This window comes from Lithobates pipiens, unplaced genomic scaffold (genome assembly GCF_037356315.1).
Source record: "Lithobates pipiens isolate NorthernLeopardFrog02 unplaced genomic scaffold, aLitPip1_a1.2 Scaffold_18, whole genome shotgun sequence".
Taxonomy (NCBI): domain Eukaryota; kingdom Metazoa; phylum Chordata; class Amphibia; order Anura; family Ranidae; genus Lithobates; species Lithobates pipiens.
The window spans coordinates 416,174,834-416,319,012 of record NW_027507758.1 but is presented as its reverse complement, the minus strand read 5'-3'; the positions used below and the strand labels follow the sequence as shown (position 1 = coordinate 416,319,012).

Here is a 144,179-nt window from a genome sequence, read left to right as displayed (position 1 = left end):
TGTGGTCTACAGCTGTCTGGAGTTTCCTCACCAACTTGACGGACCTTCACTGATCCATCCTTTGGTCCTAGGTCAGGACCGCAAGCCTTTCAGACTCAGCCGTCGTAAGACCGTGTGAGTCCAACACAGTCGGTAAGAGTACCCATTTATTTTTCTAAAGTCTACAGACAAGTCGATATACTTGGGTGTACCTGACTAGCAAGACCCTCATCCCACCTGAATTGGTTTAATCACTCTTACACCAGTCACTTCACGGAGTCTTTCCCCTATTTCAATTGGACTTCTCTTATATGATCATGGACTCTTCTATGTGACCACTTTTTTATTTTTTTGTTTATGTGTGTGTTTATCACATTCACTATTGCTGAAGCACTACACTATTTTTACCCCAAATTGTTGAACTTTGTTTGTTTTAAGTGTTGGCAGCTGTTCTTTGTTCAATGAAGTTATAGCGCAGTGTTTTGCCCCTCTTTTTACTGCGTATTATAGAAAGGTATGGCAACTATATTGCAATTAATGGGAAAGGCTTTGGGGACTTAAAAAGTCAATTGTCACGATAATTGTGTGTAATCACTGTCTTTGTTTTCCTTTTCCAGAGACCATGGAAGAAGTTAAACGGCTTTGGTTTCTAACATTTCTGTTTTGTTTGCAGGTCTGTCAAAGTGAGAACAAAAGTGGGAAAGATATAGCAGAACAGGGGTTAGGTTATTGTAAATGCATAATCGATTATCACATGGTACCATGAGCTCATTAGTTAGTAATTGTTTGCAAACAATGAAAAATAAATAGTACTAAAGAGTTATAAATGAAGCTACAATGTTGTGATGAGATACATATGCTTTGTTTTGTTTTTGTTTTTCCCATTAACTAATTGTATTTCAGATCGGAATGAGCACTCTTCTCAGGAGAAAAGTCCATGGATGTTGTTAACTAAAAGTTGAGTGTTTGTCATTGTTTTATGGTGGTTGTCTTATGTTGTTTGTGTGATAATGGCCAGATTTTTAAAAAAATTTCTAAATTTTTTTTGTGATATTTGTTTAGTCATCTATGTTATTTATTTTTTTTTTGTTCAGGTGGAAAAATGTTTATGTTTAGTCCACCTGAAAGGGGGGTAATTGACAATGCCCTCGGTTAGAACCAGTCTAGCCGCTGGAGTGTTTTCTTTGTTATATTTTCATTCAGGTGGAAAAGAGTTCCAAAAGGTTTAGGCTTTGTCCACCTGAAAGGGGGTAGTGCATACATCGTAGAGATACAGAAATGCATTGTCTTTGTAGCTTGTAAAATTTGAAGTTTTTGAGAAGCAACACTGACGTTCAGTTTTAAACATTTTTGATCATATCATGGGGATCCATTTTACAGTGGGTTCAGCCTAAAGAGGTCATGGTTGTTTGGATAGTTTGGTCAGAGTTGCAGAAGCCAGGAATACTAAGGTCCTGGGTTCCAAGGAGGGAACTATAAGTAAACATGGTAAGCGAGCAGATATTGTGGATAAGAATTTGATACTGCTCTTGTTTTTCACTTCCAGAATCCTGGTGGAGCGAGAATTGGAGAGGCTTCTGGAACATGGATGACAGATAATCATCTGGTTGGCAGTTTGTCTGTGCCACACCACACCACAAATTTGTTCTGATAAACATCAGGAGAGAAGAAAAAAAAAACTGAAAGATTCAGATTAATACCTGTTTTTTCTTATGGACAATTTGGTGCTAATGCTGAATCTGAAAGACTGTGCCTAGCAAGAGAACTTGTGAAATATTTTTACCGAAGTCTCTCCTGATGAATGCAAACATGTTATTAATGGTTGGAGGTTGGGGAAGAATTATGACACATCCAATCCGTCAAAACATGACAATGTAAAATATGTGTTTTTTTTGTTGGAAGCAGGAAGTGAAAGAAGAAAGGTTTTAATGTATGACATGTATTGATGTAATGGAGTTAATATGGTGCAGGTACCCAGGAGGCAGGCTGGCACTTATGCATAATAAGGTAGCTGTTGGCCAGACTAAAGGGTGCCAGGTGACACATCATTGGGGTGAAAACTTCCTCGTAGGGGTGGTGTCTCAATCCTAGCGGTCCTAGAGAGAAGCTTTCGGTTACTGGACATGCGGGACACCAGAACTAGACATGGGGAAGATACGCCTGGTTGGTGTCTCACCTGAGAGGTTGAAACCCTGCACAGATAATGCCAGTGAATACACACAGGAGCATGCTCCATTAAAATAAAGGGAACAAACGCTGGCTACCAGGGTACCATATGCCTTCACCACATGGCGCTGCAACATCTCACGGTGGTTGATTAAAGCCCTATAAATCACCCTATGTGTGCTGAATATACACTGAATCAAGTGCGGTCATTATACCAGTGACTTACTCCCAGAGATGTGCGAAGACTGAATGAGGTCCATGCAGAATGCTTATTTCTGAGGAGTAACCGGAAAGAGGAGGGATGTATTCAGCACTATATTGGAGGGAAATAATTGCTGGGATGGTTGTTGTGAATGGAGTGGACATCGGCCTCCTGAGGAACAAACTCTCAGCCATAGCTTCAGAGAAGGAGCGTGACTTTGTTACCCAGAGAGATTGGTGGCGTCCTTGATAACATTCAACTAGGTCACAGAAACACCCAGGTTAGAGTGGCCCTGGATTTTGTCAACCATGTTGAGAGGTTGGTAGAGAGGACAGAAACCTGTCATTGGCTCTGGCAAGCACTCTGTGGCAGGTGGAAATATCAGCCAACATCAAGTTGATTGTACCGTCTCTGTATGAGGGGCAGTGGCCTGATGAGTTAGCATCACCGCTCAGTAAGATTTTGCCAAAACACGTGGCTTACACTAATCCAAAGTAGTGGTCGAATGCCTGTATGGGCTGTACTAAGTTGGATTGTGAAAGGTGTTATGCTGTATGTTCCCATATACAGAAGTGCAGACTCGGTCTGTATATTTGGTGGCATCAATGGGCTTACTGACTGGGGATTATATCTTGTTGCATTTGAGGCTATATCACACATGTGATCAGAGAAGATGAAAGCTGGAGGCAGGTTGATATTTCCCTCTGTCGGAAGCATGACCATGATGTCCTTTGTATGCCAGCTCAATACATGGGGATGAACGAATAATGTTGGGAAGTTATTTCTCTCTGTGTTCCGGATGGAGAGATCATTGCTGGGAAGGAGGCACCCGGGTATTATTTAGGACATAGGCGAGTTTGTTTCTTTGTCCTAAAGAATACCGGTGTAGTGTTAGTCATGGAACTAGAGGATTCCTTGAACCTAACCATAGGTAGAGGTGCATGGTATACCATGGGCATGATATCTGAAATCCAGGCACAGGGGTGGAAGTGTATGGGTTTGGTCATTGTTGTAAATTTATATGTGTAGTTAAGTGATATTTATCTAGAAGGGTCTCCCATTTCTCTATGCAAGTTGAGGGACGAGTTGACGGTAAGATTTCTGTGTACAAGTTAGAGACTTTGCGGTCAAGTCAGAGCCCTGCAATACCGTTGTGAGCAAGCCTGCTGAATCCTGACCAGTATTTACAGTAAAGGGTTATAGGAGGTTGGGAGCGGGGTGCGTAATACATATATATGTATATATTATGGTAATAAGTTGATTTATTTTGTGGTAGAGTGTGACCTATGGGTATTGTAGGCTAGTAATATGGGCAAGAAAGGCCCTCCTCAAGACTCGGTATTTGAAAGCTGGTTGATATGTTACTCTGAATGTGTGCTGGTGAATGGTGAATGAATGGACACCCCTTGCCTGTATTTCCGTCCTGAAGATACCGAAGATCCAGAATGGTGACATGGAAGCTGTCACTGAAGAATGATGGTGGTGTGTCACTCAGTGGCAAAGCGGCACGTGTTGGGAAGCACCACACGGTAAGACCATTATGGACTGTTCCACGGGAGCTGTTTCTGAAGCACATGTTGAAAACCACAACACGTTACACAGCTAAGGACTGTTCCATAGGTACTGGTTCGGAAACACATGTTGGGGAGCCACACACGTTAAGACAATTATGGACTGTTTAATAGGAGCCGTGTCTGAAGAAGGGTGGTATGCACCTTTCAGGCGCAAAGCGGCTTATGTTGGATTGAATTCATATAATACTTCTGGTATTTGTTCATGATTGAGATAGTCACTTAGTCTCAGTTGAATGAAGCACATGAAAGCTTTGTAATCAGAAAGAACAATAGCTTGGCTCAGACCCACCTGCTGTGATAGGTGTGATTGCAGGCTTCAAAGGGAATAAGATCTAGCTAGACGGCTCATCGTTAATTGAGACACTGATCATAGTGGACAATACAGCATGCTTCCTGAAGAATGGGCATACATGTGAAGGATTACCTCTTGGCGAAATCTATTGGATGGAAGGCAAATGGGGGTGGCTACGAGTGGGCGTGTATGTTTGAATGAAAAGGCTCACACACAGACAAGGCTCTCTCTCTGTTCGCTGCAAGAGCTTGCCATGTGTTTTCTGCTAACAGGATGATTCGGCCATCTCGAGGCCTAATCTGGGTGATGGTTCCGGCCTAAACCTCATGGTGAAGGCCCTCTCCTGGTCTGAGCCTAGCCGATGCAGCAAAGCCTCACGGAGGACCGCGTGATAAGTATCTTTCATATTCTTGTATTATATGTTCTAATTGTAAGCTTTGTGATATTTTAATGTCTTTTTAATACTTTATGTTAGCTTTCCTAATTTCTTGGGAAATAAATAAGATAGTGTTTTACTAGCAGCAATGTGTGTGTTTTCATAAGTAACTTTATATCAGCGTGCCTAGTAGGGTTTTATTAACTAGATAACTATGGGAAGAGACAAGGTAATAATAGTTTGTAGAGCACCGAACGTCATTCATAACCTGCTTTAAACATCTCCACAACTTTATCCCTGACCTGTCTGGTGTATTCCTTGGCCTCTGTGATGCTGTTTGTTCACTAAGGTTCTCTGACAAACCTCCGAGGGCTTCACAGAGCAGCTGTATTTATTAAATTACACACAGGTGGGCTCTATTTACTAATTAGGTGACTTATGAAGGCAATTGATTCCACTAGATTTTAGTTAGGGGTATCGGAGTAAAGGGGGCTGAATACAAATGCATGATATTTATTTAATTTGAAAATTTGAAAATCATATATCATTTTTTTTCCTCTTTGTGTTGGTCTATCACATAAAATCTAAATAAACTACATTTTGATTGTAGCGTGACAAAATCTGCAAAATTTCAAGGGGTAGGAATACTTTTTCAAGGCACTGCATCTTCCGTCACCAGTTCTTTGACATAAGTTATAATTTACTCTTCAGCCTGAGGTTATGAAGAGAAACTGCTGTGTATTGGTGCCCCGTGGGGTCACTGAGTCTAGTAGTTCCACCTGTCACCCTGCCCGGCCCAGCATTCACTTCCAGTCACTCCTCACTGAGCAATGCACAGTCCATCAGCTTGTTTTTGTTGTTTTATTGAGGGATTTAACTTGGATGGGGTAAAGGGAACATGGGATGCCTAGATCAATAGCAGACATAGATAAGTAATTGATTGGGACCTCTATCCACAGTCTTTAAAGCTTCAGACTCCTCCAACACAACTCTTCTTTAATGACCTGTTACTTCCTCTACTGTGCGATACTCAGTTCCTGACACAGCTAACACATGGTTAGGCCCCACTCTGAATAAGGCCTAACAGTTTAGGATTAGCCATTTGCTGGCAGGGACCTTCAGACCCCTTTGGTGTACCAACTAATAGCATTGAAGTAAAAGAGTCTTTTGTGCTAGCTGTCCTTTGGTGGACTACTGGTCTCAGTCAGTCCTGTGCGAACTCTGCCAACCCTCCTGGCTACAGCAGCCCGACTTCCTTGCCAGTAACATCACAGTCTCTCCCTCTAGCTCTACATCTAATCCTGACATGTCTCTCCCAGATCCCCCAACTGTGCCTGTCACTCACTGAACAACAGGTGAATCTTTCCTGATGATTTGCCCAGCAGAATATAACGGAACTGTGCGTCAGAGGGGGGCGGGGTTACCAGGTGGCCCCGCCCTCCGTTATATAAGAACTGTCAGAAGAAGAGAAGCGCCACACAGCCGGAACCTCCCACTGTGCGGAGCAGCCCGAGAAGGAATCGGGGAAGAAGAGACGCTGTGGAGGAAGATGCCGGATGAGAACACCGGAGCAAGAAGCAAAGGATCGGATGAAGAAGAAGATGGAGGAAAAAGAAGATGGAGGAAGAAACTGAAGGATGAAGAAAGGAAGAAGGAAGAAGACCCCAAGAAGATGGAAAGAAGAAGACTTTAATAAAGGAATTGTCAAAAACTGTCTCTGGTCATTTTTAACACCTTTGTCACTTTTTTGGTGAAATGGTAGGGGTACTTTTGTACCCCCTTATCATTTCACACAGGGGGGCCAGAATCTGGGGGTCCCCTTGTTAAAGACGGCTTTCAGATTCCGATAAGCCCCCCGCCCGCAGACCCCCACAACTAACGGCCAGGGTTGTGGGGATGAGGCTCTTGTCCTCATCAACATGGGGACAAGGTGCTTTGGGGGTACCCCAAAGCACCCTCCCAATGTTGAGGGCATGTGGCCTGGTACGGTTTAGGAGGGAGGGAGCTCTCTCATCCCCCCTTCTTTTCCTGCGGCCTGCCAGGTTGCGTGCTCGGATAAGGGTCTGGTGTGGATTTTGAGGGGGACATCCACGCCGGTTTTTTTTTTTTAACTAAAGTTGCCTGGCCTGGGGGCGACTTAAAGTCGAGTTGTAAGTTGCCCCAAGTTGCACTGGAAGTCGTGTTACCCCTGTGTGAATGAACTGTTAATGATACGCGTGCACTATTTTCAATGGCATATCATTATCGCATGCGTCGGCATATTATCTGTTGCGCTTATGCGTGCGCCGGTTCACACGTTCAATTAATAATTTATCTGGTGCACAAATTAAGGTATGAACCGGTGCAGTGCATTCATCTTAGTAAATTACCCCCATAGTGTACAGCAGCTGTGTGCACAAACCTTTTACCATTAGCACAGATTTATCTTGTTTGCTTAATGTAGTGTACCGGTTACAATGCCTCTAATATGTGTGTAGGACCACATGGCATTGAGTGTTTTTGTTTAGACAAACAGATATACAGTACATCGTAAAATCAAAAGAATAACAGAGATCCATCTAGTACCATTTTTTTGGGCTAGACAAATACTTTTATTAACAATAATGGGATTTCCCCCCATTAATTTTTTACTTATATTTACTTATTTTTATTTATATATATTTTTTTATGGGTTTTAGCATTCTGCATCAATAATTAATTCTCAATAGTAGTTTATATATGATTATATACAATTAGTCACTTCAAGTTTTTAATTATGGTTGTATATACAGTAAGTAATCTCCTATGCTCCTATATATATCTCTGATCCACTAAACAGTATTCCAATAGCATTAGAGATCATTCAAGAGTTTGGGAGTTAAAAGTTAATTGGACAAAGTCATGCATTTTACCCATTGACACCGAAACACCTTCTCCATTACCCTCAGCCTGTCCCCTTCAGGTTACTAGTAAATGTAGGTATCTGGGAATCGAGATTCAGCTTTCATTAGAAAAATATTTTGATAATAATATCTTACCTTATATCGTCTCCTTTCACACTAAACTAGCACAATGGCTAAGCCTTCCTTTCGCTTTGTTAGGATGTGCAAATCTTTTTAAAATTGCATTTTTACTTAAGTTTCCCTATCTCTTAGCTAATTCCCCGATCTACATTCAAAAACGCCACTTTTGAGCTATAGAGTCTCACCTCTCATCTTTTTTATTGCACCCTGGGGCTCTCAGGCTTTCCTTGAAAACTTTACAGTTCCCGACCTACAGGGGGGGCCTGGCAATCCCTAATTTACGTTTATATTACTTTGCTGCCCCTACTGCTATACCTTAATTGGCGGCTTTTTCCGCAGATGGAATATGCTGCTACTGCTGCTGAGGCTGCATTTATGTCCTCCTTATCTATAGACGCATGATTAACACTACACAGGGTACTGTAACTCTAAAAACATCACTACAGATCTATAATCATTGTCTGAACAGCCTTAATAAAACCAACCACATACATTCTCCCAATCAGCCTCTGGGGTTTAACCCTCGCTTACCTCACTTTGCTGATTTGCCAGATGGCTCCCACTGGGCAGGATATTGCCTAAAGCAGGGGTGCCCAACCGCTGGCCAGTGGCACCCTCCGATGTGGCCCACCATGTCTTGCTCTGAGATGGCAAGTCGGCAAGCCCAGATCGCGGGCTCCTGACCATCTCTGAGCATTAGTGCGAAGAACGGAGCCGCCGCTAGAGGAAGCAGAGCCGATGCTTCCTGTAAAGCGCCGGCTCCTTCACAGGTGGAGTGATACCAAATGTACTCGGGCTCTGCTCTCTACTGCAGCTGCATGCTTCTGCCACAATTATGCTCAGGGATGGCGGGTCAGGACACAGGAACCCGCGATCTGGGACAGCAGCCACCAGTATCAGTACCAGCCACCAGTACCAGTACCAACCAGCAGTACCAATACCAGCCATCAGTACCAGTACCAACTATCAGTAACAGCACCAGCCAGCAGTACCAGTACCAACAGTACCAGTACCAACCAGCAGTACCAGTACCAGCCAGTAGTACCAGTCATCAGTACCAGTACCCGCCAGAAGTACCCGCCAGCAGTACCAGTACCTACCATCCGTACCAGTCATCAGTACCAGCCAGCAGTATAAAATAGCAGTACCAGTACCAGCCACCAGTATCAGTACCAGCCAGCAGTTCCCGCTAGCAGTACCAGTACCAGCCACCAGTATCAGTACCAGCCACCAGTATCAGTACCAGCCAGCAGTACCAGTACCCGCCAGCAGTACAAATCATCAGTACCAGTACCGGCCAGCAGTATCAGTACCCACCAACAGCACCAGTACCAGTACCCGCCAGCATTACCAGTCAGCAGTACTAGCCAGCAATACCAGTACCAGCCAACAGTACCCACCTGCGGTACCAGCTAGCAGTACCAGCACCTGTCACCAGTACCCTCCGGCAGTACCAGCCAGCAGTACCAGCCGGCTGCAGGAATACTGAAGAAGAAGTGAAGATTGAGGTCAGTTGAGGAGCAGATAACCCGCTGTGCATCAGTGTGAAAGCAGCCTTAGGCCCCTTTCACATGATCGGTCCGATCGGGTCCACCTGTCTGTTTTTCAGGTGGACTCAAACAGACTCTTCATTCACCTTTATAGAGAGGCAGATGTAAACGGACTTGTGTCCATTTACACCTGCCTATCTGCAATCCGATCTCCTTAAAGAAAAAACTGAAGGGGATCTGTCCCCTTCTGTCTGGGGGATCGGAGGGCTCTTAGGGTAGAGCGGGTTTCATCTGGGTTTCATCTGCAGAATGGACACAGACCTGCCATCCCCCCTTTACGCTCATTGTGGCCCGCGACCAGTTACCAAGCCTCAAAAGTTTGAGCACCCCTGGCCTAAAGTATCTCCACCAGCTGTATGAGCATGGAGTGTTTAAAACATTTTTACAAATACAACAGGAATTTAGAGTACCGCATACATGGCACTTTTCGATACTTACAGCTACGCCATGAGGCTGAGGACTTAGAGAAGTGCAACTATGTAATTCCAGACTGGAGCATGCGCTTCTCTCACCTGTAAACTCCAAACTTATCGCCATCACCCCTAATAGAAAGGGCTTATGCCAGGTGGGTGGAAGACATACCTGATCTAACAACTTGATGAATGGAAGGAAGTCTGTAGCTCCTATCCAGATACTATAGACAAAAAGCAAGAAAGAGAGAGAAAGCCAAAGATAAAAAACACCACATCCCAACTGAACGACTTAAACCAAAAACAGGACTTTGAGGTCACTAGACCTCGGGACTTTTTAGGTGTTTGATTGTGTATTTAACACATTTATGACAAAAGCATCATCATGAACTACATATTGCAATTTTATTACAAATTTTACAAAAAGGCAATACAAAAAACGTATTCTTGTTACACTTCCAAAAAACTTTTACACATAAATTGTCAATACCACTCTTTTCTCAACATGTTTCACTCCAAAAGAGCTTCCTCAGGAAACAATGCGTAGTGGCTATTGAAAATACAAGCAACAAGAAATATATTAAATATTTATACAAATAAATTATGAAATTTAAGAAAAACGAATTGTGCTTTGCATGTACAAATCATATACAAATATAATAATGAGTAATAGAAGTAAATAATCATAATAAATATGTAATGAATGAAAAAAAAAAAGGGGGGGGGAGCCATTACCTGTCTATGATAATTCCATTGAAAAACAGGATTAAAAAAGAAGAAGAGAATTTGGTTGATGGTGGGTCAGAATCCTATATTTTCCCCTCCTTACATATAGATATGCAGATGTAGACTAGTATTAGATGTTCTTCTGGGGCTAAGCAGAAAACTAAATACATAAATAAAGGGATGGATAAATAAAATAAAATTAAATTGAACTTATTGGTACTATAAAGTTTAAAAGCTCAATAAAATGCCTTTTTATAGATTATATTGAATAGTTGAATCAATCCAGTGGTGGATGTCAATTTCGCTTTTCTCTATGGAATGCGATGGGACATTTCCCTTTAAATCCCTGGTTGGAAAGTTTGAAATGCAGCGTTCTTTTGCTGCCAACAAGCACAATTTTTAACTCAACCAGCTAGCTATTTATCTATAAATGAAAATATATATATATAAATAAATCTATCCTATTACTTCGGAAACTGAAGTTTTAAAAAAATATGGGAAAAATAAACAGCTTACCACGATCGTATTGATCCATAAAGTTTTCGGCTGGAGACAGACAAACCTCCAAACATTCAGTTCTCTCTCTTTTTTAATCCTGGTCAGATTTTGGCGGAAACAAACTTCCGCTTTATAGTCTCATCCGGTGCGGCAACGTCTGATGTTGTTGCCTGCGACGTGGGCACTTTTCAAGAGAGCTCCCAGTGCGCAAGCGCGGGTCATGCTAATAACCAGAGAAGAATCTCCGGCAGCCATATTGCAAAAGGGATGCCCTAGATTTTGCCAATAGAGTTTAGCGGTTAACCTAAATGACACCTAAGCATCACCAATGTATAGGTAACCAGCTAATTACACCTTTTTGCCCTAAGTAGTGTTGGAGGGTGGACAGATATGGAATTGGCTTTACTTCACCAAGACCACTATTACAACCGGACTGGAAAAATGCCTATTAGCATTGTGCGAACCGGGGGTCTCGAAAAAATTAGGGAACCACAAAGAAACGGAGTATTGATTAAAAACCATAGCTTGTGTGCCCTTTGTGTCCATGCATATCAAGTAGGAGAGGGAAAAACAGGTGTATTCTGATCCATCAAAAAATTGTAAGTAAATATTATAGTTTTACATACAGTATTTCTATACATATTCAAAAAGATCAGAGTTAATTATTTTATATTTACATCCAATTATCCAGCATGTTATGTAAATTTTTAAATAATTTTTGAATTTAATGGCATTCACCATGTTACATATAACCCAGCAGAAAAAAAATATATATATAATAATATAATTGAATTACAAAAAAGGCTTAAAACTTAAAGCATCATTCAGGCCCGGAGATCTCAAAGCATTTTGATCTGAGATCCACTTGGCTTCACGTTGTAGAACGATTTTGTCATATTCTCCACCCCTTTCTGTAGGGGGTGCATACTCCAGGACAAAAAAATGCATCAATGTATCATCAAACGCATGGCATAACCCCATGTGCAGACTAATTGGCGTTTCCATTTTCTTTTTTTGGCACCAGGGATACATGATCCCTGATGCGGTGGAACAGGGGGCGTTTTGTTTTGCCTATATAAAAGGCATTACATCCACATATCATTAAATACACCACCCCCACTGGTTGTTGCTAAAAATTTCGGAGCGTATGTTCGTCCATTGGGGAGAACAACCTCTTTGGACGCATATATATATCTACAGAAGCCACACTTGTGGCAGGGTTTTGTACCCTTATCTTTAACCACATTTTTAGGAGGGGCAGTGTAATGACTGTGCACAATTGCATCTTTAAAAACACATGGATCTCCCATCAGTAGATACCAGTGTTTTTGAATTACATCTCACATCTGTTAATGTTGTCTGCTAGGGATAAATGAATAATTACAATATTTCCACCAAACGTACTATACCCCAAGAAGACTCTTTCTGATGCATAGACGGCTATGTCCCACTTGTCATAAATGCAAGATGGACTTCAGCCATATGGTATGGTCCTGTAATTGGATCAGGCCATTTTAAACAACAATCACTGCAATTGTTATTGCGGCTACTGCTTTATTATGCCTGAAAAACGTTAATGTTGTTTTGGACTCGGGCTGAACCCCTACATATAAGTCTGTGGAAACTAGTTATAAACCAACATCTCCCATTGTACAAATTAACTTATGAGGCTCGGGACTGCCCTACAAAATTCACCAAAATGTGGGGCCCATGGCTAGACTCATAAGACACAAGTGACTCCTTGCTAAGCATATTATCTAGCCCCCCTCTCTAATGATGGAGCATTTGTAATGATGACAAGAGACTTTTCTTGATAGGTAAATCCAGGGCCAGTTTAAGAACATCATGGGCCTGGTGCTGAGAATTTTTGTGGGCCTTTTTATGGAAATAAATAAAATGAAAACACAAACAATGTTTTGTAAAAACATTTTTAATATTTAATTACCATTAAAGTGTCATAACAGAAACATATTTAAAATATTTATTTTTTGTTCAAGTTTGTTGTTCAATAAAACCATAATAAATACATTCACAACAACCATTTTTAAATAAATATAAATTATATAAACTATTTAAATATAAATGTATGATGCTTGGCTCATATAAATATGTTCCTTAAAGTTATAGTTATTATTATTAGCATTTGATACAGTCCAGCATAAGTGCTTAATTTACAAGCTGAGGTCCGCAGACTTGGACCATAGGGTTTGTGCTTCGGTAAAAAACTGGTTACCGGGACGGGTCCAAAAGTTAGTGGTAAATAACATGATCAGACTGGTATTGAGTGGTAAGTGGGGTACCCCAAGGTTCTGTCTTGGGACCAATTCTATTTAACATATTCCTAAATGATATAGTGTATGGGATAACTACTTCAGGCTCAGTCTATGCGGGTGACACAAAGATAAGCAGAGTAATAAACTCGCATTAATAAATAGAACATTTGCAGAAAGACCTGAACATAATAAAAGAGTGGGTAGACAAATGGCAAATGAGGTTTAATGTGGAGAAATTAAAAGTAATGCACTTGGGGTCAAAAAACATGAATGAAAAATATTCACTAGGTGGGGGACAGTGGGGGAGAATCAAGGATGGAGAAGGATCTAGGGGTACTAATAGATGACAGATTGAGCAACAGCATGCAGTGCCAAGCTTCAGCTACCAAATCAGGCAGAATATTAGCATGCATGAAAAAGGGGATATACTCCAGGGACAAAACTATAATTCTGCCACTCGATAAAGCTCTGATCAGACCTTATCTAGAGTTTTCCATTCAGTTCTGGTCACATCCTCCTTAGGGATGTGCTGGAGCTAGAGAGAGTCCAAAGAAGGGCAACAAAACTTATAAGTGACTGGAGGACCTTAATTAGAAGGTACGGCTGCAAACACTAAATGTATTCTCTCTGAAGAAAAGATACTTGAGAGGGGACATCATAGCAATCTACAAATATCTCAATGGGGATCCCAGCATAGCAAATAGACGTGTAAAAGGACACTGGGCCACATAATGAGACTGGAGGAGTAGCAGTTTAACCTTAAACTGCGTAATGGGTTCTTTACTGCTAGGGCAATAAGGATGTGAAACTCTCTCCCACAATTGGTGGTGGATGTAGGGAGTATGGATATTTTTAAAAGACTCTTAGCCCTGGTACACACGGTCGGACATTTCGACAACCAAATCCGTCGGATTTTGTCTGACACATTTTGTCCGAAACTGTTGCATACACACAGTCGGACAAAGTTGTCAGAAAATCCGATCGTACTTAACGTGATGACGTTATTTCGTTAGGACGGGACTACGTTCAGGCTAGTAGCCAATAGCTTTGGTCTAGGAATTTGATCTGAGCATGCGTGGCACTTTGTCCGATCGGAATTCTCTACACATGATCGGACAAAGTCCGATCGGAGCATGTTGTCAGAAAATTTTATAGACAAGTTGGAAAATTGGTCCGTCGGATACTCCGATGGAAACAGTCCGATGGAGCCACACACTGTCGGATTATCCGACAACACTGTCCTATCGGACATTGTCCATCGGAATATCCAACCGTGTGTACAAGGGCTTAGATATACATCTTAAAGGACATAGCATACAGGGATATGGAAAATCTGCATAGACACTGATACATGCACCTACACTGGATGGACTATTGTCTTTTTTTCGGCCTTACCGACTGTGTACCTATGTAACTATTATTATTAAAGCATCATAATCACACCAGTCTGCTGTTATGTTATGGTGCAGAGAGTAAATCTTAAAATAAATATGCAATATGGTTGCCATAAACATATTTTCCTGACACATCACCTATAATTAATGATGGACCGCCATCATAAATGCCAGTTTATACAATGATAACTCACCGCATTGGAGTCAGTAGCAGCAATAATAACCCCCAGCATCAGTGCCAGTTTTTGCAACAATAATCCCCAGCAATTGTGCAAGCTTATGTTTTCATAATAATAACCCTCAGCATAAGTGTCAGTTTACACAATATTAAACCCCAGTATCAGTGCCTGTTTGTGGAATTATATCCACACAGCATAGGTGCCAGTTTAGGAAATAATAATCCAACCATAAATGGTAGTTTCCATAATAAAAACCGAAAACATCAGTGCCAGTTTATGCAATAACAACTGACAGCATTGGTGTCAGCAGCAGCAACAATAACCCCTAGCATCTGTGCCAATTTATACAATAACAACCCAAAGCATTGGTGTCAGTAACAGCAATATTAACCCCCAGCATCAGTGCCAGTTTATGCAATTATATTCACCCTGCATTGGTGGCAGTTTAGAAAATAATAACCCCCAGGGTAAATGCCAGTTTCCATAATAACCAAAAACATCAGTGCCAGTTTACGCAATAACAACCCACATCATTGGTGTCAGCAGCAACAACAATAACCCCTAGCATCTGTGCCAATTTATACAATAACAACCCAAAGCATTGGTGTCAGTAACAGCAATATTAACCTCCAGCATCAGTGCCAGTTTCTGTAATTATATCCCCAGCATTTTAAATATAATAACCCCAGCATAAATGGCAGTTTCCATAATAATAACAACCAACATCCGACAAAACGGTCCGATAGGAAACATTCCGTCGGAATCTCAGACCGTGTGTACAAGGGCTAATGGCTTAGGCTTCCTTTGTCAATGAAGATTACTATGTACATCTCTAAAGTGTAGCTCAGCACTAGCAATTACACTTCTGGGTATAGGAGCAATCTCTTCTTTTAAAAATGTAACCCTTGAATATGACACTTTATATACAGTAACTATTTTTCCATATAACATAATATATAAACAAGCCTCTTACTGTTTTTTTAATTGGAGTATTTTACTCACCCAGCGTTTGAGGCTTATTCATATCTAACATATATATTAAAGTTAAGCTTCCTATCCCATGACAATAATATTTATAGTATATAAATGTTATAGAGAAACATCCACATTGATTATTGTTATGTAACTACTACTTTTCAGAGAGTTGGCCCTACGGTATTTTACCCGCTCTGTGCAGGAACCACTTTACCTTTAACAGGTACTAAAATATCTTTTAACTATGACTACACCTATAATGAACATTATAGATGTTTACCATTATGGACTTTCTGTCTACATTTTACAGGGCTTCTCTTTTCCCGACCTCAGTGGGTCTTTTCCCTGCCCTTTAATTAGGTCATCCCTCCTGTAATGGAGGAGGGGGGTTTTTGGGCCAGCAGCGGGCTTCCTCCTGGGTGCGACATTTGTGAACACCTGCACACATTCATGCCACTGGGGATCTCCGGGGTGTGAACTTGAAGGCATCTGTACCCTTGCATGTTTTTATAAAACACAACTACTGGAATGTTGACTACACTGCTATAATATTTGTAAGTGTTCTTCTTTTTTGATACTGTAATAATGCTGTATGTCACTGAATACTAGTGTCATTATTTTATGTCCATTCATTATTCTAGTCTAGAAATATGGTTTCTTCTTGCGTATACCCCTGAAGAAGGGAAACAACTTAGTACTCTGAAACACGTCGGGTGGGAGAAATCATAAACTGTATTGTACATTTATATATATGACGGTGTACACATTTTAGACATGTTTAAACATTCCATGTTTTTATATATATATTTTTTTTCTATATATTTTCTAAATAAATACTCTTGAAACCAATATTGTGCCTTAAAAGTCCACCGCATAGGGGATCTTTTCCTTTTTTCTTTTAATACTGGATGTGGCACTACCCCTTGCGCAACACCACTGGCCCAACAATCCTTTCTAAACTGGACACCTGGTCATTTAGTCATAAAATGAAGCCGATTGCCTAAGGATAAACAGGATATACAAACTTGAAAGGGCTTGACTATAAATACACACTATAGGGTGTATGCTATTTATACAGACATTCCTACATAATCATATACAACCTGAGACCAGAAGCAATGAGAGACTATACTGAATATAGCAGGAACAAATCAAATGATGGGAATTATGAGTCCTTATGGTTCATTCATATTATTACACTATGTACAGATACTCCAGTCTGCTGCAGCTCCTCCAGGTTTACCTTAGGTCTCTGCACTGCCTCTCTGAATAATGCCCTCCTTGTCCGGTCCGTGAGTTTTGGTGCGCGGCCATATCTTGGCAGGTTTGCTGTTGTGCCATGTTCTTTCCATTTGGTTATGATTGATTTGATGGTGCTCCTAGGGATCTTCAAAGATTTGGATATTTTTTTATAACCTAACCATGACTTGTACTTCTCAACAACATTGTCCCTTACTTGTTTGGAGAGTTCCTTGGTATTCATGGCAGTGTTTGGTTAGTGGTGCCTCTTGCTTAGGTGTTGCAGCCTCTTGGGTCTTTCAAAAAGGTGTTGATATGTAATGTAATGATGGACATCATTTCACTAATTATTTGACTTCTGAAGGTAATTGGTTGCACCAGAGCTTTTTATGGGCTCCATAACAAAGAGGGTGAATACATACGCATATGCCAATTATCAGTTTTTTATTTATGAAAAATAGTTTTATGTACATATTTTTCTAATATTACTTCCCCAACTTAGACTATTGTGTTCTGATCCATCACATAGAAAAAACAAAAAAAAAACAAACAAACATTAAACTAAAGGCTGTAATGTAACAAAATAGGTAAAAAGCCAAGGGGGGGGGGGGGGGGGTGAATATTTTTGCAAGGCACTGTATTTTTTCAACAAGTGTCTCATACCAATACTGTCCCTATAGGGCGTTCCAGCAGTAGTCCTCAGGGAGACTTCACTGAACATGTAGCTTCTGATATTTAGAACAGGATACCAAAGCAAAGACTCCATCATATAAGATAGGTTCATAGTGCCATGGAATTTTCTGTTTGATCTTTGTCTCTGCTCAAATGAAATCTTTTATGGCAAGGTCAGTAACAACACCCAAATCCAATGAGACTACTTTTAATAGCCTGGCTATGGAATAGGCTACACTAAAGGTGCAGGGATTCTCATCTGAAATTGTTCAGACCTTGGTGACCAGAAGATCATTCATGAACGCTACATAGGAGAGGATATGAAAAAAGTCTGTTTTGTCTGCTCAGCAAAAGCTTTCTCTTGACATTTTACAGTCAGTGCTAGAGGTTGGTCTGGCATACATCTCAATTTAAGGTACAGGATTCTACTTTATCTTTTCACAGGCTGCAGATGGGTGCAAAAGCCAGTGACAAGATGCTTCTCCCAGATGACAATCTACATGACCTTGAGGGAAATCCTTCTGTGGGGCTTGGATCTGAGAGCACCCTTTGCTACAATAGGTTTAATTTCCATTGAAGTACATCATGATACAACTAATTCTCCTGACAGCAACTACTTCAGACAGAAATATGTTGAAGATTGCAACACTTTCCTGCAAGGGTCCTTTGGTGTCTTTTTTTATTTTCCTTTTTACCAGAGAAAGGGACACCATGTCTATCTCCAAAGTTCAATTCTAAAGTGGTATCTAGTTTCCAGAAAAACTGGGAAGTAGTTCCTCCGAGTTTTCACACGAGAGGCACTGAGTGTACAACAGGAAGACTTCAGTTTTCTTACATATGGTCAAGTTACTAACAGTGTATTTGGTCAAAGGAGGAAAGTGTACAGTCTTTTTATTTGGCCATCAGGCCCTCAAGAGTCATACACTCTTGGGTTACCAGGGTGATTAGATTGGCATGAAAGAAGTAGGCCTTTCTGCTCTGAAACAATTGCAGGCCTATTTGACTAGCGGGGTGGCAACCTTTTGGGCAGTTATGCCAGGATTGCTTGGAAGATATAGGTAAGGGCTAGCTTGAAGGTCTAGTGCGGCCTTCATTCAACCTTACAAACTAAATATGCGACCAGCAAGTTTGGGACAAGAGAGATCGATTCTTGGAAAAAAGAAAGAAATGGCTGCACATCCAGAACTTCCAATTGCCTTTTATTTTGTTCACAAAAGATAACACCAAAGACACCAAACTGTAGTCACGTAGACACGTTTCACACATACATGTCGTGCTTAATCAAGTAATGATTAAACACAAGATGTATGTGTGAAACCCATCTACGTGACTACAGTTTGTTGTATTTTTTTCCAAGTTTCCCACGGAGGTGGGCCGAGGCTGGCACTCCATGAGACATTCCAATCAGCTTTATTTCAATACACCTGGAGCAGCGGTTCTTTTTCTTGCATACTAGAGATCAATTCTTTCTGGCTTTAGCAGCTTTTCTGTGATTGTCAGTGTCTCTTTTCATTTGTTCTGTCCCGCCCTATATTAGCTTTGGTATATCCCATTATGTGCTGACGCGAGGTGTGCCAGGATAACAAATTTATTTTATCACCTACCGTAATTTTCCTTTCCTTGCCCATCCTCATGTCAGCACAGGACTCCCTCCCTAGTGGCCTGTCACAGGCTAGGTTACAGAACATCTTAGTTGGGGGAGGGGCTGTTTTTTATTCAGCTTGGAACATGTGGTCATGTGGGGCTCCAAAGGAGGTGTTAACCCGTTATGTGCTTATGTGAGGTTGGGCCAGTAAAGGAAAATTACGGTAAGAAATTTTCAGTTTTCCTGCATACTTGAGTCGCTTAGCCTTGTTTCCACATCATATATAGCTTTTTGGGCACAGTTTCATGAAGGCCATCTCTGTCCAGACTTCTCTTGACAGTAGATGGATGTACCTGGGTCCCACTAGTTTCCACCAGTTCTGTGCTGATGACACTGCTGGACATCTTCTGATGTAGAAGGTAAGCATGATGTGTCTTTCATCTGCTGCATTAGGTTTCCTTGGCAGATCACTGCATATACAGTCCTTAACAATGCCATTTTCTTTGTGTCTCTTTAACCTCCTCAGCTCTGGGAAGGTTTTCCTCCCTTCAAGACCAGGCCATTTTTTGCACTACGACACTGCGCTAACTGACAATTGCGTGGTTATGCAACGCAGTACACAAATGAAATTGATGTCCCTTTTCCCCCACAAATAAAGCTTTCTTTTGGTGGTATTTGATCACCTCTGCGGTTTATATTTTTTGCATTTTAATCAAAAAAAGACTGCCATTTCTGAAAAAAAAAACAATATATTTTGATTTCTGCTTTCACCACTTCAGCCCCGGACCATTTTGCTGGCCAAAGACCAGACCACTTTTTGCGATTCGGCACTGCGTTGCTTTAACTGACAATTGCGCGTTCATGTGACATGGCTCCCAAACAAATTTGACGTCCTTTTTTTCCCACAAATTGAGCTTTCTTTTGGTGGTATTTGATCACCCCTGCGGTTTTTATTTTTTGCGCTATAAACAAAATTAGAGCGACAATTTTGAAAAAAAAAACGCATAATTTTTTACTTTTTGTTATAATAAATATCCCCCAAAAATATGTAAAAAAAAATTTTTTTCCCTCAGTTTAGGCCGATACGTATTCTTCTACATATGTTTGGTAAAAAAATTGCAATAAGCGATTATTGATTGGTTTGCGCAAAAGTTATAGCGTTTACAAAATAGGGGATAGTTTTATGGCATTTTTATTAATAATTTTTTTTTTTAATAGTAATGGCGGTGATCAGTGATTTTTATTGTGACTGCGACATTATGGCAGACACATCGGACATTTTTGACACATTTTTTGGACCATTGTCATTTATACAGCAATCACTGCTATACAAATGCAGTGATTCCTGTGTAAATTACACTGGCAGTGAAGGGGTTAACCAGTGGGTGACAGTGAAGGGGTTAAGTGTTCCTAGGGGTGTGTTACTAACTGTTGGGGGCTGGGCTTTCATTTAGTGAACACTGATCTCTGCTCCAATCACATGGAGCAGAGATCAGTGTCACTTGTTGCTAGGCAGAACGGGGAGATGCTGTTTACAACGGCATCTCTCAGTTCAGCTGCCCCGTGAGACGATCGCGGGTATGCCCGTGGTGATTGAGTCCATGGGATCCACGACCGGACTCACGGGGGTCCCGACCAGCACGCGAGCACGCCGGCGCCGACACGCTCGCAATGGCAGGGGCGGCATTAAAGATTGGACATACCTGTACGCCAATATGCCTGCCCGTGCCATTCTGCCGACGTACATCGGCCTGCGCTGGTCGGGAACTGGTTAAAACACATCCAAAATAAAAAATAAAAATCTAATTTCTTCTTCAATTAATGCCAATATGTATTATACTACATATTTTTGGTAAAAAAAATCCCAGTAAGTGTATATTGATTGGTTTGCACAAAAGTTATAGCATCCAAAAACTATGGGATATTTTTATGGAATTTTAATTTATTTTTAGTTTTTTACTAGTAATGGTGGCAATCAGTGTCTTATAGTGGGACTGCAATATTATCGGACACTAAATGGCACTTTTGACACATTTTTGGGGACCAGTGACACTAATACAGTGATCAGTGCTAAATAATATGCACTCAAACTGTACTACTGACACTGGCAGGGAAGGGGTTAACATCAGGGGCAATCAAAGGGTTAAATGTGTTCCCTGGGAGTGTTTTCTAACTGTGAGGGGTGCTTGTACTGTAAGAAGACAGAGATCTGTGTTCCTGCTTAGCAGAAAAACAAGATCTCTGTCTTCTGTCACAGAATGACAATCTGCCTTGTTTACATAGGCAGACTGCTCTTCTGTCTGCCTCAGGAACGATCCCGGTGGGTACCGGTGGACATCTGGTCCACCGGACCTGCTGATTGGCTCAAGCTGGTGCATGCCCCAGACCCAGGAAATGAAATCACATACAGGTACGTGATTTCACGCTGAAGGGCGGTCCTGTCGTAGTATATACAGTATCTCACAAAGTGAGTACACCCCTCACATATTTGTAAATATTTTATTATATCTTTTCATGTGACAACACTAAAGAAATGACACTTTGCTACAATGTAAAGTAGTGAGTGTACAGCTTGTATAAGTGTAAATTTGCTGTCCTCTCAAAATAACTCAACGCACAGCCATTAACCATCCACGCCCGCGCTATAGATGAAAGACGGTTACAGCGCGACGCTTAATTGCCGGGAGGGCATCCTTGGACGTCCTCCTGTTTACTTGTTCCCGCGCTGCAGGCACGCATTGGAGGAAAATCTGTGTTGGCGGTGTCCCTTGGACAGTAGCCAATCACAGATCATGCTAAATGGGCAATCACAGTGGCCATTTGGCACTCCATCAGCGTGTCCAATGAGAGATGATCTCAAATGTACTGTCCTGAACGAGACCTTACTTCTGCCTGCTGCCTGTAGGACCTATGCCATCATACCTCTGCCTGTCACATGAACTGACCACACCACATGGACCATGTTCCTGCCTACTACTAGGACCAATATTTTGGCACTGCTGACAATCTTTGCCTGCACTGACCCTGGACTATATATGGAAAGTATTCCTGCCTGTTGCCTGGACAATTGCGTTCACTTTTGCTGACCAAGTCCCTGCCTGCTGCCTGGACCAATGCTATCCTCCTGTGGACAACTGCGCTACTAAAACCACAGGTAATCTTTTGTTTACCCTTTGCTCTGCGGAATGTATTTTGGGGTGTAATTCTTGGTATGTGCATGCTAAGTGTCCCTAGAACACCTGACGTTGTTCCTTGTATGTTGGACCTCTGTATGTGGCCAGGCTGTGTAAAAATCTCACTCATGCGGTATCGTCATACTCAGGAGGAGTAGCTGAATGTATTTTGAGGTGTAATTTTTGCTATGTGCATGCTATGTGTTGGAAATATCTTATAAATGGACAACTTTGTGTAAAAAAAAAAAAAAAATGGCCAGGGCCAGGGCCTTCAAAAGTGTAATAGGTAGTCAACAAGTTAGATATTTAATTTATGCTCCTAGAACACCTGATGGTGATCCCTGCGTGTTGGGCCTCTCTATGTGGCTAGGCTGTGAAATAGTCCCACACATGTGGTATCGCCATACTTAGGAGGAGTAGGAAAATGTATTTTGGGGTGTCATTTGTGGTATAAACATGCCATGTGAGAGAAATAACCTATTACAATGACAATTTTGTGGAAAATAAATAAATAAATCTTTATTTTGCAAAGAATTGTGGGAAAAAATTACAACATCAAAAACCTCATCATGCATCTTACTAAATACCTTGGAATGTCTACTTTCAAAAAAGGGGTAATTTGGGGGGTATTTGTACTTTCCTGACTTGTTCGGGTAGCAAGAGATACCCCACAGATTCTAAACAGGGTTTAGGTCTGAAGACATGCTTGGCCAGTCCATCACCTTTACCATCAGTGTCATGGTTATGCAGTAATATGTATCTGTCAGCTCACCTTCGCTCCTGTGTTCACCTTTAGAGGCCAGCCACCGTCACCTGACTGTTTAAATAATCTTCCCTCAGCATAGCTCCACCCCGGCCTCTAATTATATAACACTATATTAACCTGGGCATTGCAAGCCAACCTTTCTGATCAACCATTGTGCATTTGGCTTCCTGTTTCCTGCTTGCCATGTGCTCTTTGTTTGTCTCTGTTACCGACCTTGGCATGTTCTCGACTATTCCTGTCTGCTCGTGACCCTGACCTTTTGGCATGTCTCTGACTATCCCTGTTTGCCTGTGACCCTGAACCTTTGGCCTGTACTCTGTTGTTCCTGTCTGCTACTCACCTTGACCTCTGCCTTATCCCTTTACTATCTTTGTTGTTCCAGCCTGCTGTTCCCTTCTCTGGTAGTCTACTGTGAGTGTGAGCTGTCAGACCCTAGGGGCCGTGACCTGGAGCCAGACTGCAGTGCAATCCATCCTCACCACTAGAGGCTCTGGGGAACACCTGCTGGCTCTTAGACTCCACGCCCTGGGGAATCTATGATCTAACTCCCACTGGGATCTGTGTTAGTGATCCTGTAGACCTACTTCCTGAACCTCCCAGGGTTCAACCCGCAGCAGTCAGTCCTGGGGTCCATTACCTTAGCAGTGCACTCCTGACTCCTATGGAGTGCATCTGTAACCTGATCTCAGGTGACCTGACAATCAGCTTCTTTAGCAAGGCAGTGGTCGGCTTGGAGGTGTGTTTGAGATCATTATCATGTTGGAATATTGCCCTGCAGCCCAGTCTCTGAAGGGAGGGGATCATGCTCTGCTTCAGTATGTCACAGTACATGTTGGCATTCAAGGTTCCCTTACTGAACTGTAGCTCCCCAGTGCCGGCAGCACTCATGCAGCCCAAGACCATGACACTCCCACCCCTGTAGGCAAGACACACTTTCTACTGCTCACCTGGTTCCCGCCACACACGCTGGACACCATCTGAACCAAAAACGTTTATGTTGGTCTAATCAGACCACAGGACATGGTTCCAGTAAATCCAGCAGCACTCATCTATTTCCCAAAGATTTGATGTTGAACATGTGCAACTTTTTTGGTCAACCATGGCGATGCCTGTTCTGAGTGGAACTTGTCCTGTTAAACCACGGTAAGGTTTTGGCCACTGTTCTGCAGCTCAGTTTCAGGGTCTAGGCAATCTTTTTATAGCCTAGGCCAGTGATGGCGAACCTTGGCACCCCAGATGTTTTGAATCTACATTTCTCATGATGCTCCATGGTTCCCCATCACTGACCTAGGCCATCTTTATGTAGAGCAACAATTCTTTTTTTCAGATCCTCAGAGAGTTCTTTGCCATGAGGTGCCATGTTGAACTTCCAGTGACCAGTATGAGAGAGTGAGAGAGATAATGCCCAATTTAACACACCTGCTCCCTATTCATACCTGAGACCTTGTAACACCAACGAGTCACATGACACCGTGAAGGGAAAATGGCAAATTCACACTCAGTAATTTACATTGTAGCAAAGTGTAATTTCTTCAGTGTTGTCATATGAAAAGATATAATAAAATATTTACAAAAATGTGAGGGGTGTACTCACTTTTGTGAGATACTGTATGTGTCCGGAAGCAGTTAAAGGAGCTTGAAAAGCACATCTTGAAATCCCAGTCTGCTTTGCAATTGTTGCCTAGGGTAGACCATGCTATTGCAGTATATCTACCTTGTGTCTTGTTGGTGTGCTCAGTTTTGTCATGGCGTATGACCTGTGACATAAAACTGTCTTCCACAACCTCACCTTAGTAGCAGAATTTGGCTGTTCTTCACCCAGTTTTAAACCTCCCACACAGCTGTTCATGTTTCAGTTAATTGCGTTTCAACCTACATATGAAATTGATGATCATTAGGACCTGCTTGGTATAATTGGTTAATCATACACCTGACTCCCTGACTCTAATCCTACAAAACCTCTGACTTTGTGCAAGAGTACAAAGTGTGCAAATGTAAGAAATGATTTAGATTTTTCTTCTGTTTTCTACCTTTGCATTTGGTAAATTGATAAAAATAAACAATTAAAACAAATATTTTTGAAAGAATTCTTAATTTACCGCATTTCTTCACATCTGCCCAAAAATTTTGCACAGTACAGTATATACCTTAAATGTTTTCACACAACATGGAAGAATTACAATCCCTGTTAAGTTTTTATCGCTGTTTGTGTTTATCGCTGTTTGTGTCTCTGCTAGGATGATTAACTATATCCTTGTGTCCTGGGAACCATTGTTAATGGCACTGAAAGTGAGGGAAACTTAAAAAAATGTAGTTGGTGCCCAAACAGCAATAGTGTGGAAGCCTTACAAAGGAGACATATGTTCCAGTAAAATATGTCCAAAAGGAGATTTGCCTCACTTTTGACTAATTTGCTTTCACTTCTAGTTCTGAAGGGAAATTTCTTGAACAGGACACAAATGACAAAACAAACAACCAAAAAAATATAAGGGTTTTATCTATTTTCTACTCTATTAAAAGTGGGCATTACGTTTTGACTTTTGATAAACGTTACATTTCTTCTGTTCTAATGTAGCAAATAAATACAGAAGCCATACAGCTTTGGATCTAAGTAACTGCATTACAAAAATAAATCCCTGGAATGTACCTCATCTTCTTCTATGTAATTATTTTATACTGTATCCTAGATTGTAAGCTCTAACGAGCAGGGCCCTCTGATTCTTCCTGTATGGATTTGTATTGTAATTGTACTGTCTGCCCTACTGTTGTAAAGCGCTGCACAAACTGTCAGCACTATATAAATCCTGTATAATAATAATAAATACATAAATAAATATATATATATATATATATATATATATATATATATATATATATATATATATATTCTTGTAATGTGTAGTACCGTGGAAATTCCACAGGGTGGTGTATATTACTAAGCTTTGCTCTGTATGTACCTGACCTACATCAGACGGGAAGCAGTAAAGCCCATAAATATAACATGTTGGTGTACTTAGAAGATGTTGTAGATCATATTTATGAAGAAATAGGCAGATTTTATTCTGGAGTTCATCATTGTTAGAGAGGATTCTTCTGTTTATTAGAGTTGGACAAAATATTTTCAGACAAGGGAGAAGGGCTGCAGAAAAGCTGTGAAAATATTTTTTTTCCGGAAAGGCTGACTTTTGACTAAATTTGACTGGACTTTTTAAACAATTTTTTTGACTGGACTTCATTAAAGAAGGAATCTGGGAGGTACTACATGCATCTAAAATGTCCTTTAACCACCTCAGTACAGTGCAGTTACACCCCCTTCCTGACCAGACCAATTTTCAGCTTTCAGCGCTCTCACACTTTGAATGACAATTACTCAGTCATCCAACACAGTATCCATATGAAACTTGCGTCCTTTTTTCCACACAAATAGAGCTTTCTTTTAGTGGTATTTAATCACTAGTGGGTTTTTTATTTTTTGTGCTATAAATAAAATAAAACGTAAATTTTGTGAAAAAAATGCCTTTTTCTTCGTTTCTGTCATAAATTTTTGCTAATTAGTAATTTTTCTTCATAAATTTTGGCCAAAATTTATACTGCTACATATCTTTGGTAAAAATAACCCACATTAGTGTATATTATTTGGTCTTTGTGAAAGTTATAGAGTCTACAATCTATGGTGCCAATCACTGAAAATTCATCACTTCTGATCAGGCCTTCAGTACATCAGGTGTATCTCATTTCTTGAGACTCTAACTAGTCAGGAAAGTACAAATACCCCCCAAATGACCCCTTTTTACAAAGTAGACATCCCAAGGTATTAAGTAAGTAGCATGGTGAGTTTTTTTAAGTTGTCATTTTTTCCCACAATTCTTTGCAAAATGAAGATTTTTTATTTTTTTTTATTTTTTTTTACTAAATTGTCATATTATCAGGTTATTTCTCACACACAGCATATGTATACAACAAATTACCCCCCAAAATACATTCTGCTACTCTTCCCGAGTACGGCGATACCACATGTGTGAGACTTTTACACAACCTGGCCACATACAGAGCACCAACATTGATGTAGTACCTTCAGACGTTCTACGAGCAAAAATGACGCATCTAATTTCTCAACCACCTATTACACTTTTGAAGGCCCTGGAGTACCAGGACAATGGAATTTCCCATAAAATCACCCCATTTTGGAAAGCTAACACCCCAACGTATAATCTGTGAGGCATAATGAGTCTTTTGAATGGTTAATTTTTTTCCAGAAGTTTTTGGAATATGTGGAAAAAAATTAAAACGCATTTTTTTTTACACAAAATTGTCAATTTATAAGATATTTCTAACACATAGCATGTATATAGCAAAAATTACACCCCAAAATACATTCTGCTACTCTTCCCGAGTACGGCGATACCACGTGTGTGAGACTTTTACACAGCCTGGCCACATACAGAGCACTAACATTGATGTAGTGCCTTCAGACGTTCTATGAGCAAAAATGACGCATCTCATTTCTCAACCACCTATTACACTTTTGAAGGCCCTGGAGTACCAGCACAATGGAATTTCCCATAAAATTACCCCATTTTGGAAAGCTAACACCCCAACGTATAATCTGTGAGGCATAATGAGTCTTTTGAACGGTTCATTTTTTTCCAGAAGTTTTTGGAATATGTGGAAAAAAATTAAAACGCATTTTTTTTTTACACAAAATTGTCAATTTATAAGATATTTCTAACACATAGCATGTATATAGCAAAAATTACACCCCAAAATACATTCTGCTACTCCTCCCGAGTATGGCGATACCACATGTGTAGGACTTTTACACAGCCTGGCCACATAGATGGGCCAAACATTGAAGTAGTACGTTCAGGCGTTCTAGGAGCATAAATGACAAATCTTATTCCATTCCTACCCATCACACTTTTGAAGGTCCTGGACCACCAGGACAGTGAAATTACCCACAAAATGACCCCATTTTGGAAAGTAAACACCCCAACATATATTCTATGAGACATGGGCTGCAAATAGGTACTCGGGTACTCTGATGGGCTGGAGATAGGTACTCGGGTACTCAGGTGGACTGTGACAGGTACTCGGGTACTCAGATGGACTGGAACAGGTACTCGGGTACTCTGATTGCCTGGTGACAGGTACTCTGGTACTCTGATGGCCTGGTGACAGGTACTCGAGTACTCTGATGGCCTGGTGACAGGTACTCGGGTACTCTGATGGCCTGGTGACAGGTACTCGGGTACTCTGATGGCCTGGTGACAGGTACTCGGGTACTCTGATGGCCTGGTGACAGGTACTCGGGTACTCTGATGGCCTGGTGACAAGTACTCAGGTACTCTGATGGCCTGGTGACAGGTACTCTGATGGTTTGGTGACTGGTATTTGGGTACTCTGAAGGGCGGTGACAGGTACTCAGATGAACTGTGACAGGTACTCGGGTACTCAGATGGGCTGTGACAGGTACTCGGTACTCTAATGGACTGTGACAGGTACTCGGTACTCTAATTGACTGTGACAGGTACTCGGTACTCTAATGGACTGTGACAGGTACTCGGTACTCTAATGGACTGTGACAGGTACTCGGGTACCCTGATGGGCCGTGACAGGTACTCGGGTACCCTGATGGGCCGTGACAGGTACTCGGGTACCCTGATGGGCTGTGACAGGTACTCGGGTACTCTGATGTGCCGTGACAAGTACTCGGGTACTCTGATGTGCCGTGACAGGTACTCGGGTACTCTGATGTGCCGTGACAGGTACTCGGGTACTCTGATGTGCCGTGACAGGTACTCGGGTACTCTGATGGGCCGTGACAGGTACTCGGGTACTCTGATGGGCCGGGACAGGTACTCGGGTACTCAGATGAACTGTGACAGGTACTCGGGTACTCAGATGGGCTGGGACAGGTACTCGGGTACTCTGATGGGCTGGGACAGGTACTCGGGTACTCTGATGGGCTGGGACAGGTACTCGGGTACTCTGATGGGCTGGGACAGGTACTCGGGTACTCTGATGGGCTGGGACAGGTACTCGGGTACTCTGATGGGCTGGGACAGGTACTCTGATGGGCTGGGACAGGTACTCGGGTACTCAGATGTGCCGGGACAGGTACTCGGGTACTCTGATGGGCTGGGACAGGTACTCGGGTACTCTGATGGGCTGGGACAGGTACTCGGGTACTCTGATGGGCTGGGACAGGTACTCAAATACTCTGATGGACTGTGACAGGTACTCTGATGGACTGTGATTGACAGGTACTATGAGGGGTGGTGACAGGTCCTCTTTATTGGGGGGGGGGCAATCAGTATGTTTGGTGTACACTGTATGCGGTAACGAGATGTTACCGCAATCTCCTCCTCACACACGATCGGTGTGTGAGGAGGAGAACCCGGTAACATTCCTTTACCGCGGTTTGTTTACATTTTAGTGATCGTCTGTGAAAGGATCACAGCCGATCACGTGGGTAAACAGCCAGCCAATGGCTGTTTACCAGTGTCGGTGACGAGCAGTGTTCCCGGGGAACACGCCGCCACCGACGTGCACGCGCAGCGCGCTCGCGATCGCGCGCATGCGCCGTGCACGTAGGGGGTGTGACCATCTGTGATCGGCCATGACTTCATCACGGCCGATCACGTGGTAAACAGCCATAACGAATGGCTGTTCACCCCCTTCGGTGGCGAGCGGTGTCTCCGTGACACGCCGCCACCGAAGAAACAGGGATGCGCGCGCACGATCGCGCGCATCCCTGTTTAAACGGGAGGCCGTCATATGACGGCCTCCCGCCGCAATAGCTGCGCCGCCTGGCCGTCATTTGACGGCCGGCGGTCAGGAACTAGTTAAAGCAGTGGTCATCAACCCTGTCCTTAGGGCCCACTAACAGGCCAGGTTTTATGTATTACCTTGGGCAGACTAGAATACTGCAATCACTGAGCAGCAAATGATATCATCTGTGATGTATTTTGGTTATATTGCAAACCTGCCTGTTAGTGGGCCCTGAGGACAGGGTTGATGACCACTGCTTTAAAGGACAACTTCACTTTTAGTGACACTGGCCTTCAGGGCCCATTCACACTTATGCCGCGTACACACGATCAGACTATCTGGCAGACTTGGTCCGGCGGAACCAGAGTCCGCCGGACAATCCGCCCGCGTGTGGGCTCCGGCGGACTTTTTTTCCCCAAAAGTCCGGCGGACTTAAAAAGTAGTTTTGATTAAAAAATTGTCCGCCGGACTGCGAGTCTGTGCGCTAGTCCGCCAGACTTTTGAAATGAACGGACTTTCCCACACACGGAGGAAAGTCCGTTCATTTTGAACGTGGCTCCAGGTAGACGGGACTAGCGCAGGAGGTCAATGTCGCCGCCTCCATGGGCGAGATTGACACCTCGCTGGCCCCGTCACCTGGTATGGACTTAAAGGGGAAGCCCTACGCTAAAAAAAGGCGTGGGGGTCCCTCCAGAGTCCATATTAGACCGTTAACCGAGCACGCAGCCCGGCTGGTCAGGAAAGGGGATGGGGACGAGCGAGTGCCCCCCTCCTGAGCTGTACCAGGCTGCGTGCCCTCAACATGGGGGGTGCTTTTGGGAAGAGGGGGCCATGCGGCCCTCCCACCCCAAAGCACCTTGTCCCCATGTTGATGAGGACAAGGGCCTCTTCCTGACAACCCTGGCCGTTGGTTGTCGGGGTCTGCGGGCGGGGGGCTCATCGGAATCCGGGAGCCCCCTTTAATAAGGGGACTCCCAGATACCGGCCCCCCACTCTATGTGAATGAGTATTGGGGTACAATGTACCCATTCACCTGGTGAAAAAAAAAATGTAAATAAAACACAACACAAGGTTTCAAAATAATTTATTGCACAGCTCCGGGTGTCTTCTTCCGTCTTGGGGGGTCTTCCCCTCGGACTCCTTTGCCATCTTCTACTAGCTCTTTACTAGTGGAGGAGCCCAGCTTTCTTCTTTGTAGTCTTCTCCCGACTTCGGGGGTCTTGTCCCCCTCTTCGGTTCTTCTTACCGGGCCTCCGCTTTCTTCCTTTAGCTCTTTTACTAGCGGTACTTTGCGGTACTTCTTCTTCTCTCGACGCTCTCTCTGATCTCAATGACAGGGACATGGTGTGCGGCGACTTATACAGGGACAATGGTGTTTTCCAGTTCGTCCCTGTGCTCCCTTCCCCCCCCCCCCCCCCCCAGTGATCTCCGACTCTTTGGCCCTCTGATTCTTCCTGTATGGATTTGTATTGTAATATTGTAATTGTACTGTCTGCTCTACTGTTGTAAAGCGCTGCACAAACTGTCGGTGCTATATAAATCCTGTATAATAATAATAGTAAAAAAAAAAAAATATATATATATATATATATATATATATATATACACACACATATATATATATATATATATATATATATATATTTATATTCATGTATTCATGTAATGTGTAGTACCATGGAAATTCCATGGGGTGGTGCATAGTACTAAGCTTTGCTCTGTATGTACCTGACCTACATCAGACGGGAAGCAGTAAAGCCCATAGATATAACATGTTGGCGTACTTAGAAGATGTTGTGGGTCATATTGATGAAGAAATAGGCAGATTTTATTCTGGAGTTCATCATTGTTAGGGAGAATGGCTGCAGAAAAGCTGTGAAAATAGTTTTTTGGAAAGGCTGACTTTTGACTTAATTTGACTACAGTTTTTAAACTTTTTTTTGACTGGACTTCATTAAAGAAGGAATCTGGGAGGTACTACATGCATCTAAAATGTCCTTTAAGGGACAACTTCACTTTTAGTGACAATGTCCTTTAGGGCCCATTCACACTTTCCTAGTGCGGATCATCATATAATGGTCATTCATTCATTTTGAAAGGAACATCAATGCCCAAAACCAAGGCTGCTCCTACGCACCTGCATTGCAGCACACCACAAAGCACAGTAATACATTGCCATGCAGTGTGTTGCTAAAATGGTGCACATCTGTATTTGTTTTGGACATTTTTGGTGTCATGCCAGCCCATTCATTACCTTAACATAATGCACATCATGGCACGCTTTAGTGTAATGACACAGAGAGTGGGGCTGACATCATCAAATCAGTGCCACTCTTTGCATCAATCAGGACTGCCCAGAGAAGGGGGACCTTTGGTGTCACATGACTGGCCTAAAGACATCTGGAAAAAGTAAGAATAAAAAGGAAGTTCACAAAACCCTGCAAGTGGGGGGGGGGGGGGGGGGCACAAAGGGAGCGGGTTCCATTTTTTGGGGAAGGGGGCATGGAACTTTAAGTTGGAATTTAACATTTGCAGTTTAACATTTGCTACAAAAGATCTAGAGCCCATAACAGTGAAGTAAAGAAAGCCATACGCTTGGGCGGGCATACACATGTTTATAATATACATGTGTGTGTATATAATATATATATATACATATACATTATCTCACAAAGTTAGTACACCCCTCACATTTTTGTAAATATTTTATTATATCTTTTCATGTGACAACACTGTAGAAATTTCACATAGCTACAATGTAAAGTAGTGAGTGTACAGCTTGTATGACAGTGTAAATTTGCTGTCCCCTCAAAATAACTCAACACACAGCCATTAATGTCTAAACCACTGGCAACAAAAGTGAGTAAACTTAAATTTTAAATGAAAATGTTCAAATTGCACCCAATAAGCTATTTTCCCTCTCCTGTGTCATGTGACTCGTTAGTGTTACAAGGTCTCAGGTGTGAATGGGGAACAGGTATGTTAAATTTCATGTTATCGCTCTCACTCTCTCATATTGGTCACTGAAAGTTCAACATGAGGATCAGAAAAAAAGAATTGTTGCTCTACATAAAGATGGCCTAGGCTATAAGAAGATTGCCAGGACCCTGAAATTGAGATGCAGCACAGTGGCCAAGACCATACAGCGGTTTAACAAGATAGGTCCTGCTCAGAACAGGTCTCGCCATGGTCAGCCAAAGAGGTTGAGTGCACATGCTCAGCATCATATCCAGAGGTTGTCTTTAGGAAATAGACATATGAGTGCTGCCAGCATTGCTGCAGAGGTTGAAGGGGTAGGGGTGGGGGGTCAGCCTGTCAGTGCTCAGACCATACGCCGCACACCACATCAAATTGGGCTGCATGGCTGTCGTCCCAGAAGGAAGCCTCTTCTAAAAATGATGCACAAGAAAGCCCACAGTTTGCTGAAGACAAGCAGACTAAGGACATGGATTACTGGAACCATGTCCTGTAGTCTGATGAGACCAAGATAAACTTATTTGGTTCAGTTGGTGTCAAGCGTGTGTTGTGGCAACCAGGTGAGGCGTATAAGACAAGTGTGTCTTGCCTACAGTCAAGCATGGTGGTGGGTGTGTCTGGGGCTGCATGAGTGCTGCCTGTACTGGGGAACTGCAGTTCATTGAGGGAACCATGAATGCCAACACGTACTGTGACATACTGAAGCAGAGCATGATCCCCTCCCTTCGAAGAATGGGCCACAGGGCAGTATTCCAACATATTACCAACCCCCAAGACAACCACTGCCTTGCTAAAGAAGTTGAGGGTAAAGGTGATGGACTGGCCAAGCATGTCTTCAGACCTAAACCCCATTGAGCATCTGTGGGCATCCTCAAACAGAAAGGTGGATGAGCGCAAGGTCTCTAACATCCACCAGCTCCGTGATGTTGTCATGGAAGAATGGAAGAGGACTCCAGTGGCAACCTGTGAAGCTCTGGTGAACTCTATACCCAAGAGGGTTAAGGTAGTGCTGGAAAATAATGGTGGCCACACAAAATATTGACACTTTGAGCCCAATTTGGACATTTAAACTTAGGGGTGTACTCACTTTTTTGTGTTGCGTTATTTTGCAGGGACAGCAAATTTACACTTATACAAGCTGTACACTCACTACTTTACATTGTAGCAAAGTGAAATTTTTTCAGTGTTGTCACATGAAAAGATATAATAGAAAATTTACAAAAATGTGAGGGGTATACTCACTTTTGTGAGCCCCTCCTTAAACCAAGGTCCTCAGAGAGCCCACCTTACATTAGCTTCCCCAGAGAGCCCCTTCCTTACATCAGGGTTCCCAGAGAGCCCCTTTCTTACATCGGAGTCCCTAGAGAGCTCCCCCCTACATCAGGGACCCCAGATAGCCCCTCCTTACATCAGGGTCCCCAGAGAGCCCACCTTATATAAGGGTCCCCAGAGAGCCCCTTCCTTACATCTGGGTCCCCAGAGAGCCCCTTACTTACAACAGGGTCCCCAGAGAGCCCACCTTATATAAGCATCCCCAGAGAGCCCCTTAATTACATCTAGATCCCCAGAGAGCCCCTTCCTTACATCAGGGTCCCCAGAGAGCCTCCCCTTACCTCAGGGTCCCCAGAGAGCCTCCTCCTTACATCAGAATCCCTACAATGAGCCCCCCTTACATCAGGGTCCCCAGAGAGCCTCCCCTAACAGAAGACTTCCTTCCAGAGGTTCCCCGTGTACCTGGCTGGTCTACGCTCTGCTATGTGTATGTGTGAGACTTGCACAGGAATGAGAATTGCACACTGGAATCTTCCACTGCAGCACTCAGCGGATGGGGAGTGGCACAGCATCAGTGCCTGGTATAAGGCTCCCCGCACAGCAGGTGAAAGATCCCCCCCCTACACACATGGTACAGCTGAATATAGGCACAAGGTGGCTCGGGGAGGATCTGGGGATTCGGCTGTGATATGGTGGGCTGCAGGGGCTGACAGGGGGTCTGTGCTTTTTGGACAACTGGGTTTAAAATAAGGTAGGGGCCTGGAGCTGCAGCTCCAACAGCCCCTACGTTAATCTGGCCCTGCTGAACCTGGTAAGAAACTCGGGGCTATGGGCCCCAGAAGCTACCCCCTAGCGACGCCACTGGTGCATGCATTAACTTGTAGGTGATACTTTATCAAACATGGTGATAACTGAGGTCAGGTATCTGCAGATGTGTATATAAGACAACAAATATCTATTTATTGGCATCCTGTAAAATAAAATTCAGATAATGCGGACAAAGAATAAAAAGCAGGCATGGAGTTTTGAGAACAGAAATGGAGCTGTGCTTTGCTCATATAATGAACAGGCTCATTTTACCTCCCTTATCAGTAGCACACAATCAGAGAGAAATACCCATACTTCCAGGTATGTGGAGTATATGAGTTACTAACTTTGCTCCCAAATGTATGCACTAGTACTTGGTGACTGACCACTCAGGCATCCAGTTCTGTCATGGGGGGGGGGGGGTGCCACTTGAAACTTAAGCATACATTGGACAGCTCCAACCCCACAATTTTTTGACCACGATGCTAGCAAGGAGATGGAAACTTAATGAGGGCTGATTGAGAGCTCTTGTCTTTGGCAGCAGGGGGAACACTGAAGACAATTGCCGCCATTCAGCACAGCAGGGGGCAAGGTCTGATCTATTAATAATAGAAGCGATGACTGTTCATTCACAAGAATAAAAGATCAACCAGTGATACAGGGCAGTGTGAGCAGTCTGCAAGCACAGTGTGTCACGGAAGGCATACCCATACACAAGATGGTGCTTTGGAGCGCATACTGGTGAGCAGGAGCAGGGTGGCAAACAGCCGTATATGTGGACACAGGATTGTGTGTACACTAGCCTGTCATTAACACTGGTGCCAAACAATCTGTTTAAAGGGAGCTGCTGCACTGATTCTTTGCTGTTTGGTCTACAGTGTTTCTTACACAACCTATGACCAGTTCTTGTGTTACCTGGGCTTTCTCTGACTATGCCTGAACTTGGCCTGTTCCTGGAATCCACCCCTGCCTTCTGACTTGTTCCTAACTTGTCCTATTTTTTATGAATCCGACCTTAACTCTGTCTTCTCTCTTGTCTCCTGTTTGGACCTGATCTGAACGGACAGTTACCAATGGTAACTTTAGCCTGATTATGCTAACCTGCTACCACCTGTCAACCAGGTGTCACTGACCAGCAATTCCCTGGCCAAGTGCATGCTGCCCATTCTTTCGCCAACTATCTGACCATCCACCCACCATTCAAGTGTCTGCTGATCATCCACCCACCCACCAGCCTAATACCTGCTGTCGTTCATTTCCAGCCAGTGACTACTGTTCACCAGTAAGCTACCTTGTCAGTCTTGATGAGTATCAGCTCATGCCATCTGACTTGACTCCATAGACACACTGGCCACCTACCTGCACCAACTGCTGGAAGTACAAACAGGCACTCATGCCACTCTGTGCTCTTGCACCTCCTGTTACGTGTTACCTTAGCAGAATGTCTTGAGCCAGAGATGTAAGAGAGGCCTTCCTCATTACGTGAGGCTCCATCACCAGGAATTTGACACAATGGATGTTTTCTATCAGCCAGCAGATAAATCACATAGCTCTGCAGTGCTGATTGATCATTTACTATTGAGAATGAGAAGTCACTGCTGTGGGGCTGTGTGATCTATCTCCTGGCTGCTAGTAGGCATACACTACACTGGCAGCTCACACAGCCCTGCCAAAGCTAGCTTCTCACAATAGAAAGTGATCAGTAACCATTGTGGGACTTCCAGATAATAGTAAACAGCCACTGTACTGCCAGATACAGTAGCTCACACTATTGTGAATGAACAGTCAGTGCTGGTGGGGCTCTGAATAGAATGCACACAAAGTGGTGGAAAGGTTGCTGTGTTGTAGCTCCCCCATAGGAATGCCCATAAATTGGACTTTTAGCCTACGGTGGAGCTATAGCACATCACATGCAGAAATAACATGTGCTTTTAATGCACAATGGGTCATGGATCAGAACAGGTACATGCAATTGGTCCTGTGGGGTTTCAAACCAAGTTTTTAGTTGGTGCCAGTTTTTTTTTAAACCATGCACATTGGAGGCAACAAACCTTATGTTTATGCTTGTGCAGAAATATTTTTTTATGTAGATGAAAAGGCAATGAACAAAAATCTGCATGGCACTTCAGGAACTATTTAATCCCTTTCTTACTGAAAATATTTCAAAATAGCTGCATAAGTACCTTATTTTTCTCTATTCCTCAGTGGTCATGTTATCCCAAACTCTCCAAGTAGCAGACCCTATTCGGGAACCTAATGTATTGCTTGCAAGAGGGTGCAATTTCACATTTCTACTGAACGCCCTTTTGAGTCTTGGTATGGGCTGCAGTCAATTATACAACTGTATTAAATGGGTTGGCTTAGACTAAATTACTTTGAAAAATCATACAAATTCCTGAAAACACCAATTTCCCCAGTGCAACTAAACCCATGAGCAGGTAAAACATGTTAGGAAGCGTGGTTTTGGGAGGAGGCAAAGCTGAAACACTTCTAATATACTAGAAACTGGGACAGCTGGTGTGCATTTCTATTCCTTTTCCTCACTAGAAGGCACCTTTTACATGGGTGGCAAAGGGGTGGTAAAAATCGGGAGTTGATCTGTGTTTTTACCAACCCCCCTGACTGCCCACCTAAAACCTATTATTGTAGCCAAAAGGGCACATGTGTTGGCCCCGATGCTTTGCTTCAATGCAATTTTAACTCAGTATATCGAGTTTGACAGGTGGAACAGCTGTATTCCCATGCAAAATTCCCATTCAGCAGTAAAAAACAGTACTATCCTACCGGGTAAACCACAGGTAGTGTTTAAGGGGGTGTCTTCTCTGGGTAATTGGATTGCACCAAGTGTACATGATCCCCCAAGTACTAACAGGTGTTTTTTTCAGAATCTTAAAGGATACTATAAATGTAAAAACTGCCAAGTTTGTACCCTAAATAGGTGTAAGGAAAGCAAGATCACTAATTTCGTATCGACCAGTACATCAAGGTCTTACGAGGTCGAACCCTTTATCACTTTCTCATCTGAGGGAGTGGTATATTTGATACAGTGCCCTTGCGGCCTCCAATATGTTGGGAGGACCAAGAGGGCACTGAGGGTGAGACTTAATGAACACATAGGGAACATAAGGAGGGGCTTTGATAAGCATCCAGTGTCGCGCCATTTTGACCAAATGCACAATAGGAACCCCTCCAACACTTTATACATGGGCATTGACAAATATAGGCCCCCTTGGAGGGGTGGGTCATTGGTCAGGGAGATCTCGAGACAGGAGATGGCGTGGATATATAGACTTAGAACTTTTGTCCCGTACGGCCTTAATGTGGACACGGATGTGAACGCATTCATTAACAATGCTTGATTGCGTTTGTAGGCCGTATAGAAATCTGTTTTCCCCTTTTTCTGGGTTGACTGGTCTTAATTATTTAGGTATTCTGATATTGTATGTCATAGACTGGTAAAATCTTGACCTACGATAAAGGTATTTATTACATACTTCTGTGAGCCCTCCCTGATGACCTGTGCTCTGGGCGAGAGTTGCATTGGGGTTACCTTTGGGGGACCATACCCCGTGGGACATTATGGGAATAGGGTGGATGGTGGGGCTATATCCCTATGGTGTCTCTGTAAGGGGGTTCACTCCTCTATATCAATCTAAGGTCACGGGTAATTGAAGGTGACTATTGATAACTAGTCATCTTTCTCTTATTTGAGAGTGTACGATTAATGATCAATAAATAGGAAGGAGTATATGCTTTGAGCGTGATACAATCAAAGTGCGTAAGGTAGAAATGTCGTTTTGATCCATCTTTTAGTGGGTATATTATGGAGTTATATATGTGGTCTTCCAGTTTAGTTTTGGTTTCACTCTCACACTTCAAGGGAATTTATTTTATTATGTATATGCTAATTATGCATGTATTTGGGTAATGTGTCGTTTGATTTTAGAGGGTTGGGATACCGGTATTGACTCCTTTCATGTTTGATTTAGTCCTATTTTAATTTACCTCTGTTCGTTTGTTCTGGGCTGCCCCCTGTGGGGTGTGGTCAGGGGTATGTTTGTGTGTTGATTGGGTGCATTGGGGAGGTGCATCTGTGGATGAGAACGAGGCCTGGTTAAGATGGCAGTCCACGTGGTTCCGTGTGGGGGACCGGAAGTCAACGGGGTGCGCCACATACCACTGGTCCGTTACAGTGTGGTTAATAAAACGGAAGCGGTCACCGACCAGATGGAATAGACCGAAACTTTGAATGTGTTGCTGGCCCTCCAAGGCACTATTACTGACAGCGGAAGTGTCGTGGACCAGATGTGAAGAATCGGAAGTAGGGCAAAGGGCGTTGCGTTCCATCGGACCCCACCAGGTGATTGAACATTACCTGTATAAGATGGGAATGAGGCTTGGTCAATACGGAAGGTTACATTGACTAACTATCCGGATTGGATGGAGGAGTGAACGGGGGGAAGTTCCTAGTGAAGGGAAGGTCTATGTTTTTGTTCACTAATGAAAGCGAGGCCTGGTTTTGGCGGGAATAACTGCACGCCCAGAGCGAGGCTTGGAGGGGTAGTGACATTATAAAAGGAGGTGATATGGCATGCCGCTCGTGCCCCTGGATGATGCAATTTTGTTGCAAAACGCGTAGGGCTGAGCGACACGCTAACGTCACCTCGTGTTCGGTGTCCAGGCAGGAAGGGTTTGTCCGTTTGCGTCCGGCCGGCGCAACGGACTTAAGGCTCTGAAGTTCCATTTTTATTGTAAGTGTTATTTTATATCTTTAAGTTTTTATAATAAAGGGTTTTACACTATTGGAGCTCTATCTCTCTTTCATGGTGCTTATCTTGAGCCTTCCAAATTTATGAGAGGTATCCCATGAAAATGTATCCAGTCATCTACATATGAAAATGGTGGTGCAAGGTGAACAATAAGGATTCCTTTGGAGTGGGGGACAATTACACACCTATATACTCATTGTGACCCTCTGTAGTGGGGGGTCACGAAGTTCCGGTAAGAAGTGAATTCAGATATATGGTGGTGGATTGAACACTCTTCGTTTATGGAGGATCTCATTTGTATTTAATCTATTACAGCTGGACTTTTTCTCCATTCACCAATTTCCTTCCAAATTTATGAGAGGTATCCCATGAAAATGTATCCAGTCATCTACATATGAAAACGGTGGTGCAAGGTGAACAATAAGGATTCCTTTGGAGTGGGGGACGATTACACACCTATATGCTCATTGTGACCCTCTATAGTGGGGGGTCACGAATTTCCGGTAAGAAGTAAATTCAGACATATGGTGGTGGATTGAACACTCTTCGTTTATGGAGGATCTCATTTGTATTTAATATATTACAGCTGGACTTTTTCTCCGTTCACCAATTTGTATGTTCATAGAGACTCTCTGTGTTCACGGGGTGTTTTTTTTAGATTTGATTAACTGATTTACACCATTTATCTTATTGGTCACTAAGGTTGTGGTCTGCCCACCTAAGGGTCAGAAGAAATGTCAGAAGAAATATTTACTCACTATCTCTGCAAAAGAGTCTACAAGTGTTAAATAATGTATAGCTGTATGTAACATTTTAACATTGTTTTTGCCCTTCACAAAAAAGCAGCAAAACACGGCTCACCCGTCAGAATGAATAGAGCAATGGCACAAATGCAACAAAGAAGAGCGATGAGCCGGTTGGGATGTTTTCAGGAGAAAGGCTTTGCCGTGGGCTTGGCTGCACAGTGAAAATTGATGGAACAGGGAAAAAGGTAAGATTTGTATTTACCGCAACGGGGTGGGGGGAATTATTAAAGGAAATTTTGAAAACAACCTTTAAATTTACATGAACATTTTTATGTTTTATTGAGATTTTAGTGATGTATCTACTTTATTGTTTTACAAATGTGTTTCTATTTATGAATGATTAAGGATATACAGCACTGTATGAACTCTACCTAGGTGCAGTCATGTATACTTACCTTTTGCCTTCTTTTTACATTGAAAATTCTGACGGACCTAGAAATAGAACATGTTCTAAATATTTCAGACGGAACCAATTCCTATTGGGAAAACCGCTCGTCTGTATGCTGTTCCGATGTACCAAAAACGACGCATGCACTGAAGCAAGTATGAGACGGAAGCTATTGTCTACTATTAAACTTCCTTTTTTTAGTCCCGTCGTACATGTTGTACGTCACCGTGTTCTTGACGGTCGGAATTTGGTGTGACCGTGTGTATGCAAGACAGTTTAAGCTGAATTCCGTCGGAAAAACCTTCAGAGTTTATTCCAATGGGAAAACCTGTGTACAGGGCATTACTGGTACTGCCTAGTGTTGTACTGTTCCTCTACCTCAGTAAATGTCTGCCAATGTTAATACCATAAAATAATAAAGATTGCATTTCAAACATATATTTGTATAACAATTTAAAACTGTTTATTGATATTATTTATTTTTATCCTGTATTCCAAAGGCTGTTTTCTATTTTTATTTTTTTAACATGTGACCATCACCAGAGGACTAGAAGCTCCTCCTGCCCCTGTTTCCCTGCAGACTGGCTGGCAAAGAGCTGGGTCATGTGACAGCTGTACATTGATTATGAAAAAGATATTAGACTTTTTTTTATATTAACCACTTATGGACTGCCCGTTGCAGTATTACATTGGCTGTTTGAAAGAGGATATCGTTGTTATGCCAGCAGCTAGCTGCCAAACCCCAGTATCGTCTTCTTCAGCGGGCGGTCTTCTACAAGATAAAAGTGGTCTCTGCCGCCGAGATCTATTTACCTCCGCCGCTTACCGAAGCTGTTGGCAGCAACGGAGGTGATTGTGTCTTGTCTCCTGCTTGGTATGGAGACGAGTGAGGGGAAGATGGCCCCCACCCATCTCCATACAATTGCTGGGTGGTAGCGATGTCAAATCGTCACTTCCACCCACAGCTCTTAAAGGGCCATTTTTTTCAATCATTTTTTTAAATGACAATTTTTTTTATTGCATTTTAGTGTAAATATGAGATCTGAGGTCTTTTTGACCCCAGGTCCTGTCATACTTTTTTCTATTACAAAGGATGTTTACATTCCTTGTAATAGGGATAAAAGTGACACTTTTTTTTTCTTTTAAAAGCCGTGTAAAAATAAAAAATAAAAGGTAAGATAAATAAGGATTTTTTTTTCAGCGCGCCCGTCCCACCGAGCTCAAGTGGAGAAGTGAATGCATACCTGAGTAGCACCCGCATATAAAAACAGTGTTCAAACCACACATGTGAGGTATCACTGCGATCAGTAGAGCGAAAGCAATACTTCTAGCCCTAGACCTCTTCTGTATCTCAAAACATGAAACCTGTAGAATTTTTTCAACGTCGCCTATGGAGATTTTTAAGGGTAAAAGTTTGTCGCCATTCCACGAGTGGGTGCAATTTTGAAGCATGACATGTTGGGTATCAATTTACTTGGCATAACATTATCTTTCATATCTTTACCGTTGTCTTATTTTTTAATTCCAAAAAAGTGTATTTTTTCCAAGAAAAAGTGTGCTTGTAAGACCGCCATGCAAATACGGTGTGACAGAAACTATTGCAATGACCGCAATTTTATTCTCTACGGTGCTAGAAAAAAATGTATAATGTTTGTTTTTTTAATTTAATTTTCTAGCAAAAAAAAAAAAAAACAGTTTTTAACTTGTAAACAACAAATCTTAGAAAGAGGCCCGGTCCTTACTGGTTAAAATAGTTACAGTGCCATCATCCACATACAGAAATAGAACGGATAATGTTAATTAAACAGTATTTGTTTAGTATCACTTTAAAGGCATATATACGCATAAATGACTACTAGGAAGCACTTATAAATATTTTTATTTTTTTCAGTAATTAAAAAAAAAAAGAAGTTAATACTGATATGTGCATGTTACAGTAAAATAAAAACATTGTTACAAAAACTTTTGATACTCAGCAGAAAACAACATGTTTTACTCTTACTCTTAAGTTGAAAACAAAAAATAGAATATAAGTATTTACCAACCAATTGTATTTAGTTTCTAACTCTTGTTAAGGGCATGGCATGTTATATACATATGTATCACGATAAAAAATCAGGAGGGCAACAAAATATTAGACCTTGTGTACCAGTATGCAAATACGGATGGTGTTATACATTTAATATAATGTATATATATTTGTCAAAAGAAGACTCAGACAGCAATATGGAGCAAAAGCTTTTTTGTTCTCTTATTTACTGGGCCCAGCACAAAAACAAGTGTTGCCTGTGGTAACAGTTTAAAATTTTTACTTCTCTTTTTTAACTTGTTCAAAGAAATAACAGCTGCAATGTGATTGGTTGCTAAGAGTCACAAATCCACTTTTCCGTCTTGTCATTTTCATACACGAGGTCTATTGAACTCCTAGATTTTGGCACTGTATTGGCGTCATTTTTTTAAATAATTTTTTTTCTAGCTTTTCATAAATTCAATATTCAGGATATACATATATGACATCATTTTTTAATACAAGTTATATTAAAGAATACTAACCCTAAAAGAATTGTACGCTTACTGCAAAAGGGTGATGCTGCACTTAACTACCGGTACTTCAAAAGTGCACAAAACTGATTATTTTTTTGTTCTGAACCAAAGCAGAAGGGTTCTGTTAATGGTTTATTGTTTACATATACCTGTATATTTATCTATATTGCTAAAAATTGATCAATATGTCAATAGTTTGCCACCACATTCAAGTTATCCATAAAGTAGATTTATTATTGGACAGTTATTGACCACAGAAGGCTTTATGTATCAATGTGTTATTACTAAAAACTGGAGTTCCTTCTACTTGTCCACCAGTTACTATCAGACCTACCCTGAAATTTTCAATTGTGTAGAAGTAACAGTACATTGACACGTTTTGCACAAAATGCTTATTGAATTGATTCAAAATGCACAACAATCCCATTAACTGCCAGAGATGAATCAGCCAAATTGATCAGTAATTAAATAAATTGATCATATATAATTCATCAGCTGGTGTTGTGGCAGATATGGGCCAGCCTGAGAGATCACAATGTCAGACAAGTTGGCTTGGAACAGAAGAAAGGTTCCTGGTTTATTTCAGATATATATATCTTCATTAAAGTCTTCTCTACCATATAGTACAGTGGCTCCGCAGCACATGGTATATAGACAGTATCACTAAAGAAGCCTACTTCTGCACTGACAGAGTCTTTGGGATAAACGATAATTGCTTGTTACAATATTGTTATTACAAAGAGTAATTTAATGTCTATTTGTATCAATTATTAGCTACAAAACATACTGTTTCTTTTTAAAATACAAACATGCTATTCCTGATAATATAAATTAATTGTAGGCTATGGCCAAGTTCATTTTGGTTCATTCAATATAGAAAAGAAGTATGCCATAACAATATGACTGATCTTTTTGTGTATAAAGCATCTCTATTTAATGGCACAGAATATTTAAAATCACCATTGATGGATGTGTTTCATTTTAAACCTCTCACTATAAATTATAACCTGTGGCACAAATGTATGCCTATGGTTTATTATAAATATTTGTTCAGTGGAGGATATATAATTCTATCTACACTGTGTTTCCCCAAAAATAAGACCTAGTGTGATTTTCCAGGAGGGTTGCAATATAAGCCCTACCCTGAAAATAAGCCCTAATTTAAACTGGTTGTAAAATCCTATAATCCATTCTATTACAGTTTTATATAATGTACAATGTATGTGCTTCTGTAATATAATTGTGCCAAACACCTTTGGTATAGTGCCGCTCGGCGCTCTACTGACCTCCCACTGCTCTCCTTCTCTTCTCCCAGCTGGCAGCAGGGGGATCTTGGCTCTTGGGTCACGGAAGCACCAAGCGGCACTGTACCAAAGGTATTTGGCACAATTATATTACAGAAACACACACATTGTACATTATATAATACTATAATAGAGAGGATTCTAAGATTTTACAACCACTTTAACTTGGTTCACACTGGGGTTTCCTGACAGGCAGAGGGGGAAAAAAACAGCACATTACACGATAAGCCCTACTGTGTTTTTTGTTGCCAAAATCAATATAATTTTTCGAGGAAACGCGGTGTATATATATATATATATATATATATATATATATATATATATATACACACACAGAATAGACTTTAAAGGGTATGTAACAGACTAGAGAAAACATTGTAAACAAAAAGCTACAGAAATTGATTGTTGATCATCATTCAAATAAAAAGTAAAAAAGAAGGGCTCTTACATCCCCCACTACAAGTGAAGCATATACCATTCATAGATTAATACCAAATCTTTCTTCATTAAAGCAGATCTTCACTGCATCTGAGCACCACAAATCAAAAACACTATTTAATTCATTTTTAATATTCAAAGCAAACGCCCCCATCCATCCATATCTCTGTGTTTTAGTTTGTTGAGAAATTACTTTGAAAAACACCTCCCCAGCATTTCTGGCCATGGGCATCTTGAGTGAGGGAAATTATTCATATAGCATTTGCTTCATGGAATCCATCTGCCCTTAGCTCAAGCATGAATGCAGGAGGGTGTGCTTAGCTGAGAAAACCCCTCCTCTTCTCAGCCCCTGATGAAGACTCCTGGGATAAATGGCATCATTTGCCTAAGCAAGAAACTAGGAAGTAACTGAAGAAGTGTACAAAAAAGTATAAAACAAGTAAATGATACGCTTTCCTATATATCTACTAATGCTAGCACCATGAGGATTAAAAATAATCAATGTTGATGGGGAGCATGAAGTTTCACTTTAACCACTTCACCCCCCGGAAGAATTTACCCTCTTTCTGACCAGAGCACTTTTTGCAATTCGGCACTGTGTCGCTTTAACTGACAATTGTTCGGTCGTGCACAAGCTTTGGTGTTTTTTTTGGTGGTATGTGATCACCTCTGTGGTTTTTATTTTTTGCACTATAAACAAAAAAATAGCGACAATTTTGAAAAAAAAAACACATTATTTTTTACTTTTTGCTTTAATAAATATCCCCCCAAAAATATTTTTAAATTTTTTTTTTCCTCAGTTTAGGCCAATGCATATTCTTCTACATATTTTTGCTAAACAAAATCACAATCATTGTTTATTGATTGGTTTGCGCAAAAGTTATGGTGTCTAAAAAATAGGGGATAGCTTTATGGCATTTTTATTGATTTTTTTTTTTTACTATTACAGCGATTTTTATCGTGACTGCGACATTAGGGCAGACACATTGGACAATTTTGACAAATTTTTGGGACCATTGGCACTAATGCAGCAATCAATGCTAAAAAATCGCATTGGTTACTGTAAAAATATCATTGGCAGTGAAGGGGTTAACCACTAGGTGGTGCTGTAGGGGTTAAGTGTGTCCTAGGGAGTGATCCTAACTGTGGGGGACGACTGTGTGTGACACGTCACTGGTCAGCGCTCCTGATCACAGGAGGAGCTGATCAGTGACACTGTCACTAGGCAGAACGGGGAGATGCTTGTTTACATTAGCATCTCCCCCCATTCTTCCTCAGCGTGAGATGATCACTGGGTATCGGAGCTCCCGGATTTCCTCGGCTGTCTGAGACTCTCCCTTCTGATTGGCTGAGACACAGCGGTGGCACCATTGGCTCCTGGTGCTGTCAATCAAAGTTGGTTAGCCAATGAGGAGAGAGAGGTGGCAAGGCGGGTCTGAACCGCGGCTCCGTGTCTTAATGGATACACGGAGCTGTGGCTCAGGTGCCCCCATGGCAAGCTGCTTGCTGTGGGGGCACACAACAGGAGGGAGGGGCCAGGAGCACAGATGAGGGACCCAGAAGAGGAGGTTCCGGGCAAAACTATTACACAGGGCAGTTAAGTATAACATGTTTGGTTTTTTTAAAGAAAAAAAAACGAGACTTTAGTATCACTTTAATGGTTTTGTACCTATGTTCATGCCTTTTTTTTATTATGATCACAACTTAAATTATTATTAAGGCCTGTGACAAAAGGATTTGGGCTTGTGTCAATGATATTAAGTTGACATCAGATTTAGACACTTCTGAGATAATTCAGAATTCATTGACAAGTGCATTTGACCTGCATCCTTCAGACCTGCATTTAACCATCTTCAAGCAGTTTTGACTTGGGAATAATAAATCCACTTAAAGTGATTGTAAAGGCAGAAGTTTTTTTTTTATCTTAAAGTAGTTGTAAGCCCTCATGGTTTTTCACCTTAACACATTATATGCATTAAGGTGAAAAACCTTCTGTAGTGCTGCAGCCCCCCTGTTTTACTTACCTGAACGCTGTCATCCTCTGGCCGGAAACGATCACACCAACTTTAGCTGGTGTCTCATGTCCTGATTGGATAGATTGATAGCAGTGCAGCCATTGACTCCCATTGCTGTCAATCAAATCCAATGAGGCAGTGCCAGGGGCGGGGCCGAGTCCTGCATTCTATGTGAATGGACACAGATGCAGGACTCGGGAGTGCTCCCACATGGGTGTCCACCTTAAGAGAGCCTTCTCCAACATGGACACTCGATGCGGAGAGGAGCCACCAGTGCTGCTGAGGGATTCCAGAAAAGGAGGACCGGAACCACTCTGTGCAAAATGAACTGCATAGTGGAGGTAAGCAGGACATGTTTTTATTATAAAAAAAAAAAAGAAGAGTTTACAAACCCTTTAATGCATTCTATGCATTAAGATAAAAAACCTTCTGTGTGCAGCAGCCCCCCTCAGCCCTCACCCCAATACTTACCTGAGCTCCATCCAGCTCCAGCGATGTTGTAGGATTGTCTCGGCTGCCTGGGACTCCCCTCCTCATTGGCTGAGACAGCAGCATAGCGCCATTTGCTCCTGCTGCTGTCAGTCAATGAGGAGAGAAAGGGGGCAGGGCATGTCTGAATGGACACAGGGAGCTGCGGCTAAGCCAGAGTGCCCCCACAGCAAGCTGCTTGCTGTGGCGGCACTCAACAGGAGGGAGGGGCCAGGAGCACTAAATAGGCACCTGAGAACATCTTTGTTTCTTTAAGTAAAAACTATACTTTACAATCACTTGCTAATTGCCCTTTTTACAAAAACATTAATAAATGCACATATATTTGCAGGAAAAAGTATGTATTTATTTATTTATTAGCACAGGAGCCTGCAAAGCATTGCACCCATGGTCAGTGGATGGCGAGTGCAATGCCAGGCTCCCGCCAACTCTTCCCCCAGCTCTCTGGTAGTACAGAGATAAGGAGTTGTGGTTGAACTGGATGGACTTGTGTCTTTTTTCAACCTGACTAACTATGTAACTTTCACTGGGGAGCTGGAGGAAGGGTCAAGGGACTATGTGTGTGGTGATTACTACTACAAGTATGTCTGTTGCAAAGGCACATCCCTGTGAATGAATGACACAAGTATGCAGGTGAAGCTGGTGTCATTAGGGACATCTGCTGAGGGGAATAAGAACCCTTGCACACTGCTGTAACATATAACATGGTGCAAAATGCAGAGTTAGCTTTTAAAGCGACTAAAAGCCCATCAACACAGGCTCCTAATCAGGTGAAGCCCTAGGTCTTTTTCTCGTACACTCTCATTTCTACTTAGAGTGGACATTTCTCCCTTTTCACTAAAATTCATATTAGCATACAGCTCTGCATGCTGGTATGAAATCATACATTCGTTAGATAAACATACATACAATTACTGTTTTTTCACTTCCTGGTTGAGTGAGGCACTGATGATGTAGCCCTGGCCTCAAAGATGCATCCTAAGAAGGCTATATGACCAGTGCCTTTCCCCTAAGATAAAGTGCACTGTCACATTTTCTAGGCAGAGTTTCAGGAAGTAAAGAGAGATGGAGTCATGTGCCCTTGGTGAAAATGGCCACAGCGAGAAGAATCGGGAGAAAATAAAATAAAAATAAAGTATGCAAAAAAATCTATATGTATCTGTTTGTGGATTGGCATCAGTAAACTTTTCTAAAGGTACTTTTGTTGTCATTTATAAGATAAAGGTTTAGTCCATCTTTCACACAGTGTTGGAAAAAAAAAGCCTGTTCACAAAGTTCAGAATGATACTCCAATCAGAATGGAATGGAATAGCTTAAAAGGGAGGTACTTCTGCTGTGCTCTATTCAGTAAACCATAGTGCTCTAGTAATCCTTTGTCATATTAAAAGTTTATTTGTAAAACACTTAAAAAAACAAAAAAATCTGGTAAAAATATTTTTACAAATAAATTTAAAACGGTATTTGACCCAAAAAGTGTGCAGATCAGGAAAGTTAGGGAAAAGTCAAGCATCCTTATCTGCATACTTATTCCAGGTTAAGATTCTGAACATACTGAAAACGGTAGAGTCAGCATAAGGGTCAGGCATCCTCCATGTTTTTCCTCATGGTAGATTTACTTTAATCTCATGTTGGGACTCCCGTAGATGATAAAAAAAAAAAACTCTTGCTGTTTGCCTATGATCAAAAAATCCACTGCAATCACAAAGACCATTTTTGATAAAATAGTGCAAACATCAATATTGTGCAGTAACACAAAATAACCAAACAGACACCAGTTTGCATTTGTTTCACGCGTTTAGGCTGTTCAGAGGTCACATCTGCTTGGTTAATGTGTTTCACCAAATGCCAATACTCTTAGTACACTCACATAGCTTCATATGGTAAATGCATGCCCTTTAAACTCATAGTTTTACTTGTGTACATGATATATGTTATTCTTAAACATAATCAGAACAAAACATAATCCTACTATATGGTATCTTTGCGAACCACCATCAGTCTGCATCATGGCCTCAGTTACACCAGTATATTGTGCTGTTTTTTTTTAAAGTACAGCAAAGCACACAGGAAATGTAACATAATGCAGTTAGTCCTGATGTTCACACCAGTGTGCACTCTCAGTAGTGTACTTACTTTATACATATATCATACTGCAATATATTCCTGTAATATGTTATAACGTCCAGGAGGGATATATAGTTCTGTAAAAGGATCACAATGGAAAATGTGTTGACCCTTGAATTTTTTTACCTCAATTTTATGAATGATGCTTAACTCATTCTATGAACACATTTCTGTTATAAATTTCTAACATCACATATGCAGTCAGGTTCTGGACTAGCGCAATATGGAGATAGAGATATTGCTTATATTCTGTCCCCCTTTTGCTGAGATATTGAAACTATGCTGCACCATTCTCCTTTGGTCAGTAGGGGGAGAACTAAAGCCAAGCAACCCCATAGACTTCCATGCATGACACAGGAAATCTTGGGAGGTGTAGTTAACAGCAAGAGCCATGTAAAGGAACAATTGGGTTTCAAAACTACAGATCCTGATATGCTTCTGGGCACAGGGGGTCTGAGCTGCAGGAACAACAAACTGCATCCTTAAATGACTGCAGCCATAAAGAACTATGTAAAATAAACAGGGTCACTTATCCGGCGCTTCAATCTAATTGAGGGTTATTAATTCTTAATAAAAGATGGTAGAACTAGCAGCCACTATATTAATGCAATACAATGTGATCCATATGCTATAAAATCCATTACTAAAAAGGTCTTTAAGGCAAAGCAGCGCTTCCAAATAATGTTGTACACCATTAGATGACAATAGTACAAAACACCCAGTGAGACAAATTCTGTCAAGATGCTTGAATAACAGTTCATAGAAATTCATCAGGTGTATGGAGAATCCACCTTCACCGCACCGCGTGATTCCGATCCCACAGGAATTGCACTTACCGTACCAGAAATCAGTCAAGTAACGCTTTGGATATTTATGCACAAACCATATCAGGAAATCATCATCTAGGGTATCTCATATAAAACCCCAGGACCATGGATTGGTAGACTCCAAATCACGTTAATCTCACTCATGTGATCATAGGTGTTTCCTCAGACTCAAACATAAAGGAAAACAAGTCCTCATAGCGTAACTCTGTTAAGATTTTATTATAAATCAAATCACCCCTTAACCCCATGTACTTACAAACAACAATTAAAAATCAACATTCTATAAAATATCGCACTGTGTGCCCTCATTCGATACTCTCTCACCGCTATGAAGGTCGGTTCGTCTGCGGTGATTCCTGGGAGGAGATCGTGTACATTGAAACAGTGCAGCAAGCCATGTGGTCATGCCTAGACGTATTTCTTCATTACATCTTTCTCAGTAGGCCATATGATTTTTAATTGTTGTTTGTAAGTGCATAGATTTAAGGGGGGATTTGATTTATAATAACATCTTAACAGAATTATGCTATAAGGATTGTTTTCCTTTATGTTTGAGTCTGAGGAAACACCTATGATCACGAGTGAGATTACCGTGATTTGGAGCGTACCAATCCATGGTTCTGGTGTTTTAATTGAGATACCCTGGATGATGATTTCCTAATATTGTTTGGGCATAAATATCCAGGGCCGTCTTTAAGGCAGGTCAAAATGAGCAGCTGCCCTAGGCCCTGTCATTGTTGTGGGGCCCAAAGCAGCTGCCTCATACTTGCTAACTATGCCAGTTTAAATTTCCTTGCCCTTTGAAGTTTTAGTACTGTGCTGTGTCCCGATATCTCAGTGTGAAGTGCTGGTACTAATGCTGCCCAGCTCTGCCCTATTGTTATGCACAGATGACTCACCTGCAGATCCTGTGTTTACATGTAAACATCCGGCATTCATATGTAAATAGCAGCAACATTCATAAGTAAATAGTTGCGACTGGCAGTATTGATATGTAAATAAAGCCATCATTCATATGTATATCATGCCCCCTGCAGTGAGGAGATGATGTGCAGTAACCTCTAGCAACCAATCAGTGAGCAGTATTACTGTACAGTAATCTCTAGCAACCAATTAACAAGCAGAAATAATTTGCTGTAACTTCGAGCAACTATCAGTGAGCCGTAATGTGTGCTGTAACCTCTAGCAACCAGTCAGTAAGCAGTAATTATATGCTGTAACTGCTGGCAACCAATCACAATTGCTGCCTGATCTGATCCGGTAAACTGATTTTAAGTCTAACTGCTAGTGATTTTATGTCTCAGAGCAGGTGAAGAATGAAATTGCATGGGGGGGGGGGGGGGGGGGCTAGAAATTTTTTGCCCAGGGTCCAATCACTATTAAAGACGGCCCTGTAAATATCCAAAGCGTTATTTGACAGATTTCTGATAAGCGCAATTCCTGTGGAAGTGGAATCACTGGGTGTGGTGTGAAGATGGATTCTCTATACACCTGATGAATTTCTATGTACTGTTATTCAGGCATCTTGACTGAATTTGTTTCACTGGGTGTTTTGTACTATTGTCATCTAACTGTGTTCAGCATTATTTGGAAGCGCCGCTTTGCCATAAAGACTTTTTTTAGGAATGGACTTTATGGCTTATGGATCATAAAGAACTATACTGAAACAAGCCAGTACTTACTGTTTATTCACTGCCTGCAGGTTGTCAAAGTAGACTTTCACCAAGTGCACCAACGTTTTTAAAGGGACCCATCTGCAGTCGGCTGAAGAACCATATTAGAGACTTCCTCTCCCATTACGATTGCTACTCTCCAGTATTCTCTTTAAGTATTCAATCATTTCCATATGATCTGGGCCAATGCAGTCAGTTTAGGTCAAGCATAGCTGCCATTAGTGCATGTTAACAGTGAAGCCTCATTTATTAGTAGTTCAACTCTATTCACTGCTGCACTTCTGCTAGCATTGTTATTGTTTATGCTGATCCGGAGGTCAAACTCAAATGGTGGTTTCTATTCTGACAGTGATTACCTTGTATATCAGACAATACTATGGTCAATCCATTTAGTGTTTTTCCTAGTTACCCATTGACTTGATACACAATACATTGAGTTACCTTTTACAATCTGATTTGGTGTTTTTCTCTCTGATAGAACATCATTGCTGGGTGTCAGGCACAGCCCCAATGGATTTTGTGGTGCTATACAGGCCTCCACCTAACCAGGTGAGTCAGAGAGGTTGAGGTTTCTGAGAAGGTCAAGGCCAAGAACAAGAGTATCCATTCTATCCAGTGTAGCTCCTACAAAAGTAGTGCTACATATACATAAAACACGAATATCTATGTTTTACCAAAAGAGGTTCAGCGTTACAAAAATAAGTATCTTAAAAAAAAAAAAAAATGAAGAAGAAAATGTGCCCATTGTTTACCCTGTTTGATATAACAGTCTGTGAAATGTAATTGATGTCCGCATCCTATTTATACATCTTATTAGTTCAAGCCTCTGAACTTGTTCCCAGGTACTCCATCTCTGTAGATTTCTTTCCTCCATGTTTTTTCTTGCGGAACTCAGCGGATATTTCTTCAAAGGACTTCCCTTTTGTTTCTGGCACTTTGAAGTATGTAAAAATGGTGAAACCCAATAGGAGTACTGCAAATATAATAAACACATACGGCCCACAGGCATCCTAAAAAGAAAAGCAAAACAACTCTTCAAAAAGGACACTCTTGATAGCTGCTGCAGATATACAAGTGAAAGCTAAAAACACAAATCTTTTTAAGAGACCTTTTTTTTTACTTAATAGTTTACAGCTTGAAATCGATAATGTCGTTTTATTTATTTATTTATAAAGAATTATTACAAACGAGTGGTGGCACTAGATTTATAGCGCCAACACTTTGCTTCAGTTAATGGAGTAGCACCTTTCCATATGATGGACATTGTGAGCTTTTCCCTGCCTTTTTATCCCAGTCCCTCACTTATGACCATGAAAAAAAAGGCAACACTTCTGATGCAACAATGGTAACTCCTTCACTCCAGGGTGTTGTGAATATATTCACAGTTGTAAAAAATGTTTGGTGTGTCCAATGCTTGCTTCTGATTGGCTGGTGATGCAGATCAGATGACATCGTTATGCAGTCACACTCCTCAGAGAATATTTTCTGATTAGCCAAGCCAAAACAATAGCCACTCATCAAAAGCTGCCCTCAGTGAAGAATTTCAAAGTGCTGTCTAGGGTAGTAGTGGAGGAAAGGGCAAACAATGACTACTACACATCCTCCCCATCATAATAAGCATAGCACAACTTCATCACTAATATGTGTGTCGATCATGTGACCTTGCACTACATAGCTTGTTGATGAAATCCTCAGATAATCCTAATTTGTACAGGCACATGCATGCTGTAGCCACTTTTTACTTCAATGGGGAACCTGTGAACTAAGATTGCCATACCACTGAAATGATAAAAGACTGTAGTATGCATGGGTCAGTACAGCTTGCAGTGATTCTGAAGATTTCAGGTAAAATCTGTGCAATGGAACCTTTTGACGGTGCTGTTTTAGAAAAGGATATGCTGTGCTCATGTTGGAACAGGATTGGTATAAAAGTACTCTTTCTTTCTTTAAAGGCATAGGCACTTTTTGGTAAAGATAAAATATGTAGATAAGAGGTGTCTGTAGATAAAAACAAACTCAGCAGCTTTTACTAAAGTTGGATAATTCCCTTTGTATATGGTAGGAAACTCCCAGAAATTGTATCATCCCATCCTGCCTCATTGCTAGGATGCTGCTAAGAGACTCCCAGTTGCTACTGTTCACAACCATCACAGGAGCAAGCTCTCAAATGCTGAGCTGAGAGCTATTGCATCAGGAGAGAGAAAGTGCATGTGATGGTGGAGGTGAACAATAACATCTGGGAGACTTAGCAACGTCTCAGCGACAAGTTAGAATAGGACGATACAATCTCTGTTAATTTTTCAGACAGGCTTCAGAAGACATGTAAAGATGTGGAAAGTAACCAGAGGAGAAGTTGCAAAGCATGTAAGGAATCAAAGAAGTTTTGGAAAGAGATGGTCAGCATACAGGCAGCGCTCATAACAAGAAAGGAGAATATTTTAATTAAGCTTATAATGGATTATCAAAAATAAGTATATTTTCTATTGCTATCACAAGGTTGATGTTGAAAATTAAAGTGTATCCTGTGAACAGAGAAAACTTTTAGGGACAGCCTGAAGGACGAAATCCATGCACACCATGCCCATCAGAAAACAAGTTATAATACTGAACTTACTGAATTGTGAAGTATTATTATTATTATTATACAGGATTTATATAGCGCCGACAGTTTACACAAAGCTTTAAAACATTAGGTCAGAGAGTCCTGCTCGGTAGAGCTTACAATCTAGGAGGGAGGGTCAAGTTATACAAAGGGGTAATAGTTGCGGGGGATGAGCTAATGGAGAAAATAGTGCAGTTGTTAGATTTAGGTGGAGGCAGGACAGGCTTCTCTCAAGAGGAAAGTTTTCAGGGATCGCCTAAAAGTGGATACATTTGGAGACAGTCTGACAGATTGGGGTAGCAAATTCCAGAGGATGGGCGAGGCTCGGGAGAATTCCTGGAGGCGGATATGAGAGGAGGTGATGAGGGAGCTAGAGAGCGGGAGGTCTTGGGAGACACGAAGAGGGCGATTACGTTGGCATTTTGAGACTAGGTTAGTGATGTAGCTGGGGGCAGAGTTGTGGAAGGCTTTGTAACTTATTGTTAGTATTTTGAATTTAATTTGTTGGGCGAGTGGCATCCAATGGAGGCACTGAGCGGTTTGTAAGGTGGATGAGTCTGGCAACAGCATTCATGATGGACTGAAGGGGGGATAGTCTATTTAAAGGTAAGTCAATGAGGAGGGTGTTGCAGTAGTCAAGGCAATAGATGACCAGGGAGTGAATCTGGAGCTTTGTGGTTTCATTGGTTAGAAAGGGATGTAGTTTAGAGATGTTGCAGAGGTTGAGGCGGCAAGCTTTGGAAAGTGATTGGATATGGGGCTGAAAGGAGAGTTCAGAGTCTAGGATAACACCTAGCACGCTGACATGTGGTGATGGGTGGATTGTTGCGCCATTGCTCTTGACAGATAAGTCAGGGGAAGAGGCACGTGGGGGAGGAAATATTATAAGCTCGGTTTTGGACAAGTTGAGTTTGAGGAAGTGGTGTGACATCCATACAGGTATGTCTGTTAGTAATTTAATGATGCGTGAGGAGACTAATGGAGTGAGTTGAGGGGTGGAGAGATAGATTTGTGTGTCGTCAGCATAGAAATTATATTGAAAGCCATGAGAGGCTATTAGCTGACCCAGGGAAGAGGTGTAGATTGAAAATAAAAGAGGTCCAAGAACAGAACCTTGGGGACCCGACAGAGAAGGGAAGAGGAGTGGAGGAAGTAGAATAGTAAGTGACACTGAAGGTGCATTGGCATAGGTAGAATGAGAGCCACTGAAAAGCACAGTGACGGAGACTGAGGGAGTAATGTTTTTTGGAGGAGGAGAGGGTGGTCAACCATGTCAAAGGCAGCTGAAAGGTCCAGAAGTAGGAGTACAGAATAGTGTTCGTTGGTTTTTGCAGCTAGTAGGTCATTTGTGAGTTTTAAAAGAGCAGTTTCTGTGGTGTGTTGAGGGCAAAATCCAGATTGAAGGGGATCAAGAAGGTTATTCTTAATGAGGTGGTCACTAGGTTGTAAACCAGGCATTCAAGGAGTTTAGAGGAAAGGGGGAGCAAGGAGATAGGGCATAGGTTGTTAAGATTGGTAGGGTCCAAGGACTGCTTTTTAAGTATGGGGGTTACCAGTGCATGTGTTAGAGCATTCGGGAAAATGCCAGAGGTGAGGGAGAGATTGAAGATGTGGCTTAGAGAGTGTAGGATAGAGTTAGAGAGCAACCATAGTATTTGAGAGGGAATAGGGTCCAGGGACAGGTGGTTAGGTTGGTGTTAGAAAGGAGATTAGCAACTTCGTCTGTAGTAGCAGATTTGAATAAGGGGAGTGTCAATTGTACCTGCTGACATGGGGTCTTAACTGGGGGAGATACCTGTAGAGTGAAGATTTCATCACAGATTGTATCAATCTTGTTTTTGAAGTGATTAGCAATCTCCTGGGCAGTGATTGAGTCAGTGGGTGGAGGCGGTGGAGGACGAAGTAGAGAGTTGAAGGTAGAGAAGAGTTTATGGGGACTGGATGAGAAGGTGTTAATAAGAGTTGACAGTGTGGAGGAAAGAATAGTATTTTTGGAGGGCAGAGTTGTATTGGTTGAAGTCTTTGAGACGTAGACATTTTGAGGGGCTATGTAACTTTCAAGGTCCAAGTTAAATAAGAAAAGTAGAGCTACAAAGAGCTAGAGATATAACTGATAATGGTCTGAAATTCATACTCACCGCAATGTATTGGAAGCACATTCCAATTATGAAATTGCAGCTCCAGTTGCAGAACCCAGACACAGCCATAGCTGCAGGTCGAGGACCCTGACTGAATAGTTCAGCAACTATAAACCAAGGGATGGGACCGGGTCCAACTTCAAAGAAGACCACAAACAGGAAGATGGCAACCATACAGAGATAGCTCATTCCAGCATGACTAGACTATAAGGGAAACAAAAACAGTTAGAAATACATTTGTGCCGACCATACACAGTTCCAATCTCAGATCTCCAATCTCGCATTGATGGGCAGGCTGAATGTACCAAGTTGATCTATGATCGATAGACTCGGTACACTTGGGTACAACCATCCTGCCAGATTTGCTTACAATTATTGCAAGCGGCTGCTATAGCCGCTAGCAATAATCTCTGTCTTCTCGCTGGGTGAAGACAATTGCTCGGCAGGAGGTATTCCCCTGTCAACACTGTCTGTGTTCATGGGGGAATCATGCGCATTTCTTTGCTGCAACCAATTCCACAAGTGTGCGCAATTTTAAAGCGTGACATGTTAGGTATCTGATTAGTTGGCTAAACATCAGCTTTCATAGTTTTTTTTTTTTATTCATGTGTTTCTTTCCAAAAAAAAATGCATTTGAAAAATTGCAGTGTAGCATAAAAGGTTGCAATGCCCACCATTTTATTCCCTAGGGTGTCTGCTAAAACAATATACAGTGGTGTGAAAAAGTGTTTGCCCCCTTCCTCATTTCCTGTTCCTTTGCATGTTTGTCACACTTAAGTGTTTCGGAACATCAAACCAATTTAAACAATAGTCAAGGACAACACAAGTAAACACAAAATGCAATTTGTAAATGAAGGCGTTTATTATTAAAGGTGAAAAAAAATCCAAACCATCATGGCCCTGTGTGAAAAAGTGATTGCCCCCCTTGTTAAAACATACTATAACTGTGGTTGTCCACACCTGAGTTCAATTTCTCTAGCCACACCCAGGCCTGATTATTGCCACACCTGTTCACAATCAAGGCATCACTTAAATAGGAGCTGCTTGACACAGTAAGGTCCACCAGAAGATCCTTAAAAGCTACACATCATGCCGAGACCCAAAGAAATTCAGGAACAATTGAGAAAGAAAGTAATTGAGATCTATCAGTCTGGAAAGGGTTATAAAGCCATTTCCAAAGCTTTGGGAATCCAGCGAACCACAGTGAGAGCCATTATCCACAAATGGCGAAGACATGGAACAGTGGTGAACCTTCCCAGGAGTGTCCGGCCGCCCAAAATTACCCCAAGAGCGCAGCGACGACTCATCCAAGAGGTCACAAAAGACCCCACAACAACGTCCAAGGAACTGCAGGCCTCACTTGCCTCAGTTAAGGTCAGCGTTCATGCCTCCACCATCAGGAAAAGACTGGGCAAAAATGGCCTGCATGGCAGAGTTCCAAGGAGAAAACCACTGCTGAGCAAAAAGAACATCAAAGCTCGTCTCAATTTCTCCACAACACATCTTGATGATCCCCAAGACTTTTGGGACAACATTCTGTGGACCGATGAGACAAAAGTGGAACTCTTTGGAAGGTGTGTGTCCAAGTATATCTGGCGTAGAAGGAACACTGCATTTCATAAAAAGAACATTATACCAACAGTAAAATATGGTGGTGGTAGTGTGATGGTCTGGGGCTGTTTTGCTGCTTCAGGACCTGGAAGACTTGCCGTGATAAAAGGAACTATGAATTCTGCTGTCTACCAAGAGATCCTGAAGGAGAATGTCCGACCATCTGTTCGTGTACTCAAGCTGAAACGAACTTGGGTTCTGCAGCAGGACAATGATCCTAAACACACCAGCAAGTCCACCACCGAATGGCTGAAGAAAAACAAAATGAAGACTTTGGAGTGGCCTAGCCAAAGTCCTGACCTGAATCCTATTGAGATGTTGTGGTATGACCTTAAAAAGGCCGTTCATGCTCGAAAACCCTCTAATGTAACTGAATTAGGACAATTCTGCAAAGATGAGTGGGCCAAAATTCCTCCAGGATGCTGTAAAAGCCTCATTGCACGTTATCGCAAACGCTTGGTTGCAGTTGTTGCTGCTAAGGGTGGCCCAACCAGTTATTAGGTTTAGGGGGCAATCACTTTTTCACACAGGGCCATGATGGTTTGGATTTTTTTTCACCTTTAATAATAAACACCTTCATTTACAAATTGCATTTTGTGTTTACTTGTGTTGTCCTTGACTATTGTTTAAATTGGTTTGATGTTCCGAAACACTTAAGTGTGACAAACATGCAAAGGAACAGGAAATGAGGAAGGGGGCAAACACTTTTTCACACCACTGTATATATATATATAATGTTTGGGGATTCTGAGTAGTTTTCTAGCAAAATAATTATGATTTTTACATGTAGGAGAGATGTGTCAGAATTGGCCTGGGTCGCAAGGGGTTAATTATCATAAGTAATATGCAATTAATTATTATATATTGTTTTTAAGGTAATTTACTATATTTTCAAAAACTGTACTCAAGCAGGTGGCTTAACGGAAAAATTACTGAAGTTTGAAGTTATAACTTCCAACCAGTAATTTCACAGTAAATAGATAAATAATAAATTATTATCTTATAACATATAGCATAATAATATATGATTTCGTTTGTACCTTTTCAGCAGCAGCAGAGTCTCATTCTCCCTCTCCACTGTGTAAGAAAAACATGGGATTATGGGTAAATCTTATACCCATTACCCATGTTTTTTCCTTGTAGTTAAAGGGGCTGGGCTGAAAGGGAGCATTTGTCTCTTAGCCCTTGCACACACGGTCGGAGAATCCGTTGGAATGTGTCCTATCGGACCGTGTTGTCGCATAATCTGACTGTGTGTGGTATGCATCGGACTGATTCCGTCGGAATCCCAATTTTCCAACTTGTTGGAAATATTTTCCGACAAACTGGTCCGATCGGACATGCTCCGATCATGTGTAGAGAATTCCGATCGGACAAAGTGCCACGCATGCTCAGATCAAATTCCTACACCAAAGCTATTGGCTACTAGCGTGAACGTAGTCCCGTCGTAACAAAATAACGTCATCACGTTCTGAACGATCGGATTTTCTGACAACTTGGTCCAACCGTGTGTATGCAACAGTTTCGGACACAATCCGTCGGACAAAATCCGTCGGACAAAATCCAACAGATTTGGTTGGCAGAATGTCCGACCGTGTGCACAGGGGCTTAGACACATGCCCCTTTCTATGAAACTGCAGTGAGAAGCGTGCTTCCACTGCAGCATTTTTATTGGACATCTGGGGCTAATGGCACTTTACCAATGGTACAAGACTCCAAGCTGTTCATTGAGCTCAGTGCCTCTGATAAGAAGTGAGGAGAGGCACTGTGAGCTCATCCTCTCAGTCTGCTGCAAACAGAGTATGCCAGCTTGTATTTAAACGGGCCGCTTTGTATGTAGCTTCTGACAGGCTGCACAAGGAGCCCCGTATCTCCAGAACCATAGGTCAGAGGAGCACCAAGTGGTGGTGGTTTTTTACCAGAGGTGGGGTAGGACTTACCTACCCCCCCAAACTTCGGGTCTCTGTAACCTCAGGTTGCCGAACTATGACCCTCAAAGCTCGATTTTAATTTTTTTATTTTTAATGTTCATGGCAGGGGAGACTGTCTCACCTGCCTCCCCTGACTGCACGCCCCTTCAATATAGACATTTAAACAGGTATGTAAACATGCACAATGCTCAGTTCAATAACACAAAAATCAAAAATCTGCATATGAGTCCATTTGTGTACATATCTACCATTCATTCTGGTAAAAAAAAAAAGGACAATTTTATACATTAAAAACTGATCTAAAAGCAAGTATCATTTACGCAGGAACTTTTGTTACAGAAAAGCATATAAGTTTTTATGGCCATGTGAAGTTAGCCTTACTGAGTTTCTAAATTTCAACTGCACTTTTTGGAAGTTTGTATCAAATCAAAAGTAGTCAAAGGGTCTCTGCAGAAATGAAATTCCCTTTTAACCTAGCAAACATTTCAATACAAAATTGACTAACCCCCTTATTACCAAAGTAATATAAAGGCTTTAATATATAAAGAAAAAGAGGAATGATAATAGAATGAATTATTTTAAATTATTAATATTAAATGTAATATTTGTAAAAAAAAAAGCATAGCCATTCATTTATACAGTCCCATTGTATGATATTTTTATGTAGTATTCAGGTGATTGGAATTTAAATGAGACTTACCAGTAGGGCTAGAGCAATAGTCATGATGATCGCACATATGCACATGCCTGCTAAGCCAATAATATAAAGAGATCTTCTTCCGGCTTTTTCAACAAGAAATACCTGTAGCATAAGAAAATTGTCTGTGAGTAGCTAATAGTAGTTTATTTAAGCAACTTTATAAGTTGAAGCAGAATAAAGAAAATACAAATACCACCAGTGAATGATGCTGTATGAAAATCAGTACCTCTGGGGATAAGGTAGGGGTGGTAAGTCCCAATTCAGCAGCGTACAAATTGCATTCTGTGCATCCCCCTGCTGGCCACTACATCACTATTATATCCTGTACTGGAGTCCAAATAACAGTGGACCCTGACATGCCCCTCCTGTAGTGATGCCTATAGAACAACTGCAATGATAATTACCTGCACATAGGTATGATAGCCCAAACCAAAACAGAAGTCTAAAGTGGGTATAGCTTTAGAGCTTTGCTGCCCTCTAGGACTGGGGTTGTCCTCAGAACACTGAAAATAGATAAAAAACAGAGGGTGCACTGGCCTAGTGCATTTACCAACAACAATTTTATTAGAGATAAAATATAAAATATAGGTAAATATAACTAAAATATAGCCTGCTGGCACACACATTTTGGAGGTATGTCCTTCTTCATCAGAGCTCTGGTGAAGAAGGACACACCTTCAAAACACGTCAACAAGCAGGGACCCTGTGGAGGTCCTCCTCAAGCTGGGGTAGGGAACCTCGGCTCTCCAGCTGTTTTGAAACTACAAATCCCATCATGCCTCTGCCTCTGGGAGTCATGCCTCTTATTGTTAGGGTCTTGTAATGTCTCATGGGACTTGTAGTTTCAAAACAGCTGGAGAGCCGACGTTCCCTACCCCTGAGCTAGAGGCTTCAGCAATGCTGGGAAATTGTAGCCACATGCAGTGGCTGGATGAGTGATTATACTATCTGTTTGTGAGTAGCTATATTTTATCTCTAATAAAATTGTCATTGGTTAATGCACTAGGCCATTGCGACCTCTGTTTTTATCTACTGTATTTTCTACAGTGATGCCTATAACCATGGACCCATCAAATGCCCACTCTGCTTTGATTGGCAGGGGAACAGAAGACTGGTGCCTTGCTGACCCATGTGAAAGGGGCCTAAATGTGAAAAAAATTAACGAACAGTGTGGAAGGCATGTAAATAGGTGTTAATTAATAGTTTGAATTGTCTTTGGCCCCTTTCACACATGCGGACGATATGTCCGTATTTCATCCATCTGTTTGCGGATGAAATACGGGCATACATTCATCCCTATGGGATAGCGGGTGTCTGCGGATGAACATCCGCAGACACCCGATTTCGTCCGCCTCCGCTACTGTCCGATTCTGCAGACGGAGGAAAATCCAATTTTTCTATCCGTCTGCAGAGCGGATCGGATGAACACGGACAGACGGTCCGTGCGCATCCGATCCCCATAGAGGAGAGCGGAGAGCTGACAGGGCGGTCCCTGTACAGTGTGCGGAGACCGCCCTGTCCGCAGCCGGCTCAGCAGGGACAACAGAGCTATCCCCGCTGAGCGAGCGGATCATCACGGGGCGGATTATTACTGATCTGTCCCGTGTGAAAAGGGTCTTTATTGCTAAAAAAAATAAAAATCACATATTTTTCATGCATTTGTTTGTTGAATGGTTTTGGTATATATTTGATTTCCTGCAGTGGGTTTTATTGGTTTTTATATTAGGATCAGTGAGAGTTTCTAGTGAAATTAATTAATCTATTTTCAGGATCGATTATTTTTAATAATAATCTATTTTTAGAATGAAAGGAGATTTACCTTTTACATTGTATCTTTCTGTTCTGTTTCTGGGTTTAACCATTATCTAACCTCTGTGGTAATAAATAACAGACCGCTCAGCTTACTTTGACAATTTTGTGGGTGTCAGCATTTGCTTGCGTTTGACCTTGTAAAGCTCAGATAAAATAAAATGCTTACAGGATAGAAAGAAACAGAATGCACTGCTCTGCCAGGTAAACTTCGAGTCAGCAAAGTACCTGAGACTCGGCTCCACTCTCTAACCCAGATTAATCAGCCTGCTGGACAGCTGTGTCTGCTTCAGTGCCACAATATGTCTGAATTTGCAACCATTACCTTGGGTAATATTGCAAAAGATCTTTGTTGCAAAATATTCAGTAACACTTTAACCGATTCCCAGCTATTGGCTGGACATGTTCATTGTGTACCATGCTTGGCAGGTGATTGCTGTACACAGCATTCTAAATAAAGGCTATTTCCAGCTTACTGAAGAATTTAATGGTTTACTAATTATTCATCATAGTTATGTCATCAAGAATTCCTGTACCTGTCTGGAAGCCTATACTACTGTAGGGGGGAATCCTCACTCTACCTAGTCCTCATATGAGTGTCCGTGTATGCTAGGAATAAGCTGGGTTTATGTACAAACTATCTTCTGTATACCAATGATACATTGATAACCATGAAGGTTGACATTATGCAGGGAGGGTCTTCACTGAATCTGCTAGACATTTGATGTCATAGTGGACACCTATACTGGGATCATGCAGAGGAGATCCCACCTATATCTGCCCCACATATTATACAGTGGTGGCCATGTATGCCATTATGATATATTTGTGAGTATGTATGCTGTTATTAAGTGGTAAGTGAGTGCTAGGTCCCCCTAAATATCTGCCCCTCATCTGGTAATGTGCTGGCCAAGTATTCCGTGATTATAGAGGCAATATAAATATCATCAGGTTACACAGTATCTCACAAAAGTGAGTGTACCCCTCACATTTTTTAAAATATTTTATTATCTCTTTTCATGTAACAACACTGAAGAAATTACACTTTGCTACAATGTAAAGTAGTGAGTGTGAAGCTTGTATAACAGTGTAAATTTGCGTCCCCTCAAAATAACTCAACACATTAATGTCTAAACCCCTGGCAACAAAAGTTAGTACAACCCTAAGTGAAAATGTCCAAATTAGGCCCAACGTGTCAATATTTTGTGTGTCCATTATTATTTTCCAGCACTGCATTAACCCTCTTGGGCATTGAGTTCCCCAGAGATTCACAGGTTGCCACTGGGGTACTCTTCCACTCCTCCATGATGACATCACAGAGCTGGTAGATGTTAGAGACCTTGCGCCCCACAGATGCACAATAGAGTTTAGGTCTGGAGACATGTTTGATCAGTCTATCACCTTTACCCTCAGCCTCTTTAGCAAGGTGTTGGTTGTCTTGGAGGTGTGTTTGGGGCTGTTATCATGTTAGAATACTGCCTTGCAGCCCAGTCTCCGAAGGGAGGGGGACATGCTCTGCTTCAGTATGTCACAGTACATGTTGGCATTCATGGTTCCCTCAATGAACTGTAGCTCCCCAGTGACAGCAGCACTCATTCAGCCCCAGACCATGACACTCCCACCACTACTCGCCACACACGCTTGACAACATCTGATCCAAATAAGTTTATCTTGGTCTCATCAGACCACAGGACATGGTTCCAGTATTCCATGTCCTTAGTTTGTTTTTCTTCAGCAAACTATGTGCAGGCTTTCTTGTGCATCATCTTTAGAAGAGGCTTCCTTCTGGGATGACAGCTATGCAGACCAATTTGATTCAGTGTGCGGTGTATGGTCTGAGCACTGACAGGTTGACCCCCGACCCCTTTAACCTCTGCAGCAATGCTGTTAGCACTCATACATATATTTCCCAAAGGCAACCTCTGGATATGACACTGAGCACGTGCGCTCAGCTTCTTTGGTCAACCATGGTGAGGCCTGTTCTGAGTGGAACCTGTCCTGTTAACCGGTTCCCGACCAGCGCACGACGATGTACGTCGACAGAATGGCACGGGCAGGCATATTGGCATACAGGTACGTCCAATCTTCAATGCCGCCCTGCCATCAGGAGTGTGCCGCCGGCGGCACTCTCCCGCACTGGTCGGGACCCCCGTGAGTCCGGTCGCGGGACCCGCCGCGGGCATACTACCCGCGATCGTCTCACGGGACGGCTGAATGGAGGAAATGCCGTGTAAACAGCATTTCTCCATTCTGCCTAGCAACTAGTGATGCTGATCTCTGCTCCATGTGATTGGAGCACTGATCAGTGTTCACTAAATGAAAGCCCAGCCCCCCCACAGTTAGTAACACACCCCTAGGAACACTTAACCCCTAAACTGCCACCCACTGGTTAACCCCTTCACTGCCAGTGTCATTTACACAGGAATCACTGCATTTATATAGCAGTGATTACTGTATAAATGGCAATGGTCCCAAAAATGTGTCAAAAATGTCCGATGGGTCCCCCACAATGTCGCAGTCACAATAAAAATCGCTAATCGCCGCCATTACTATTAAAAAAAATAATAATAAAAAATTATTAATAAAAATGCTATAAAACTATCCCTATTTTGTAAACACTATAACTTTTGCGCAAACCAATCAATAATCGCTTATTGCGATTTTTTTTACCAAAAATATGTAGAAGAATACGTATCGGCCTAAACTGAGGGAAAAAAATGTTTTTTTATATATTTTTGGGGATATTTATTATAACAAAAAGTAAAAAATAATGTGTTTTTTTCAAAATTGACGCTCTATTTTTGTTTATAGCGCAAAAAATAAAAACCGCAGATGTGATCAAATACCACCAAAAGAAAGCTCTATTTGTGGGAAAAAAAGGACGTCAATTTTGTTTGGGAACCACATTGCACGACCACGCAACTGTCAGTTAAAGCGACGCAGTGCCGAATCACAAAAAGTGGTCTGGTCTTTGACCAGGAAAATGGTCCGGTCTGTAAGTGGTTAAACTGCTGTATGGTCTTGGCCACCATGCTGCAACTCAGTTTCAGGGTCTTGGCAATTTTCTTATAGCCTAGGTCATCTTTATGTAGTGCAACAATTATTATTATTTTCAGATCCTCAGAGAGTTTTTTGCCATGAGGTGCCATGTTGAACTTCCAGTGATCAGTATGAGAGAGTGAGAGCGATAACAACAAATTGAACACACCTGCTCCCTATTCACACCCGAGAACCTGGCCACTTTTTCGAGATACTGTATGGGAATAATTTGCATGGTTTTATTCTCTATGCTAAAGGGCCCCTCCAAATCTTTGAGATGTGTAATGTTGTGTTACCACACTCCCATTATGTCACATGTTAATGTGTGTTGTGTTACGTCAGCCAGCACACCAGAAACTGAACCTGGCCTTTTTTTTTTTGATGCAGCATACCACAATGCATAGTAGTGTATTACCATGCATTGTGGTGTGCTGAAATCCAAGTTTATTGTCTTTGGGGTGCCATTCAGAAAGAATGATACAGAAACAGACTATTGCATACAACTGTGATATCATGCAATGCTGTAACGTATGCCCTACCAAAGTGCAAAGGTAGTTAGCCAGCCTACAGGAATAAAGATTTCATCAAAAAGTGTTCCCTAACCCTCTCAGTTTAGCACCTCCACAAAAAAATGTTTATATGTACTGTGTGTGCATACATATGACTTTTTTCCAAGTGGTATAGTTACTCAGCCTGAAAACTTACTGAAACAATAGTGGCGACTGTATTTACTGCACCAACTCCTATGGTTGCATATATTGGTTGGCTAATTCCTGCCTTCGTAAAGATACTTGTAGAATAGTAGAAAATCTGTTAAAAAAAATACAAAATTAAATATTGCTATGTAGAAGGTTTGGATAATAATAGAAAAAAAAATCTCTTACTATATCACTTTGACCTTGTTCCCTTTGTACAAAAGGAAGCTTCTTTTATCTTACCGCTGACTAGTTACAACCAGATAAAATACTGTCAACTATGAACAAAACAAAATATGCACAGGCAGATTGCGACAGTGTTATTGCATTGCATTCTCAGCCTAATGCTAGGTAGAAGGTTCCAAAATAACAACGATATAAAAAATAAAGAACACTTCTGAAAGTAGGGTTTACCAGACAAAAAAAGCATAGAATATCAGACTACTGGGCTAAAGCTAATAGCATCACAATCCTCTGTAAGTAACATAATTAAGGGCATATTAATAAAGCAGTCAATCTGACATTCACTAAGCTGTTGGTGAATCCTCCTGGTGCATGTGTTGAAATCACAGTAATTTATTCACAATCACTGAATGTTTGGTGAAAGTCAAAAACACCAAACAATAAGCATTTTTGTGCAGCGGGTAGCAAAAGATGTTTATGATCACCCAATCATCAACAGGCCACTGCTGCTGTTCGCATGTAATCTTGCATCAAGTGGTTACATGCAGTAACGGACAGATGAGCATCCCTAAATGTCTGTGTTCAAGGCCACTCATTTAATTAACCACATATAACCACTTGATGTGCAATTACATGGAAATATCTTTGCTTTCCACTGCTGACCTCAACCTAGGATACCTGCCGCAAAAATATGCTAATTTTTGGTGGTATACAATACTCTATATGTCCATTTGAAGGAGACCTCACTTCAGTCCCTGCCCTAGAAGATCTTACCCTACGTTCACACCTATGTACATTTTGATGAGTTTTGCATTTTGCAGAAAATCACTACTGCCCATTTAACATGGTTTACGATGGATGTAGGTCCCATCTGTACATTTTGCAGTGCTTCATTTTTTGAAAAGGGTCGGGGACTTTTTTTTTCCGCAGCAGATTGCGTTTTGCATGTAATAAGCTTCAATGAAGTCACACCAAAAATGCAAGGGTTACATTTTTGATGCGTTTTGTGTCTTTTTTTCCTTTAAAAACACTGTAGATAGCTGGTTGCTAAGGAGCAGGCCGGTATTCCCTGGGGCCTGGTGTGAATTTGGGGGGGACCCCATGCCATTTATTTTTCATTTTTTTTACAGGCAATTCCTTTTTTTAAATCTAGCTGTCAGCGGGGAACCCCACTGACAGCTGATGACTCATTGGTTGTTAAGAATGCGGTGGCTGGCTTCCTAGCCCGCTCCTTAGCAAAAAGCTATATACAGTATGTTTAAAGAGAAAAAAAATGCAAAACACAAAATACATGAAAACTGAATGCAAAAACACATAAAAAACGCAGGGTTAAAAAAGCAAAGCACACCTGCAAAACGCATCAATCGCAACTGCATAGATGTAAAACCTAGACTTACAGTCTAATGTCGCTCTCATAGTCATACACACATACAGTGTAGGGACAATTTGGTCTGAAGCCAGAAAAGATATCAGTACGAAGAAACTGAAGCACATAGTAGTGAAGGCCCACACACAGAAGATATACAACTCTCTATGCACATAGGATTCAGAGCCCAGCATTACAAAGGAAAGGTGCTACCCCCAATTGAAGAAAACATATACAGTATATGAGAAGGTGCACACAGAAACTTCTTTCTACTAAGACATACATTATTGCAGCAGAGTTTTGGCAGAAATAATGCTTGATATGCATAAATGCGCTTAAATTAGTCTAAATTCCTGCTAGGCGCATTTAGCGCTTGACTAGTAATTCTTTTCAATGGCCATAATAAATTATTATTCTGGTCAATGAAGTGAATTATCGGCCACTGGGCGTGACACGCCTAAACACGTTACACGAGTTTACAAGGGTCGAGCATTTTATCTGTCAAAACACTGTTGCCAGGAAGAAAGAAGTCTAGAAGAGTTAGTAAAACATCCAGTGTGCACGAGGCCATAGTAGTGAAAATGTCTTGTAACATACAAAAATATGGGTAAATAACATGTAATTAGGCAAGCACTGCTATGTACGTTAGGCCCATTTCACACTACTGCTATTTAATTTTGACTCAATTTGCAGTGCGATTATGAAGTGCAACTCTGGTTTCATTTTAGATGTGGTTTGCATGTTCTATAGGCCAAAGCGCATGGTAAATTGCACCAAAGTAGCACAGGACCCTTTCCCAAAGTCTCATCAGAGCTGCACTGCATTGATGTAAACATTCACCACTAGGAGCAATGTTGTTTCCATTGTCATGCGATTCAGTGCAACACAAGTGAACAATGCCTTAAAAGCAGCTGACACATGTGTGTGCATGAGCTTGTTTGCAAAATGTCACTGACTATTTACAGTAGTTTTACTTACCGTATTTATTGGTGTATAACACGCACTTTTTCCCCTTTAAAATCAGGGGAAAATTGCGGGTGCGTGTTATACGCCGATCCCCGCCAATCTCCCGCTGATTGTGAAGAAAGGAGCGAGCAGAGCCGAGATACAGAAAGCCGGGTGTACTTCGGCTAGACTCACCTGCTCTCGCAGCCCTGCCCACCTCCACTGATTGCGAGAGGAGCGAGCGCCGACAACATACAGAAAGCCGAGTCTACTTCGGTTAGACTCGGCTCCTCTCACAGTCCCGCCCCTGACTGTGAGCAGAGCTGAGTCTAGCCGAAGTACACTCGGTTTTCTGTATGTTGTCGGCGCACGCTCCTCTTGCAAATGGTGGAGGTGGGCGGGACTGTGAGAGGAGGCGAGTTTAGCCGAAGTACACTCGGGTTTCTGTATGTTGTCGGCGCTTGCTCCTCTCGCAATCAATGGAGGTGGGCAGGACTGTGAGCAGAGCCGAGTCTAGCCGAAGTACACTGGGCTTTGTTTATCTCGGCTCCGCTCACTCCTCTCCGCTCAGTCTGCGCCAATTTTAAATCAGGGCAATGCTGAAACTAGTCTAGCAATGTTGCAAAGGCACTGGACAAGGCTGCACTCGGCAAGGCTGCACTGGGCAAGGCTGCAAAGGCACTGGGCAAGGCTGCAGATGGACACTCCACAAGGCTGCAATGATGGACAAGGCTGCAGATGGACACTGATAAGGCTGCATTGATGGGCATTTAAATGTAAGTTTTTTTTCCTTAAACTTCCCTCCGAAAAGTTTTTTCCCTTAATATTCCCTCCTAAACTTGGGGTGCATGTTTAACAAGTCAGGGATTTTGTAGGGTTAGAGTTAGGTGCATGAATAACCAATTATACCAAGCAGATGATAAAGATCAGCAGTTTCATATGTAGGTTGAAACACAGTAATTAACTGAAACAGGAAGAGCTGTGTCGGAGGCTGGGAACAGACAAACTCTGCTACTTCCCTTTGACATCAGAAGATGTCCAGCAGTGCCATCAGCACAGAAATGGAGGAAACCAGTGAGACCCAGGTACACCCATCTTCTGTCGGGAGAAGTCTGGCCAGAATTGGTCCTCATGAAGAATTGTGGCCAAAAAGCCATACCTTTGACGTGGAAACAAGGCTAAGCGACTCAACTATGCACTAAAACATAGGATCTGGGGTACAGAAAAATTGCAGCAGGTGCTGTGGACTGATGATGAAATATCTTGCGGTAGTAGGAGGCAGTAGTGCTGGAGAGAGGTACAATAATGATTGTCTGTAGGCAACAGTGAAGCATGGTGGATGTTCCTTGCAAGTTCGAGGCTGCATGTCTGTTAATAGAGTTGGAGATTTGGTGAGGGCCAATGGTGTCCTCAGTGCTGACAAATACAGGCAGATATTTATCCATCATGCCATACTAGCAGGGAGTTGTATGATTGGCCCCAAATTTATTCCGCAGAAGGACAACGACCCCAAACATACTGCCAATGTCATTAGGAATTATCTTCAGCATAAAAAAGAACAAGGAGTCCTGGAAGTAATGGTTTGGCCCCCACAGAGGCTTGGTCTCAACATCATTCAGTCTGTCTGGAACTACATGAAGAGACAGACAGATTTGAGGCAGCCTACATCCACAGAAGATCTGTAGTTAGTTCTCCAAGATGTTTGGAGAAACGTACATACAAATACAAATATTTATTTGATTTGGATTTCTCTTTCATTAATTTACATTCCATTTTGTTAATTGATAAAAATAAACTATTATCACTTCTAGTTCTGAAAGCTTTCTTTGTTTACAGCATTTTTTTCACACAGGTGTAAATTGCTTACGGAATGACGGAAAAGTAGCACTCTTTTAGGACTCATTCACACGCATTGCACTATTTGTATCTTTACACGAATGTACCTAGTGGTCCCCAGTTACAGGCTGTGCAAAATTGTAAGTTTATAAAATTGCACAAGTACCAAACAGGAGCCCTCAGGTGAGAGATAACTTGAAAAAGAATGGAAACGTTGGGGGGGGATGATTTGGATGGATATGGTTGAAATTCATTATACTTGTGGATTTTTTGCATATATTAGCAAGCATGCTGTGCAAATATAAGATATACTGTAATTTCTCAAAATTTCCAACAATTGTAGCACTTACCCCATTAATTCCTGAGAACTGCTGAGACATGTGCAGTACCAGCGAAACTAAAATTGGCTGTCTGTAATTTGAAGATTTAAATAACTGAATGATGGATACTTTCTTTTCACTGGCTGCCTCTTCCTTCTCCCTCCTCATTTCCTCGAGGTCTTTGGATGGGTCATAATAATCTCCTCTAAGCTTTTTCAAAACTGCAAATGAAGCACAGAAATAAAGAGAAAAATAGGTTGAGGCCATGGGATTGCAGCTTTGAATCAGTGTCTACTTCTTTGTTTCAAGTAAGTTGACCACTTTTCCAATCATCTTTTCAAATAAATATTATAGCTATATATACTGTATTGTAGGTATCAAATTAAATCCTTTTTATTGTTATGTGTCATATGACCAGGATTCGTTGTGCTTTTGGTTCACCTCTATTCCTGTTGTAATTTTGATGGATGGTCAACGTTAGCTATCTGCATTAAAGTTTTATTAAACTCTCACAGATTTTGACTGATGGTGATTGTCATTCCTGTGCCATTCCTGGGCTAATAGGCAGCAGCCAGAATAACAGACTTTGAACATGGGTTTTGGACTGAGACCAGAGTCAAATCCAGGCACATTAGTAATTTTGAAATTAATATATTCTGATAAACCCAATTAACATTTACTAATGAGATATTTATTTATACGGTATATGTGTCTAAGCACTCACAGTTCATGTGCCTTGCTCTTTGAGCGCTGCTTCCCCAAACTTTCTGACAGGGTGAGCTCACACTAACTGTGTCACTTGGGGCAAATCATGAGGGACACCACAGTCTCCAGCTTGGAGCTTAGCTCGGAGGAGGAGCAGGGGTGTGTACTTCCAACCCTAGGCTTTGGGGGTTTTTTGTTTGTGTTGACAAGTACAGCGTAGGAACAACTGTCTGGGAGCATACACGCAAGGGTGGCCCTAAAGTCTCCCTCAAAGCAATGTACCCACCCTAAAACAGGAAACCAGCAGTGTGGACTATAAAAATTCTGAAAACATGCAAGATTTTAAAGATGATGAAGCAGTAGACAAGGTAAGTGAGCTGCTGTAATAGTTAATAACATGTAGGCTTAAATAATACTTTGGGGGGAGTTACTAGAACTGGAGTACACTGAATCTGGTGTAGTTGTGCATAGTAACCAATGAGCTTTTTGATTTTATTGTCAAAGCTTAATCAAGCAAACTGCAGTTAGAAGCCGATTGGTTACTATGCACAGCTGAATCGAATTCTGTACACTCCAGTTTTGGTAAATCCACCCCTTTTTAGGACTACATTTTGACTTGACATTAAAAAATCCCTTGTGGGTGCATACCAATTGATACAGACATGTGTAATTGACTACTGAACTAGTACTGCTATTGGTGGTTATACCCGATTGGACCATCTATCGTTTTCTATGGAGTGGCGGATGTCAGCAGACATGTGCCCACTGACACCCACCGACATCCAATCCAACCTGGTCCGCTAAAAACAGATGGATAGGTATCTGGCAGGCAGGCAGTCCATTTCCATCCGATCACCCCATAGAGGACAGTAGGCTGTGTCTATGTCCATTCTGCATAGAGGAGTGGACACGGACCTGTTATCTGCCTGTTTAAAGAGGAAGTAAACCCTGATGAGTTTACTTCCTCTTTGATTCCCTGCAAAGGTAAAGCATAATGGACTACTGTGCATCGCATAGTAGTCCAGTATGTGTCACTTACTTGACACAGGAGCCAGCGAAGTCACCGCTGTCCCCTGTAGTCCGGAGCATCCATCTTCTCGATGGGTCTCTCTGCCCTGCCGATATCATTAGACGAAGCCGCAATGACGTCACTCCCGTGCATGCACGCGTGAGCCGCCACTTGCGGCATATTGCCGTTGACAGCGGCGTGCTCAGTGCGCCTGCGCGACACTGTCTACGGCGCATGCACCATAGACAGCGGTGCCTGTGTTTTGGCAAATATCTCCTAAACCGTGTAGGTTTAGAAGATATTTCTTGGACCTACAGGTAAGCCCTAATCTAGGCTTACATGTAGGTTAAAATGGTTTGTAAGGGTTTACGACCACTTTAACAGAGATCAGTGGAGAGATTCCCTGCTGAGAAGAGAATTAGAAGGATTCCACTACTTCTGAAAGGGGCCTTAGACAACATTGTCCATTAAGGGAGATCTTAATATTTACAATTGCCAAGACCTTTAATATTTTAACTTTAAATAAAATCTATCATTAAAAGGTTTATTTTACAGTTCTGTCTCCTTTGGGACAAACTATATGGAATATGTTGTCCCTTGTTTCTAAGTGCTTACTAAACCCTCGTTATGAGTATGGACCTGCCCCCTCCCCTCCTCCTGTGGTCAATCCAATGACAGGTTGTAAGGAGAGAGATGATTAATAGACACAGCTTGTTTTGGCTGTAAAAACTTTCCTGAGGCAGTCAACAGCAAGAGGAATGCAGAGGGAGGGAGATTTCTCAGCTTCTGCATTTGTCTTGCCATTTCTTGTCTGTGTAAAGTGTTTACAATCAAGACAAGCTGCAGCTATGAATCAACCATTGGCTATAGCAGGAGGGGTGGGTGGAGCAGGTCCATGCTCTTGGGCTGGGGCTTGGGTCCTGGAGGACTAAAACTCAGAGGAGGAAGTCTTCCTGGAGGCACGGGATCAAGGGAGGACACAGTGAGTAGCACTGTCGGGACTTCAAAGGGGGGAGACTGCCACATGTAGTCACTATTATAAATAGGCCCCTTAATCTGCCCAATTATTAGTGGATTTCCCTATTTATGAAGAATAGACTTTAAGGCACTTGTAGGCCAGTATATAATTTAAGGGAGTTATTCGAACACACATATCAACTTCCTAGACACTACAGTATACATCAGGGATCAAAAGCTTCTCACGTCGATATACAGAAAACCTACTGACCGATGCAGCTATCTTCACAGTTCCAGTTTTCACCCCCAACACACTAAAAGGGCCATCATACACAGCCAGGCCATCAGATACCACGGAATTTGTTCAGACCCAGAAGACAGAGATAAACATCTCAGAACACTGGTAGACTCCTTCCATAAGAAAGGTTGCAAAGACAAAACCATCAACAACAGCATAAAGACAGCCTTGAAAACCTGAAGAGAAAATCTCCTCCAATACACAGAGAAAAAAACAAATAACCGAGTACCTCTAGTCACCACATACAACCCAACACTAGAAGGGATCAAAAATATAATCAAAGATTTACAACCCATTATAACAGAGGATGAAACTCTGAAAGGAATATTCCAACAACCCCTATTTTTGGCTTTCAGACAACCACCTAACCTCAAACACAAACTAATCAGCAGGAAACTTCACTCTGATTATGAAGTCACAAATAATGGCAGCAAACCCGCAGTAAAAAACGCTGCACTATGCAACCAGATCAATCTATCCAAAAGTGTCACACACACAAATGGGACCTTCAATATCATGGGATCTTACAACTGTACCTCCAGTAATGTTGTTTACCTCATCTAATGCAAAAGGTGCAGCAAAGGATCTTATGTTGGTTAAATAGGACAGAAGTTGCAAGCGAGGATGAATTTGCATAGACATACCATCAAGGAACATAAAGAAGACAGTTTATGCACATCTGTTGGACATCACTTCTCACAACCGGACCACACTATAGAAGACCTCAATGTTTTAGTTCTTAAAGGGTATTTCAGAACTATCCAGGAAAAGAAAACCTTTTAAATAAGAATGATAATTCTTTTTGACACAAAAAATAATGGCCTGAATTTAGATATAGGTTTCCTTACCCATTATACTAAAGTTTTACGACCCCCCTCTGTGACTAGCATCCCCCCTCCATTCCATAGCTCTCCCTCTGTCTTATCTCACTAACTCTGCTGCTATCTTTATTACCATTGATTTGTATGTGTTTGTTTTTCTCTCTTTTTTTCTCTCTCCTTTCCCTTCAGAGATGTGTTTTTTTTGTTTTGTTTTTTAACATTCTGCTTAAAAATTAGTAAATCACTACTGCTTGGACCATGAAGAAGGGGACATACCCCAAAAGCTTGTCCTGAAAAATTGTATGTTAGTGCAAAACAAAAAAAGTATCACGGACAGTACTCAATTTTCTCTGTCACTCTATGAAATATACCTCTGCCAGTGTCAGGAAAGGAATGTGTTGGGTCTTAATGCTCATGAGATTCATGTAAGGATAAGCAGCTTTTTCAGTAACTATGCTCCTGGGAAGATATCTGCCCATCTATGGCTAATCATAGACTTTAGAGGGCTGTTGGATGTGCAGCTATGATCCAACCATCTTGAGGGTAAAAGGTATTTAGAGTGCTGCAGGGACTTCATAATCTGTAACCTCAGTACTGTAACAAAGGTATATGAATGGAAATGGGAAAGAGAAGAGGTCGCCAGTACTGAGAGAAGCAGTAGTAATCAGGACTGGTTTTCTAATCACCTCATTTACTCTGACAGCAGCTGTAGACATTGTCAGAGATTCCAGAGACATAAGATGATTGCTTGATCTGTCCTAGAAAGGCAGATTGAGAAGCTGTCATGCATTCTTGGGTATCATTGAAACTGCTATAGACATCCTCTAACCACTACGTTTAGGAAAAATACTTACTATGAAAGTGTGCTGCTGAAAATGTCTAATGTTCAGATTTACTTGTCTATTCTAAGGTCCGCCATAGTTGGTTTGAATCTCGGTCAGTTCAGTAGGAGCCAGCTGAGATTCGAACCATGTATGGGCAGGCTGAATATACCAAGTTGATCAATTGATCAACTTGGGTACAACTAGCCTGCTGTATTTTGCATGCGATTATCACTAGTGGCTGGTATAGCTGCTTGCAATAATAACTTTTTTCTCCCAGCAGGGGGAATAATGGCTCGGCCGAGGAATTCCACTGTCAACACTGACTGTGTGATGGCAGGAAAGAAATTTGTTTGTGTATGAGCTGCTTAAAACTGACTGATCAATCCAATTAGGGGGTTTACTGATCTTTGAAGATTTGAAATACACACACACACACACTGCAGGTCAATCCGATAGGTTGGAATATTTGGTATTTCAGCAATATATATATATTTTTTTACTGGATGAGCAGGCTTGCTGGTGTTCCGTCAGATTAGGCAACACGTCAGAATTGGTAACTGAAGTTACGTTCCGTCTCTGCCATCTTGCTACACCCCACACTCCTCCACAGGAACAATACACCGAGAAGGGGGCAAGTGGACATCTTGTTACACCCACCGGAGTTTTGCATTTCACAGTGATTTTTAACAGGAAACTGAGAAATACATTATTTGGAAATCCGTCGGACTATTCACATGTTGAATTATATAAGCAGCGGTGTTCTGTCACATTAGCAAACCTGTGAGATCAGCAGGTTTGCTGCTGCTTTTAAAATTCAACATCTAAACAGTCTGTTGAATTTCTAAATACTGTATTTCACCTTTATAAACTCTGTTTACTGTTAAAAATAACTATGAAGTGCAAAACTCAGATGGGTGTAACAAGATGTCTGCTTGCCCCTTCTTGGTGTATCATTCCTGTGGAGGAGCGTGGGGCGTTACCAATTCTGACGTGTTGCCTAATCTGACGGAACTTCCATTACCAATTCTGATGGGTCGCCATATCTGACAGAACACTGGCTAACAAAATAGTATCAAAGTATGTCTCAATTTCTTTAGTGTATTAGATCTGTGAAAAAAACAAGAACCCCTGCAAGGTTTTCAGTGCTATCTGTGTCCCCACTGGAAAAAATCACCCTCTCTGTTTGTCTTTTATATCATTGTCAATATGACAAAAAATACAGGAAAGTCAACATTTTACAGTTATAAATGGGAAGGCTGGCCGCAGGCCATGGCCAGGGCCGGAACCAGGCCGCTTCGTCATGACACTCAGCTCTGTTTATGTCCATCATTTCACTGCACAGGCCATGCTACCATTTCACTCAGGGGAGATAGGAATCCGAGGGAAAATTTGTTGGCAGTAGGTTTTCACACTAGATCTCCCTGCGGGCCTGATTTATTCTGCTGTACATTCACAAAGGAAGTGTTTTGTCCGGGCCATCCGTAGGCAGGGGATCATGGCCTCACTTGTTTGGGGACAAGGGAAATCAATCTGGGAGTCAAGTATCTGGAGGCAGTCAGGGGTGGCTGTTTGGGCGGGCCAGATGTCACCATGCCTGCATTTAGTCGTGGGGTCCTTAGATAAGCTGCACCCTACACAGGCATGGGGGGGTGGGTTTCTTTCCCATGCTGGGAGGCTGTAGGGGTTGGCAGGGGCCGGCAGGCAGTCGCAGCGGGGAGGTTGGTGTCTGCCCCAGGCAGGTCGGGATGGGGCAAGCAGGTGCACAGGATCAGCCTTATGTGATTCCTGGTAGCACAGCATCTTTGGGAGACATAAACATAGAGAGCCAAATACACTAGGATGAGGGGGGCAGGCTGGGTCCACGCGGTCCATGTCTTCTTGTTCATGTATTAATTTCACACGTTATTTGCATGCATGCTTTATTCATCAACCATCTTGATTCATATGCTTCTTGTCTGTGGCTCACACGTCTGTCATATTATTTCTATAGGACACTGGTAAGGTGCATACGTTTCACCAGGCTGTGTTTCAGTTCAGAGTGTTCTGTTCAGAGTATTCAGTAAGTGTCATGTGTTAGCTATCACTGGATTTGGGGTTCACAAATATCCACTCATATTGTCATCCACAGTTTACCTTGGTGACGGTTACTAGGGAGGTTGGGTTTGGGACTTGGACAGGGTGGTGAGGTTGGTAGGTCACTTGGGGTCATGGGGGTTAGAGCCATTAGTCTCATTTTGTGAGGGCCACACGAGGGCGGGGTGGTTGGGATGGTGTTTGTGGCAGCTTTTTTGCTCTGGTCAAATCATCAGTGCAGGCTAGCTGCCACGGTTATGGGGTAGTTTGGTGGGGACACCAGGCAGCAGCTTCTACCTTCCTCAAAGTGGTTCAGTCACATCCTACCACATCACGTTGGGGGACAACTGTCAGGGGATCCAGGTATCTCATGGGTCGGTGATCAGGTTAGACTATCACGCCGGTCCGACCCTCCTCTGGTCAGAGTCCACGCACCATGGACACTCGCAATCATGTTTTGTTGCTAGGATATTTTATTGCCTACCAGAGTTCTTGCAGCATGTGTTAGTGTTGTAGTTTCTGCACTTTTGTCCATTATTTTTGTTGTCCTGTTTTACAAACAAGGGCCTTGAATTGTCTTTACATCCAGGTTTCTGTAAAGCTCAGGTAAGTGTTTGTTGGTTTATTTTTTCTCAAACTGTCATATACATTCACAGGGTCCTGGTCATGTTAAGCCTGTCTGTTCATACCACTGCTGGGTCACCCATCACGTTTATGGGTGTCAGCGGATTGAGAAGTTTTTAGTTTTTTAATTGATTTGTGCAGTGCCAAGTCTCATTATCCGCTTCATACACAGTTCATGGTTCATGTTTTTTCAACACACGTTCAGTTGCCTGACACGTCTTCAGGTTTTCTTAGGTTTGGGTCACGTTAAAGTGGTTGTATACCCGCTGAAGTTTTTTTTTTTCCTGACCTGCAAAGGAAAAGGCATAATGAGCTAGTATGCACCGCATACTAGCTCATTATGAAATACTTACCTTAGAACGAGGCCCTGATATCTAGCTGACATGTTCCCTCTGTGTTTCTTCCGGGTACTCACAGCGCCGGAGCCGCGATATCATCACTTCCGCGCATGCGCGCAGGAGATTTCTTTCCGGCAGGATCCGGCATCTGCCAGACTTTCAGCCGAGAATCCCCTGTGTGCATGCGCTGCTACAGTCAGCGGAGCATTGCGAGGGGAATATCTCCTAAACCGTACAGGTTTAGGAGATAATTTTTAACCTACAGGTAAGTCTTATTATAGGCTTTTCTGTAGGTAAAAGTCATAACATTTACTATACAACCACTTTAAGTTGTCTGCTGTACTCTGTTGGGTTGCAGGGGCTGATGCGTTTTTCAGTCCGGCTGATACGTTTTTTGCAGGGTGTGCATTGATTGTCCTCATTCATTAGTGAGAAGTATTCTCGGTCAAAGGCAAGTCTCAATTGCAATTCGTTTGTTCGCTCCATTTGTTTTTTGCCTGCACGGGTTACGTTCACTACTGCGGTTATTTGCCTATCACGTTTTAGGTCAGAGCGGGTTGAGATGATAGTTTTTAATACAAATTATAAGATGAAACAATCAGCGCCACAAGTAAAAAATATTGTGATGTTTAAATAAGATAACCTAATAATAAACGTGCACAGCTGCTAAACATTCCAAGTGGTACATCACACTAATTTCAAAATAGATAGTAAATAAATAAATTTAGAGCTACGTGTAAAAGCATATATAAATATAAAGTGCAAATTTCTAAAATAAATAAATCCTACATATAAATGAATAGTCCATAAAATGAAAAAATAAGGAAATGAAACATGAAAAACTTCTTGTGATCAGTGTATCCACACAATTCCACCACAGTTATTGTTCATCCTCAAAAGTAGTGCACACACCACCAGTAAAATGGCACGCTCACCTCCCTGATGAGTCAAAACTCATATGCGGACCTCCCCACAAGCTCTTTGCTCTAACTTCCATGATGTGGCCGACAATAAGTCTTATGCCTGTGGGGATGTGTTAGTGATTGTCAAAACCAGAAATCACAGGCTGAACTGCAAGCTTTCTGTGAGGAATCTGATCCCACACTCCGATTGAGTGCTTCCGTCAGTATATCCCGCTTCCTCCAATCTGACTATCAGAGAGATATATACTCATAGCTGCATTGAATACAAGTCTACCTGAAAATAGCTTGTAGAATCTTGAAACCTTTATTGGACAGAATACAGCCTTTTATACACATTTTACACAAGGGGGTAGATAACGAGGTAGTGCTGCTCATGGATACTCACCCATTGCGCCTGGGGCCGCTCTCCCAGGAATGCCATCCGCAATGCCCGTTGGTCACTGGCCCGTTGCTCTTGGGTTGGAAAGTACTTGCTCTGTTTTATACCAGCGAGCTGGAGGGCTAAAATCCAGAGCTCCATCCAAATCTGCTGCCTGAGTTCCAGGTATTCATCTTCAGACACAGTCCTGGTGTATGCTGAAAGGACGATCCGCAGCAGCCCCGGGAACTCTGATGTCAGGTCCATATCTCTGCTGGGGTGACCTAAGTCTGCTATCTTGATCTTGGATCCCAGTGGAGGTTTGGATGTCCCAGACTGCAGGAAGCAATCCCACTGCTGCCACCAATGTGACGGATCCGATCCCACACTCCGATTGAGTGCTTCCGTCAGTATATCCCGCTTCCTCCAATCTGACTATGAGAGATATATATTCTCATAGTGCTGCTCATGGATACTCCCCCCTCCCCTATATCAACAACTTAAAATTCAATTACACAATTAACATGTTAATTAACCCAACGATTAAGGCAGCCTAGGTGACCAGACAGTCCGTCTCCGGAGGTCAATGTAATCAGCTCTTTCAAGGATTGTGTATTCAGAATTAACAACCTAAGGATAGTCTTTACATATATCCTGGGAGATACTGTGGATAAATATTACTTACTTACATTTTAAGTAATCCAAGATATATTTTCTCACTCACCCTGTACCAGAATGGCACAGGGTGACTTAGACATAAGAGTTGTTTGGGGAACTGAAACGTGGGTTTCCCAACCTTTCCCAGGGATTCTGGGTTCCATGTGCCCTCCCGCCACACTTTCTATTCCAGAGTTTGTGTTAGCATTCAGCATGTTTAGAGACATCATATGTTCAGTGAGTCCCCAGAGAAGGGAGGAGCTGGACCATTATCTGTATGCGGTGGTGGAATTGGGACACAAGTTTGGGGGCACAGCTTTCTATGACTACCATCGGTCATTTTCTGCCAAGGCCACTGCCATGTTTGCCCAACATCAGCTAGTCACAGTTTGGAGTAAGGTGGATACTGAACTGTTTTGCAGACGTTTTGCAGGGTTGAGGTCCCCGATGCGTGCAACGTGCCAGTCATCCTCGCACATGGCATACTGGTGCCCTAATACCAATCTTCCTGTTCTTCCGAGCACGTCCAGGGGTTTCCCCAGTTCCCAACCAGCCCCGGCGGCTAGTTTTGATAATTTGGGTCGACCTATTCGTTATCTGGGGGAATCACAGATTTGCAATCATTTCAATCACAGTGTTTGCAATTACAGTCAGTAACATTTGCGCCAGCTGTTTCGGGGCCCACCCAAAGTCGGCCTGTTCCCCCAGGCAGGGTAAAAGCAGCTGACTTAGCCGCATTAACGTAGCTTATTTGCTGGCTTGTTTGACCTCTCACCCTTCTTCTGGTTTGTGTCGGTTTCTGGTGGAGGGGTTCTTGAGGGGCTTCCACATGGGGTTTATCACCTTACGTTCAGACACATTCGAGAGTCCTAATTTAAGGTTTTCACAAGCAGATACGGAGGCAGTAGACGCACGGCTCCAGTTAGAACTGGACAAAGGTTTTGTCATTGGGCCATTTTTTTCGCCTCTTTTTCAATATTGGAGGGTCGATCCTCTCGGTTGGTCAGACATAGAAGATGCGTTCAAGCTCCATCCAATCGTGCCATCACTCTGGCAGTGGCACGGTGTGAAGTGAAGAGGGCTGTATTATTTTGCACACCAAACTCACATTTGGTTCTAAAAGTAGCCCCTGGTTGTTTGACACCTTAGCGCAGGCGCTCAGTTGGATCCTCATTCATGTGGAGGGTTGTCACAAAGTCATTCACTACTTGTATGATTTCCTCCTCATAGAGAGTCCCAAGCAGGCCCCTGTAGATCTACTAAAGTTACGGTCAGTTTTTGCACCACTCAATGTTCCATTGGCAGTCAAGAAAATGGAAGGCCCGGTAAGGGCGCTTACTTTTTTGGGGATCACTCTGGACACATAAGCCATGCAGGCCAGTTTACCTACAGACAAACTTGTGAGAATTAGAGATTGTATTCATACTTTTACTATCTCTCAGGCTTGTTCTAGAGTGGAGTTGCAATCATTGTTGGGCATTGTTGGGCATGTTGAACTTCGCCATGAGGATCATTCCTCAGGGTAGGTCTTTTATTTCAAGATTATTGGCTTTGTTACCATCTGCCCCTGACTCTCGGGTCAAGCTGGATGCTGCAGCTTTGGCTGACTAAGGCACGTGGGAGGAGTTCCTGTGTTTATCCCCGCCGGGTCAATATACTCTCCTCAGGTTTTGTAGCAGCTACTCTGGATTATGCTGTCATTTTTGGCTCTCACTAACTTGCTGGATCATGGCCAGAGGAGATCTTGGCCATCCTGGGGTTTACAGAGTCATCAGCATTGTTCAAGATTTTTCCTATAGTGGCAGCAGCCTAGGTTTGGGGTAGGTTTTGGTCAGGGCATACTGCCGTTGAGATTATCAAGAAAGGCAGATCCAGGTCTTTGATCATCATGTCCTTTGTACGCAGGATGTTTTGCCTGTCTCTGCAGTTTCATTTTCATATACATTGTAGGTTTATCAGTGGGGCAGAGAATTTGGCAGCAGATGCTCTGTCACAGCTTAATTTCCAAAATGCCATATCATCCCCTCAGTCCTCGCTACTGATGATGGATTACAGTCCCATTGGGTTAATGCAGCAGCTTTAATTAATAAGTCTTTATCGGTCAACACCAGGAAGGCTTATGGCTCAGCCTGAAAGCCTTCCAAGTTTTCCAGTCCGGTTATCCTTGTCTGAATGGTCATGACGTGCGTTATCTGCTGTCTTTTTGCCACTCTCTCACGTTTTTGGCAGGGGGTTCCAAATAGACCGTCCATTTTTTCAGCCCATTCCGTCAAGGCCATTTTGAGGGGTATCCGGAAGAGTCATCCTCCTTCTTCGGTCAGCAGACTCCCTATATCCAGACATATCTTCCGGGGCATGTCTGATTGCTGACCAGCTTGCCTTCGGACGGCTGCTCTGTGTGGTCCTCAAAGCAGCCATATATTTGGCATTTTATGGGTTCCTCAGGCTGGGCGAGTTTGCTTACAATTAACCAGTTGGTCAGATGTTCAGATCATTTCAGGTTACATTTGGTCACGTGCAAGACGCAGCAGTTTGAGGCTGGTATGGACATCAGGTTCTTTAAGACCGGCAGTGCCTGGTGCCCCGTTTAAGCTTTGGATCAACTCATGGCACTGGTCATAGACAGACCCAGGAATACTCCCTTGCTACCCTTCCTGCAGGCTCCTCTCACGGCGGCACAATTTCCCAAGCATTGCCGCACGTTATTGTCCAGCCTAGGCTTAAACCTGGCAGTTTTTTCTGGCCACTTCAGGATAGGGGCAGCTTCCGCAGCTTCTGGTCAGGGAATCCCAGCTCACATCATGAAGAAGTTCAGTAGATGGAACTCAATGTGTTTTTCCAGATATGTCCCAGATCCATATGTTGAGAGGCCTCAGGCTTTCAGACATTTAGCTGACTGATGTCATGTTTACTTTAAATAAATATGTTTGCAAATTTATCCTACTGTCTTTTATTATCGCCCCCTTTAGGCGTACTGACCACGTGATGTTTGGAACACCCCAGGTCATGTCTCCTGTTTGCTTTATCATGTTTCACACTCGATCTCTCACAAAGACTCCATGTACAAATCGGAAGGCTGGCCATAGGCCAGCCTGAATTTGTAGGGGTCGTCGGGCTGTACATAAACCCGCCCCCCTCCTCCTTTCCGCTGTCAGTTTTCCTGCTTGCATCCCACCCACCCAATCCCCTTTATTCTCATTTTTTTCTTTTTATTTCTCATTTAATTATCATATTTTAGTATGCCACCTTTAGGCGTACTGACCACGTGAATTTTGGCACACCCCAGGTCACTTCTCGTGTTTGCTTTATCATGTTTCGCACTCGATATTTCACAAAGACTCCAAGTACAAATGGGGTTTTGGAGGCAATGGTGCAGTTACAGCCTAATTTCAGACACCAGATAAACTCCTTGATAAATCGTTCAGCTACTATATTCATTCCTAATTGCACATATCTCTAAAGAATTATGAATGAGAATGTTACCATGATTAATCAATATCTTTGTTCTATTTAACCAAGCAATAGGTTTCTTTTTTAGTATTAACTACCTGTATCTTATCTCTGTTAACTTTTAACCAGAGTTTAGGGATAATCTACATAGACTGTGATAGATGTAAATGAATACCTGCAGCTACTAGATTCAAGTTTGGAAAACAACATGCCTCTTGCAGTCAATAGAATAGACTTATAGCTTTCTTTGGGGTTAAAAGTCCATTACCTTTACAGTTTTTAAATGTATTTATTGTACTATCTCCATCTTTTTTTTACTGTACATATGTTGAACAAAGTTTTGTTGGTATATTAGCTGAGAAAATGAATCAAAGTCCAACTTCACCTTTGTTTCTAAAAGATGGACAAAAGGATCTTTGAAAGGAAAAGATGAATGGAATTGTGTAAAAAACAAAACAAAAAAAAAAACAGGAACAGTCATTTAACGATATTTTTTTATATTCACTTTTTTTAAACTTTTGTAGGACATGTTCAAGTAATAAACAAGGGCTATACAGTGGGTATAGAAAAGACAGACACAGTTTTATCCAGCTGTATTTACAACTTATAGCATCCAAGTGAATGATATAACACCAACGTGTCAGAAAAAAAAAAAATATATAAAACGCAATCACTGAGTTGGAAAAAAAAGATACCCCCTTGTGTCATTATTTTGTTGAACCACTTTTTATTTTAATTACAGCCTTTAATCTGTTGGGATATGTCTCTACTAACTTTGCACATCTAGATTTTGCAATATTTGCCCACTCTTCTTTGCAGAAATGGTCAAATTCAGTTAAATTTGATGGTGACCATTTGAGGACTGCAGTCTTCAAGTCATTCCACAGATTTTCAATGGGGTTTAACTCTGGGCTGTGACTGTGACTAGGCCATGCAAGGTCATTCACCTTATTTTCCTTCAACCACTGTGTGGTCATTTTTGCTGTGTGCTTTGGGTCATCGTCATTTTGGAAGGTAAACCTTCTTCCCATTGACAACTTTCTGCAAGAGAGCAGCAGAATTTGCTCAAGAATTTGATGCTATTTTGTCCCATCCATTTTTCCTTCTATCCTGACAAGTGCTCCAGTCCCTGCTGCAGAGAAACACCCCCATAACAGAAAATGACCACCTCCATGCTTTACTGTAGGAATGGTGTTATTTAGATGGTGAGCTGTATTGGATTTCAGCCAGATATATAGTTTGGTGTTGAGGCCAAATAATTCAGTTATAGCCTCATCTGACCATAAACCTTTTTCCATGTGGCCTCAGAATCAAGGTGCATTTTGGCAAAGCTCAGTGGTGAATGCATATGTCCTTTCTTGAGGAGTGGTTTCTTTCTTGCAGCCCTCCCATACAAGCCACATTTTTGGAGAATTTGTGATATTGTTGTCACATGCACAATGAACACTGTTTGTCATAAATTCCTGCAACTGCTTCAGAATTGCTGTGGGCCAATTGGTAGCCTCTCTGACCAGTTTCCTCCTGGCTCTTTCATTTAGCTTGGGGCAACGTCCTGATCCAGGGAGAGTCTATGTTGTACCAAATACATTCCACTTCTTAATAATATATTTCCCTGTGCTTCTAGGCATTTTTAAAGCCTTAAAAAAAAATTGTATCCATCTCTTGACTTGTGCCTCTCCACAAAGTTATATCGGGGATCTTTTGACAGTGCCTTGCCACCAATAGTTGATTGTTTGCTTCAGTTGCACTACCATGGACTGAAATTCTCCAGGAAAGCTCTTTTCATGCTGAGCTAATCAAAATGACAACAGCTGATCACAGTTGAAAGTCAAATGGCCTTGTGTGCCATTCAGAAAGTGATTAGTTACATCTGATTGAGTTTACAAGTCATTTTTATGAGGGGGCTAATCCTTTTTTTTTTTAACTCAGTGATTCTGTATTTGATTTTGATTTTTTTCTAACATATTGGTGTTATATCTTTCACTTGGATGTTATAAGTTGCACTGAGTAAATACAGCTGGCTAAAACAAAAACTGTGTCTGTCTTTATTTCAAGCTGCAAAGCAACAAAATGTAATTATTGCATATACCCATTATAGAGGTTGATTTACTAAAAGAAAATAGGCTGTTGATTTTGCAATGGAATTTCCCTTAGCTTAGTAAATGAATTGAAGCTCAGATTACTTCCATCATTAAGACACATGCAAGGAATTTTTTTTTTAAATGATTATTATTATCCTTGCATATGATTTTCACCAGATTCACTAAGCTAAAGAAAAATCACCCAGCAAAGTTAAAGTCTGTTGTAAAGTGAGCAGCCTATTTGCCTTCACCTCCACCAAACCCTACATGACCTAACGTACTACAGACATGTGATCATAGGAGCGTGAGATTGACATTATTCATATTATTGCTATTGCTTTACTTACTTGACTTAGCAGCTTCCTCCCTTCCAAGGTTAATAAAAACATATCTTGGGCTTTCTGGGCAAAAGAAGAGTAATACAGTTTGAATAACTGCTGGTACACCAGAAAGTCCCAAGAGAACAGGCCACAGTTTGTCACTGCCCAGGAGGAATTCTAGTCCAACAACCTAAGAAAAAAAAACAATACAGTTGCATCTACATCAAAACAACAGGGCAGTCAATTATGCATATTAAAGCTGCAGTCAGACAAAATTTCAAGGTATGGTAGGTATGCTTTTATGTTATGTGTTCCCTAAATACAATTACATCAATTAGAGCGAGCATGGCGTAAATCTAAATCCATGCAAGACTTTACCCTCTACAAATCTGCCCTTCTCAAATACAACTCCTGCCTCCACACTGCTAAACAAACCTACTACAAAACTCTTATCAAAGCCCTCTCATCCAAACCTCATCAACTGTTTTCTACCCTTAATTCCTTACTTCACCCCCCACTGCCCCCACCCACCAACTTCCTTACCGCTCAACAGATTGCCAACCATTTCAAAAGCAAAATCGACACAATTTGCAAGGAGATATCCAGCATTCCACTTCCTCCCCTACCCAACCCATCAGGTCCAACACCACACTCAGTAATCTCCTCCTTCTGCCCAGTTACCACCAATGAAGTTGATAAACTACTCTCCATGGCCCACCTCACCACCTGGACCCTAGACCCTGTCGCCTCACACTTACTGTGACCACCTTCCCACTCTATCCTAAACTCCTTAATCCACATCTTCAACCTCTCCCTCTCCTCTGGCACCTTTTCTTCCCCGCTCAAACATGCACTGGTTACCCCCATACTTAAAAAAACCTCACTAGACCCCACCTGTTTGAATAACTTAAGACCCATCTCCCTGCTCCCATTTGCCTCCAAGCTCATTGAATGCCTTGTCCATGACCGAATGAGTCGCTACCTCATGGACAACAACCTTCTCAACCCCCTACAGTCTGGTTTCTGTCCACAACATTCCACTGAAACTGCCCTACTAAAACTCACCAATTACCTACTAACTGCTAAAACCAATGTCCATTACTCCATACTCCATACTCTTAGATCTCTCTGCTGCCTTCAACACAGTTGACCACCTGCTCCTTCTCAGCAAACTACACTCCCTTGGCCTCTGTGATTCTGCTTTATCCTTGTTCTCCTCCTACCTATCTCAGTGCACTTTCAGTGTCACTTACAACTCCATCTCCTCTGCTCCTCTTCCTCTTTCTGTTGGGGTACCCCAAGGCTCTGTCCTCAAAGCCCTCCTATTCTTGCTCTATACCTCTTCCCTGAGCCAGTTGATAACCTCCCTTGGCTTCCAATGCCACCTCTACGCCGACCGCTGACATATCAGTATGGATAGTGATAAAAAAGTGGTGTTGCGCTCCCACACGTGAATATATATATAAATATTATATTGCAAAGCGCTGCGTAAACTGCTGGCGCTATACAAATCCTGAGTAATAATAACAATAATAATAAATATCACAAAAGGAAACCAATCATTATTAATAGACCAATCTCAAGTATAAAAACAAACGTGTCACTTGTGCAGTTGTATGTATGTATGTATGTTTGTATAGCGCCAGCAGTTTACGCAGCGCTTTGCAATATAATATTTATATATATATTCACGTGTGGGAGCGCAACACCACTTTTTTATCACTATCTATTTTAATGAGAGTGTTTGGCTCATAAGGTGTGTGCAGCATCCGTGTAAACGTTATTATATTTTTTCCATTACATAAATAGCACGGGAGCTTATATATATATATATCGGTATGGATGTCACACCACTTTCTCAAGCTCTTTTTTTTTAAAACGGAGCTTGTTATATTTCCTCCTTCCTGGTGCCCCCCCCCCCCCATGACTTTACCATTAAGATCAATAACACAACCATTGGTCCCTCCACACATGCCAGGGTGCTGGGTGTAATCCTTGACTCTGACCTCTCCTTCAGCCCCCATATCCAATCACTGGATAAATCCTGCCGCCATAACCTCCTCAACATCTCCAGAATTCGACCCTTCCTGACTAATGACACCACTCCTTGATTATTTCCCACCTTGACTACTGCAACTCTCTCCTTAATGGACTACCCTTACACAGGCTACCCCCCCTTTCAGTCTATTATGAATGATGCTGCTAGAATAATACACCTCACTAACGGATCCGTGACTGATGCCCCTCTCTGCTAATGCCTTCACTGGCTTCCCCCACTCCACCGTGTAAAATTCGAAATGCTAACCACAACATACAAGGCCATCCACAACATTGCCCCCAGCTACATCACCAACCTCATCTGCAGATATCGACCAAATTGTCCCCTCCACTCCTCCCAGGACCTCCTGCTCTCTAGCTCCCTTGTTACCTCTTCTCATGCTCGCCTTCAGGACTTCTCCAGAGCCTCTCCCATCCTCTGGAACTCCCTATCCGATCAGCCCCTAATCTTTCCACCTGTAGCAGATCCCTGAAAACTCACTTATTCAGGGAAGCCTATCCCACACCCACCTAACTGTCCCCGAGCCACCCCTAGCAAATCATTCCCTGCATCTATTACTCTTTGTACCACCACCCCCTCCCTTTAGAATGTAAGCTCTATGAGCGGGGCCCTCATGTCTCTTCTGTATTGAACTGTACCTGTAATTGGGCTGTTCCCCCTCTACATTGTAAAGCGCTGCGTAAACTGTTGGCGCTATATAAATCTTATATAATAATAAGAATAATAAATGTGTTTACTACCTTTGGCTGGGTCCAATGTAGCAATTAAAGTGGTTGTAAAGCCTAAAGGTTTTTTACCTTCATGCATTCTATGCATGAAGGTAAAAAACCTTCAATGTGCAGCTGCCCCTAAGCCCCTCAATACTTATTTAAGACCCCATACACACCATTTTCTGCAGATTTTTTACTTCAGATTTACCAAAACCATATAATATGAGGTCAAACCTTAATAGTTTCAATTTGTATGCAATCAGGCAGACCCTTGCACTATATGGTTTTGGTAAATCTGAAGACAAAAATCTGCAGAAAATATAATAGTGTGTATGGGGTCTAAACCTGATCCAGCAATGTCCATGAGACCCGAGGCTATCCCGGGTCTCTCCCTACTGATTGGCTGGGATGCAGCAGCAGGAGCCATTAGCTCCCACTGCTGTCAATCACAGCCAGTGAGGCGGGAATGGCGGATGGGGCCGAGCCATGCTCTCTGCGTCTTATGGACGCAGAGAGTCGGCTTGGGTGTGAGCACGCATGAGTGCCCCCCCAGCAAGCTGCTTGATATGGGGGCAATCGGCAAGGGGGAGGGGCCCAGTTTGCCCATGGGGATCCAAGAAGAGGAGGATCGGGCTCCTCTGTGCAAAACCCCTGCACAGAGCAGGTAATTATAATATGTTTTTTTTTAAGTAAACTTTTTTCCTTTACAATCACTTTAATAATAGGTCACTATGTACACATAGTAATTTTAAATACTGTTCTTCAATAAAGTTTATCTAAAGGTTAAAACCTGTTTGTCCTCTATTTGTTCTGATAATTCTAAAATTTGAAAAGTGTCACAATATGTGAGAGTCAGTCTTCCAACAAGAACAGTGTTGCAGTATCTAGGAGTAGTATTTTTGTATTTCCATCACTTTGAAGAGATTTTCCCTCACCTCCTGTCGTGCCTCTGGTACAGGAAATGAAAGGAAATCTCCCATAAATGCCAAGCTTCCAGGGCCTGGACTTGAACCTGGGACATCTGCGATGACTCTGGCAATGACTCTTCTCACTGAGCTACCTGAGTTGCTGGACAGCACCCTGTCTGATCCATTGGACAACCCGGCATTGTGCCTCGACTTCTGTTGAACCGTAAACTCTTTGCTTCTCCCATGAATTTCCTGATTTAAGCCATGTCTCTGCATTTCCTGTTTGCCAGATTATTGTACTTTATTCAGCCAGTATCTCTCCTCTTCCCTGCTGCCATCCATATTGTGATACCACTCATTATCGACCCTTGGCTTTTTCCTTGACTACGCTTCTGCTAGATCCCAACCTGCACCTACTCATTACTGAGTCTGAACTTCGGTTTGTTTTACCGACTATGCTTCTGTTTGATCCTTACCTGCTTATATGCTTCTGGATCCAGGTTTACTCACCTCCTGGTGGGGGGCAATCCTGGAGACCGTGACCTGGTACTAATAGGCAGCAAAATCCTTCTCCACCATCAGGAACTCTGCTGAAAACCGGTTAGTACTTAGACTCCGCACCTCAGGTGAGCCCATGTCATTCTCCAGCGTAACTGCCTGTGTACCTCTTCTGCTGGTCGGTGGTAGTCCCGCTAATGCTATAGCAACTGGTCTTTGAGCCTGATCCCTGATCGTCACAGACAGTCTCTCTCCATGCCAGGTGGTTCATTCAGTTCGAACAGCACTAACAGTCTCACAACCCCAGCTTGCCTTGCTTCAGTCCTGCAGACCAGTACACAGGGTTCAGGCCTATTCACTCAGCTCCCTTGCCCCCTGACACACTCAGGTACTGCCTGGCGCCCCCCACTGGTGCCATCTGAACACACTGTAGCAGGCAATTGGATGGTCTTGGCCAGCTCCACAGTGCTTTACAGCCATATTTTTTACTGGCAACCTTTTCCTGTCACTGGCATTTACTGGCAGGAGAAAAGTGCCCATTTTTTACTGGTTGCCAGTAAAAATACTGACACTTGGCAACACTGGAACCAACCACTAACCCAGTGACTGCATACCACATGCATCACACTGTGTTGATGGATGGTACATACATTTAAATTAAGAGAAACTTGTGAATCTATCTGACAGAGGCTGGGTCCTTCATTGTGGTCTTATGGGAGGGGAAAGTGTTAGTGATTAACTAAACTGTACAGTTATCAGTGGACTTGCTTTTAACTATGTGAAATTATCATTAGATCTATGAGGGTAGGAAAGGATTTTATGAGTAATTTGCACAAGTCTATTCTACACAAGCTAATTTGCTGTATACAGCAGAGTAGCCTATCATTCTACCATTTTAATAGTGTTCAGCAGCATTGAAAAGTATGGGTTACCAGCTTACAAAGCTTTAAAATGACTTGCTATAGTGTAAGTAAATAAAACTCATCTATCTTCAAACCTTCATCTAGTGCAGCCATGCATTTGCTTATGGCTCGTTAATCAGGACAAACACAGTCTACATGTAATGAACTTGTACAGTACCGTCAATTTGCTTAACTAATGCAAGTTTATAATAATTTATATTTTGTACAAATATATGTTCGGTAGGCTGCTTTCAGAACACAAATAAATTGATGTGATATGTATTGGCAGTATATTATCCCCAGGAAAGGACTAAACAAATTTACAAGATCAGGTATGGGCATGCACAGCAAATTGGCCACTCAAGGCCATATATAATATTACCAATTCTGATAGATCACTATAAGTCAAGATTCCAGATTGTATGGTGAACAGTATAAACATCGGTACAATAAACCATGCATGAGGCAGGGACAACCAAAAACAGTCCACACAGGTTTGACCTGCACTTTTATGTAGCAATGCAATAAACAAACACAGTTCAGTGCAGGAGGGTTTATACATTTAGGGCCGATTCCCACTGCTGCGATGCGGGAACGCTGCAAATCTACTGTGGGTTCCTGCATCGCATGTCTCCCGGACGGCAGTTCACAATGCCCTATGCGAACTGCTGGTAATGTCAGTTAAAAGTTAATGGCACCCCCAAATCAGTTCGCATATCTCAGTGCGATCTGCAAACTCAGACAGGAATCAGATCGCATGGTGTGAACACCCATGCGATGCGATTCTGCTGCGGACCAAAAAAATTGTCCTGTACGAGTTTGGTCCAAATGCGATGCAAATTCAGCCATGCTATCTGTCTGGCTGAAATCGCATTGCACAGAGATCGCATGTGATTTGCACTGCAGTGCGGTGCGAATCACATCCGATCTCGGACATCGCAGCAGTGGGAACTGTCCTTTAGTCCATAGAATGAAAAAAAAGGAAATCTTTTCCTTCGAGCAACAAACTAACAAGTGCCCCCTCATGGGTTCCCTAAAACAAACAGGCAACATATGTACTTAGTCCTGGGACAAAGTCATCCAGTGCCCAGGGTTAGGATGCATAAATGTGATTTGTATTCACAACCGTTTTACTCATGCCTTAAGTATGCGTTTGATTGTCTACCCATAGAAAGAGTGCAGGGATCACATATGTGTAAGGTACAGAGTGCAGAAGTGTGTGATGCAGGGAGGGTGTAATGCAGGGGTCAGGAGTATATAATGTACAGAGTGCAGAGGCCATGATTGTGAAATGTACAGATTTCAAGGGTCAGGAGTATTTAAAGTGAATGTAAAGTCCTGTTTTTTTTCTATAAAAATAATAAACATGGTATACTTACCTGCTCAGTGCAGTGGTTTTGTATAGGGCAGCCCAGATCCTCCTCTTCTTGGGTCCCTCTTAGGCTCTCATGGCCCCTTCCTCCTGTCGAGTGCTCCAACAGCAAGCAGCTTACTATGTGGGGAACTGAGCCAAGTCACGGCTCCTTGTGTCCATTCAGACACAGAGCCCTTGTTCAGTCCTGTCCATCTCTTTTCTGATTGGCTAACTGACTTTGACAGCAGCGGGAGCCAATGGTGCCGCTGCTGTGTCTCAGCCTATCAGGAGGGCGAGGCACTCGTGAACATCACTGGATAGAGATAGGGCTGAGGTAGGTATTAGGGGGTGCTGGGGCGGCTACTGCACACAGCAGGCTTTTTATCTTAATGCATAGAATGCATTGCGATAAAAAAAACCTTCTGCCTTTAACCTCCCTGGCGGTATGATTCAGTCTGGAATTAGGTGCTGAAAGCGGTACAATTATTTTGCATGGAAATCTGGCTTTTATTTTGTAGTCCTGTAATTCTTAGGAATAACGCTCTGAAATCTCTTCAAACCAGAGTCTAGCGGACATCCCGGGTATGATAAAGTTTATAATATAATAAAGAATAATAAAAATTATTCAATAATGTAATCAAATCCAAAAAAAAATGAAAAAGGGACATGTTTTGGTTGCTATGGACAATCTCCAAATTACAAGCAGTAAAAAACAGTATTTATAATATAAAAGTGCATGCAGGGCACTGCACAAACCACTAGGGACAAAGGGGGTGTGTATTTTTTACTACAGCACTGTAATCTGTAAGATTACAGTGCTGTGTGTCTTTTGTGTCTTTTTACATTTTTGAATTTGCCGCCGTTCTCCGCTCCCGTGCGTCGTAACGTCGCAGGGAACGGAGCTCGGCGGCATTCGGCACTGTGAATCGAGCGCAGGACGGCTCGATCACACAGCGCGGCGGACATCGCTGGATCCAGGGGACAAGGTAAGTAACGTTACCTGTGTCCTCCCCTGCATCGAGCGGTGCAAGCCCGAGTCTGGCTCGGGGTTACCGCTATTGTAATGAAATTCCCAACCCGAGCAAGACTCGGGATTACCGCTGAGGAGGTTAAAGCGGGAGTCCGCCGGGACTCCGCGTTTTTTGTTTTTTTTTAAAGTCAGCAGCTACAAATACTGCAGCTGCTGACTTTTAAAATAGTGACACTTACCTGTCCAGCGCGCCCGCGATGTCGGCACCCGAAGCCGATCTCTAGATCGACACTCGAGTGCTGCCGCCACCATCTTGGGTATGGGAATCAGGAAATGGAGCCTTTCGGCTTCATTTCCCGGTTCCCTACTGCGCATGCGCGAGCCGCGCTGCGCAATGAGGACGGTCCCCGCTGCCTCTGGGATCTGTGTGTTTCCCAGCAGGCAGCGGGGCACTTGCGGAAGGGGGCGGGCACTTGCGGAAAGGGGCGTAATGTACGCCCCTTTCCGCAGAGAGCTAGCCCGGAAGTGGGTGCAGTTACCTGGATTATCCAGGTAACTGCACCCCCCTCCCCCCTGAAAGGTGCCAATTGTGGCGCCGGAGGGGGGGAGGAACCTGATGAGCGGAAGGTCCATTTTAGGGTGGACCTCCGCTTTAATGTACATAGTGCTGGGGGTCAGGAGTGTGTAATACACAGATTGCAGGTGTCAGAAGTGTGTAAAGTACAAAATGCAGGGATCAGGAGTGCATAATGTAGAGTATGCAGTGGTCATGTGTATGTACAGTACAGAATGCAGAGGTCAGGAGTAAAAGTAACATATAGTCCAGTGAGCTGAGTTTAGTAATCAGGAGTATTCAATGTACATTGTGTTGGGGTAATGTATAGTGTTAAGGGTTTAAGAGTAAGTAATACACAGAGTGCAGGAGTTAGGGTGTGTAATATATAGAAAAGTAACATACAGAGTGAACAGGTCATATGTAAAAGCATCATACAGAGTGCAAGGGTCAGAAGTAAGAGTAATGTACAGTCCAGTAAACAGAGTGTAGAGGTCAGGAGTTTGTAAGGTACATAATGCATCCTAGTGCACAGCACACACTATCATTTCACAGCCTTTATTCATAGCACAGCAGTACTCCCTATAAGGGAGTTTTGACAACACACACACACACACACACACAACTACATACACTCACCCACACAATCATACATTCCACACAGATACATACACTCACATATAAAGTAGATACATGCAAACACTTCCCTTATCACACATGCACACATAGATATACACACATATACACGTACATACACACACACACACACACACACACACATATATACATACATACACACATATACACACATACATACATACACAAATCTACAGAATCTAACTTTCTCTTTCAGGTGCAGGGCGGATATACAGCATGCCATAGTAAAGCCTGGGAGGCAGAGGAAATACATCCTTCCTTTCATCCTCTAAACTGCTGGCCTTGGGTGATCTATAGATATATAGATACTGCTGAAGGGAGACAGAGATCTACTTATAGTCTGAACAGTTTCAGCCGCATGTGATGCTATACGCCCCCACATGAAAACCCTGCTGCCATGGTAGCTTTTGCTCCCTTCACTTGTCCCAGCCCTGCCTGACATTTCACCTAGCAGCAGGCTCCATGGGTCAGCTCAGATATGAAAAGGCACATGGACAGCTGAGACTCATAACTAGTTCTGGCTAACAGGTAAGATATGGACCTAGGACTGGGGCTTTATCCTATCCAGAACTCTACAAAGGCTCCAGGCCCTAGAGCACAACCTATTAGGATTTGAGAAAACAACAGTTTGTTTCCTTCACATACATACACAAACCCTGGATCTCCTGACATGTGTAGGTGAGAAACCTAGGTGACACATACCGTATTTATCGGCGTATAACACACACCTTTTCCCCCCTAAAATCAGGGGGAAATTGGGGGTGCATGTTATACGCCGATCCCCCACTATTTTTAACCCTTTCTGCCGCTCTTCGGGTATTTTCGGCCGCACTCGGTGGCTTTCGGAAAGCCGCCAAGAACAACCGAATGTGGCTGAAAATAGCAGAGAACAGCCGAAAATAGCTGAGAACGGCCGAGTGCGGCCGAAAATAGCCGAAAGCCTCCGATAGCGGCCAAGAACTACCAAGCGACAGCGAGATACACAGGACATCCTCTCTTTATCTTGGTGGTGCCATTTTTAAATGGCAAAGCCACAGACAAGACTACAAATGATGGACAAGGCTAAATGCAAGGCTGCAAATGACTGACAAGGCTAAATGCAAGGCTACAAATGACTAACAAGGCAAATGCAAGGCTGCAAATGACTGACAAGGCTAAATGCAAGGCTGCAAGTGACTGACAAGGCTGCAATGGAAGGCTGCAAAGGACTGACAAGGCTGCAATGGAACGCTGCACATGACTGACAAGGCTGCAATGGAAGGCTGCAAATGACACTGATAAGGTTGCATTGATGGGCATTTAAATGTAAGTTTTTTTCCTTTTTTTCTTTTAAATTCCCTCCTAAACTTGGGGTGTGTGTTATACGCCGGCACGTGTTATGCACCAATAAATACGGTATACATTATCCACAATCCTGCCAGCCATTGCCTCACAATACGTATATCAATTTTAAGCAGTTTAATTGTTGATACATACCTGACTGATAAGAATTCCTGTCACAATACCAAGTTGATGTAGGGTACCCAGAGCTCCTCTTAGTGCTGTTGGAGAAACCTCCCCAATATAGATAGGTACAAGTCCTGCTATCAGTCCTGGAAAAATACAAGAACACAAGGCCACCTTATTTAATCTATAGTTGTTTTATTTTTTTTAAACGAGAAAATCAGTATATCAACCTTTTATTGCAAGTGAAGCGCTTCATGAATAAACATATCTGAAAGGAAAACCATGGGTATTACCTATAACTACCAGGCCCTTCCAGTCATTACTAGGTAGAGGAGTGAATCTGATTAAGAGCTATTTACTTTGTATTTGGCTCCCACTGGGAATCATTTTTTTAACACCTCTCCCCTCTATATGACAAAATTTGAGAATCAACTCCCATAAAAACATACAGTGGGGATCGAAAGTTTGGGCACCCCAGGTAAAAATGTGTATTAATGTGCATAACGAAGCCAAGGAAAGATGGAAAAATCTCCAAATGGCATCAAATGACAGATTAGACAAACTTATAATATGTCAAAAAAAGTTAAATTTTATTTCCATCATTTACACTTTCAAAATTACAGAAAACAAAAAAAATGGCATCTGCAAAAGTTTGGGCACCCTGCAGAGTTAATATCTTGTACTGCCCCCTTTGGCAAATATCACAGCTTGTAAACGCTTTTTGTAGCCAGCCAAGAGTCTTTCAATTCTTGTTTGAGGTATCTTTGCCCATTCCTCCTTACAAAAGTGTTCCACTTCTTTGAGATTTCTGGGCTGTCTGTCACGCACTGCTCATTTAAGGTCTATCCATAGATTTTTAATAATGTTGAGGTCAGGAGATTGTGAAGGCCATGGAAAAACCTTCGGTTTACGCCTCTTGATGTAATCCCCCATGGATTTTGAGGTGTGTTTAGGATCATTATCCATTTGTAGAAGCCATCCTCTCTTTAACTTCAGCTTTTTCACAGATGGCATCAAGTTGCCATCCAATATTTGCTGAACTTTTATTGAATCCATTTTTCCTTCTACTCGTGAAATGTTCCCTGTGCCACTGGCTGCATTACAACTCCAAAGCATGATTGATCCACCCCCATGCTTAACAGTTGGACAGAGGTTCTTTTCATTAAATTCTGTGCCCTTTCTTCTCCAAACGTACCTTTGCTCATTCCGGCCAAAAAGTTCTATTTTAACCTCATCGGTCCACAGAACTTGTTTCCAAAATGCCTCAGGCTTGTCTATATGTTCATTTGCAAAGTTCAAATGCTGATTTTTGTGGTGAGAACGTAGATGAAGACCATATTTGTACAAGTATCTCTTTATAGTGGAATAGTGTACCACAACTCCAGTGTCTGCCAGATCTTTCTGGAGGGATCGTGCAGTCAAACGTGGGTTTTGAATTGCTTTTCTCACAATCCTGCGAGCTGTTCTGATATTTTTCTTGGTCTTCCAGATCTTGCTTTAACTTCCACTGCTCCAGGTGACTGCCATTTCTTAATTACATTCCGAACAGAGGATATTGACATTTGAAATTGCTTTGCTATCTTCTTATAGCCTTCTCCAGCTTTGTGAGCGTCAACTATTTTCAGTTTCAGTTTTCTAGACAACTGCTTAGAAGAACCCATGGTGCTGATTGTTGGGGCAAGGTCAGATGAGTCTAGTTATTTAAAACCTTTGAGATTGACATCACCTGGTCTTCCCAGACGATGATTGAGAACAATCCATGACACTGGTAGGTCTCAGCTTTGCAAAGGGAGCAGTGCATGCTATAAATTCTGCAGGGTGCCAAAACTTTTGCAGATGCCATTTTTTGTTTTCTGTAATATTGTAATAAAGTGTAAATAATGGAAATAAAATCTAACTTTTTTGACATATTATAAGAATGTCTAATCTGTAATTTGATGCCATTTGGAGATTTTTCCATCTTTCCTTGGCTTCGTTATGCACATTTAGGCCCCTTTCACACGGGACGGATCAGTAATGATCCGCCCCGTGATGATCTGCTCGCTCAGCGGGGAACGCTCCATTGTCCCCGTTGAGCCGGCGGCGGACAGGGCGGTCTCCGCACACTGTGCAGGGACCGCCCTGTCAGCTCTCCGCTCTCCCCTATGGGGATCGGATGAGCACGGACCGTCTGTCCGTGTTCCTCCGATCCGCTCTGCAGACGGATAGAAAAATAGGATTTTCCTCCGTCTGCAGAATCGGACCATAGCAGAGGCGGACAATAGTGGGTGTCTGCGGATGTTCATCCGCAGACACCCGCTATCCCATAGGGATGCATGTATGTCCGTATTTCATCCGCAAACGCATGGATGAAATACGGACATACTGTCCGCATGTGTGAAAGGGGCCTAATACACATTTTTACCTGGGGTGCCCAAATTTTCGATCTCCACTGTAGACAATGGAGTTTGCATATACTGTATTACCCAGCTTACAGTGCCTTGCGAAAGTATTCGGCCCCCTTGAACTTTTCAACCTTTTGCCACATTTCAGGCTTCAAACATAAAGATATAACATTTTTATTTTTTGTGAAGAATCACCAACAAGTGGGACACAATTGTGAAGTGGAACTAAATCTATTGGATTTTTGAAACTTTTTTAACTAATAAAAAAATGAAAAGTGGGCCGTGCAAAATTATTCAGCCCCCTTGCGTTAATACATTGTAGAGCCACCTTTTGCTGCGATTACAGCTGCAAGTCGCTTGGGGTATGTCTCTATCAGTTTTGCACATCGAGAGACTGAAATTCTTGCCCATTCTTCCTTGCAAAACAGCTCGAGCTCAGTGAGGTTGGATGGAGAGCGTTTGTGAACAGCAGTTTTCAGCTCTTTCCACAGATTCTCGATTGGATTCAGGTCTGGACTTTGACTTGGTCATTCTAACACCTGGATACGTTTATTTGTGAACCATTTCCTTTGTAGATTTTGCTGTATGTTTGGGATCATTGTCTTGTTGGAAGATAAATCGCCGTCCCAGTTTCAGGTCTTTTGCAGACTCCGACAGGTTTTCATCCAGAATGGTCCTGTATTTGGCTGCATCCATCTTCCCCTCAATTTTAACCATCTTCCCTGTCCCTGCTGAAGAAAAGCAGGTCCAATCATGCTGCCACCACCATGTTTGACTGTGGGGATGGTGTGTTGAGGGTGATGAGCTGTGTTGCTTTTACACCAAACATATAGTTTTGCATTGTGGGCAAAAAGTTTGATTTTGGTTTCATCTGACCAGAGCACCTTCTTCCACATGTTTGGTGTGTCTCCCTGGTGGCTTGTGGCAAACTTTAGACGAGACTTTTTATGGATATCTTTGAGAAATGGCTTTCTTCTTGCCACTCTTCCATAAAGGCCAGATTTGTGCAGTGTACGACTGATTGTTGTTCTATGGACAGACTCTCCCACCTCAGCTGTAGTTCTCTGCAGTTCATCCAGAGTGATCATCATGGGCCTCTTGGCTGCATCTCTGATCAGTCTTCTCCTTGTCTGAGCTGAAAGTTTAGAGGGACGGCCAGGTCTTGGTAGATTTGCAGTGGTCTGATACTCCTTCCATTTCAAAATGATCGCTTGCACAGTGCTCCTTGGGATGTTTAAAGCTTTGGAAATCTTTTTGTATCCAAATCTGGCTTTAAACTTCTCCACAACAGTATTACGGACCTGCCTGGTGTGCTTCTTGGTCTTCATGATGCTCTCTGCGCTTTCAACAGAACCCTGAGACTATCACAGAGCAGGTGCATTTATACAGAGACTTGATTACACACAGGTGGATTCTATTTATCACCATCAGTCATTTAGGACAACATTGGATCATTCAGAGATCCTCGCTGAACTTCTGGAGTGAGTTTGCTGCACTGAAAGTAAAGGGGCCAAATAATTTTGCATGCACCACTTTTCAGTTTTTTATTTGCTAAAAAAGTTTAAATTATCCAATAGATTTCGTTCCACTTCACAATTGTGTCCCACTTGTTGGTGATTCTTCACAAAAAATTAAAATTTTATATCTTTATGTTTCAGTGGGCCAAATGCTTGCGCAAGGCACTGTACATAATATAGATTGTTTGTGTTTAGTGGTGGAGAAATACCCCTGACATAGGTGGTCGGTGAGGTACTCCTGCTACACTAGTGGTTAGTGATGTTTTCCCCTGTTACACTAAGGGTCCATGTAGCCCCCCCCAAGCTTATTTCACTAGTCAGTGATGAAATTCCCCTTTACTTTGCTGGTCAGTATTGTGCCCTCCTACTCTCCTATGTTTGTGATTAGAAGAGATGTGTACCCTTACATTGGTTGTCAGTGAAAGTTTGGCTAATAGATGACAGTATCAGTGTATTTTCCTGAAAGAAAAGAAGCTACCGATCCTGCACTGCTGGTTGTGTCTACGCTGAGTGACATTGATGCTGGAACTTTGTTGGGAGTGTCTGACCGGAGATCATTTCACCCAGGTCCTCCCGCACAGCAGTTGGATGCTACTACACCAGGATCACCAATCAGGAGTCCTGAGATCATCTCTTAACTGCCCGCATCTGGGCAAGACTGCTCCCATTGCCAAACCAAAGTCGGGTTGGTATTCAGCACAACAAACAATCCTTATTTTACTATAAAACAGCAAGTTTATTTACTGTTTTCATTGTTCCAGGTAGAGAAAAAAAAAGAATAATATTCAAACATTTATATCAAGAACTATTATTTTAAGATTATAAAAATAAGCTTCCATTGTTCTCTTTTATCCTGAACTTCGTTGAAAATTCTTATGAACAAGGGCATTATTGAATAACTTATTCTTAGGGGGCATTGTTTAAACAAGAGGTAACTCTGCAAGCAAAACTTGGTGAATCTAAAAGTCAAGTGATTAAACAAACAACACAATGGGGGTTATTTACGAAAGGCAACTCTGCTTTGCACTGAAAGTGCACTTGGAAGGGGTAGATCTGAAATGAGTGGAGGCTCTGCTGATTTTATCATCCAATCATGTGCAAGCTAAAATTCTGTTTTTTTTTCCTTGCATGTCCCCTTCGGATCTACAGCGACTTTACTTCCAAGTGCACTGGCAGTGCAAAGTGGATTTACCTTTAGTAACTAACCCCTGTCCCCAATGTCCTTGTTCTTCATTATTGATATATTATTTGGGATAGTACTTATAGCACCCATCTAAAGCTCCTCGTTTTAAGTGTTGGACCATAGAAATAAAGGCTTGTCAAATTGTTGGGGATAATCATTTGAGTTCAAAATATTCTTCTCAAGCTGTAAACATTTACAACGCAATCAATTATTTTGGTAAAAATATATATAAAAAATAAAATAAAAAGGACAAATTGAGCTTGTGACAGACTGCTAGACATATGCTGCAAATTCCAATAAAATGTCTATATATGGTCTCACTTACCACAGTAAAGCCCAGTTATAAGTCTGCCAGCAATAACTAAAGCGTGAGCTTGACCTAGTGGAGCCAGCCCCATCAGCAGTGCTCCAATAACTGCCAGAGAATTCACGACCATCATAGCTTTGATCCTAAAATTCAGAAGTAAAGCTGAAATCAGATTACCTTTATTGGGATTAGAATAGAAAAGTAATAACATAGTAATAAATCTGTTTCACGGGTAGCATGTCTAAAGACAGGTCTTATGACTTACAAATATTTCTCAGTCTGAATTAGTGATGAGCAAAATGAGCAACATTTGTTTAGTGGGAGGACAATTGCCAAAAACGTCTGCCACAATCTGAAAATCCCAAACAAATTGCTAGAATTCTACTAAAGTCTATCTAGAATAAAGGTCTGGTATGGATTTTAGGGGATTTTAGGGGATTTTAGGGGAGGGGGATGCCTTTTATTGTCTTTTTTTGCATGGGGTCCCCTCTAAATCTACACCAGACACTTATCCATGTAGTCTGCATGACAGGGGAGAGGGGGGCCCTCTTCTAACTACTGTTATTGAATGAATAACTTCTGGTTGCCACAGTTGAAGGTTCCGGTGGGCGGGCAGGCAAATTGGTCAATCCTAACCATTTAGTTCAGTGAACTATAAACAGCTTGGATTTCATGGTGATTAGTCAGAATGTTGAGCGTCTATATGGTTACCTATCAATATTTTTATACTTTGTTCCTTTACCCATAATATAGCTATAAAACTCAAGAGTTTTAAAGATCATAGTTCATAGTGCATTGTAAAGCCTTGCACAATAGTACAAACCAAGTTGGCAAACGGCAAAATTAAATTTCTCATTTAACGACTGCAGCTCTGGGAGGTTTATCCCCCTTCATGACCAGGCCATTTTTTGCGATACGGCACTGCGTTATTTTAACTGACAATTGCACGTTTGTGCCACGCTATACACAAATAAAATGTATGCCCTTTTTTGCCCACAAATAGAGCTTTCTTTTGGTGGTATTTGATCACCTCTGCTGTTTTTATTTTTTGTGCTATAAACAAAAAACACCCACAATTTTGAAAAAAAATTCTGCTATAATACATATCCAATAATTAAAAAAAAAAATCCAATTTCTTCATCAATTTTGGCCAGTATGTTTTCCGCTACATATTTTTTGTTAAAGAAAATCCCAATAAACATATATTTATTGGTTTGCACAAAAGTTATAGCATCTAAAATATATGGGATATTTTTATGAAATATTTATTTATTTATTTATTTATTTATTAATAGTAATGGCAGCGATCAGCAACTTATAGCGGGATTGCAACACTGCGGCAGACAAATCGGACACTAAGTGACACTTTTGACACTTTTGGGGACCAGTGAGACCAATACAGTGATCGGTGCAAAAAAATATGCATGTCACTGTACTAAGATAATGGCAGGGAAGGGGTTAACATCAGGGACGATCAAAGGGTTAATTGTGTCCCTAAGGAGTGCTTTTGGGGATACTTTAACTGAAGACAGAGATCCGTGTTCCTGCTAGACTTTTGGTGGTTATACCAGGATGATGCCTGCATCTGCGGTATCGTTTTTTACAGCCGGTGGTTGGCTCTCTTATAATTGCAAAAGTAGCGGCTAACCAGCTACTATTAAAAGCAGTGGGAGGGGACATCCCTCCCCTCCCGCCGCCTTCTGTGACTCTCTCAGGCTCCTCTGTCCACTGGGAGACATGTCGGCTGGCCGAACAGCCAAGCAAAGCCAGGATCGGATTTGATCGTCTGTTCATAACCCAGAATCGATTACATGACATCACTTCAGGTTTACTCGGGAAACCAACGGCACCTTTTTAAAAAAATTAAAAGCATTCAAAAAAACTGATCTTGGTGTTTTGAATGCTTTTAAGTGCAGAGGAGGCATTTGGGGTCCTATAGACCAGTGGTCATCAACCCTGTCCTCAGGGCCCACTAACAGGCCAGGTTTGCAAGATAACTGAAATACATCACAGGTGATATCATTTTCTGCTCAGTGATTGCAGTATTCTAGTCTGCATCTCTCCAGGGTCATATATAAAACCTGGCCTGTTAGTGGGCCCTGAGGACAGGGTTGATGACCACTGCTATACACCACATATCTCTCCATACAGAGGACCCGTCCTGCCTATTTTGACAGCAATAAAAGTGATTAAAAAAAATATATAAAGCAACAGTGTAAAAAAAAAAAAAAAACATTTTTTTTTTTAAGTTCCCCTGTTCTCCCATGCTTGCGTGCAAAGGCAAACACATGCTTTGGTCCCGCACGCACGTAAACAGTGATTGTCAAACACGTTAGATCACAGGCAGTAATTCTCACACCAGACCTCCTCTGTAAATCTAAAGTAGTAACCTGTAAAGCGTCACCTATGGATAGTAAAATTGACGTTGTTTGTCACTGTTGCACAGGCATGCGCAGTTTTAAAGGGTGACATGTTTAATATTTATTTACTTGGCATAACTTCATCTTTTATATTTTAGAAATAAAATTAGGTTATGTATTGTGTTTTTTGTTTTTTTTGCATTAAAATTTTAAAAAAGTGTATTTTTTCCAATCTCAAAATTTGAAAAAACTCCGCGCACATACTGTGTGACATCAAAAATTGCAACACCCACCAATTTATTTTCTAGGGCCTCTGCTTTAAAAAAATATATAATATAAAGCACAAAAATACTAATTGTTACATAAAAAGTGCCAGAAAATGCCTGGACTGGAAAAGTTTGAGTGTCAAAATGTTATTTTAAATATTTAACACGATTGTATAACAACAATAACAACAAGCTATATGCCTAGTTTTAGGAAAATTGCTATTGTTCAAAAAAAAATACTCAATGGAAAGCAGCAGAGAAAATGAAACTATACATAAAGTAGCTTCCGGGAAAAAATGTAATTCCCAAATAGGTTTGTTTGAATTGTATACTTTTTTCAATTAAATTGAGAGCAAAATCTGCAATTACAGATTCAGTGAAGTATGTACAACCTGGTGGTGAAATCTGGAATTACATTGCAACTGTAAATAACAATGGTCCATAAGGCTCACCTTCCCAATTTATCTGCAATCCATCCAACAAAGAATGAAGACACCAAACCCCCAATTGAGAATACTGATACAGAGAGGGACCAATACATAGTAACAGTAGAGGGCACATAGTCTTCTGTCATATTTCCACTCTTTTGCATAATCACCAGGCCCAGTTTTCTTGCATAATGGTGCTCAATAATCTGTACATGAAAATAAAGTGCCATTAACAAACAGTTCCAAAATCAAAATATAAACATTGCTATGATTAAATACAATATAAAAGTTACTCTGATCATCTAAAGGGTGTTGTTCTGAGACTTAAAAACATATGACCATGACCAAAATATGAAACCAAATTTTATAAGTAGGGGAGGATTTAGATAAACTGATGAATTTCAGCATTTAGCACATATAGTACTTCCTGGATACCTAATTATGGTGAAAAGAGAGATTTTGATGGGTGGGGGAGACTTTTGATGGGAACTGGGATTTGGGAGGAGGACAATGATTTGTGCTACGAGGACAAACATTTTGCAGGGGGGGTGGGGTTTAGGGGGTGATTACTACTGGGAGCAGGGGGAATTCTGCATTTTGGATTGGGAGAATCCAAAAATTATATTAATATTTTAAAGTTGTCAGCTTCATAAAAAACACAATTGCTTAAAGGTTTCACATTTATTGCTTACTATCTGTTCCTTTTATATTTAATTAAAAAAAAAAGATTTGTATTGGGATTTTGCTTTCCAGGAATCGAAAATATTATGATGATACCTGAATAAAAAATACTGGAATGGTGGGGGTGCTGCTGGAAATGACTGAATATTGGTGGCAATTAAATTGGATTAGTTCACATTGAAATAATCCCTGTTCATTAAACCAAACATAATACTGATGGTATGCACAGTACTGTAATATACAGTAATGAGTCTATTATGAGTTTATTATAAAACTTTCTCAAAACAGAGAGTCTCTGTTATACTGCTTACAGTAATTCAGCAAGGTGGAAAAAAAATTAAAGTATAATCTGAAATTAGTTTATTTATATCTTTGAGGCTTTGTTACAGGAACTTTTTGTGTATTTCAGTTTTATTACATTTCCATGCCTCTCAACTGGTCAACACACAAGGACTGGTCTACTATGTCTACCAATACAGAACCTCTTTCCTTGCAAATTCCTACATCCTATGGCAGTGATGGCGAACCTTGGCACCCCAGATGTTTTGGAACTACATTTCCCATGATGCTCAACTACACTGCAGAGTGTATGAGCATCATGGGAAATGTAGTTCCAAAACATCTGGGGTGCCAAGGTTCGCCATCACTGTCCTATGGCATTCTACCTTCATTAACTGTGTGAATTTATCGTATATGCTCCTTTTACCTCTATTCAGATCTCAGCAGTTCTCACAGGAAAACATCCCCTTTGTGAGCCTGATTATGAAGCCAAGTATATCTGTTCTAATGCCGCGTACACACGACTGGACTTTCCCTCTGAATAAACTCTGACAGTCTTTCCGACGGAGTTCCCACTGACCGGACTTGCCTACACATGATCTCACACAAAAGTCTGTTAGTTTCGAAAGCGATAATGTACGACGAGACTAGAAAAGGAAGTTCAATAGCCAGTAGCCAATAGCTGCCCTTGCGTCGTATTTGGTCCGTCAGAACAGCATACAGATGAACAGTTTTCTCGATAGTAATTGAATCCGTTGGAAAGATTTAAAACATGTTCTATTTCTAGGTCCGTCAGAATTTTTGAAGAAAAAAGTCAGATGAAGCCCACACACGATCGGAATATCCGATGAAATGATTCCGTCTGACCTTTTCTGCCGGAAAGTCCGGTCGTGTGTACACGGAATTAGAAGGAGAAGGAAAGAGATGAACAGCTGTGATCTGAGGAGAAGGGAGAAAGTTGCCTGTTATCATATTGAATATTGTGGGATTTAGTTTAAGTCTAGTTTAAAAATAAAATCACATTGAAAAGTGCCTTTTTAAGGCACATTTTGGCACAGTTTTTTTTAAAAGCACATTTTTTAAATCTGGAATTTGGCCCTTTTTTGGCATTACTTTTTTACTAGGTAAACTTTTTTTTTTTTAACACAAATTTTTGTGTATTTTTTAACACGCATTTTTGCACTATTTTTACCATGCATTCTGCATTTTGACTGGTATTTTCAAATGCATTTTTCGGTACTTCTTTAACATGCATTTTGGCATTTTTTTTATCAGTAATTTTGGCACTTTTTTAACATGCATTTTGGTGCTTTTTATGCACGATTTGGTGTGTTTTTTGCGCATTTGAAACTTTTTATATGCATTTCGGCTTTATTTTATCGTGCATTCTGGCGATTTTATAATGTGTAGTTTGGCATGTATTTTTTGTACATTTTGGCAAAACTCAAATTTACTACACACGTTTAGGGTGTCGTAAACAATTAATGCCACCACAAGTGTGATGTTCATTTTGCATACATTTCCAGAAAGCACACAAAAACATGCATTTCTGCAGATTCCAGAAATGCACAGGTATAAAAGGGGCCTTAGGGCCCATTCACAACATGCATGCTTGAGTGCTTGTGCTCCCACACATTTTTGAGTGTTCTGTTTTTGGCAACCCATTGATTTCAATGGGCTGCTAAACGCCTGGAAACAAGCAATAAGTAGAGCAAGCAATACTTTCTAAAACGAATCGCATGAAACTGTGTTTCACTGCAGTACCATGTGATTTGCTGTCCGCAAATGCCCTGTGTTTTCTAGAAGTGGTTGGAGCCATTAAGAATTAATAGCACCCGCACACTTCTTGCAAAGGCAGTTTAGTCACGGCACAGTGTGCCCATGGTTTTTGTGTGTGTGTTACCTACAATTTCCCAAAGACATCTATTGTGTGTTGTGTGTTATGTGCCATCAACTCGGATCCAAGCCTTAATGACTTGATGAATGAGAGATTTAAACCAAAGTCGGTTTTGTGCTAGTCTGGCGAGATCTTCCAGTGTTATCCCCACAGCTGTAGTCAGTGTGTCAAACCATCTAGTAGCCAGCCTCTCTCTTCTCATAGTTCCTTCAATCTTTGCAAACATTATTTCCTTCTCCAAAATTGCACATTAAAAACAAGCTAACATGCGTTACAGCCCCAAAATACACATTTAAAAATGTGAAAAAACTTGTGGTAAAAAAAAAAAAAGCCAAAATATCCAATGGAATATTGGATTATATTGTTACACATTTCTACTATTAACTATTATCAATTAGCAGTAGTAGCAAATAGAGGTATACTAAGGTTCATCAGGTGATATCTTTAAAGTACCATAACATGCAATAAAATAAAGAGTTGCATAATCATCCTGCTCTTTCATGTTCCTTGGAATTTCAACAGTCTTTGTTAATGAAGACTTTGCTCTTTACGCCTGTAATTTTGCATTGCATCATGCACCCATAGCTCTATTTTCACAAAAAATGCCTACTTTAGGTATTGTTGGATGACAGTGGGGTGGGTCACTTATTCCCCTGTGGCTTGAGCTGCAGACTTCTGAGATTTGACAGTCACTGAAATAGGCCTTTCATGGACTTAAGCCCTGTACACATGGGCTGAACGTCAGGAGACATCGGCCGGTTCAATAAAAAATGGCCAACATTCGGCCCGTGTGTTTATCACCCTGTCAGACAGAACCTGGCTGTTTGGCAGGCTTCTGTCGGATAAGCATGCTCTAAAACCAGCAGCCAACCGACTCATGATCAGCGCTCTCCACCAATGGCCACCCCCCTGTCTGAACACAACAGCTCAGTAGGGGAGATTGCTATTCTAACTTTGCATAGTTAGTATAGTGCAGGGATATGCAATTAGCGGACCTCCAGCTATTTCAGAACTACAAGTCCCATGAGGCATAGCAAGACTCTGACAGCCACAAGCATGACACCCGAGGCAGAGGCATGATGAGACTTGTAGTTTTGCAACAGCTGGAGGTCCGCTAATTGCCTATCCCTGGTATAGTGGCTCTGACCAGAGCTGACAGCTTTTTTTCCTTCAACCCAGACTCATAGGGGGTTATTTACTAAAGGAAAATCCACTTTGCACTGCACTTGCACTTGAAAGTGCACTGAAAGTGCACTTGGAAGTAAAGTCACTGTAGATCCAAGGGGGACATGCAAGGAAAATAAAAAACAGCATTTTAGCTTGCACGTGATTGGATGATAAAATCAGCAGAGCTTCCACTCCTTTCAGATCTACCTCTTAGATTTAGAGCGACTGCACTTGCAGTGCAAAGTGGAGTTTTCTTTCGTAAATAACCCCCATAGTGTGTACCAGGCTTTACACACCCAATGTTTTGGACCTTTTTTTTTCGTGTTCCCATTTAGAATATATGTATTATATAAGTAAAGCCGCGTACACACGGGCGGACTGTATGGCCTACTTAGTCCGCCATACAATCCGACGGACAGTCCGTCATACTTTCGAATGAACGGACTTGACCACACACGGATGCACAAACAGTCCGTCGAAAGCTTGCGCGATGACGTGTACAGCACGTACGACGGGACTAGAAATAGGAAGTCCAATACACAGCAATGCACCCTTCCGCCGTGTAAATCCTTTCTGAGCATGCGCCATTCTTAGTCCGTCGAACTAGCCTACTCACGAGCGGATTGTCCGCTGAAACCAAAGTATGACGGACAGAATTTAGAAAAATCCGAAATACTTAGTACGCCAGACTGCACGCTGAAAAAGTCAGCTGAAGCCCACACACGAGCGGACTGTCCGCTGAAAAGATTACCAATAAAACTATACTCTCTCCCCCAAAATACTAAGTGGCAGGTGAGTGGATTTGAGCATAGTAGCTTTTTCTTTGCAGTATAACAATGGTGGTAAAAGAGGCATAGGGCTGCATGATTGTCTGTACCACCCCCCTGTTCCTTGTGTGCGGTTAGTCATAGCAAAATAAGGCTTTGTTTTCATTGTTAGCAATGTGGTCAGACCACGCTGGGGAGAAAGGGGGTTGAGCTGTCTGACCCTGCTGCTCAACAACCACTGCAAAGATTTAAAATGAGACCAAGGGATATGTGTGTTGCTTCCAGATGCAGCACACCACTCGGCCGTACTCGGCAGCCATGCAGGTTTTGCTGCACCATTTATCTATGAACCCTAGTGATCAGTGAGTGAGAATGATTACAGGACAAATATAACCTTACAGGGGGATTGTGCCTGTGCTTTGCCTCACTATGTCTCCACGACCTCTCCATTCATCTACAGAGTTAAATGGAAATTCTCTTGGGTACACCAATGTGTGTAAGTGGTATAAGAAAGTGCCGATTGGCCACCTGCCAGATGCAGCTCTTTGCTTTACTGATGGGACCTTATTGTACAGGGAAATGGACTTCAATGGCCTTCCTAAATCAAATAATAGGTTTTGGATTTGGCAAGAATCGTCAGTAAAAGAATGCTTAAAGTGTTATTAATTTCATCCTGTCATTTGACAGAAAATCATGGTTTTCATGCTCAGCAGAAGCCTGAAACAGCTGTATACAGTTTGAAATAAATGACTCTTTAATAGGCTCTAGTTGGCAATGTAGTAGGGAAATTATTTGCATATTTCTACCCACTGTGCTAAAGTAATATTTTGGTAAAACGGTAGTGTATATTTAGAATAGACTTTCAGCAGAGGTAGTGGGTAAATCAATATTAAAATGATTGTAAACTTTCTTTAAAAAAAAAAAAGAAAAGAAAATAAACATAAAAAATACTTACCTGCTCTGTGTAATTGTTTGGCACAGAGAAGCCCCCGATCCTCCTCTTCTGGGGTCCCCTGCCGGCATTCCTGGATCCTCCTCTTTTCTGTGTTCCACCATAGGAAGCCACTTCCTATAATAGCTCACGTGTGGGCTATATCACGAGCGGTGCTGTATGTGTCTTTTGACACACACAATGAGGCTCAGCCCCACCCCTGCTCCTTTGTTACTGGATTTGATTGGCTCCGCTGCTTCCAATGAGCCCAGTGAGGAGGAAGAGAGAGCAACAATGTTGCTTTTGAGCACAGAGCTGGATCAAGATCGGGCTCAGGTAAGTGTTTAGTATTGGCTGGGGGGGTTAGCTGCACTTAGAATGTTTTCTACTTTAATGCAGAGAATGCATTAGGGTATAAAAAAACTATTTGGAATAGATTTACAAAAACGGGAGCATTCAGAATCTGGTTCCTGTTAGCCAATCAGATTCTAACTTTGGCTTGTTCAATTACGCTTTGACAACAAAACCTGGAAGCTGATTATTATCTATACAGAGCTGCACCAGATTTTGCACTCTCAAGTTTTAGTAAATAACCCCCTTAGCCTTTACAACCACTTTAAAAGAATTCAGAAAAGCTTGGGATAAATACAAATCTATAACAGGACAAAAAAAAAGAAAGAAAACTTGATTGACCACTTAGTCTTTTTCTGCCGTCACACTTCTATATTTCTATGTTTCTAGAAGATTGAAATTACTTTGAGTTTTGCAGGAAAACAACAGTAATCTTAAACATAATTCAGAATCGTCAGGTTTCCCAATTTGTTTAGATGAATTTACACATTTTTTGCACTTTGTTATCAGCAATATTATTTATTAGGTTTGTAATTTTCACTTAACAATGAATTGGATTTTTGTGCATAGTAAAAAGCCTGTTTTTAAATGTTATGAATGTCTTCTGTGAAACAATTAAGTTCCTAAAAGCAGTATGTTGTCCACGCGGCATGGAATCAGCTTTTAAATATAATATTTTAGCAAAATTCAGCATACCGGCATACCATGATAACTAACTGCAGCCCTCTTCAAAACATTAAAACAGAATATAAGGAATGAATATCACATCTTACTTTTTGTGGTGCATTAATGACTCCAATGCCATATCCAAATTGTAGTGAACCCAGAACGGCTGTGAAAACTGTAAAAATGAGGGTTCCAGTCAAACTCTATAGGAACACAAAAGAAGACACAAGATATTAGTTGGCATGATAGGGGTTGTAAAATTTGTTAGACATACAGTATTGCGCACTTGTTGACAACTGTAAAAACATGCTGTAAAATAGAGTGCTTTTAAAGATAATGAATTTATTATTGTTTATTAAAAAATAAATCTCATAGATAGTAGATTTAACAGAAAAATAACCTTAATTAAATCAGTTTGAAATCAGTTTTGATTTTGGTATTGTGCATGGGGGTCATGATTATGTTTCAAAATGAAGGAAGCACCGATGCAGATGCCTCTCAGATGGCATTGCATGATGAATTAGAATTTGCTTATACTTCTCCTCTGTGAGGGTGCCATCAATTGCATTCTGCATTCCATGGCCGATCACTGAGTTGCTTGTGCTCAACCTTGCCAATTTATTTTTACTTCTTCAAAAAAGCTTGGGTAGCACATATGGAAACACCTGTCTGCCACAGAGTTAAAAAAAACTCATAAAACTTTGTTCAGGTATTTGATATTCTACTGGAAATTCAAACTTTGAGTTTCCTGCCTAATCATCAATGCTCATGCCCCTCCTGCCTATTGACTGGATCATTGTGCAGGGGGGGGGAGGGGTGTTTGATTAATGTACGCTGAGGGCAGTGGTACAGATCTTCAGTGTGCTGTTAGCACTGGGCAGTTCAGTGTAGTTCTAAAGCACTAACAAAATGTGAAAAAAAACATATTCCTTACTTTTATGCAACCTAACTGCATACCAATAATAAAAAAGCATGGCTTCAATTGGGATTTAATTGTTCTGAAGCTCAAGTGTTACTAGGCTCCATTTAGCATTCAGTGTTGGGTGGGACAGTAAAGTTTTTGCCTTTCAAAATGGTTAATTTTTTTTACGGGGGTGGCATTTAGGTATTTGAGGTGACACAACCACAGGACCCAGTTTGCCTTGGATCAGCATCATGAGTTGCCAAGGTGCTGGTGGGCTGCCACCACCACAAGAACCGATGATACTCCAGCATCATTCATTGTTAGCAACTGGTCCATCCTCACCATGACAATGTAAGATACTCATCAATGGTAGGTGGAATGCAGGACCACCCCCAGAATTTGGGAGATGGTGGAAGTCCACCTTATCCAGGCCTGCTCCACCTCCTGCCCTCTGCCTCTTTCTTAAAAGATCCCAAAGCTAGGGCTCTGATGTGATGAGGGATCTATGTGATTGGATGGGCTTTTGTGATGGGGGAATGTGTAATCTGATATGACAAGAGAAGTCTGTGATGGGGGGGAGGGGGGCTCTAGGGTGATGGGGAAACTCTAAAGTGATGGGGCACTCTGTCATGGGGGTACTCTGATGTGATCAGGGGCTCTCATGTTTAGGGGCTTCTGATGTATAGAGGGAACTCTGACATGAAGTGCGGCATTTGACATGAAGGGAAACTGTGATGTGAAGTGGGCGCTGATGTGATGGGGGGACCTCTGATGTGATGGGAGGACCTATAATATAACTTGGGGTTTCTGATGTGAAGTTAATTTCATCAAGGTGGTTGTGTCTCAAGCTCAGGTTTACCATTGAATATTTTTGTTATTTACTTGATAAACTGGGATGCCTCAAGATTTTGCATAATTTTATCAAAGTGTTTTGTGACTGAAAAAAAGAGAAATGCTGGGTTACAGCACTGTTCTAGGTTGCATTCTATCACCAGGTACAAATTCCACTCAACTGGCACTACGAATATTCTAATGTCGCGCACACACAAGCAGAATTTCCATCTAAAAAATCTTGGATGGTTTTTCCAACGGAATTCCGCTGAAGCTTGTCTTGCATACACACGGTCACACAAAAGTTCACTGAACTTTCAACTGTCAAGAATGCTGTGACATACAACACTACGATGAGCCGAGAAAATTAAGTTCAATGCTTCCGAGCAATCGTCAAATTGTTTCAGAGCATGCATGATTTTTTTGCGCGTCCGAATTGTATACAGACGATCGCTTTTTCGGATAGGAACTTTTCCCGACCGAAAAATAGAGAACCTGCTCTCAATCTTTTGCTGGTTGGAATTCCGCCAGCAAAAGATCGATGGAGCATACACACGGTCGGATTTTCCAACAAAAAGCTCTCATCTGAGTTTTGGTGGCGGTATTTCCGATCCTGTGTACGCGGCATCTCACATTTGAGATTCTAGATGCAAGCTTGGTTCCATTTTCATTATACTTGCCACTGAATGTGTATTTCTGTTGAAACAGACCTAATAAACAAAAGTCTGTACTTCTGTGGAAAGGCTGGTGAATCCAGAAAGAAAATAATTCAACAATCTAATTATTAATCTCAGGTTGTTTTTGAGTATATACATTTTATGAGAGACGGTAATATTAGTCTGCTATGACCTGAGTAAGATCATGGTGCTATGTTTATTTGATGTACATTATAGAACCCTCCACTTCCATAAAGGCACCAATCACATGTTTTCATAAATTCAGTATGTGCCAAGAAAACTCAGTGGTCCCAAATAAAATGCAGGAAAGTAATGAGTTTTATTCTCATTTTTCTTTTTAAGTATACAAAATTTAACACAGAATTAAATGGTATTATTTTTAGGCCGCAAAGGAATGTTCATTAGACTAGCCATGCACATCAGAGGAGAGCAGACCCCCAGCAGAAATCTAATCCTGAGGATTAGCACAACTTCCAATTCAAGAAGCTTTTCCCTAGCCTAGTTTTTCCTAAAACAGTCCATTCACTGTTTGGTCTTGTCCAAAAGAGGTATCGGGTAATTATCATCTTATGTCTAGAATAAAGTTAAATGTATACCCTGGAAATCTAATAAATTTACTGTACATTTATTATCTTTTTATTACTACCAGGGATGCAATTCAACTAAGACAAAAACATACACTATTGTAAAATAACATAAATGTGGTTCTGAATGTTGTGCTAGCTGTGTAACAGACCCTGATGTGTGGGTGTCAGTTATTACATTGAGCGTTAACAATCTATTATATGATTTCTATTGTTCTATTATTTCTGATTGAAACAAAAGTTTCCACGTGAAGGCAATTACAATTATTAACCACATGTGCCAGAATACATCATATCCCCAATAAAGCAAAAGGAATTTCATAAAAGTATAAACTTTCTATGCAAAAAACACACATGATGGAAATGTATTTTAATTCATCAATAATTTATCAATTAATGATAGCTTTCCTCATTTTTTTGAGCATGCACATTCCAGCAAACAATTGTATATGAAAGACGTCACCAGTGCTACGCACAGATCCATGGTTACAAGTAATGCACATAATTCACGCTTTGCTGGAGATGATCAGGTGACAATCAGGCCATATGGGATTTTTTTACAGGGTGATAGCAAATACTTGCAATAAGCAGCTTGATATTTTATGCAAAGGTTTTGCTTCATTGTGGAACAACAAATGAAAATAAAAGAGTGACAGGTAAATGTCTCCCCACATTTAGTGAAAAAAAATACCCAAATAACTTTGTTATAGAGATGTTGTTCAACCCATTAGAAAATCTATGTGTGTAATAATAAGTGCATTTGATAGTAGCATTTTCTTTTGCTCCAGTGTAGTCCAGAATGGCCCTGTACTTGCCCAATTCTGATTGGTCTTTAATGACCATTGTTGTAGTAGAAGGGCTCTAAAGACAGGTCTGGGTATATGAAAGCTTTAGAGCTTGTTTAGACTTGCAGTGGGGGGGGGGCATCAAGAATGACTTGCGGATGGGGTGTTCACATACCACAGTTGCGATGCTTTGCTTCACACCCACCGCCAAAAGCATCCCCCCTATAGTGTTTGGAGGGCATTACCATTTCCGATTACAACCAATTCAAGTGTTGCATGCACCCATATCATCTCCTCACCACCTGTCAAATGCTTCTGAAAACATGAGTATGGATGGCTTTTCAGAAGTGTGGCAATTTAGCAGCACATGCAAACTTAGCCTTAAAGTGGTTGTAAAGCCTAAAATGTTTACCTTAATGCATTCCTTGCATTAAGGTAAAAAATGTTTAGGGTCAGTATGCCCCATCACTCCCCTTTTTACATACCTGAGCCCTCATTCGATCTAGCGCTGTGCACGTCTGCAGCTCTCCTTTCTCCTCACTTCCATGTCTGGTGAAGAGCAAGGGGGGGTGGGGCTGAGTCCCACTGTCCGTGATAATAGACAAAGCAGCGGGGCTCGGGTGTGTGCACGTACGAGTGCCCCCATGGGAAGCGACTTCCCAGAGGGGAGGGGCACAGATCGCCGGCAAAATAGAGTGGTTTGCAAAGAGCAGGTAAGCATACACATGTTTTTTTTTTTTTTTTTTTTTAAATGACCGTTCTAATACCTTTAAGGCTGGTACACACTGGCCGAATATCAGCTTGTAACAGCCAGTTCAAAAGAAACCAGCCCACATTCGACCAGTGTGTACAGCAGCCCGTCCATCTGCTGTCAAACTGGCATGTTGTCAAACAAGCAGCTGATTGGCATCTGATCTGCACTGGCAGCCAATGGCTGCGAGCGTTGACTGGTGTGCTCTGGCAGGGGGCATTCCCCCTGTCAGAATACAATAGCTCAGCATGGAGATCACTGTACTAAAGTCAGTACAGCAAGCTCCTCATTTTTTTTTTTCTTACAACACGCTGGGTTGAATGCAAGAAAAAACTTCCTGTGTGTACCACACATTAGAGAGAGTCACCTAATGTTTCTCTGGATGTAATATCAATACTAACTGATCTACATTCAGCTGTACAACCCCTGAATCAGTACATGAGTCTTTGCCTGAAAGAATGTTTTAACCTGTAAATATACATATGAAAGTGAGGAGCTAAATGTAAAAAGTCTATTTTAAGGCCTCTTTCACACAATCAGACTGATCGGATCCGACTGTCTGTTTTCCAGGCATATCCAAGGGGCCACCCATTGACTTGTATGGGTAGGCAGATGTCAGCGGATATGTGTCTGCTGACACCTGCCTGACATCCGAACTGACAAGATCTGCTAAAAACAGATGGCTGTCGATACGTTCGCCATTCGTCCAGCGGATCGGATGGGATTGGATGAAAAGGGACAGACAGTTATTTTTTATCTGATCTCCCCATAGAGGAGAGTGGGGCTCTGACAGGTCCGTCCCTGCACAGTCAGCGGAGCTGGACCTGTCATCCGCCTGCTCAGCAGAGATCAACGGAGCAATCCCCCGCTAAGCTCACGTAGTCCATCCAACAGATCCGCCCCATATGAAAGGGGCCTAATACTTTAACCACTTGCAGACCGGACCAATTTGCTGGTCAAAGACCAGACCCCTTTTTGCGTTTCGGCACTGCGTCGCTTTAACTGACAATTGCGCGGTCGTGCGACGTGGCTCCCAAACGAAATTGACGTCCTTTTTTCCCCACAAATAGAGCTTTCTTTTGGTGGTATTTGATCACCCCTGCGGTTTTTATTTTTTGCGCTATAACCAAAAATAGAGCGACAATTTTGAAAAAAACTCATTATTTTTTACTTTTTGTTATAATAAATATCCCCCAAAAATATATAAAAAAACATTTTTTTCCCTCAGTTTAGGCCGATACGTATTCTTCTACATATTTTTGGTTAAAAAAATCGCAATAAGCGATTATTGATTGGTTTGCGCAAAAGTTATAGCATTTACAAAATAGGGATAGTTTTATAGCATTTTTATTAATAATTTTTTATTCTTTTTTTTTTACTAGTAATGGCGGCGATCAGCGATTTTTATTGTGACTGCCACATTATGGCGGACACATCGGACATTTTTGACACATTTTTGGGACCATTGTCATTTATACAGTAATCACTGCTATATAAATGCAGTGATTCCTGTGTAAATGACACTGGCAGTGAAGGGGTTAACCAGTGGGTGGCAGTGTAGGGGTTAAGTGTTCCTAGGGGTGTGTTACTAACTGTGGGGGGGTTGGGCTTTCATTTAGTGAACACTGATCTCTGCTCCAATCACATGGAGCAGAGATCAGCGTCACTAGTTGCTAGGCAGAATGGAGAAATGTTGTTTACACAGCATTTCCTCCATTCGGCCGCTCCGTGAGACGATCGCGGGGTTGCCCGCGGCGATCGAGTCCGCGGGTCCCGCGACTGGACTCACGGGGGTCCCGACCAGCGCGGGAGCGCACCGCCGGCGGCGCGCGCCCGATGGCAGGGCGTCATTGAATATTGGATGTACCTGTACGCCAATATGCCTGCCCGTGCCATTCTGTCGCCGTACATCGTCGTGTGCTGGTCGGGAAGTGGTTAAAAAAACTTTTTTGTATATAGTATGCAATTTTACTGTATATGTACTGTACATTATATTTTCTCATTACATGAAGCAGGCTTCACTAAGGCTGGCCATACAGCAATCATTTGACCTGATTCCCCCATCTACACGTTCCATTTGGATGGGGGAATCCCTCCAGCTAAAACTTTGTAATCTAACAGCTGAGAGATTTTCCTGCCATCGGGATACAATATAGTCGGCGGTGCTGATTGAGAGAATTTCTCAGCAGGCTGGTTATACACAAATCAATCAAGAGAACGACTTGTGTACAACCAGCTTGCCCATACATGGATCAAAATTCCTGTCCCTGCAAAACTGGAAAAATTTCAATCCATTTATGGCCGGCTTTATTGCTAACCATAATATCACATGGATAACTATTGTCTTATTAAAACAGATTCAACAAAGTGTTGGAAACATTCCTCAGAGATTTTGGTCCATATTGACACAATAGCATCACACAGTTGCTGCAGATTTGTCGGCTGCACATCCATGATAAGAATCTCCCATTCCACCACATCCCAAAGGTGCTCTATTGGATTGAGATCTGGTGACTGTGGAGGCCATTAGAGTACAGGGAACTCATTGTCATGTTCAAGAAACCAGTTTGAGATGATTTTAGCGTTGTGACATGGTGCATTATCCTGCTGGAAGGAGCCATCAGAAGATGGGTACACTGTGGTCATAAAGCGATGGACATGGTCACAACAATACTCGGTAGGCCATGGCGTTTAAAGAATGCTCAATTGGTACTAAGGGGCCCAAACTGTGTCAAGAAAATATCCACCACCACCAGCCTCAGCAATTGACACAAGGCAGGATGTATCCATGTTTCATGTTGTGTATGCAAAATTCTGATCCTACCATCTGAATGTCGCAGCTGAAATTGAGACTCATTAGACCAGGCAATGTTTTCACTCATCAGACCAGGCCAATCTTCTATTATCCAATTTTGGTGAATCTGTGGGAATTGTAGTCTCAGTTTCCTGTTCTTAGCTGACAGGAGTGGCACCTGGTGTGGTCTTCTGCTGCTGTAGCCCATCCGTGTCAAGGTTCGATGTGTTGTGCATTCAGAGATGGTATTCTGCATACCTTGGTTTTAACGAGTGGTTATTTGAGTTACTGTTGACTTTCAATCATCTTGAACCAGTCTGCCTCAACAAGGCATTTCCATCCACATGACTGCCACTCACTGGATATTTTATCTTTTTCGGGTCATTCTCTGTAAACCCTAGAGATGGTTGTGTGTGAAAAATCCCAGTACATTAGCAGTTTTTGAAATACTCAGACCAGCCCATCTGGCACTAACAACCATGCCACATTCAAAGTCACTTAATTTCCCTTTATTACCCATTCTGATGCTCTGTTTGAACTTCAGCAAGTAGTTTTCACCATGTCTAGATGCCTAAATGAATTGACTTGCTGCCATGTGATTGACTGATTAGGAATTTGTGTTACCAAGCAATTGAACAGGTGTACCTTATAAAATGTCCGGTGAGTGTACAGTATGCACATGCACAGAATTTGGGAGGGGGACAAATGTATATATATATATATATATATATATATATATATATATATATATATATATATATATATTATACATGATTTATTATTATTATACACAATTTATATAGTGCCAACAGTTTACGCAGCACTTTACAATGTATAACGGGGGACAACACAATTACAGTACAATACAAAAGGGACAGGAGGGCCCCACTCGTAGAGATTATATTCTAAAGGGAAGGGGTGGTGGTACAAAAGGTAATAGCTGCAGAGAATGATTTTATGGGGGTGGCTGGGGGACAGTTGTTAGGTGGGTGTGGGATAGGCTTCCCTGAATAAATGAGTTTTCAGGGATTTCCCAAAGGTGGACAGGGTAGGGGCTGATCAGACAGACTGGGGCAGGGAGTTCCAGAGGATGGGAGAGGCTCTGGAGAAGTCCTGAAAGTGGGCATGGGAGGAGATAACAAAGGAGCTAGAGAGCAGGAGGTCCTGAGAGGAGTGAAGGGGACGATTTGGGGCGATATCTGCAGATGAGGTTGGTGATTTAGATGGGGGAAATGTTGTGAATGGCCTTGTATGTTATGGTTAGCATTTTGAATTTTACACGGTGGGATAGGGGGAGCCAGTGAAGGGATTGGCAGAGAGGAGCAGCAGTCATGGATCGGTTAGTGAGGTGTATTAGTCTAGCAGCAGAATTCATAATAGACTGAAGGGGGGATAGCCTGCTTAAGGGTAGGCCATTAATGAGAGAGTTGCAGTAGTCAAGGCAGGAAATAACCAAGGAGCAAATAAGTTGCTTTGTGGTGTCATTAGTCAGGAAGGGTAGAATTCTGGAAATGTTAAGGTGGCAGTATTTAGCCAGTGATTGGATATGGGGGCTGAAGGAGAGGTCACAGTCAAGGATTATACCCAGGACCCTGGCATGTGTGGAGGAACCAATGGTTGTGTTGTTGATATTAATGGTGAAGTCACCGGGGGGGGGGGCGGTGAAGGAGGAAATATAACAAGCTCAGTTTTAGAAAGATTGAGTTTGGGGAAGTGGTGTGACAGCCATATCGATATGTCATTCAGTAAGTTTGAGATCTGTGAGGAGATTGAGGGGGTGAGTTGAGGAGTGGAGACATAGATCTGGGTGTCATTGTCATAGAGGTGATATTGGAAGCCATGGGAGGTTATCATCTGGCCCAGGGAAGAGGTATAGAGTGAGAATAGGAGGGGCCCAAGGACGGAGCCTTGGGGTACACCAACAGAAAGAGGAAGGGGAGTGGAGGAGGGGGAATTGTAAGTGACACTGAAAGTGCGCTGAGATAGGTAGGATATAGTAGGATATAGGTAGGATTATATATATTTAATGTGTGTGTATGTTTCCTTTTCCTTCAACAAACCAGATTTTTCCATTCACACAAGGAAGGTGGATGGAGGAATCCTCCCCACTTTTATTCTGACAGCAGGACTTTACACTCTCAGATACACTTATTAGTGGCTGCAGCCTCCGATCAAAGATTTTTTTTCCAGCAGGCCCATTTGACAGAAGCAGGAGGAAGGAAGGGGAAAGGTTTGGGACTTTAAATGAGGTATAGATATGGTAATATGTGCCTCCTTCCCTGACTAATTCCAGTGTTCCCCCCGGTTGCAGTTTTACATACCCCTATTTTTCCAGTCCCATGTAAGTAACAAGACTGTAACAATTTCCATTGCCTTTCCTTGATACTGGAGTTATTACCAGAACTTACCGGTATCTATATTTATTTGTTTTTTTTTGTTTGTTTGTTTATTTCATCCATTCCTGATGAAGTGTCTTTACACAAAACACGTAGATAGGATGCAACTTCGTTTTAGTTATTCATCCTTGTAATTATCAACCCCCTTATTATTTGTTATTCTCTTACACGGAGTAAACACTCCATACGTTGTTAACTGGAATGTGCTGCCATTTTGGTTTTAAGTTTGGATATACATGAACTATCTGAATATGTTTTTATATGTCATTTTCATATGTCTATGAACTGTACTTCTTTCAACATTTACATTATTTAGTGGCTTTTAATGTACTGCAAACTGAGTGTGATTCTATACCCTCTTTTATGTGAATAAAGTCATTTAGTCACACTATATATATTTTGTCTTGTTTAGCTGCCACTTGCCTCATACAAAGTCCCAACTTCCTTTCTATTATTCACTATCATGCAGGAGCGGTATTACATAGATTGAATTTCAACCAGTACCTGCAGAACCGGACATATTTGGATCTATCTATGACCAGCTTTAGTTTAAGGTAAAGGTCAGCTGTAGGAAAAGAATTATTTTATATCTCTTGCACCTTTGCCATCATTCTGAAAACAATGCTAATAATACCTACTACAGTACCAGGCTATAAAGTAACAAAGCTGCCAACTTGCAAGTCTGACGTTCAGAAATAGTGCTTATTCATTGTAAATGTGAATGTGTTTCAAAGTCTCTGGCAGATGTACAGAGCAGAGGTTACTGTGATAACGTGGCATCTAGTAAGTGTGTTTGTATAGTGAGCTTTTACTACAAATACTCAAAACAACAAGCATGAACATTGATTTTAATTAAATATGTTTTGATCGGGTTCAATCAACTGAACAGATTGTGCTATATTAATAACCCGTTTTGTTATTGCCTGAGCCAGGAAAAATTTAAGGACCAATTCATTCATACTTGTTGCAGGTTTTTGAAGCCACATGACCAGTATATGCTTCATTCACATGGCCGTAAAAAAAAAGAAGAAAAAAAAAAGTGCTTTATTTATTACTGGTCTTAACACAGCTGCATTGTTTTCAATTGAACCACTTACACAGGTGCGTGAACATGCACTGCATTCAGATCGGTGACAAAGAATACAAAAATCTGCATCTTAGAACAATGCGATCTACATACTTACACATATAAACGCATGTATATGCGTTTTTAAGCACGTAAATTAATTAACTCCTGATCCCTAGCTCAGAGGGGCTGCATATTCGCGTTAATTGCTGCCTATGCACTTGTGCTGAGAGCGCGCGTGCACTGCGTGCCCTCAGCACAGTTATTTCATCTAAACGACTCCCAATCGCTGGTTGCGATCAAGAGTTTTCAGATCACATGACTGCCGTGCCAGCCAATCACAGCGGTCACGTCATCTTAAGCCGTGCCCCACCTCGCGGCGTCAGATCATATTGGCGAAGGTATTACATGTATTCTTCTTCTCAGTCTTCACGAGGGAATCGGGGGGCTTCAGTAACCAAAACTGCAATGTTTATCCTCATGACACGTCACAGGAAGCACCTCCATGGTTAACAGAAGAAAGAATTAGAGCTAGACTTGAAAAACGTAACAATAATAAATCACCAGACAAGATGGCTTGCACCCAAAGGGTACTTAGGGAACTCAGTCAAGTAATTGCCAGACCATTGTTCCTAATTTATACTGACAGTCTACTGACTGGAATGGTACCAGCTGATTGGAGAAAAGCCAATGTAGCACCAATATTAAAAAAAGGGCCCAAAATACATTCCTGGGAATTACAGACCAGTTAGCCTAACATCGACAGTATGCAAGCTCTTGGAGGGGATGATAAGGGACTATATACATGATTTTAGTAAAGAGAATGGTATTATTAGCAGTAATCAGCATGGATTCATGAAGAATCGTTCTTGCCAAACCAATCTATTAACCTTGTATGAAGAAGTGAGTTGCCATCTATATAAAGGAAGGCCGTAGACGTGGTGTATCTGGAATTTGCAAAAGCATTTGACACAGTTCCCCATAAACGTTTACTGTACAAAATAGAGTCCGTTGGCATGGACCATAGGGTGAGTACATGGATTGAATACTGGCTACAAGGGCGAGTTCCGAGGATGGTGATAAATGGGGAGTACTCAGAATGCTCAGTGGTGGGTAGCGGGGTTCCCCAGAGTTCTGTGCTGGGACCAATACTATTTAATCTTTTCATTAATGACCTGGAGGATGGAGTAAACAGTTCAATCCCTGTATTCTGCGGATGATACTAAGCTAAGCTAGGCAATAACTTCTCCGCAGGATGTGGAAAGCTTGCAAAAAGATCTGAACAAATTAATGTGGGCGGCAACTACATGGCAAATGAGGTTCAATATAGAAAATGTAAAATAATGCATTTGGGTGGAAAAAATGTGAATGCAATCTATACACTGGGGGGAGAACCTCTGGGGGAATCTAGGATGGAAAAGGACCTGGGGGTCCTAGTAGAGGATAGGCTCAGCAGTGGCATGCTGCTGCTAACAAAGCACAGAGAATATTGGTATGCATTAAAAAGGGGATCAAATCTAGAGAAAAAACGATAATTCTCTCTGCTCTACAAGACTTTGGTGCGGCCGCACCTAGAATATGCCATCCAGTTCTGGACACCAGTCCTCAGGAAGGATGTACTGGAAATGGAGCGAGTACAAAGAAGGGCAACAAAAGTTAATAAAGGGCCTGGAGGATGTTAGTTATGAGGAAAGGTTGCGAGCACTGAACTTATTCTCTCTGGAGAAGAGATTCTTGAGAGGGGGTATGACTTAAATTTACAAATGCCATACAGGTGACCCCACAACTTTTTTGCGGAAGGGAGTTTAACAAGATTCGTGGCCACTAAATTAAAATTTGAAGAAAAGAGGTTTAACCTTAACCTCCCTGGTGGTAATCCCGAGTCTGGCTCGGGTTGGGATTTTACTAACAGGAGCGGTAACCCCGAGCCAGACTCTGAATCGCATCGCTGGATGCAGGGAGGACACAGGGAGAGTTACTTACCTTGTCCCTTGGATCCAGCGATGTCCTCCGCGCTGTGTGATCGAGCTGTCCTCCGCTCGATTCACAGTGCCGAATGGCGCTGAGCTCCGTTCCCTGCGACATTACGGCGCACGGGAGCGGAGAACGGCGGCAAATTGTAAAAAGACACAAAACACACACAGTACTGTAATCCTACTGTATTAAAAAAATACACATCCCCTTTGTCCCTAGTGGTCTGTGCAGTGCACTGCATGCACTTTTATATTATAAATACTGTTTTTTATGGCTGGAATTTGGAGATTGTCCATAGCTACCAGAAAGTGTCCCTTTTTCAGTGTTTTAGGATTTGATTACATTATTGAATCATTTTTATTATTATTTATTATATTATAAACTTCATCATACCCGGGTTGTCTGCTAGACTCTGGTTTGAACAGATTTAAAGAGGAAGTAAACCCTGATGAGTTTACTTCCTCTTTGATTCCCTGCAAAGGCAAAGCATAATGGACTACTATGCATCTGGCAAATATCTCCTAAACCATATAGGTTTAGGAGATATTTCTTGGACCTACAGGTAAGCCTTAATCTAGGCTTACCTGTAGGTCAAAGTGGTTTGTAAGGGTTTACAACCACTTTAAGAGAGTTATTCCTAAGAATTACAGGACTACAATATAAAACGCCAAATTTCCATGCAAAATAATTGTACCGCTTTCAGCACCTAAAACCAGACTGAATCATACCGCCAGGGAGGTTAAACTACGTAGAGGGTTTTTTATTGTAAGAGCGGCAAGGATGCGGAATTCTCTTCCACAGGCGGTGGTATCAGCAGGGAGCATCGTTAGATTCAAAAAACAATTAGATATGCACCTGAATGACCATAACATACAGGGATATACAATGTAAAACTGACATATAATCACACATATAGGTTGGACTTGATGGACTTGTGTCTTTTTTCAACCTCATCTACTATGTAACTATGATTTCAATGTATAAATACGGTACTGGTGACCCCAGAATAGGGATAAAACCTTTCTGCGAAAGGGAACTTAATAAGACGCGTGCCCATTCACTAAAATTAGAAGAAAAGAGGTTTAACCTTAAACTGCGTAGAGGGTTCTTTACTGTAAGAGCGGTAAGGATGTGGAATTCTCTTCCACAGGCAGTGGTTTCAGCAGGGAGGATTGATAATTTCTTTAAAAATCTATTAGATATACACCTGAACAACCACAACATACAGGGATGTACAATGTAATACTGACATAAAATCACACACATAAGTTGGACTTGATGGACTTTTTTCTTTTTTCAACCTCACCTACTATGTAACTATGTAACCTCTAAAGGGCCGGGAGGTGCCAGCGCCAAGAGGTTAAGTATAAACAAAGGGTAAAAACAATTATCATTGTGTACCCATACATGCCTTTAGGCGTTTAAACGCATCTATACATAAGTATTTTACTGATTATTACACAGGAATAAAACACATGTGTAACAACATCAGTAACAATTTTATGGCCATGTGAATGAAGCCTAACAGGCAGGCATCTAGCATTTTGTAGAATGTCCCCAATAGCAGCCTACATATTGCTTTCATGGCAGGTTAGCTTTAAGCAAGCCATACACATCCCAACAGTGGTCGGATATGACAGCTGAGATCTTTCTGTAAACAGGCATATCAATCACCTGAATTTGCATGTTTATGGACAGAAAGTATAGAGAGGGAGTGCAAAAAACATTCTGGTGCCAGCTTCCCTTGGGGAAAACAGCATCTGTTTTCCTTTTGCTATTAACCCTGAGATAAACTAGCAGGGGTTGTCTATAGTTTTCCACTTGTTCCCATAATGATAGAAACAGTGACCATCATCCTCTATGTAAAAGCCAAACTCCAGACGAGGAACTATTTTCCCATACCTGTGACGCCCATACAAGAAAAAAGGAGTGACCGGGATATAAAAGCATGAACAGCAATTTAAAGTTCACTTTTTTTGGTTTGTAAAGAAAAATCTCCCAAATACAGACATAGGAAGTGCTAAAACGTGGCAGGGGTTCCAACACGCAAAACAAAATAAAATGTTTTGACTAGCATTAGGTTTTAAATAGTATGCCTGGGCAAAATTTTAAATGGAAACACACACCTGGAATACAAGTACAGAAAAATAACCGTTGATCCTGCCAGCAATTCACTTTGCTCCTAATTTCCTGTACTAAATGCCTCTGCTGAACTGAAATGCCAAGCAATGTTGGCAGCCCAGCCCAGTTTTCCACTGGTGGACTGTAGAACAAGCCTTGTCCGGGTATTCCCTGCTGGATCACAGAACAACTCCCTCCTCTTCTCAGCTACATAACATAAGGCATACCTCCCAACATTCTGAGATGGAAATGAGAGACACCTACTAGCAAATGTGTGTAGGCAAAGGACTTGCCCCCTGACACCCCCCCCCCCTTAAAGGAGAAATAACCCCCAAAAAAAAGATTAATTAAATCCACTAGGGCTTTTTTTACCACTACTATTCCTTTATATTGGCTTCTAAAATGTACAAATGCAGCAATTTAGATTATGGATGAAAGGTTTAGCACTGGGAAACACTTTTTGAAAGATAAAAAGTGCATTTTATATACAACTATATAGATCAGACCAAAAGGAGGGAAAATGAAGGGGGGGAAGAGGGACAGAGGGACATTGCTCCAAATCAGGGACAGTCCCTTGAAATCAGAGACACTTGGGATGGGATCTATGACATAAGATGCTCTATAGTTCAGCAGAGCTGACCACACTGGGTCATGGCCTCAAAATATCAGGAGGAGAGATTAGAATTAACCATAGAAAGTATTATTTTATCCCAAGAGTAGTTGATGCCTGGAATAGCGTGCCAGTAGTAGTGAGTCAGCCAAGAGTAAGCAATTTTAAATATGCTTTTAACAATAACGGATCTATATATTAAAAAAATGACAGACTCTTTGGAGGAGAATTACTAAAACTGGAGCACTCAGTATCTGGTGCAGCTGTGGATGGTAACTAATCAGCTTCTAACTTCAGCTTGTTTAAATAAGCTTTGACAATAAAATCTGGAAGCTGATTGGTTTCTGTGCAGAGCTGCACCAGATTTTGCACTCTCCAGTTTCAGTAAATTATTTGTTTTTTGTTGTTTTTTCTACTGTTCTATGTAATACTGTTACTGTAATACTGTAATACTGTTCAGGATTTCAATTCAGCAGAGGCAATGTTATCAGCTCACTAGTAGAAGAAGCAAGGAGGTCACAGATATTTATGGCAGGATCAAAAAGGTTTTTCTTGATACCTGCAGTGTTCTTCCATCCATGCCAGGCTTGAGCGAGGCTTGAGGAATCTGCAGCGCTGCCTATTGTATTCTGACAGGCGGTGCCAGCTAATTGAATGCAGCCACTGTACACCCACTGATTTTCCTCCTGGCTCCTTTGCTTTTTCAGTTGAAAGATGTTAGATGGGGGGAAGTGACAGGAACACCCACAAACCAAATTTTGGCCAGTTTGAGAACAAGGTGGATTTGACTCTTTGATTCCCTTACATTGAACACCACTTATTTCTCACTATTGGTCTGGTAAATATACCACTGGATATTTGCTTACAAGCACCAGCACAGGATTCATATAACCAGCCTATCAGTTGACCCATAGCAATCACATTGTAAAGGCTTGTGGCACTTAGGAGTTGATTTACTAAAGGAATTGAGAGTGTTGAAATCATGTGCAAAGCAAATTAAAAAAGCAGAACACGTACCTGCTTATGATTGGATGTAGTAAATGCATATTCACCTTATTTACTAAGCTAAGGAAACATTCACATTTCAAATGGAAAATTCTCTATTCATTTAATAAACCAACCCATAAAATAATCAGGGTCATATAAAATACACAAGACAATACTTTTACCATGAAATTGAGCCTTTTTCTGTATGGGTTTTTTTTTTGTTTTGTTTAAATCATACTTACCTAAGTGGTCTGATAGTCACAGCCATCGCTTTATCCCCCTCTCGCTCACTGGAACGCTGGGCTGTGGAGGGGGTGGGAGCGGCTAGATCAGGCTCTCAGTGGTTCACCAAGAGGCTGAGCCAGTTGCCAGTCCAGGCTTCTGGGTGGATCCTGGCCATATGGTTGAGATCTTTCCCCGGCTAAGACCAGCTCTGTAATGTCAGCCAACAGCGGCTTCAGCCCGCTGTCGGCTGAAAACAGGGTCACAGGAGTGCAGAACAAACTGCACTCCTCCTGTGATCCTCAGGAGAAGTACAGCTTTGGCTGTACTTCTCCTTTGAAGCACATACAAATAATGAATACCCACACTTCCTTCCTTTTTGTCTGTTAAATATAGCACTGGAAGCATTTTTTATATATCTCTTTGAATGCAGATCTGTCCTGTGTTCTCTGAACACCTGTTTTATTTTAAAGAGTCTATTAAGTCCTCCTAATTCTTATCTTCCTGTCTTGGACTACAGAAAGATTGAACTTTATGTTGTCGAAACTTGACATTGGGAGTGGTCCAGTAGTTTAGCAAAATGCACTGGGTAGGGTTGACACCACTGGGTTCACAAAACTAATGTGTGTTGTCAGCTTGCAACAGAGCCTAAGTGGTGAGATCTATCTATCTATCTATCTATATATATATATATATATATATTCAATAGGAATATTGTTGTAAAGTTTCTTAAACTAACATGTTTCTAAAACTAAAAAGTTTCCATACGAACATATGGGTTGTCACTGGTTGCTTGTTTTGTACGATAGGGTCACCTATGATCCAGTAATGTAACCTGACCAAGAGAATTAGATATGACCTGGAGGGATGAACAAGCTGAATAACCTACAAAGCAAGGAAAACCTTTTACACAGTTACTAGCACAGAACAAACCAAAGTTTATCTGTTATTGCTCTAATTTTGTTGCAGTGAATTACAGGGCAGGGTGTGCTACAGTGACAGTATAAAATAATAAAAAAAATAATACAATTGACTAGTATGTTTGTTTATCCTTTCATTTAATTGTATGAGCATCATACAATTGTCTCACACTTTTGCATCTAAAATCCTGCACAGGACTAGTATGGATGGGATAACATAGCAATTGTCTTTGGAATCTTGTTATTGTTGTACAGATTACCCCAACAATCACATCAATTAGCATTCACAGTGGGGTTGTTTTCATGAGTTGATTAATCCTCAGAGGTGAACATATGAAAATTCTAACTAAAGCTGGCCATAAACATCAGAAACAGTTGGAAAAGCACGCATGATCTAACTACATCTGAAAGTTCATTTTAGTTCTCCCAAAAACACGAATACACTGGTTGCATAAGCATTCCGGTTTGGGCATTGAAAATCAGAGGGTGGTGTGGGTTTGTAGGGAGCAGACAGTCACACTGTCTGCTTATTTCTAAGCAAACAAAGTGACTGGATAAGGTTTAGCAACATGGCGAAAAAACAAAAAGTACGCCAAATGAATAACCATTCAGAGTTCTGTTTACTGAGGTTAGACCAATACAAGATGGATTCTCTTAGATTTTTATTAACTGTACCCTGCACTTAGCACTTTGCTCCTTGCATTGTTACACTTTGCTAAAGGCAAATAGACTGTGCACTCTGCAAGTGCCGTTGCTCCTGAGCTTAGTAAATGAGGAGCTCTGCTGAGTTCTGCCTATGCAAGTAAAAAATGCTGTTGTTTTATATTCCTTTGCACGTGATTGGGTATTCTTTGCAAACTGACGCTTTACCTCATTTACTAAGCTCTGGAGCAACTACACAAGCAAAATGCACAAGCAACTACCTACCTTTAGTAAATTAACCCTATTGCTACATCAACATTCTTCATTACACTGCCTTAATAAATAAACAATATTCTCGTCTCCCCTTCAGCTTCCAAGATGTGTCTGAATAACAGTAATATAAGCATGAAATTAATATTACTACCCCCCCCCCCCACCTTCCTTTTCTTATTTAGTAAAACCACCTAACCACCAATCCCATCCATGAGGATATTACACCAGGCAAATAATGCCCACCTTTATAATAAATTATATCTAATACCTCAACATAAATAGATGTATGAATATGACATTACATGCATAATATACAATATCCTCATTGTCCAGCTTTTATTCAAACTTTTCTCATTCAATATTTTTATTAAAATTATTATTATATAGAATTTATATAGCGCCGACAGTTTCCACAGCATTTAACAATATAAAGTTCAAGGAACAAATATAATAACAAAATTACTCAAACTTTTAATTATGTCTTCCTTACAAATTTTTGTACCCAGAAATGTCCCTATTTATCCTTACTAACAAAAACATTCACATAATGTTACACAGTGATTCTTTATTAAGGTTTCATAACTATTATACCCAACGTTATTGAAATGCGTGCAACAAGGTATTTTATAATCCTCAGACAGTAAATCTTATCAAGTTGAACTGGAAATCCATGATCCTCTTTAAGCACTGTTATCTCATCACTAAATAACATAGCAACACATTGTCCCTTTAAATTGTTTAAATGTTTGCAGCCAAACACACAGGGACAGATAATTTACCATCTTCCTTTTACACTCTCAAGGCAAACGTTTCTGTGCACAGCCTGCCTTATGACTGGTTGCAGAGCAACCATTCCTGCAAAAAAAAAATCACTAAAGTGCAAATTCCAAAAACAGAGGAAATATACACGCTTTTAGAAGGTGGTAAGTTTTCTAGCTCAAGGTATAAAGTGCATATGCTTATGTAAAAAGAAGACTGCAAACAAGTATTTTAACACCTTAACTAATTGATGAAAAAATAAAAATCTTAAAAATGCCTAAAAGAAAAAAAGCTAAAGAAAACTACAGTACCTTCTCTTTCCTGTCCATTGTGGTCTTGTCCGGTAAACTGCTGGAGAAGTGTGACTTGTGAATGATCTATGGTTAAATACAGGTATTGGGAGAGAGGCAGTCCTAGGGGAGGGGAGCCAGCTAAACAACAATTGTGCAATTTACTGGTGCAAAAGGACATTTTCTTGACAGTCAATACACATTCAATCCTATATACATATACAACCCTATATACATGTACAATAATTAATATCTGTTTTATGCTAGCATAGCCATCTGTCAGGGCACCACTTTACCCTATTATAATGGAACTTGTATAATATATTTATGAACATTTATACTGAGTATAAACATAAAAACAATAATAAAAACTTATTTTATATCTGTATATATATATAGATATAAAATAAGTTTTTATTATTGTTTTTATGTTTATATTCAGTATAAATGTTCATAAATATATATATATATATATATATATATATATATATATATATATATATATATATATATATATATATATATGCAATATAAACAAAAAAACGCATATTTTACAGTCTTTAAAATCCTCAGTACAGTAAAAACATTTTCCTTGTGATACTGTCAGTTTTATTCTTTGGAGGAAAAATAAACATATGGTAATATAAACTTCATTTGAATCTGAAAATAAAAGACATTCATTGGCAAGCGCCCATGCTTTCATATTTGGCACTGGTTCAAAAGATATTTTGTATGGGGTTCCCTAAGAAAAGACTATGGTTAGGGATGACAGTTTGGTGGAATATTTGGAGGGCATGTTTTAAATGACTTGTTTCCCCATTATTCTGTAACAATGCTTTCACATTTCGTTTAAATCATAAGGAGTAGGAGAGATATCACCAGTCATTGGGCTCGTGACCTGTGAAGTCAACCCGATTAAAGCATTAAAACAAACCCTCACTAACATCTGCAGCTGCAGGCATTGTGGAGCAAATTAACGTCAAAGTTCATGAAAAAAAATTCTGGTTGGGTTGTAGCTGAATTCTTAGCAGCTTTATCTCACTCTGCTTGGCAGTTACTTGACAGCCTTTCAGCCTTGTAAACAGAGCAAACCTACTTTATTTTGTTCATCAAAATATTTTTCATTGAAGAAGAACAAAGCGAGAACAGAAAGTACAAAGCAAAATAAAACAAAGTGAATCACAGTAAAGGAAAAATTTGAAAAGGCAGCCTTCAATCTATTAGTTATAAAACAGTTTGTAAGCACTTCTAACATAGCCATTAAAGTGATTGTATGCAAAATTTTTATTTTATTAAAATAAAAAAAGAGGGTTCACTTACCTGCTCTGTGCAGTGCTATAGTGATCCCTTATCTCTTCTTCTGGATTCCCGTGGTGGATCTATCCGCTCCCCCTTTCCTATGGGTGCTCATTCAGCAAGATATGTGCTGAGGGGGCACCTATGCAGGCATGCTCCCGAGCTGGGCTGTGTGTATAAATAGACACACATACAGCGTGGCTCGGCCATGCCTTCCAATCCCTCCACACAAGATTTGATTGACAGCAGCAGGAGCCTAATGCCGTCTACCAGACTTTTCGACAGACTTGCTCCGGCGGACAATCCAACGGACTTTGCAGCTCAGGTCCGCCGGACTTTCAAACGAACGGACTTGGACACACACGATCACTCCAATGGATTTGAACGTGACGACGTAGAATAAGGAAGTTCATAGCCAGTAGCCAATAGCTGCTCTAGCGTCGGTTTTAGTCCATCGGACTAGCACACAGACGACTGGATTTTTCGTCCGGACTCGAGTCCAGCAGACAGATTTGAAGCAAGTTTTATTTCTAGGTCCGCTGGACTTTTGGGAAGAAAAAGTCTGCTGAAGCCCACACACGATCGAATTGTCCGTCGGATTCAGTCTGCTGGACCATGTCCGTCGAAAAGTCTGTTCGTGTGTATACAGCATAAGATGTTATAATTACCTGACTGTGCAGGGCTATAGTGATTCCTTGTCTCCTCTTCTGGATTCCCTCAGCGGATCTGTCTGCTTCTCATTTTCTATGGGTGCTCCCTCAGCAAGACATATGCAGGAGGGGGCACCTATGTAGGCACACTCCCGAGCACGGCTGTGTGTATCCATAGACACACACACACACAGCGCAGCTTGGCCATGCCCCCTCCAATCCCTCCACACAGGATGTGATTGACAGCAGCAGGAGCCTATGAATCTTGTTGCTATCAGAGCCTTCCTGTGAGACCAGGAAGAGAGAGCAGTGGTGCAGCCGGAATGACATCGCTGATTTGTGAGAGGAGCAAGGTAAATGTTTAAGGATGGGGGAGGGCAAGTAGTATGGAGTTTTTAAACCTTAAAGCGGAGCTCCACCCAAAAGGGGAAGCTCGGCTTGTTTGTCTCTGCCCCCCCCCCCCCCACTGCCAGATTTGATACCTTTCAGGGCGGAATGGGTACCGGGTTTGACAGATACCTGCTCCCATTTCCGGCTGATCTTGCCGCAATCACCCAGAAGTTTGGCCCCCCTGCTGCCGAGCCATTCACAAAGTGCATGCGCAGTAGGGAACCGGCTGTGAAGCCACCAGGCTTCACTGCTGGTTTGCTTTACAAGAAATGTCAGTGGCAGCATTTGAGAGCCAATTGAAAAAGTCGGCTGGGGTAAAGTTACCGCTGGATCCATGGACAGGTAAGTGTCCTAATAGTCAGAAGCTACAGCACTTTTTTTCTGATGGAGCCCGGAGCTCCTCTGCATAGACCGTATTAAGACACTAAATCTTTTTTACTTTAGAACCTCCTAAATGCAGCAATGCTTTATATTGTGTAAATAGTATAACTGTAAATGAAAGATGCATTCATCAAAATATTATACTGATGGGTAGAGAGTGACCGCAGTCTGTGCATTCTATATTGTACCAAGCATAGGTAGTAGTTATAATGTGCAGCGAGTGGTAGGAGGTACTGTTTGGCTAACTCTTCTAAAGACCAAGGATCTTAAAAGAGCTCGTCCAAAACTAGAGCAGTGGGAGCATGGGTAGAGTAGTTGAGCCACCCAGGCAAGATTCTCATAATTTTTTGAGAGCTACGGATAGCTCTGCAGATATAGGTTAAACTTTCCAAGCATAGGATAGGATTCGCCTTGTCTATTCAAAGTTGAAAACATTCCATATAACCCAGTGAGATATCTATTGTCCCATATTTGGGGAAACTTGCTAAAACACTGATAACTAAGAATTCATTTATTGTGTTGCCCAATCTTATATCACAGATTAAGAGTGCGGTACTGTGTATAGTTTGAAAAAGCACCTGATACCAATTTTTAAATGTTAGTCTGTTCATACACGAGTAATGTCATTACTTGGTTAACATCATCCAGTAGGGATGAGCTGAACACCCCCCGGTTCGGTTCGCACCAGAACTTTCGAACGGACCGAAAATTCGTACGAGCTTTAGAACCCCATTGAAATCTATGGGACTCGAACGTTCAAAATAAAAAGTACTAATTTTAATGGCTAATATGCAAGATACTGTCCTTAAAAGGGTTTGGGGACCTGGCTCCTGCCCCAGGGGACATGGGTCAATGCCTAAAATGTTTTTAAAAATGGCCATTTTGGCGGGAGCACTGATTTTAATGACGTTTAAAGTGAAAAAAAAGTGAAATATTCCTTTAAATATTGTGCCTGGGGGGTGTCTATAGTATGCCTGTGAAGTGCCACGTGTTTCCCGTGTTTACAAACAGTCCCTGCACAAAATGACATTTAACTGAAAAAAAGTCATTTCAAACTGCTTGCGTTTTTAATGAAATATCTGGTTTCGGCAATATGGATGAAAATCATTGAGAAAAATGGCATGGGTAGCCCCCCTGCCCATTACCAGCCCCTTTGGGTCTTGTACGGATATTAAGGGGAACCCCGTACCCATATTAAAAAAAGGAAAGACGTGGGGCCCCCAGGCCCTATATACTCAGAACAGCAGTATACAGGCGGTGCAAACAAGACAGGGACTGCGGAGATTTGTTGTGTTAAGTAGAATCTGTGTGTAATTTTGAACTGGTACATTTTTAAAGTGTAGCTCCAGTCAAAAAATCTATTTTTAAGCTTTTTGGAAAACATAGGGAAGGGTTATCACCCCTGTATAATTTGTTTTGCCGTCCGTCTTTTTTCATCTCACTTCCTGTCGTCTCCTTCCGTTTGCAAGTAGGAGACGTTTGTAAGTTGGATGTTTGAAAGTAGGGGCCTGCCCTATATGCTCTGCAGAAATGTCGGAACAAGGTGTTGGTGTTGCCACAACATTGTAAGCCCTCAAAGTGACTCTTGGTGGGCGCTGGAGCGCCCTGCTGTGAACGATTATATCAAGAATTGTAATTACATGCCATTGTTGAACAGTGGTAGAAAAATTGACCTTTGGTGGTTGTGGTGCTGGTGATGGTGCTACAACACTATAAGTCCTCACAGTTACTCTGGGTAGGCACAGGAATGGGCCCTGCTGTGAAATATTATATCAAGAATTGGAATTAAACGCCCCTGTTAAACAGGGGCAGAAAAATTGGGCCTTAGGCACTGGTGCTGGTGCCACAACACTACAACCTCTCCCATATATTCTAGTTGTGGTGCAGGAATGAGCCATGCTGCAAAGCATTGCATCAAAAATTGTAATTAAACGCCCTTGTTAAACAGGGGCTGAAAAATTGGGCTGGTGGCATCACCCAGAAACAAAAATGTTCTTCCAACATATCAGCGGAGGAGGAAGAGGATAGACAATCAACATAACAGGACAGTCACTCAGCATCAGCATAGGCAGTCTTGAAGGGATGTGATATTTCAAAAAAAAAATTATTCGGTTACATCAGCTTCAGGTGCTTGGTAGCTGTGGGTGATCCAAGACTGATTCATCTTGATGAAGGTCAGTCGATCAACTGAGTCGGTGGACAGGCGCACCCTGTGATCGGTAACAAAGCCACCAGCAGCACTGAAGGTGCGTTCCGAAAGGACAGGCCAGTAGCTCAATTGCATACTGTGCAAGCTCTGGCCAGTGATCCATCCTCAAGACCCAGTAAGCCAGAGGATTTTCGGTGGGAAAGGTGTCCAAGTCTGACCCTGCCCCTAGGTATTCCTGCACCATGTAAATCAGACGCTGGCGATGGTTGCTGGAACCGATCATACCTTGGGGCTGCGGACTAAAAAATTGTCTGAACGCATCGGTCAGACGGCCACCTTCTCCACCGCTCCTTCTGACCGATGCCTCAGCAACACGTTGTCCAGGACCAGGAGTTTGTAACCTCCCAGTCTCTGGGAATGCGTTCAAAAAAAGGAGAAAAATGCGCTATTCAGAGAAAACTACCTGCTAAAACTACCTGCTAAGCGGCAACTCGAATCGCTATACTAACAACAATCAAACTTTGTATACAATGGGGAGCTGCGCTAAATGTGTACAAATATAATTAGAATTTCAATGTGTAAAAATTAGTATTAATTTTGATGAAAACCAAACACTGATGTAAAGATCAAAGTGAATCAAATAAAGATACAATTTGAATATAATATATAAAATTAGTGTAAAAAAATAATATGTGAAAAATTTGATATATCACAAAAAATTTTTTTTCCCATTGTTTTCAAGTTAATACGTGAAAACAAATTTTCAGAATTCAATTCCCCAAATAATATCATATATACATGGAGTAAATATAAATAAATAAATAATGCATACAAAACCCCACTCAAATATATGAATACATAAGTAGATAAAAAGAAGTTATAACTCCATACAGTGTGTGAAAATTAGAAAAGAGTGAAAATAAAAATAAAAATAGTCCACATGAGTCCCAAAAGGTTTGTCCTCTCTGGACAGACCAACGTGCAGTGAGATGTAACACCAATGGAAAAAAACAAAAAACGTGTGACCAGCACTTCCACCAATAGGCAATATGGGCCGCTTACCAGAGCACAAGATCTCAGGATTAAGTGAGATCAAAAACGCTTTTTGCAGGTACTCTAGATAGACAATCCTGGGAACCACAGCGAACCTCTCTCTCCAGACACTCCACCAGTTAAGACGTTAATGCCACAGAATATGTAAAAAAACTCGCTGCTCGGTGTCTCTGGTAACCGCCAAGTTTTCAAAGCCCCGGGAAACGCGTTGCACAGACCTTTCTGCAAGGCCTCCCGGTAATGTCTCATCCTCTGCTCCCTCTGCGATAGCACGATAAGGTCGGCAACCTTACCCTTGTACCGTGGATCAAGGAGAGTGGCCAGCCAGTAATGGTCCCTCTCCTTGATCCGAAGAATACGAGGATCCTTCCGCAGGCTTTGCAGGATCAGGGAGGCCATGCAGCGTAGGTTAGCTGAGGCATTCGGTCCGGAGTCCTCTGGGTCACTAAGGACAACATGATCCGCAGCTACCTCCTCCCAGCCACATACAAGTCCACGGGTTTCTTGGGACTGTAAATCATCCCTACAAGACTGCTGCTTCTGATGCTGAGTGCCAGCCTCCACCTCCATGCTGACACAATCATCCTCCTCCTCCTCTTCCTGTGTGATGGGTGGGACAGCAGGAACACTGTCTGGATAAAGGGGGACTTGAGAGTCAAGGAAGTCCTCCTCTTCCTGCCTCTGTTCTGCCTCAAGTGCCCTGTCCATTATTCCACGCAGCATATGCTCCAACAGGTGGACAAGAGGTACAGTGTCACTGATGCATGCACTGTCACTGCTCACCATCCTTGTGGCCTCCTCAAATGGTGACAGGACAGTACATGCATCCCTGATCATGCCCCACTGGCGTGGTGAGAAAAAAACGAGCTCCCCTGACCCTGTCCTGGTGCCATAGTCGCACAGGTACTCATTGATGGCCCTCTGCTGCATGTACAGCCGCTGCAGCATGGCCAACGTTGAGTTCCACCTGGTGGGCATGTCACATATAAGGCGGTTCTTGGGCAGGTTCAACTCCTTTTGGAGCTCAGCCAGCCGAGCACAGGCATTAAATGATCGGCGGAAATGCACACAAACTTTCCTGGCCTGCTTCAGGACATCCTGTAAGCCGGGGTACCTGCCCAAGAACCGCTGCACCACCAGGTTAAGGACGTGAGCCACACAGGGCACATGGGTCAGTTGTCCCTGTCGGAGGGCGGAGAGGAGGTTGGTGCCATTGTCGCAAACCACCATTCCTGGCTTAAGCTGGCGATACGTCAACCACCTCTCGGCCTGCCCCTGCAGAGCTGACAAACTATCTGCCCCAGTGTGGCTCCTGTCCCCCAAACAAACCAACGCAAGCACGGCATGGCATTGTTTTGCCTGCGTGCTTGAGTAGCCCCTGGAACACCTACGGAGCACTGCTGGTTCTGAGGACAGAGCACTGGAAGAGGCCATGGAGGAAGAAGAAGAGGAGGGGGTGGAGGAGAGAGGTGTGTCACAACCAGTAGTAGCATTTTGGAGGCGTGGTGGCGGAACAACCTCCAACACTACTGCACCTTGTCCTGCATCCTTCCCAGCTGCCAGAAGAGTGACCCAATGGGCCGTGAAAGACAGGTAACGTCCCTGTCCAACGAGGCAAGGACATTGCCTTCCACATGCCGGTAGAGAGCCGGAATCACCTTCCGTGAGAAAAAGTGGCGTTTGGGGACCTGCCACTGAGGAAACGCACATTGTACAAACTCACGGAAGGGGGCCGAGTCTACCAACTGAAAAGACAGCAGTTGAAGTGCTAGCAATTTAGCCAAGCTAGCATTCAACCGCTGGGCATGTGGATGGCTGGGAGTGAACTTCTTTCGATGGTCCAGCAGCTGGGGCAGGGAAATTTGCCTGCTATAATCGGATGTGGGTGTACTGCTAGCAGAGTGCCCGGAAGCACTTGGCTGTGACACACCTAATTCTACACCTTTATTCCTCTCAGAGCAGGTTTCAGAGAGGACTGAAGGTCTAGTGGGGTTGGAGATGCCAGCTGATGAGGAGCAAGGAGAGGTCCGCTTTGTTCTTTGGTGTGGGTCTTTGAGGTACGTTTGCCAACGAGCTGCATGGCAGGTCAACATATGTCTGGTCAAGCATGTGGTGCCCAAGCGGCTAATGTTTTGGCCACGCGAGATACGCTTGAGACATATGTTGCAAATAGCAGCAGTGCGATCTGATGCACTCGTCTCAAAAAAGGCCCACACCAAAGAACTTTTAGAATAACACGCAGAGGCAGCGCCCTGCACAGGCGGAGCTCTGCGGTTGGATTCAGTCGCTGTGCTGCCCCTAAGCTGGCCCCCAGAGGGCATCCTGCCTCGTTGGACATGTGCCTCCTCTTCCTCCTCCTCTCTCCTACCAGGCACCCACGTGGAGTCCGTGCCCTCATCATCCCCTCCCTCTTCATCGCTGGAGAAAACCTGGCAGCTTGTGGAACATGACTGCCAGATTGCTGTCCTTCTTGAGCATCCCCTCTCTCTGCGCTCACGCTACTGCCTTCCTCTAGCTGAGTATCATCATCAGAGCCTACAAAACACTGGGCATCCTCCTGGAGCATGTACCCAACACTGTGCTCAAAGAGTTCAGGGGACTCCTCAGGAGGTTGTGGTGGGTCTAGGGAAGGAGTCACTGATGATGACATTAAGAGGAGGGAAGACGATGCGTTGGCAGCTGCTTTGCTAGTACCCTGAGCCTGGGTGAGAGAGGATGAGGAAGATGAAGAGGGCTTGGCCATCCACTCTACCAAGTCTTCAGCATGATGCGGCTCAACACGTCCAGCTGCCGAAAAGAAGGACAAGCGTGTCCCATGGCCACGTGCTGATGATGACGATGCACCGCGTCCACGACCAGCACTGTTGTCTCTAGACACAGAGCCTGCTTGCCCTCTTTTATCAGCTTGCGCCTGTCTGCCTCTCCTTGTTGGCCTTCCAGACATGGTAAGGGCCTGAAGGGAGATGGGAAAACCAGCAATTGGGTAGTGTATATTGTGCTGGAGGCTCACAACTCCCACTAACTCCTGCAGATGGCAGATGGCTCACTTAGAAAAGAGCTATATAGGTGGATATAACGGTGTATACTGCGGTCAGGGCACGCAGACAACAGGCACAATCTCCTACAACTGACTGCAAGCTCTATTACAAAAGAGCAATATAGCTAGCTATATATGTGGATATAACGGTGTATAGTGCGGTCAGGGCACGCAGACAAAACGCACAATCTCCTACAACTGACTGCAAGCTCTATTACTGAAGAGTCCACAGCCTGAGTTCCGGGAAAAAGAGACGGACCTCGGGCTGGCCGGCCGGCCGGGTGGCGGGTCCCTGGAAGAACCTTACCAAGCTGACCGGAGCTGACCGGGACCAAGGCGGCGCTCGGGGCCGGCCTCAGACCGAAAGGTGGCCGGCCGGCCAAGTCCCAGGCGTCCCCGGGCTTCAGGGGGCAAGGGGGACCCTGGAAGTACCTTCCAAGGCTGACCAGAGCTAACCGGCATCAAGCGGGGGCCCGGGGCCAACCAGGGACCGAGCGGCGGCCGGCCGCCACTGACCGCGAGCATCCGCGGCCGCCCAGGGCTCGTGGGACCCTGGAAGTACCATCCAAGGCTGACCGGAGCTAGCCGGCATCAAGCGGGGGCCCGGGGGCGACCGGGGACCGAGCGGCGGTCGGCCGCCACTGACCACGAGCATCCACGGCCACCCTGCCTCCAGGAACCCTCCAAGTCCCGTGCCAGGCTGGTCGGGGTTAACCGGCATCAGGCGGGTGCTCGGGGCCGACCGGGGACCGAGCGGCGGTCGGCCGCCACTGACCGCGAGCATAGTCCCAGGGGTGCCCGCCGTCGGTCGCGGATGGAGGCGCCCGCGGTCCCCCCGCAACAGGGGCCCGGGCCTCCCTCCGTCCCACGGACCCCCCCACGCCCCAGGTGAGTCTGCCAGGACCCAAAGGAGCATCAGGCCGGCCAGAGTGGATAAATGTCACTGGTTCCAAAAAAGTGTCAAAAGTGTCCAATGTATCCGTTGCAATGTTCGCACCCGATAAAAATCACAGATCACCGCCATTACTAGTAAAAAAATAATATTAACCTTCCTGGCGGTATGATTATTTCAGATTTTTGGTGCTGAAAGCGGTACAATTATTTTGCATTAAAATTTGGTGTTTTATATTGTAGTCCTGTAATTCTTAGGAATAACTCACTTAAATCTGTCCAAACCAGAGTCTAGTAGACATCCCGGATATCATAAAGTTTGAAAAATGAAATCATAAATTATAATATAATAAATAACTATAAATAATTGTACATTTTTACTTAGGGGTGTACTCACGTTTGTTTCCATCTGTTTAGACATTAATGGCTGTGTGTTGAGTTATTTTGAAGGGACAGCAAATTTACACTGTTATACAAGCTGTACACTCACTACTTTACATTGTAGCAAAGTGTAATTTCTTCAAGTCCAACCTGTGTGTGTGTTTTTATGTTAAATTGGATGTAAACCCCCCAAAAAAAAAAATCAATTAATGGTTGCACCTTGTACAGTGTAGGACTTCATGTCATTTGTGCCCAGTCTTGACACAAAGCATTAATCCAGGCCTAAGCAGTCCTCTTATCTTTTTTTCAGTGAGCTAAAATGGACAAATGGTGGCTCGATAATCATATAAATGTAAAAAACAGAAGAGGAACGCTCATTGCGCAGACTTCTTATAAAGAGTACTTATTTGGAAAAAAGTAATAAATAGACTCACGTTTATTATATGTCAAGTAACCAGCGCTTCTAACCATTAAAATGGCCGTCTCTCTGTCTGTCCGCGCTCTGCGTCACTCGTCTCTGACATCACCCAACGTTTCGTCATCAACATGCTTCTTCAAGGGTGCATTTTGATGACGAAATGTTGGGTGATGTCAGAGACGAGTGACGCAGGACGCGGACGGACGGAGAGACGGCAGTCATCTTGATGGTTAGAGGCGCTGGTTGCTTAATAATGCTTGCTTGACATATAATAAATGTGAGTCTATTTTTTTTTTTTTTTTAAATAAATACCCTTTATAAGAAGTCTGCGCAATGAACGTTTCGCTTCTGTTTTTTATAATCATATGATTATCGAGCCACCATTTTTGCATTGGAATATACCTGGTACATTCTGCCTGAGAGGAAGGGCTCCAAGGATTTTCAGTTTATGGTCCAATCTGAGAGGGATCTCTTGGGATAGCCTGTAAAGTGGATTGTTCTTTAATCTGGATTGATCGTCATCGTGATCATTTGAATACATATAATGTGTATGGCCCATACACTAATGGTAAGGGTCAGTTCGTTTGGGTGAAGGTGATGGGCTTCTTACCTTATTCATTCCCCATGGCGGATTATGCTTAATCACTTGAGACCCGTGCTATAGCCGAATGACGGCTACAGCGCGGATCTCCTTTGCCGGGACTACGTCTATTGACGTCGTCCCGTTCACGAGCGGCCTGCGCGCCCCCTGAGGGGCGCGCGGTGCGCTCTGTGATCGGCGAGTCTATGAGACTCGCCTGATCACCGATCCGTGCAAGGGGTCGATCCCGACCCCTTATCACATGATCAGCTGTCAGCCAATGACAGCTGATCATGTGATATAACGGAGCCGGTAATCGGCTATTATTCTTCCTCGCGCTGACAGCGCGAGGAGAAAAAAAGAAAGCCGATCACCGGCGGCCGTGATCGGGACATCAGTCCCGATCACGGCCAGCCCTGCCAGTGCCCACCTGCCCCCTGCCACTGCCCACCTGCCCCCTCATAACTAAACATAATAAAAAAATAAGTGCCCCCCATCAGTGCCACCCAGCAGTGCCCACAGTGCCACCCAGCAGTGCCCACAATCTGCCTCAACAAAGGTGCTGCACCCCAGTGCCACATATCCGTGCCCATCAGTGTCATCTACCAGTGCCCATCAGTGCCCAGCAGTGCCGCCCATCAGTGCCCAGCAGTGCCACCTATCAGAGCCACCTATCAGTGCCACCTATCAGTGCCCATCAGTCCCATCTATCAGTGGTACCTATCAGTGCCCATCTGTGCCACCCATCCGTGCCACCCATCTGTGCCATCTTATCTGTGCCCATCTTTGCCCATCAGTGCCGCCTTATCTGTGCCTATTAGTGCCGCCTTAACTATGCCTATCAGTGCCCACCAGTGCAGCCTATCAGTGCCCACCAATGCAGCCCATCAGTGCCCACCAATGCAGCCCATCAGTGCCCACCAGTGCAGCCTATCAGTGCCGCCTCATCAGCGCACTTCAATGAAGGAGAAAAATGACCTGTTTGCAAAATTTTATAACAAACTATTAAACATGATTTTTTTTTTTTTTGCATCTTTTTTTGTTTGTTTAGCAAAAAATAAAACTTCCAGCTGTAATTAAATACCCCCAAAAGAAATCTCTATTTGTGGGAAAAAAATGATAAAAATTTCATTTGGGTACAGTGTTGTATGCCCGCGCAATTGTCATTCAAAGTGCATCAGCGATGAAAGCTGAAAACTGGTCTGGTACTGAGGGGGGTTTAAGTGCCCAGTAAGCAAGTGGTTAATAGAACTTTGTATGGTTTCTTTTTATTATTTAA

The 144,179-nt window shown here is 42.2% G+C and overlaps 1 protein-coding gene across 1 annotated transcript; it reads right to left on the bottom strand.

Moving 5' to 3' along the window:
• Positions 1-52,233: 52,233 nt before the first annotated feature.
• On the bottom strand, positions 52,234-131,791 carry SLC2A2 (solute carrier family 2 member 2). Its single transcript, XM_077487993.1, has 11 exons — positions 131,696-131,791; positions 112,196-112,291; positions 105,374-105,555; positions 102,314-102,438; positions 96,935-97,050; positions 86,875-87,037; positions 71,440-71,630; positions 66,770-66,874; positions 61,217-61,318; positions 56,975-57,178; positions 52,234-53,244 (listed from the first exon to the last, which is right to left on the bottom strand). The coding sequence occupies exons 1-11, from the start codon at positions 131,711-131,713 to the stop codon at positions 53,053-53,055; spliced, it is 1,494 nt and encodes a 497-aa protein (XP_077344119.1). The 5' UTR covers positions 131,714-131,791; the 3' UTR covers positions 52,234-53,052.
• Positions 131,792-144,179: the final 12,388 nt, after the last annotated feature.

Coding starts and splice junctions, on each gene's coding strand:
- SLC2A2 (XM_077487993.1), bottom strand. Junction 102,439..105,373: donor ATTGCAGATAAATTGGGAAG/GTGAGCCTTATG, acceptor TCTGAATTTTAG/GATCAAAGCTATGATGGTCG. Junction 61,319..66,769: donor CAGTCGCCACTATTGTTTCA/GTAAGTTTTCAG, acceptor CTTATGCTACAG/GTATTTCTTGTTGAAAAAGC.